This window comes from Anopheles nili, chromosome 2 (genome assembly GCF_943737925.1).
Source record: "Anopheles nili chromosome 2, idAnoNiliSN_F5_01, whole genome shotgun sequence".
Classification (NCBI taxonomy): Eukaryota; Metazoa; Arthropoda; class Insecta; order Diptera; family Culicidae; genus Anopheles; species Anopheles nili.
In genome coordinates, this window is record NC_071291.1 from 64,089,505 (window position 1) to 64,233,683 (window position 144,179).

At 49.7% G+C, this 144,179-nt stretch overlaps 1 protein-coding gene across 1 annotated transcript; it reads right to left on the reverse strand.

Moving 5' to 3' along the window:
• Positions 1-43,248: 43,248 nt before the first annotated feature.
• On the reverse strand, positions 43,249-95,649 carry LOC128728214 (protein O-mannosyl-transferase TMTC1-like). Its single transcript, XM_053821859.1, has 12 exons — positions 94,973-95,649; positions 77,240-77,417; positions 72,891-72,964; positions 68,303-68,623; positions 68,054-68,243; positions 53,346-53,467; positions 52,114-52,278; positions 51,786-52,043; positions 46,522-46,727; positions 46,153-46,288; positions 43,920-44,106; positions 43,249-43,569 (listed from the first exon to the last, which is right to left on the reverse strand). The coding sequence occupies exons 1-12, from the start codon at positions 95,647-95,649 to the stop codon at positions 43,249-43,251; spliced, it is 2,835 nt and encodes a 944-aa protein (XP_053677834.1).
• Positions 95,650-144,179: the final 48,530 nt, after the last annotated feature.

The window sequence follows — 144,179 nt, forward strand, 5'->3', positions numbered from 1 at the left end:
TCAATCCTCTAGAAGTGGCTTCTAATTAAGCAAGCTAGCCGGCACTATTTTCGAACCACTTTCCAAGGCTGGTTGGATTTCCATTTGTGTAAATTCGAGCATAAACCATAAACAATCCATCGCAACCTATTTAGGTCGCGCACCGGCCAAAGAAAGCGTTCCTGCGGGGCTGTAGATTGACGTCACGTCGTTCCTTACCTCGAGGCTAATGAATAGTGCCCACTCTCTCTCTCGGTCCCACGACACTCTGCCACTCGACGCCATCGCGGTCGCGAACGGGACGCGCCCGTACGATGCCAGGACGATGTCGCTTTGTCACGTCACTCGTCATTTGTCTGATCGCATTACGACCGACATGTACGTCAGATCCGTTTCGCGCCGACTTTTCGCCGCGGTACGAGCCGGCTGACAGCCACAGCCGGCAGCCATTTGGTGTGCACCCCCCGGGGGCCGCTTCCGCACGCGGGTGACATCGGGAAAATCCACTAACGACGCATGATCGATACGTGGAAAGCGGCTCACACGCCGTCGTGCCGTTTTTACCGTCGGGGGACAAAAAGCTCGCCACCGGGGAAAAACCCCTCGAGCCGGCGAACAAGTTGCGCTGGGAAGTGCTAAGCAAGCGCTTTTATTATTTATCTTCCTTGTTTTGCCACCATTTTTTTTTGCCGGCTCGCTCGCTCACTCCGCCCGGACACCCGCGCGGCGTAATTTACATTCTCCGCATGAAGTGTATCAAAAATCATAAATTTCAATTTCGGCTCTCATGAATGTCAGGGGCCTCGACAGTGGCGGGACCCGTGCCCGATGATGCTTCATCGTTAAGTTGCGTTTTCGAAGGCGAGAAAGCGACCTACTTTCCTGTCTCTTGGCTCCGGTGGCAGCCGGCGACGGTGGCTAAATTGATAAATATTCACTTCTTGCCGGTTCGCGCGCACAGCCACTGCCACAGAACAAAACGCGATAGAAATCACGATCAAAGCCCGCCCGAGCCGGGGACCGGAAACGGATGAGAACACACATCTCGGCACACTATCCTCCCGCGAGGCTGCCTCTCGAGGTCTCGAGGGAATTCGTTTCCGGTGCGGATGTTCGGCTACCCGACACGCCGGGCTGGCGCTGGAGCGAGATTTATTCCACCGCGCTACCGCATGATCGATTTCAAGACGTTATTCCGTTTTGCGTTTCTCGAATGTGTGCACGAAATTGGGGCCCGGCTTATCCGGCCGGAAGTGGGTGAAGGACGCCCACCACCTGAACGGAAGGTGGTGAGTGAAAAATCTGTTCCCTTTGGCTTTCTCTCGTGGGGAAGGAGCAAAGGGAGTTTGTTTTTCTTGGGCGCGCTTTTCAGGCATGTCGCTGGGAAGGAACGCAAGCAAGCGAACCCAAGTGTGGTGCATGCGTCATCTGCATTTGGGATGATGAACGACGGAGAGGCCAATGGAAATCAGGTCGCGTGCATCGTTGATTGGGTAACGGTTGATGAAGCAATCGGAAGCTTATCGGGGTGCTTTTTGATGGTGCTTGACGCATCCAAGCAGCACATGGTGGACGGGAATTCACAGATGGAACAATCTGTTACCGTAGCAACAACGTCATGACAAAATTTTTAAAGGCTTTAATGAAACCAATCGTTGATTGTAATAAATGGTTGAGGGATGAAAGCTACCTGTGTAAACGTTAAGAAACTAACGAGTTTTTTCCTCTCTTTTCTGCTCGTTAGAATAAACAACTCCTTTTAACGAAAAACTGTCGGAAAAACAATATTCGCTTGCGACTTATTGCTCTCTCAGTAAATTTTAAACATCAGAACGCTGCGCTTGTTTGTAACATCCCCCGTCAACCGTGACGACTGGCGGCAATAATTTCCAGCAAGCAAAAACATCTCTCTCTCACTCTTCTCCGCGTTGGCTGAAATACGATTATCGCCTCTCGAAACTCAGGCACTTACTTCGGGGCAACTTTTTCGGGCGTGCTTGCCCGCCCGGAAAGGCGGAAAACTCGAGCCCGAGCAATGTGTAAGTCGTCGAGTGTCGTGGGTACTTTGGAAATTCAAATCCTTTCCATCCGCCTGGTGGGCTTGTTTGGAAAGTTCCCGAGAGTTGCTTCCTTGTTACTTTGGGAAGAGTTTTTTTTTCTCTCTCCACCCTTCATTCACCTTCAAACACTCGGCAAGATAATCAGGTCGAATATTTATGTACAGATTCGATCGGAGAAGGATGTGATATGCAGAAAGGAGCAACGCTTGCAATGCCTTGTACCTGTTGTTTGTTGGAGTTGGGTTTTTTCTGGCGTTAACAACACGCCACACCGAATTATACAGCGAGCGTAACAGCTGGCCATCGGTGCCATCGTAGGTCAGTGTCAGCGTCAGTGTTGTGGAAGAACCCCGTTCCATTGCTGACCGCCTCCACCGATCAGAGTGGTCGAATTGTGAATATTCATCACCGTACCGGACCCGGAATGCTGCATTGAAGCTGGCTCACTTCCATTACCCACTCGGTGTAGTCTCAAACTCGCAACCAAGCGGGGGAAGCGAACGGCAAACACAACAAACCACGGTTATGACACGACGTCAAAACCTTTCTTCCGAACCGCTTTCTTGAGATTGCGAGAAATTGCAACACCGCCCCACGCGTAGGGTTGTTGTGTAAAACTGGCTTAATTTATTCGTACCATTTTCATTTAATTTAATCAACCCCATTCCAGCCCGAAGCGCGCCACCGTCCATCCGGGGATCGGGTGGCTGCGGCTGGCTTTGTCTTTTTGCAGTTGTTTGCGGGCATAATTTTGCCCGTTTGCCTGAATCGAATATACATAAATTTAGGCGCCTTGCTTCGGGCGAGATCGCGCACTGCACTGCCGGAGAGTTAATGCGCCCGGAGGGAGAAAACGAGCCGCTCGTGATGCGAGTCCTGCTGCCACGGGACGACACATTGTGCAGGGTATGATGTTTTGTAAGCCGACACATTCCCGACGTTTGCAGCAGGGCTCTTCAGCCGGAGCGGGCTTCTAAATCCGGCCGTGACGAACCCGAGCGCTTGCGTTTCCGGTCGCCTCCGGCTGGCTGGCTGGCTGGGTGGCTTTCATCCTTCCGGTGGAAACTTCATAATACATTGATGCACCGGCATCATTGTAGCCGATGGAACGCCTCACCGTTCACCAACCGCTTGGAAAACATTCCACCCAAGCTCGGCGTTTCCGCGAACGTTAGCCGTGTAAGCTGGTGAAATTTTGGGATGGACCAGACGATGGAGCACAAAAACACGCACACGCTCGTGGCACCGTGCGGTACCGAGTCCTGCACCGTGTGGACGTTGCAGACGAGCACCGGAGCCATTACTAGCCGGGTTGCCTTGCGTGATCCGATTTGCTTCTCGCGCGACGGGTAGCCGAGGTTTGGCCTGGGAGTAGCAAACGAAATTGGACCCAACAAGTCTCGGGCGTAAGCGCATGCATTACTGCCGGCTGGAACCGCGTCTGTCGTCCTGTTAGAACCAACCCGGTCAGGGATACGCCGGTGCATGCGTTTTGACAAACAAGGCTCTCTCTCTCTCTCTTTCTCTCGCTCTGTCTCCGGAAGCTCGGGTCGTCACGTGTCGCAGGCGGATAGCGGCTACGCGGGAGTGCAATATTAATACGTTGAATCATATTTTGCAAAAAGTTTATCTCCGAGCCAGTTCGTTACGCAACTGGGCGTTTTTATGAAATCGAATGAAGAAGCTTTCATGTTTCAGCTTGTCCCAAGAGCGGTTAAGAAGCTGATTGTGGCGTGTCGGGCGTTGTGATAAAATTAAATCGTGTAAAGCATTTTCTAGCGATTCAAAATGAGCGGTTATCTGCCTTCAAACGTCTGTTATTTTCGGCCAACAAAAAAAAAAAAGCTCCCCGATAGTACCGTCGACGAGCCCACAGTGCGGCAAAATGTCAGCTTGGTCCTGCGCTCGTTGCTCGTTGCGTTGGTCCGAGAAGCCCGAGGCACAACCCATTTTGTTGGTTGCATCATCTGTGTGCTTCAAAATTTCAGCAAATTCAATTTCGATCCTTTCTCTTTCGATAACGCAATCACCGTCTGCGATTGTGATGGATACTTCCTGGGTCGCTTTCACCGAGCACCGGGGGTGGCTTGCGAGCGAATGCATGCACTCGCGCGGGTTTGTGCATTGACCGGCCCGAGGTTTTCACCACCCAAAAGCGGATGCAGTCCTGGGGTGTGGGTGGTTTTTTTCTATCTTCTTCTCACTTCTTCGTCCAGCTATCCACTCACGGGTGCCGTTGCTGGCGGCGCGACCGTCACCGATGCCGTGGCGCATCGCAAGTCAGCAGTCTTGTCGAAGAAAGTACCATTTTATGAAGATAATCTAATAAAGTTGCTCTTTCCTTCCATTTAATTCATGCACGAAAAGGGGACCCCACGGTGGAGGAAGCGTTGGGGGTGGGTCGGCATTTGTGACGGTGAAAACGACACCGTCGGCAGGAGCGAACGCAGGACGAAAAAAAGGAAAGGATACAGCGGCCACGAGCGGGACTCCCGCCGTAAAGAGACACCCTCGGGGGACGGGCTCTAAGTGGGCAGCGCGTGGAAAACCGCACATGCACACCGACCCGATCGGATGGAAAGCCGTGAGCCCGCAAATGGCTCCCAACGGGGGAACTTCCCGAGGTGGAGCGTGTGAAGATAAAGAAGAGATAGAAGAAGGAAAAAAAAGAGAGAGAAAAAAACTTCCACGTCGAACGAACGACGGCTCTAACGAGCGTCGGCGGCGAACGCAGCGCATGGTATAAATCAATTTACTGATCGTAAGCAGCAAATGGAAAAGCAGACGTCCTCGCTGGTCGCTCGATGGCGCTGCAGCCCGTCAAATTTGTCCCGGGGACATCGCTTGCGCCTCGGGGAGCGTTTGGTGCGCAATTGCACGTCATCGTCGTCGTCGCTGTCGTCGCTGTCGTTGTTGGTTGGAGCCATTTGCATTTTGTTGCCATTCGTTTTCCACGGGAATCCCGCACCCACGCGGAGCGCGTGGATGGAAATGTTAATCGCTGAGCAGTGTCATTAATGTTTGAAGACGGTATTAATTTTTTTTTCAATGCAGTTTAGAATACTTTTTCCTTTATTAAGCCACAAATTGGCAGACGGAGTTGCGTGGAGTTTGACGAGATAAAAGAAGAGATAAAAGCGACAAAAAAAGACATTCGTTTATCACGATGACCTGCTAGCGTCTGTTCTGGTGGATTATTGATGGGGATTTTGCAGACCACCTTAATCTCTTCTAGTTCGGATATAATCAACGACTAATGAGGAGTTTCTTACTTTCGTTTGCTTTCACGATTAATTCTTCTCGTGGCCTACTAAGCACAAAAAAGATGATAACAATAATTTTTTAAAAAGCTTTACGAGAATAGGGAAAGCGTAGTAAGCTTTTGACAAGCTTTTTCTCATACTATAGTTTGCTCTTCCAACGATATTAAGCAAAAAAAATGATAAAAACAACAAATCAATAAATGAAAAGTCCAGCTTTAATGAGGAATCCATCAAGTATCCTTGCCACGCCATTAGAGCATGAAGCGATCGACAACGACTGACAAGAAATGGCACAATGAATGCCCCTTCCTTAAACGCTTAATCGCCATCAAACACGTTCGTGATCCGTTCGTGGTGGGAGCTTTTCCTCCCACCACCATGTCCCCTCGATCCACCCACACTGCCCAGCTGTTTTAGACGTTAACTCGAATTGATGAGTCCCGGCCTGTCCCGGCCAATTCCCAGGCACCCTTTGAGGTGTTTTCGCGCTGAAAAGTTTAACAAATTAACACAAACGATCGGAACGCGTAATTTATTTAAAACACTTCGCCCACGCAGCCCCCCCTCCCCCGATTTCCACTACCTTTTTTGCCCCACTGCCCCACCCACGTGCTGGGGTGTGGCAAAAAGTTTAATCGTTTTCCCTCGCGCGCGCGTCGCGCTAATTTTCCATCGCACGGACGGTACGGTTGGGTGTGCTAGGTGTGGAAAAATCGCGGCCCACCCACGACTCTCCACCGTGGCAACGAGCAAAACGCAAATGATTTGATTACGGCTTAATCGGATAATCCGAGGCCCGGTTCGAGGCCGGGAGAACCGGCCAGCCACGTTGTTCCGGATTGGACGGGCGGGTGGACGGAGTGAAATTAATTAGGAATGATTTAACCTGCCTCGCGGATGACAAAGGACGGACCCGTGTTTGTTGCGATGCCCACGGAGCGTAGGCGGACGTTGGATTTGACGCGGCTCAATTTGTGTAGTGCCGTCATTCCGGCCAAAGACACGCCGGTTTTTTACGCGCTCGAAGCTCGTGTTTGATGGATGAGATTTGAATTTTTCATAAAATAACGAAAGGGGGTGGATGGGGGGGAGCGGGGGGGGGGGTTTACAAAGGGATCGAGGCATCGGAAAACTTTCATCTCCAACGCGCCACCCCCACACGCAAAGAACTCACCCACCCACCGAGCAAACGGCTCGGCTTCTCACGGGTTTTTTGGGGAGCCAGCTAATTGAATGCGAATTTCCCGCGCTAAGCTTCCAGCCGAAGGGAGGAAGGCCAATTTTTCCACCCTCCACCCACCCACCCACCGCCCAAGAGCAAAACAATAGTCGGCTGGGTTAGTGCGAACACGAATGGTGGCCGTAATGAAGCGGCGGCCAATGACGGAAAGAACTTAATTCGATGAGTAGCCGCTTCAGGCGGCGCTGGTACACCAAAGCGAAAAGAAACTTGAGCCTGGCGCTGGATTTTTCCACGGGCGAAAAGAATCCCACTCCACCCCCATGGCGCCAAAAGTGGGAGCTTCGCTACACTGATTCGTCGCGCCCGCACCGTTCGAGCGTAATTAATCTTCTTTTCGCGTAGATTTGTGCGCCGCGCGATAAATAACGCCCACCGGAATGTGCTCGCGCCCGAAGCCAGCTTAATGCAGGGTTCCATTATTAAAAGGCTTTAATGGGCGATCGAAGGGCCACACGCAGTGGGGAAGGCGTTTGGTACGTGCGCATCCGGTGCGCAGTGCGATTGCTTTGCGGGCGTATGGCGTGGGATTCATAAATTAATTAAAACTTGCTCACTCCAGGATGCAATTATGGTGTGTTTTTCTAATTTTCCACCGGTTGGTGGCGCGTTTCCGCGGTGGCGGCTGCAATTCAATTTTGGGTCCCGACTTCTGAAGAAGTTTCGACCAGAAGCGGTCGGTTCGCTTTGGTTTGGAAGGTTTTTGTTTCCGCCTCGGTTACATGCGAACGCGCGAAACGGATTGCATGCTAATGCTACTTGTTTCGGGTAATTATTTTCGAAAACCCAGCGTGGGTATTTCAAGCAGTGGTGGGGAAGTGCTTTTCTCATCCTTTTTGTGCGTTTTTTTTTCTCGGGAATATGCCTGCAAACATCTGGCGAAAAGCAAAAGAAATTCGAAATAATAATTCTAACTTTTGTTGATTCTATTGTTCCTAGCTTTCTATTTACAGGAAAGGTTTTCTTTTTTGCTAGCTTTTTTGATCAGTAGCCCATCGAAGCGTAGGCAAATATTGCTTTTTAACCCAAACTTGGGTTGGTTTTTGTTTGCGGTTCAGTTCTGAACTGAACAAACAGCCTCACAAATCTGAGCACCCGAAGCAATCGAGCTTCCGTAGACAAAGATAACAGCTGTCGAGATGAGTGAAAGATGGAGGGCCGCATTTTTTAAAGATAATTTCAAGCACATCCTTTCGCCTACTTTGCCAGAAATTTGTCATTATGCTAATGATGAGCGCAATGGCATCGAGATCCAGGAACGCGAAAAAGCACCACCATAACACACCCACACGCGAGCAGTCGAGTCAACATCACTCGACGCACAAAGTCGAGCATCAAATAATGGCTGGCTGGAAATGAATTCGCCCATTGATATGCTTGCCGAACCCCCCGACCCGAAAGGCATCTCATATCTCAAGCACGCTCTTTAAGCTGGCCTTAAAGAGCGCAAACAAGCGCTCTTGTAATCTCTCCCTCGCTCGCTGGCGTCTTTTCCCCCCCCACACATGGGTGGGGGGGTTTTTCCCAGCCCAAAAGAAAAACAACCCTTTTGCCAAGCGCCCGACGGCTTCCACGGTCACATATCGCGCACGTTCGCGTTGTGCATCTCATTAGCATGGACATGATTTTGCGGTGGCAATCGGGGTTTGCGTCTGCATCCGGGAAATATATATATTTAAGAACACTCTGCCATCCCGCCCACTCGATCCCGAACACTCGCCCAAACGAAGAGGCGGCAGCAAAGAAGAAGAAGGAGAAAAAAAGGACCAGGGGTTCCTTTTCCAACAGGTCGGTCGACGCGTACGCGTCCCGGTCGGTCGTGCGGTACATTTTATCCGTTTGTCGAGCTGGAAGACATCACAATAAGTATAGTTTGAGTGGCATAAAAAGTCCACGCCCTCGCAGGGTAAAATACGTGTCCCTCCCTCCCACCAAGGATGCGAGTCGACGTGCCTGGCGAACCCGCCGGCTGACGATGATGGCGTTGATGATGACGATGGTGCCCTCCGGTTCGTGCGCATGCAAACAAACACGCCAGCACGGATGCGTGCGGTGATGATCTCTTCTGCTGCCTGCCACCGATGCGTCGCGTGGGGGAGGAGAATATCACAAATTCCACTCAGGGAATGGCTCCACGGAGTTCCTCACGGTAGAAACGGTAGAAAACCCCCACAGCGTGGCTGACAGACAAGTCAAAAGTTTTCCGGTTTTTACTTTCCCTCACTCACGCCCACGCTGTGGCAGACAAATTTTCACCCTGGCAGGTGAGCGGTTTCGGTGGTGGCGAATGGTGGCCTGCTAAGCGGCCGGTGACGCGACGTGTCCTTGCATTCGGTGGAATCGTTGGCATGGCGTAATCGACCCCCGGAGCGTTGCAACGTTTTTGCTACCATTCGGGATGGTACTCAAATTGTTCTCTTGGTTAAAGATCGTCACTTGCATTCTCGGGACCCCGGGACGGATGCCTCTGTGGTTGACCGGGGGCGGGCTTTCAATCAGCTAGATGAAATGGCCGGTCCGATTGTGGGGCGTTTAGGGGGAGGGGGTTTTTCATTTGCATTCGTGGCACAACGTCAGTGCCTATTTTCCAGGAAAAACTTGTTGGGAATGCTTGCAAATGGGGCTCATTTTTTAATATTTTAATTTCATGCGGTGCTGTGCACTAAGCACCAAAGCGCTCTCTTGCGGCAATTTTCAGAACCACAGCAGTTGACGTTGCAGTGTGGAAAATTCGATGGATTGTTGGAAAAACTGCCGAGTACCGAGTGCCGCAACGCATTCGCAGGGAAAACAAACAGTAACCGTGCTTCTTCGCATGATAATTTAAAGCCCCTTGCTTAAACCGTAAACCACGCGCCGGAAAGTTTAGTGTACATATTTTTGCCACGTTTCAGAGTCACAAACAGACGATGTTCTTCGCTAATAAAAAAAACGCACCCAAAAACCGGTGCTAAATGATGAGTTCATTCACCGGTTCGCTTCGGTGTCACTTTCCACTGCTAGCAGGCTAGCGATTGTGTCGCACGCTCCGTAACCTGGGTGGGTCGCGAAACTTTCCACCTCCCAAAAACACACCAGCGGAAACATATCCTCAACGGCGATAAAGTGTGCTCGCGTGGACCGCTGGCGATGGTTTGGGGGCGAGTTTTCCACACGTGCGTCCGTGCCGGGGAAAAGCGATACCCCCGTGACGGTGGCCGGGCTGGCCGGGAAAGTTTTTCGCTCGATGACGCTTTCTCTTTCTCTCGCACACACCCACTCACCCACACGTGGGATAAGTTGTGTGTTTTTGATGTTTAACTTTGGCTCGGTTTTCGAAAGATCCATCCATCCGAACCTTCGCTCGAGATGCTGAAAGATGCTGATATGAGACCCGAGCGCGAGCACAAGGAACCACAAACCTGTCCACCGTCCCTCCCAGCATGTGTGTGGGTGTGTGAACGTGTGCGTTTTACATACGCCATCTCGCTCTTCCTCGAAGGAAGCCGTCTGGTGCGCTGTTGACTTTATAAATTACAGTCGAAAGGCTTACCTCAACGACAATAGCCGAACGTGCCTCGAATGCAGCCAGGGGTGGCCGCGACCGGGTCGCACACACAAAAAACCCCACCTGCAGCCAGGAACCGGAAGCGACCGCGGTACCATCAATATGAAAAACGAGGTGCCCGGGCGCGTTTCGGTAAAATGATCCAAGCGGGGGTTTTTTGGGGTGTAATTTAGCAAACTCCGGCCCCGGTTCGGACGATCGCCTCGCGTAATATCGGGCAGAGAAAGGGGTGTGTGTGTGTGATAAGCGAAGGGTTGGGAAATGTCAACAGGATCCGGGAGTCCTTCGGCTGGTGAAAGGACATTACAGCTGCGTGGGATGCCGTACACGAGTAACCACACGCGCTGTGCCTCGCTGGAAGGGTTCGGAACTTTTTCTAGCGCCTTTCCAAAAGAGAGGAGGCGTCACGGAACCGTGTGGGTGTGGAGAGGGGGTTTTCCCAACCACGACACCCACACCCTGTACCATTACCACCACCACCACCGCCGACGCTAAAAAAGGTGGTGATGGTGGCGCAGGAAAATTGATGGTCCCGTAATATGCGCACATACGCACCGGGTTTTTCCGCTTTTCCTCGTGCGGAACACCAACGACGTGGTTTTGGATGCCACTACGCTGTGTGTGTGTGTGGGTGTGTTTACCATCGAAGCGGGATGTAAAATGGGGTGGTAAAGGGTTGAACCCATTCCGGTGGGAGGGGGTGGGTTTGCCTTTTTTGTGCATGCGTTCGGGAATTTATGATGGAAGCTCGCCGCAAAACCCCCATTTCGCTCGACGGAGGAAAACGCGCGAAAAACAACGGAAAAACTCCGCTCATGCTCCAAGACGGTGCCCATGGTATGGTAGCCGTTTTGTGCAAATATTATGATGTGCTAAGATGTTATCATCTGGATTTAATGTTGTTTTCCCAAGCACCCCGACTCCGAGTGGTGACTCCCACCGCGCTTTATTTTTTCTTTCTCTTTCCAGCTTTCTCTCGCTTCGCTTTCACACATTCAGACCAAGCGCTCGTTCACGCTCATTCACTCGCTGTTGCATTCTGCCCCTTTTTCGTGGCGCTCCCAGGCGGGTTTTGGGAAATTTTCCACAACCTGCGTACCTGCAGCTTTGTTTTCCCGAACCCGGTGTGCCGGTCTTAAGCGACACCAGGGCGAGCCTGCGAAAGCTTCTCGCCCGCAGACGATTATAAATTAGCGAACACGGGTGGGAGTTTCGGGTTTTGGTGTTTAGTCTGCATTTAATGTCCTGCAAAGGGACGGTCGGCCCGGTTGGGTTGTTTTCCGAAGCCGTGCCCACGCTCGGACCAAAGGATTGTATTAATTTTTTAAGCCACACGCCTCCGAGCATGGCGTAATCCACGCGTATTTTCTGCCAACAACACAGAAAGGAAAAGCGCTCCGTGTTGAGCAGTTTCTGTGGCAGTTGTTTCGTATGTTCTGGGAGTTTATTTCAATTGTGGTGTGCAGGAAAGAGCACGTAGTAGCACATCTGAAGCAAGCTCCATTTGGACGCATTTTGCTCTGCAGCACATGAAAACAGTTGGTTTTCGTGTCGACGTGCGACGTCAATAGATAAGCAAATACAAAACACGACACACGATCGTGGCTGGTGCTGTTGTGTGCAGTAACTTCCCAATCTCCATCCAGCGTCCAGATTTTTCGTTAATTCCATATCAATAGCTGCTGGGGATCCGTTTTCCACCCACATCGATCCGCAAAATATCTACCCTGTTCGAAGAAAAAAACCTGTCAATCGCTCGCTCACACGCCTCCCGCTTCGTCAATGCTCGCTGCGAGTGGAATAACGAGACCGAAATAACGACTTTTCTATTCGATCCTCTCGCCCCCCGAGAGACAGCTAGTTTGCATCCGGATCTTTCTCTTCTTCGATGGCTCCCGGCGTGCGCGGCACTCGATTGTTTTCTGCCGCTCGAAAAAAAAACAAACGAAACCTGAAATCCATTCGGGCCAGCGGAAATGGCAATAAATCGACACAGGAACAAGCATTATATGCTGCCCTAAGCGCGCCGTCGGCTCGTTTGTTGTGGCTGATCAATTTCCTGTGCGCTTTCTGAGCTAAAAAAAAAAAATTCATATTCCCATTGCGCTGTCGAAAGCCTCACTCTCCGCACCAGCTGGGTGGGTGGATTGGGGGTGGTGGAGTGTGTGGGTGGTAGAGAAGAAGAAAAGGAACGAAAAGAAACCGCCGGTGAGCGCTAAAATAAAATAGAGCCCAAAAAATGGGGAACACCGTGGTCGGGCGAGATAGGAAATTGATTGTTCGAGCGCTCGCAGCGCGATATCGCAGGACGATTTCCGGCCCCGTTTTTCTTTCACTCCCCCCCCCCCTCCCACACCCTACGCCTCTGTCGAACCTACGAGCTACGGGGGAAGGTCGGTCAGGTCGCAGATCACACCGCTCAGCATCGTCGCCCCGGTGTCGTCTTTCAATTTTCCAAATGAAACACCATCAGCTAATGTAAATATTGCCGGGTAAACCTGCCCGTGCAGGCTCACGGTTAGGGTGGCCGGGTGCTCCACCCAAGGCACCCAAGGGACGACCGAAAATGAGCCTGAACCTGAGTCACACACACATACAAAGGCACACAAAATAAAAGAAAGAAAGAAAAACCCGCACATCCCGTCGGCTTTAAGACAAATAAACGCCACCGAAAGAGTTCCTCTTCGGGAATGGAAGTTCCTCGTACGAAAGGGCATGTGTGTGGGTGGGTGGGTGTGTGTGCTGGTTTTTCCAACCCTCCCGATCCCCAACCCGATTCAGCGCCATTGCTGGGTGATGCTTTTTTTCTGTGTGCCTTCCAGCGACGGCGCGCTTTGCGGTCCATCGGTTGTGATCCGCCGCGAAACGCTACCGAGACCGGCCGAATGAAGATAAAACGCCCTTATCTCTCATTCCGGTCTTGTCACATCATTATCATCCCTCGGTGGCGCGTCAGCGGCCGAAAAGGCACGTTCCCTTTTTCTCTTCTTTGCGCCCCCCGTTTGTTTTTCGTTCGCCGTTGGTCCTTGGCGCCATTATTTCACCCCAACCGCCATTAATCCAAGCCGAGCCGCAATGGCCCTGTCAACGCGGGATGCTCGAGCGCTGGACGTTCGAGTGGGTAGATAATAAAACACAGCGCCCACCCGCCCGCCACCGATAGACATATGTGGCAGGCGGGATGGCGTGTCACCGGACCGGAAGTCGAAAACGCACGCCAAAAAAAAAAAACGCCTCCCAAATACCCGTGTCGAGCGGCCAGAGGGTTTTGCTTGGTGTGGAAAGGGAAACAATAACGCCTACGCAAAGCTTCCCAGGTCGGCCTGTTCCACTGTGAGGTCGTGGGTGGTGAATGCCGACTCCACTGCGGCTCAGGCTCATGTGGTGACCGAAAGCGACACTCTGTCCCGTTGGAAAAGGGAGGCTCTCAATTTTAGGAATTTTAATTAAACAGATAAATATGAAAATGGAAATTCATTCACGCAGTTCGAATTCCGAGACGAAGCCGCAGAGGAGGTTGCAAGCCGAAAGCACGCGGGTGAGAGAGAGAGAGAGAGAGAGAGAAAAGCAAACAAGGACCTTTCCATTCTAAGAGGTAGATAAGCATCCGATGGAAGTCGCCGGGATGGCTTTTCTTCGCTTATGCGCTTGGGAATGTTTTTTTTTTCTTCTTTCCATTGCCCTGGATATGTTTTGTGTGTCTGCTCTCATAAAAGTGGCGTTTCTGCGCCAACCGCATTCCCACCCCAAGGGGCCTCCAAAACCACAAACCCACGGGCACTCGGATGGGCGACCGTGGCGGCAGGATAAATCAACGACCGGGCTTTTCGCAAAGTGGGCAAATTCTTCGCATTTCGCTCGAGAACGACCGCACCCAGTTTCGGGGCCAGAAAGCGGAAACAAATTATCCCCGAGCAGGTCCGAGCGGTCGCATTCCTGAGGCCACTTAACGGTGCCGGGAATGCTTCGGCTCATTTGGTTGGTTCGTTGGGATGTGAATCTTGCCTCAGGTTGCGTGCCGAGATGCGTCGTCTTCAAATTTAATTCCAAGTGGGCGTGCTTGAAAAATGAAAAGCCAAATGTGGCCCGTATGTGGCGCACAGGATGCAGATGCACACGACAAAACAGTAGGCTGTGGTTTGAAGATTAATCCTTGAGGAACACAATCGCACGAGCGCACCGAACCATTCAAAGCTCGTCACGAGGGAAAAGACGTGTGTTCTAAGATCGACCGTAAGGACTCATCTAAAAAGCTTCATCCCGGTTGCAGTTCACACCCAGCTCGATCTGGGAAAAGGGAGGAAAAAAGCAAATCCCACCCTCTCACAACCGCTCCGTAACGAAAGTAATTAATCCAATTAATCTTCGGCCCAAACGAAGCACTTGTTCCGGGCGTCGCCTACGACTCCATGGTCGTTGGGAAACGCGTGTTTTACATCTCCCGGTGGGACATTCGAGAGACGAATTGGCGCTAGGTTTGCCTTTCGGTGTGGAGCAGTTTTTGCGTTTCACTTCCGGCATTCCGGGAGGTTGTTTGAAGCACGAAGCATGGCTGCTCCAGTAGAGGCTTGTTTGATTTTCAACGTCTGTTTGGGCTGCAGAAATCCCTAGCAGCAGCTGGCGAGCTGAACCGACGTGAGGCACGCACGCTTGCTCTCAACAGGGCTTGGTTTCCATTTATTTATTATTCCTCGCCAGAGTGAAGGCGAATCCCAAGCATCCTTGGGCTGTGCACAATTGGGCGTGAGCGCTGACTTTCGACGGGTGAGCATGAATCTTTCCGAAACGAATGGTAAATGAGCCGCATTTGTTACGTAGCGTTGGCTATCCGTCCGTTCGTTGGATGGGGGCATAAAATTCGAATAATTCGCCAGAAAACGGCACACTTCTCGAGCGGCATAAGCGGGCGTAATTTCGTGCCAATGGAGCCTCATGGAGCTTTTTCTGTTGCTTACATTAGGTGTGACGGTAATAAAAATGACCTGTCTAATTGTTTCCATCAAAGTGAGTAATTATTCAAGATAAACTACTGATGTTATTCCAATAAACAAATCCATACTCGAGCATTTAAAAACGCATAATATTTGCATTTCCATATTTCAGTGTGTTTGAAAATGCGTGCTCATATCGATCAGAGAGCTCATCAATTTTGCGATTCCACTTCATTTGTAATTTCTTTCAGCCTCCAACAAACGGGATCATTTGTCATCTGTCACCTTGGGCGGTGGCGCTTTGCGTTCTTGAGCACATCATTGGTAATTTAAACTCGCGCTGCACTTTATTCCATTTCCCGGGGGTAAAGAAGCGGCAAAGAAAGTGCTTATCCTTCCCATACAAATCGCTTCTCATTCGCTGATGATTTCGGAGTTACTCGAAGCAACACAAATGGGGGAAGAAAAAAACTCGTGAGCTACATACAAAGCCGTGGCTTTTTTGTTTTCGCTCGTTTCACTACCGTTTTCATTTAGTCATTTATTTAGCCTCTTTTTTTTCGCATCCCTCCAAACATGGCCCCTCACAAACATGCAGGGGTTTGGCAGTAGTTTCTAATTGAAAAATACGAACGCCAGAATGCTGCTGGATCGGCTGTAGCGTTGGCCGAAAAGCAGTCAGCATCCGTTTGGCCCCGAGCCAACCCGGGACGGGGTTCAAGTCCCGGAACCACTCTCGCTGACCTTGCCCTGGTCGCTTGGGTGCAGGCCTTTTCTGCATTATGCTTTGCGTTTTTTTTGTCTTTCTTGCTCGTTCTTTCTGGTCCATAGCTCGATCGTTAGCACCAGCCGGACATGCTGCCCGAGGACGCCGTGTTTCGTTCGTGACCGTCGCATTGGAAGCCCCCGCGACCGAAGGATGTCCACATCGGGCTGTGGGGCTGTAAAGTGACATGACCAGCCATCCAGCCGGTTTTCCATTCACTTTTTGTCTCTTTCTCTCGTTGAAATAAGGGTGGTAAAAAATCAAACAGCACGCTCTCTGGCACCTTTCAGCGGCGCGACAAGGCTCCTTTTTGCAATCGCACGGCCCGACACGGAGACCCGCCAGAGCAAATAATCAATGAGAAATATTGTATTCATAAAAACTTCATTAGCAACTACGTGATAAGAATCCTCGACCCTCGACGCTGCCCGTTCGTCTGTCTGGGGCGAGTTTGGTGTGCTTTTTCCAACATCGCTGTTCGTTTTAGCATCTTTCTCTGCTCTCTCTCTCTCTCTCTCGCTTTATCAAGCTCATTCTATCTCGATTTTCCCCACCACAACCACAAGGATGCTTTCAGCTTTTACCAAGAGATGGTTCGGTCGCCTTCCGGTCTCTATCTCGCGCAAGCATCCGTGGTGCATCACCTTGCATGCTTACACGGAGCCGAAGGGTTTTAAAATAAATTTTTATGAGCTGCCCTTTGCTCCGGTGGCCCAGGCAACCCGCGGGAGGACATTTTTGTGCTGCATTTTTCACCTCCAGGATGCGCTGTTTGCGTGCGGTGAAGCGATGGGTCGATCCATCGATGGCCCGACGACTACGCGCTGCAGCAAAGGAGTCGTTTCATAATCGACCGTAGTTAACTGCACGTTCCGACGACGGCCGTCAGTCGCGAACGGAAGCGGAAACCGAGATCTGCCCGCGGTGCTCGATCGTTCAGGGTTCGGGAAAAAAGCACCACTAGACAGGAACCCGGAGACGGGACTTTTGCATAAGTTGGCTTGTGGTCGGGAATTTTAAGCAGCCCGCGTACGTCCACTGTCACGGCGCGAGTGGACGTGCTACGGGTTTGATATGCTGCCAGGGTGGATGTGGCTTTATCGCCTCCTGGCAGCCGTTTATTAAGTCCGCAGTCATAACGAGAAATGATTGGGCTAAAGTGTATCGAATAGCTTAGACGGGTAGAGAGAAACAGGGCGTACAAATGAGCGAAAGAAATGTAATTTGATTAGGGAGGCAGAGGTCTATAAAACATACGGCAAATAGAGAAGCTGAACGTGGAAATTACCCAACCAGTTAGTGTCAATAGTGGGGAGTTTGTAGAAAAAAAAAGGTGATCGTATAATGTTCAATGGCTTTTAGTAGGCACTAGTATGAGCTGTTTTGAACGTACGGAAAACCAGAAGAAATAATTTCAGAATCATTCCCTTTATTAAAAGACTTTAAGTAATCTTTATGTCAAAAGAAAAATGCCATACACTCCGTTTTTAGAGGATAGATACATTTAAATTTGATGCCTATGAAACGGATATTCATGTCGTCACCTGAGAATCCAAGCTTAAGTTTTTTTTATTGATAGTTCGCCATCGTCGTCATTCTTCGTTTTTTCATTACCCATGTAAGTCGTGAACATTCACATTAAGTCTGTTAAACCATCATAGGCATTAAATAAATAAACTTTCATGAAGAATATGGAATTCTTTCTGTTGAAAGTATGTTAAATCGAAAGGTTTTGAAGCCCGGCGTTTGAAGATACTACCCGCGTTAATTTCCACTTAATTTGACTGTAAACTTATGAATTTTCGGCCCAAAAGGGGTTGTTACAAACGCTAAAATGCGGTACATTTCTGTCAGTTACTGTGCTCAACAACTCCTACATTTAGAGCTAAAATGCAAGACCACTCATGCCAATCTAAGCCGCCACTTATGATGCTCCATTCGGGGCGCTTACGCACCAGCATGTTTGCTTTAATTATGACTTTCCTTCGAAACATCGCTCACGGGCGGTAAGCCTTTGCATCGGCCCACAACATTACGGGTTTGCATTTCCCGTCGGCTAACAGACGCACCATGCCAATCGCCGCCATTTACATTCAGCTCCACAGAAACACACCGACTTCGACCACCTGGCAGTTCGACCATCAAGATCCGTCCGGTTGGAAAACGACAACGGTTGTGGTGATCGGAAAGCGATTCCGCTGCCCCGTCTTAGAACCGGAAGCACGAACTCGGCCAGCGCATCGGTGCAGATAGTTGGCGAATAGTTATGGCAGATGAACATAATTAAAATGAAACTCCCACAGCCTCACCACAATGGCGCTCGGGCTGGTGAGTGTAAAACACGGCCTATCCTGGGAACTCGACCGTTGGGTAGCCCTCCGGTGGTACCGGTGTACCGGTTCGGTTCGCTTATTGAGCTGGCAGCATCACGTGGAAATAGTTTCGGTGTAGCCGGAGCAGAAATAACTTTTCCACCGCTCGCGCACACGGGACTGGGTGGGTTTTCACTCCACCCCCCTAAGGGGTGAGGGAGCTAATCGCCAACCAAGCTAGGGCCTTTTGAACGGCCAACCGGTCGGTTTGTTCCGGCAGCATGTTTCCATATTGCACTCTCGGGATGGATCCGGCATGTCCTGGAGCGGCCCGCAAACTGCTGCATCGTGTCGCAAACACCGGGTACTGCTGCTGCCCTGTATCCTGGCCGTGTGCCGCCATTCCCACTTCACCGGATGTTTGTTCCGTTCGGAGTGCCCGTGGAACCGGTGGAAAAGTTTTTCCCTCCCCACCGAAAACTCAACGCCGAGCCGCAGCCAGTGCTGAAGCGAAACGTGTCGATCTATTTTACCTACCGGAACCGGAACCCGGCATTTTGGGCTGCCCGGTCGGTTGCGGTGGCGGAAAATGAAGGATTTTTCCTCGTCCGATGCTCTTCGGATGAGGTTTTTTTAATCAAAATCTATCGCTATTCGAAACGGGCGCTGCCGGAATTTGAATCCATTCATCCGCCACTGGACGGTGTGGTGGAAAAGGACGAAAGTAAAGCAAAGCAAAGCAAAAAAAGGAAATAGCACACTACCCACCCCTTCTGCTTCGGCACATTTTCCACGCCCAACACCCGCATTGGAAAAGCACCGTGGGCGATCGAGCGATGCGGTCCGTTCGCTTCAATCTCCCCAAAACGGATTGGGAGCGATTCGAATTTTTCGGTTGAGTCGAAAACCGGCTGCGTCGAAACTCGGCTGAGACGAGCGTGGGATCCAATAGCGCCTTCATGCGGGAAGAACGCGCGGGCGGGGGTGAGAGGAGATTCTCACCACCCTCCCCCCCACCACCCACCCACGCGGTCCGTGGGCTTCATCATCAAATAATTTCTGCTTTCGGTTTTAAATTAATGCTGTCCTTGTACATGTTGTGCGCGCCCAAAACCGGGCACCAGATCGGACCGGATAAGCCGCTTGTAGTTGAGGCTTCCTGTCGTTTTTCTGCCTTTTTTTCTTTCCTCCTCCCCTCCCACCCCTTTTCCTTCCTCCACTCTATCGCATCCCCCCGGTTCCCCGCTGGGAAAGCTGAGTTTCCTTTCCCCGGTAGACCGGTGGAGGTTTGTTTTTCCTTTTCACCAACCTAACCCGAGCCCGTGAATGGAAGCGGGCCAGCTTGTGAAGCTACCAGCATCGGGAAGCGTCTTAAATTAAAGACCGGATCCTCCTGAGAGGAGCGTTAGATAGAGAGGAATGAAGAAAAAAAAACAAGCCGACCGAGAGCGGAAAAGAAGATCAACAGAATAAATTAAAAGTGTCCTCTTTATTTTGTGTGTGTGCGTTTTTTTTTTGGTTGGTTGTTTCTCGATCCCCATCCAGCTGGGAGCCAACCCAAAGGCTGCCTGTATCTTTTGGATTAGCAAACATTGCGACAACTTCTGGAATTTATAATTAAAATTAATAATTTAACCGGCACCACCGAAGCCGCTCCCATCCGAGCGGTTTTTGGTGGTGATGATGGTGCTTTTATTTACACTATTTTGTTTCCATTCGAGGCGCGCGTTTGTCGCTACTGATTTTTCTCTTTTTTCTTATCCTCTCACGCCTGTGGTACTATCCCTTTTTCTTTTTCGTTGGGTCCCAATGGTCGAGCGTTCGAGCTTCCATCATTTATTTGTTTATCTACCTTTTCCGAACGAGGCGTACCCTAGAGGTGGCGTTCGGTTGCGCACGGGTAATCGAAAACAATGCTCAAATTCCGCAAAGGAACCACCTCAAGAAGGCGCCCTCCCCCCAGAGCCCTTTTGTAATTCGCCAGCAGCGGAGGGCTGCGTGATGGCGACTCGGCGTGGAGCTTTTCAAATATTTACACCCCCATCGGGACAGTGCGCTCCCATGCGGAAGGTTTGGAGGTGTGAAGTTAAAGCGGTTAATTTTGCATGCTGGGCTCGTGCAAGCGAGTTGGTTCGGAAGCGTTTAGCGGACATTTGGAGAGGATCGTGTGAGGGTGCATAAGTACAAGGCGCTTTGATTTTGGAGACTGCCTCATTAAACGCCAAATGGGGTGTTGAAGACGTCTTTGATGAACGTTTTCTTGTTCTTGAACTCATCTGCCCATTTAATCTCGAAGAGCGTTTGTGTGCTTTTTATTTTCATCTTTCTCAGGTCGATTCTTTTAGACTCTTTTTCGCAGCAAACAACTTTTTGCGGGAATATGTTCTGGTTCGTGGGAGAGTAAAAGGCGATTTTTTCAACTTTAATGGTCATTTAAAAAAGAGTCCGAGAATACCGTTTTGACAATTAACGTGCTTTAAGCTTATTATTTTGAAACAAAATAATATCCTTTTTGAGTTCAACATTTCATCTTCGAGATCTATTGCAAATTTGTCAACATAAATATCACATCGCTTGCATATCATTGAAAACACACCCCACTAATAATACCTACAATTTATTTATTTATTATTAGTAGTAGTGTGTTTAGAGATCGCGATCTTTTAAAGCCAGGTCGTTTTGGCAGTGGTTTTACTAATTTCGATCTACTGCTTGTAGAGACGAGTGATACCCGGTATATGATTTTGATGGTGATGGAGGCGCATGGTACTTTGTACGGAAATGATGGAGACGTATGGTACTTTGTGGTAATATTACCTTAAAAATAAGTTTGATTGTTCATGAAGATAACTGATATTATAGACGTGGCATGTGACAAAAACTAACACCCATTTTATTTTATTGATCATCAACCGTACGCTGTGGAGGAATTCGTTGCTACACTCACGAGGTATATTTTGCTCCGCCATATCGGTCGTATGAAACGAGCAATCAACGCAACGCAACTAGCCGTTACAAAAAGTGGGCCCTCAGCTGGTTCAAAACCCGATAATACCACCACGGTCGAAGCCTTTCATCGAGCTTAACCCTGGCTCGTTCATCGTTTGTTTGGCGCTAGCTCTTCCGCTTCAGCTCAAAAGCCCAACCTCAAACCAGCACTATCGGTTACAACCGGTCAAACATAATCACCTTTCGGCGGTGCTAGACCGGGCTCGGTGATGCAAGGGACTCGCCTTTTTTACCCGTTTCTCACTACAACCAATCATGGTGGAGTTTTGAGCGCACGAAAATGCAATATCCCAACCAAACGGTCCGCTGGGACGTGTATTGACGGGATGGCCGGGCATCCTTTTGGGACAATATGCCGCTGTGAATGCGCGCCCACGAGTTGTCATTTGTGTGGCGTTTTGGCGGGCATTTTTTTTTCGTTGTTGTTTCTAGATTTTCGCTCGACATGAAACGAGCCGCTTTAGATGACACTCATTTCATCGCCCACCAAGCTAAGCACGCCGCGCGTAATCAATCGTTGCGTGTATGAAGAGTATGGGAGGATATAGAGTTTGGAAACGAACAAAAAAAAAACGAAAGGATATGACAACCGCACAGACTATCCATTCACGGCTCCCGAAAGGGGAGTGGATTTGGTTCCAGCGGTATCCTTTTTGTGTGTGTCCGAAAATTCCTGACCACTAGCGATATTGTTTTTTGTGTGTGTGTGTCGTTCCATTTCCAGAAACACGTCACCGAAACTCAATTCACCCACACCCACAAGCGGCAACAGTCATCGCGAGGGTGAGGGGTTTGTGAAATTTTCCGATCACTCGTCGTTTGCCAGCCTTTTCAGTTACGCTCTCGCACGAGCAAAAGGATGCAGCAGAGGCTTGTTAAACAATGGCGTGTGGGAGCCAGCAAACAAGGCAAACAATATTTTGCATGACATGATTTTCGAGTCACCAGCGAGCGGACGATCATGGAGAAAATTCACACACACGCGCAAACACATACACACACACACGCTTGTTGGGAGGAGATAAAAAAGGAAGTGCGAAAGAAATAACATGACATTAACCAGATAAAATATGGAAATCTGACCGAAAAACTGAAACCCGTCGAGCGATTTTTGCTCCACCAAAAAGAAAAAAAAACCCCACGCACAAAACCGTGTCCCATGCCGATAGCTAGGTTCAAGCCGTTCTGCCACCCACTCCCGCTAGCCTCCGCGCGTTAAACAACATCCGGAATGCGGGGGCGGAGAGGCGGGATGTTTTGGGCAAACCGAAACCGCTGGTTCCGATGCCGGCCTAAAAAACCGCACCGGTGCGGAACGTCCGACCGAGCGAATCTAAAATCCTTTCCCGGCTTTTTCCACCGGCCGTGTGTTTCGGGGGGGGGGGGAGTTTTTTTTTTCTTTTCCTCCCCTGGATCTCCCCTTTGGTTTTTTGTTTTTATCTGCGCATTTTAGCGGGGCAGGGAGTGGAAACCAGTTCCCAACGGGGAGAGAAAAACCCGAAAAACAGGAAAACCACCCACCCAAATATGGTTCGAGGGGGGTTTTTCCACCAACGCTCCAGAAGGTGGGTGGCCAAAGCGGAACCCGTGTGACCGCTCGTTAAGCCCTCGAGGGCTTCCTTCACCCTTCTCTTCACTCTCTCTCTCTCTCTCCTTCCCACCGAACCCCATCTGTTGTGGTTTTTGTGGGTGGCCAGGAAGCCAACGCGACCACCCTATCGATGACACCGATGTTGATCCGTTGCGAAAAGCAAGCGCTTTCATCGTGACGCCCGGATGTGACACGATGTGGGCGAGGTTTCGCGAGTGGTTCCGTTTGTCATGTTCATGGATGGCCTCGGTTTGGCCACCTGCAAACCCCGTGCCACCGGAACGAGCACGTGGTTCGGTCTTGTTCTCTCACAAATCCTGATTCCCGATAAGCCGCTCGTTTGCCGATGGGGGTGTTGGAAAACAATAACAAAGAAAAAAAAATTAAACACAAGTAGAGGGGTTCTAATGACAAGGGAAGAGAGGGGGCTGCCTCCTACACGTACACGCACACCCTCTCCCTCACGGAACCAGGTGATGATGATGATTATGTCGAACGCCGCCAACGAAAACAAAACCCCTCCGGACCGGTCAAACGCCGATGAGTTGTCTCCGGGTTGAGGGTGCTTGTTTTCCGGTGGAAGGACGATGAGGTCAAGGAAAGAAAAAGGGAAAGGGGGTGGGGAGGGTGAGGGGTTACACTGAAGAACTGCTCTCTCAAATCCGGTTCCAACCAAAACGGTGCCTTTGATCAATGTTTTTGCGCACCACTTTGGGGTGAGATAAAAAGCACGGGATGGTACAGAATAAAATGAAAGCAGGAGAGAACCGGAAGAAGCAAACGAATACCGAAGTTTGTAGCTGGAGAGATAGAGAGAAACACAGCGAGACAAAGAGAGAGAGAGACAGAGAGAGAACTTCGTCTCCACCACGCTGATCATTGTTTATGGTGTCAACGGAAAAACCCCCGAAACTTTGCAGCGCGTTTCGGTCCTGCTTAGGGTGGATGAGTGAGTTTTCTTAATTTTTGTTTAGTTTTCTTCCCACCGACATGTTTTGCTTCCACCCCCGCTATTCATTTGGATCAGGTTTGCTTGCAATGCTGCAGCCAACAGAATCGACAACATTTCACAACATCATTCCGAACGATCGCGCCCCATCGTGAGCTGCTGTGCGTGGCTTTTGTAACTATCTGGCGAAAGGGACATTTTTCCTGGAAAATGGCCTCGAGCATGGCACAAAATATCCGACGGGTGCTCGGTGTTCATGCGATTATACATCCGTTTTTGGGATGCATTAAACCTGCTTCAGCAATCTGGGGGTTTTTTGTTTTGCGCTATCGTTGCTTCCCGCTGCTATTTTGCTGACATAATTAGTTTTAAATGCGCAAGGATGCTATGCGTAATTGTATAATCGTTTTTGTGGTTCATAACGCATGGGGAGTGAGATGGAGGGGGGTAAAAAAAATGCCCTCGCAGCGGGTGTATTGATATTTTATTGCGTGACGTGTCGTTGCGAGCGCACCAGCAACAAAAAGTGCGATCCGCGTATTATGGCATGATGTGATTTAAGTTTCTTTCTGCCGTGCGTGCAAAAATTACCGTTAATAAATTAATCCGACATGATAAACCGGCGTGTCGTTGATGGTGGGTGGTAGAGTAAAAAGGACTGTTGGGCGTGTTGGGGGAGGTGGTTGTTTTTATTTAGCCTGTATGTATGCGGCCGCTTCGCCACAAATGAAATAATATCGCATGCTCGTACCGTGCATGGATAGGCCTTTTTTTATCTTGCAAACGCATCAAACCACGCACCCTGTCAGGCGTGTACGAAAGGTTGTTATTTCTGGAAAAAAAGGAGAGAAAAATAATAACAACCAAAACGCAAGGAACCATGCCTTTATGGGGCCGTTCTTTTCCGGAGGCTCTCTCCTCGAGGCGGACACATTACAAAGATGAAAAAGGGCAGCCTTTCAGTGACATCAATCACAGCGACAGTGTTTAATGGAATCGTATGAAAGAATTTCATCATAATGTGCGCACAAATTTCGTGAGAAAAACATCCGCAATAGCGCGATCCAGCTGATGGCATAAATGAGATCCTTTTGGCTCGCGGAAATAAGTATTCACAAGCGCACAAGTTCAAAAGAAAACCGGACCATTAGCAATCACCAGCGTACGTCGAGGGTTTGCTTTCACATTCGACCACATCACATATCGTATCTTGCGTAGCATCGTTTCCCATAAACGAAACTATTCCACCGTTCTTCTGCAATGCTGTTAAAAAGAGCGAAAAATGAAGCTGGGAGCCTTACATCGACATCGGGGTCCCATCTTCAGCAGGGTGGAGTGAAACGAGTAGCGGCAAAAACACCGGAGTGATAAATCTTTAAAACAAACTACGCTGATTTAATACCCCCGGTGTCGGCAGAAACAGTCCGCCCAGGGCAGAGTGAATGGAACGGAGCGCAGAAAGGAATCTATATCGCATTAGTGTGCGAGGGAAAATAAATCCGCCCCGGGTCTTGTCTCTCTCTCTCTCTCTCTTTCTCGCTCTTCATCCAGGAAGGGCGTGGAAATCGACCACCGTGGAAAACTTCAATCGACGTGCAGCTTCCTGCTTTCCTTCCCAGCTCGCCGTCAACCAACCAGTTCCGGCGACACCCGCAGTCAAAGATAAGACCGAGTTTCAATAAGCTGCTTTCCGTGCTCGAACCGGCGCGGAACTTCGTCCTTCCCGTGCTGGCTGGCTCTCCGCGACATCGTCGCAATATCGGTGCATCGGTGTGCCCGCTTTAAAGTGGAAACTTTTAATGGATTTAGAAAGTTTGCATCATTTTAGCTCTATCATCATTATCGCCACATCCTTTCGGGTGGGTCCGCGTGGTCCTTCCCGGCCACATTTCTAAGCTCGTCAACGTCGTAACGATGCCGACGGGACGATGAGGCGGACGAAAATCAAAAGGACGCGCGAGAAACACGCGTCCTTCTACTGTGCCACCTTGCCACCCACATACATCGGGGTCATTACCGTGGTGCGCTTAGCGAACAACGACGTCGGTACCATCACCTCCACCGAAAACGTCCCGTTAAAGAGGCAAGTTGCCATTTTGCCCGAAAGTTGCCGTGGTGGAATGCAAAAATCAACTGCCACTGTGTCCCGAGATAACTATCGGTGTTTTCGGTCGTTCGGTGTGTGCGGGAGAGATCTGGCGTTGATCTCTAGAAGGGGAGGGCGAAAAACATGCACCATTAAGGGACGGTAGACCCAGGGATGGTAAACCGGCATCCGAGTTCTTTAGCTGCCAACTCCGGGCCGACAATTGCAGGCTAGAGCCCGGTCGCCCTCCCAGATAAGCATACGGAATGCTGGAACATCTGCTTAGTGCCTTTTGTTTACTCTCGCCGACGAGAAGAAGCCAGGAATTTTCAACTATTTATGCAGGAATTACAGAGCAAACTTATTCCGCTCGCAATTTTCCACGCCCAGCACGGGGCCAGGCTCGTGTGGGCAACGGGCATCATGCCCGTGCCCTTCGGTGAGTGTTTTGTGTGTTTTCTTCGACCAGGGATGTGCTCCTTTCTGTGCACGTGTCGTGTTTTTTTTTTTCATTCTGTTTCATTCTTCTTGCCGGTTCTCACGGTTCAATTTCGAAGCTCCCGGTCCCGAACCCGGTGCGATGCAAAATGCAAAGTTAAGTCCGTCCGAAAACTCCCAAAGTTATTTGGTTTCCTTCCGGCTTGGCTTCCAGCATTTGGGTGAGATCCTTGCGCGACGCCACCGGTCGGGGGCGCGCGCGCGCTTGGACAAAAGACGACCCAGCGCAGATGTGCCGGAAAATGCGAACGATGCCGCTAAGGGTTCAGGGTAGGGAAAACTATCGGAAACATTCAGCTGCGCTTGATTATTCCGCCCGACCGCGGCCCGGCATGCTGGCCGCGCTGTGAGATGAGCGAATTTTGGCGCTGGTGCAAAACGGTGCACTTTAAATATTTATTCATTCTTCATGCATCATTCACCTCGACTGGCGCATCTTAGTGTAGGGGGGAAAAAAGTGGATGTGTTCTGTTGGTAAGGCACATGGAGATAAAAAAAACGAATAGGGTACATTTGCCTCGCACCTGGCTGGGCTTTGATTTTTACCTTGGAGCGGTTTTCTCTTCCACGATCGTGTTTGGAGAGAATGCTAATGGATCCCTATACCAAAAGAACAGTGCGCTACACAATCGGGTGCTATTTTACACAGTTGACAAGCGACTTTTTTATCCAGTTGTGAAAGGAGTTCGTTAAAGCGGGTGACAAAGAGTCAGAAACGGAAGTTTTTTGATCACTGGTTTAAAAACGTTTGTTTCGTTCGATGAAGATCAAAGCGGATGCAGAACGAGAAAGATAAAAACTTAGCATGAATCGTTTTATTTAAGGCTTCTAAATAAACAAAGACCATTCAATTCACAATAAATGGTTTGCTGAAATTCAAAATCGCATCGCAGCCTGCTAAGTGACAACTGTCAAACAGGTACTAAACGTCAATTCATTTCCACCGTCGAAGGAAGTAAAACGCGAACATAAAATAAACCCTCCTGCAAACCCGTTAAATAACTTCCCACTTGTTTCATGGAAAACAATCACATTCTAACCATCGATGTCCTCTGCCCGAGTATCCCGATGAAAGGACATCGCACATTGTGTGTTCCAAAGGCGTAAATGGAACCTGCAAGCCGTTCCTCATCGCAACCGAGCAGACTACAGCGAACCTCCGCCCGAAGCGATGCCCCAGGCCATTCCGACTGCAATTACAATTTTCCGAGCCCGCTTTTTCCCCGCTGTCATACCTTGCGGACATGACACGACCCAGCAATACGGCTCTGCGTCAATAACCGACCGAAGCGCGAGCGTGCCGCACATCAAATGTGCCCCTGGCGAATGCCCTACCCACCGGCCGCGAGGTTCAAATGGTTAAAAATGCATCAGATTCAATTACTATTCATCGTCCGGTCCGGCTTTTACGATCGGTACCGTGGGGGTGTGGTGTGGTGATTGTGTGTGTCCGGTTCAAGTTTTGCTTGCGTGGCAGCCGCCATTTTGCTCCGGCAGCTTCGGGGCTGTGGCCGTCCATAAAAGTGCCAGTAAAAGTTGGCTTCCTTCGTACGCTTTTCTTGCCCGATACCGAAACAAGGCGGTGCCAAGTGACGCGCCTGCTGCCCGTTAGAGCGACCGCCTCGTGGCAGCATCGCACCGGGAGGACCTCACGCGCACGTCTCGCGGTACGGCAAATGTGGGCGGCAAAAATTATTCATTCCTAGTACCGCTGGTCGCCGTATGCTTTTGCGCTGGCTCGAAACGGCTACGAAGCGACAGCCGCCGCCCGTCCCAAAGCTTGTTCGAGTCATTTCTGCATCCTTTCACTCTGGCCCGGCGAAAGGGGGGGTTTGCAATCCAGAGAGTGAGAGAGAAAGAAAGTGCAAGCTGGTGAGAACGAGAGACAGATTGTTGCCGTGTAGCTTGGTGGCGTCGGGTTAAGTTTTCCCAAGACTGGCAAGTCACGGTCCCGAAGCGCTTGTTTGTACCACAGGCAACTCTGACAGCCTGACATACCTTCTTTCTCCCGTCCAAACCACCCACTAACACACCCACACCTCCCCAAATGGCCACCAAGGAGCTCCATTTGTTGGCGGGCACGGCTGGGGCCTACGTGAGTGAAGCGAGAGGAAAAACACACCGTTACGGGGCACTTTTGAGCGCCCGCGACAAAAGGGTGCGCGGAAATTCGGGTGGCGTTGGTGGGTGGAGGGGGTGCGGAAAATGGAAATAAAAACTACTCACAAGACGGCACGAGTCAGTCCGAATCGGATGCACCATCCCCTAATGGCGATCCTCACCCCAAAACCGAAGGCGAGGGAAAAATTGTAACCCCGCCGGGGGTGGAGTTCTTTGAGCTGAAAGAAATTGATTTCTTGCCGACGGGCTTTTCCCACCGGTGGGCTGTTGAACTATCGATAAGCCCACGAGGAACGGATGGCGCGGTGGGCGAGCTTTCTTGGAATTCTTTTTCCAGCGACAAACGCCTGAAAGCGGGAACTGTGATTTGTGCGGTATGGCGCCGTGGAAAATCATTTGTCACAGCGAAGAACTGAGTGGTTGGGTTTGAGTGTTCTCTGGAGGGTTCCAGTGGAGATTTTAGGCCTACAAAAGCCTGACACGAGGTGAGCCTAGGGAAAGGATTACACACCAATATCATGTAGGGAATTTTTCTAAATGAAACAAGCTTAAAGAATGAGCTGCGTTACAATCTTATTTCTAATCGGATAGGTTTACTTCGAGATGCATCAAATAATGAGTCAGCAATGATTACTAGATCAATAATGTTTGAGTAAACCCTGGGATTTCATAACAAATGAGTATTAAAATTAGTTTACTTAGCAACTAAATTAGCATTAGTTTAGTATTAAAATCAGGGATTGTTTTCGGATCTTTGACAAAGCTATACGTATAAATTACAAAATATTATTTTGAGTTTTTAATGTAAGTTTATAAATTCGTGAAGCGAAAGAAAACTCTAGCATTCCCATACGACCCAGGAACAAGAATTACACCCTGCTTTTTAAACTGATACTTTATTCCAAGTTTCGTCCTACCAGCTGTCAATTTTTCTTTCGAGTTATTCCCTAAGCCTACCACAACCAAATTGATTTGACGTTGCTCAAATTACATGCCCTCACGCGGTGAGGCTTCTTCAGGCGTGCTAAAAATACTCACCCCGTATTTGTGGAGCATCACTTTCAATCACCAAACACTCTCCCACCCCCAAACGTTTGACGCCGGTGACGCCAGTCGGTTTGGTAATGCTTCGTAACTGGATGGTTTCTGATTGTTTGCTCAAAGTGCTTGTTCCGATTAAACTAATAATCACGCCGCTCAGGAGTGACACCGAGATGGGCCCCTTTCTTATTTCTTTCCTTCACTTACACGTTCACGGTCTGTTCTTCTGCATCGTCATCCAGGGCGCACCTTTTGTCAGCGACGCAGGCTTCTTCCTTCGTCAAAAGTCCGCTACAATTGGATCGGTGTCCGGTGTATAGCTTCCGATTTTGGAAGCCCTCTTTCGAACGCTTGGTGCGAGCATTATGCGAGATGAGTTGGCAGTTCATTCTCGCCCCGGCAGCACGTGAAATCGCATGGGCTTTGGTATCGTGACGAGGCACGACGGTGTCGGCGCGTGTTTGGAAGGATTTAGGGCTTCCGACTTCGAGCCATCGGCGACTTCCCACCCACACCCACATTAGGTGGGTATTTTTATTGCCTTTTTCCAAACCGGGCAACGTGTTTTTGGGTCTCCGGGTGCTGGGGTCAAAAGGGCAACTATCAGTAACGGGGTTGGGGTCCTTCCGGTGGCACGGGTGTAGTCGGATTAGCCACTACCGGAAGCCGGAGAAACCGGAGTGCTGCATAAGAAAAAGCAACAGCCTAACCTTAAAAAAGGGATAAGTCAAATAGAAAATTGAAAACTGCTGTCACTGCCGGTTAATCCCCGGTGAACTCATTTCCGTCCCGAAGGTCCATTAATAATTTCCTCTTCTTTGCGCTCACTTTTTTGCTCACTCACTCCTTTCACGGACCTTCGATCTTTGCGCACGTCACGGGCAGGATTGGGCGAATTAAGCAGGAATTGTTTCCCATCCTCCCGGGCGCCCGACCGGAACACCGGATTACCAGCGAGACGATGCTTTTGAATAATAATCTGCCAGCGTGCGGCGATCGATAAATTGGCCGCATCCCGTCTGAGGGAGAGAGGGTTTTTTTGGACCGATTTTCTTTTTGTTCTGTTCTTCCATCTCTCTCTCTCTCGTCCCTTGCTATCGGATCCTTCGAGCCCTTGTAACGTTTTTGAAGTTTTGCGTGCGATGAGAACAATTTAACCGAAGCGCGTTGGCGGGAGCAAGATTGTGCTCGAAGGATTTGAGCACAGTGGAGATAGAAAAAGGAAAAACCGCTCGACCCCCAAGTGCCGGATTTATGGAGGACAAAAGTCACTTCATTCCTTCTTTGCTCATTTTCCCGCATCTCCATTACTATTCACAAGAGTGCCACATCCTGCGTCGCTCATCTCATTATCGGCTCGTGGGCGGTTGAAGTGGCAGCGGGGTAGCAAAAAAAAATGGAACCAAAAAAAAAACAGCTCAAGCAGACATGAAAAAAGAATCACCCCACCCCGGAACGATATTTCTTTGCCCGCCACCCCCACCACCGAAGATGAAGTTGGAAATTAAAGAAATTTATGCACTTTTCCAGCGCATTCCACGCGGAAGGATGAGATGAGCGAAAAACGAGTGAACGAGCGAAGCGAGCAGAAAAAAGAAAAGAAAGAATCCGCGCCGAAAGGCATAAACTGAGGGTGAAACGCCAGCGAAATAGGGAAGAAAACGTTGAGCAAAGAATCGGCTGGGGTGAGGGTGGAGCCGGAAATTTAGTGACTGGAAAAGTTGCTGGAACGCTCGCAAGTGCCTGTAGGGGTTTTTTGGGGTGGGGCTGGAAAAACTGTGCAACCGCATGCAATGACGGGAATGAGGTACAGTTGGCTGGTCGGTACCCTGAGGGCTTAAGCTTGCGTTCCGTGAATCGCTCGCAATCGAGCGTCGAGTGGTGTTGTTTTTCTTTGCGAACAATTAAACTTCTCTCCCAGGGCTTCAACCGGGTGGGAAGGAGGCACGATTGGCCCCCTTCCCCATGCGGGAAGGATGGAAATGCGTTTCCATCCCCGTCTGAAAGCAGAATGAAGCGTCTATTGTGCCGATCGGTGCCTGTGTTCGGTGAAAGGGACCAAATCAACCGAAGATCAGACAGATCCGGGTCTGTGGGAGCGTATGCGGGTTTGGAATGTGGAATGTGAAGCACGCCCACTCACCCCCGAGCACTCGCTTTCCCGGTATCACGGTACCGCGCATCCACGCCGGGATAGAAAGAGAAACATTTCAGTTCGAATGGGTAGTAGTGGTTTGAACAAAAAAAAAACAGAAAGGCTCCCCATACCACGTGAATTCAATTGCATCGGGGTGGAAATAGTTGAATTGCTCAGCGCTGGTAAAACGAACGCTAGTGAAAGGAGCCTCAAATCGGTGGGGGAGCCCACCCAATACCCGGCCGTGGAAGACGTGTGCCCTGTGGCCCCCGAAGACGGACCCGGAAAACTGTTAATTAATATTGAACAGCTCACTTTTTGATGTTTCAATCGACCCCCGAGCGAGAGAATGAGCAAAAACGCGTTAGGAAAAGAGCGCGAACGAGTGCACCGGGCTGAAAATGCCGGGAGGAGTGGGGTGCTAGTTTTCGATTTAATGCAAATTAAATAATGCATAGAAATTCATCGAAGTAGATTCAATTTGGTACGCGGTGGTACTCGAGCGCGCGGTGCCAACGGTTCAGCGTGAGGGTAAAACCGGGGACTTTAAATTAAATAACACTGCCAACACTGTTCTCGCCCTTTGCCCTCAAATTAATGCGGTGCTGATGGAAATTGGCACCGAGCGGAATGAGATGATTCGGACACAAAAAAAAAAGATGAGGTGGGCAAAAAAGACGCAGCCGCAGCAGAGCAAACGCGCGAATTGGAAAAATAGTACCAAACCGAACGAATGAAGCGCATTCGCGTTTGCCCGAGGCTAGAGGAGTAGAGATTCTATTTACGGGCGCTAATGAATGTTAGCGTTGCTGACCGATGTGGGTGGGATGGCTGGATGGCAGCTAGAAAGAAATTGATGCATAATATCGCGTGGGTTTGGAGAAAAAAAAAGAAGGGATTCGCAGGCTAATATTTGCGTTGTGGATTTTATTCAATTAAATGCACCCGCTTGTGTAAATATCAATCACAATATCAGATATTGCAACTAAGCAAATGATGGATGAATGATTTTTTGTTTCTATTACTGCTGAACCTTTTGCACTTTTCGCAGGTGTATGAATAAAGATTGTTGGAAAAACCTCCACAGAGCCTGCGCCTGAAGGTATGCAATTTGATAAACCCCTTTTTTGAAAGTATTTGATACATCAGATAAGCTTCGTTTTACTCACTGTAATCGACCACATAACGAGCCGTGGGCTAAATTATGGAAAGTTTCCCTCATTATTTATGTGATACCCGGTCTATGAGCCGGCAGTGTAGCACCATAAATAATTTCGGACCACATTTGTGTTATTTTTCGATTGCTATCGCTTATCTACCCGACCCGGGCCCTTTCCTGGGTGTTGCGATAGTTTGGCATCGTTAATTTCAACCCGACCGACCCACACAGTCCGAGTCCGTGCGGTAACATTTAACCGGGCCGTGTGCAGAAGCTGAACCCACCTCTCCCTCTCCCTCATTGCCCGGTGGGTGGGTGGAACAAAAAACGGGGACAAAACCAGCGCAGCATTTTTAGCCTCGCTGCTCATTTGCCGCAACGATGTTTGCAGCACGCAGCGCACTCGTCTTTCATTCCGCATAATTTTGTTTGCCTTGCCGGGTGGCTGTGATATGTAAAGCAGCACCCGGCAGGACACGGCATTCCGGGGGAAAGCAGCGAAAAAAGAAGAAGACGAGAAAGGACAACAAAATAACAACACCACCGGTGTCCGTGACGTGCCTTATCTGTATCTCGATGCCGCACACGGCACCGTCGGTGAATGCGATTGTTGACAGATTCCGGCATCGGAATCGCGGGTGCTAGCGATCCGAGCGTTCCCCGGGTCCGTTGGCAGCTGTACGCGATGGGTTCGTTAAATAGTGCAATCCATCACACCGGCTGACAGTCGGCTGCTCGTTTTGGATGGATTATTTTGTGGAAATCATCATCTTTTCTGATTAAGTTGCTTCCCGAGAGCACGCGACTTCGAGTCGACAATACTCGTGAAGTGTGAAGAGGTACCGGTGGAGGGGGGGGGGGCATTATCCTTTTTTAATTAAATTTAGCATTCATCAGCCGGGTACCGGGAAATGGGTTTTGCATCGTTTACCACTTCGCTAGGAGTGAGTCGCATCAGAAAGTTCTCATTCAGTTTGAAGTACGGGGCCCGGTTGGGGGAAAAAAATCGTGCTACAAGTTTGTTGAAAAATGCTGAAATGCAAACCAGCTAGAATACGCTTTTTGAAAAGCTCATTTATTAAACGTAAAAGCACGACCATGATTGTATAAATCAGAGTGCCCGGCAGCGTGGCATGCTGTTATTGAATTAATGCATTTTTAAAGCACCGCCATAATCCGACCGTGCTAAATGCTAAATCACAATTTCAGCTCTACAAATAGCACCGGGTTCGTTCGATGCTCGCTTAGCTCGGTAACCGTTTCACATCTTGCTTGACGGTTGCAGCAAGAGCAGCAGCAGCAGCAATTCTACCACCACAAACGCTTTCGCTCAGTATTAATCGAGACCCTGGGTACACTAGCGAACCGTCTCGAAAGCGGTCAACCGATTCCGGCAGCGTGCTGGCTACTTTCTGATCCGCACAATCCTGCTCCCAACCGGATCGTCCTTCAACCAACCGGTTCTGCTGCACATTTAAGAACAAAGTTGGGCCACCAACAGCCCTCCAAACCGGCACGACGCCATTTGTCGCAACCGGCGCTCGAACGCCTCCGCACGGTGAATGGAAGAAACTATCCGCCCGGACCGGACCCGGACCGGACTTGGCTTCTTTTGTGCGACACACAAACAGGCACACATACACACGTGCCGTGCACGCGGCATGCCAGTGTCAGCACGCATCCCTGCACACCGGGGAGAATCGAGAAGTTATCCGTTAGCTGACCCAACCGCTGTCAACAGGGGTCAGGATGGTTAGGGCAGGGCTGGGTGGCTCGACGACGAAGACAACACTTCCGAGATTTATGCTCCACACACACACACACACACACACACACACACACACACACACACACACACACACACACACGGATACATTGCATTGCAAGCTGGCTGGGTGGTTCGGGACAAATGGATTGCGAGCGTGCACCGTACACTCGAGCGCACCCGGGCTGACCGGGCTGGCAAGTGTTGCGCATTTATTTTGCCATCGTTACCATGGCTCCGAGAGCCGTTTGTGATTGGATTTCGTTGCTTGAATTTCCCAAAGAAGCTCCAGTGGTGGTGCCGATGGCAGCCATGTTTGACAGCTCATGGTGCGCCCCATTTCGAAAACGGTGAAAGCCATCGGCCATCGACCATCGTCCGTCCAATTACTTGCCCGAAAGAAAACGCAAAAACGTTGCACGTTAATGTGGTGTGTCGTTTCTGACAGCCGGATCTGTCACTTGTGAGTGTGCGAAGCGTCCTTTAAGCCTGTCAAAAACTTATCGGACATTAATTTGCAAGCAACAATGCCGTGGGCTTTAATTACGAAAACCGAAAGTCGCACCTTAAACACCGACTGTCATGGCGCACAACTTCGGACGAGGGAAGAGTTGTCAAAGCTCGCTGAAAAACTTCCTGAAGTAGACGGATTTCGAACTAATCCCCCAGGTAATGCCTAATCCCGTTTTTCACTTTCGGGAACCGTGCGCACAACGGTGAGTTTCGGTTTTGTCGCTGTCGTTTAATTGAGCTAAATTTGTACTCGAGTTTCCCGAGCCCGGAAGCGGAACGGCTCGTGGAAAGCGTCTCGCGAAGGTCGCGCTGTCACCGATGGAGCTGCATCCAAGTGTGCATTGTGTTGCAGCGCGGACAAACGCGAGTGAGCGAGAGCGAGGTAGTGTGAGAGAGCAAGAGCGAGCGAAAGGAGACGGAAAAAAAACCGATGCAATGCTTACTGCGTCGCGCTAAAATGGAAGCATATTTGTACGTTTTCTTCGCGCGAGCGCAACCTGGTGCACTATCTGCTTTGTCTTGTTGGCCACCATCGGTTCCTTCCCAGCTGCAAACCTTCACCGTTCGCGTGGGTGTTTTATTTTATTTTCCCACCCACCACCAAGCAAACGTTTGATTGTCCCGTTTTCCGTTCGCCGGCGGTGGCTAGCCGTTTACTTGACCCTTTTGGGACCCACGTGGCCGACTTTTTATGGTGGCGGCAGTCGTCCTGTGACCGGGCGCGCTTCCGATCCTCGTTAACAGCAGTCAAATGCACCCGCAACCCCCGCACGATCGCCTGCATCCGTTGCACCGGAAGCTGGACCATATTCGACCAAAGGGTGGTTGCCTGTTTTCTGTGTTTGTGTGCGCATCTCGGGCGCCGTGATTTCTCGGGGTGGGATTTCTTCCCTTTGGCTTTGGCACACCAGCCGAAAGCAAGATTGGCCAAAGTATTTCGCCAAGATTTATGTCCACACCACCCGACTCCCGTGCTCGGGATGGGTTGAGCTTGTCTGGCACCGAAAATCCAGTCGACACTAGCATCCTTCGCTGGGGCGAGCCGCAGATAATGCCCCTTTTCCAACGGTGCACGATCAGGGTCAGCCAGCCAGTGCCAGGGCCGGTGGTCTTTATCCTTCCGGACGTTCGCGCAGTAACGATGCCGCCGGGCACGTAGCCCGGCTGACCAACCGGAAGCCCCTTCAGCGACGGCATTAAGGGCAGCCGGAATGAACTGTGCCCGTTCGTGGCCACTTCCGCACGCTGGACGATCGCCGACGTAGCCTCCGTTGTTTAGATCGTTCGCCGGAATCGAAATGCCAACGAGACGCATACCCACACACACACACACACACACACTTACACCACCCCATGTTCTCTCACTGGTTTAGTGGAGAAAGAAAAAGGGACGAATTCGCTCGCCCTTGCGCCCGTGCGCCGTAAAGTGCAATATTTCCACCGATGGTCCGGGAAAGTCGCAGCCGGGATAAGACCGCCGCCGGCTCACGTAACGTGTTGACCTATGATCCCGGATCCTCGCGTTCCAGTACGGCCTCCCCCTAAGGGGGGTTGGGAGGGAGAAAACGTGCCGAGCTGTACAACAACAAAAAAAAAACCCTTTCAATGAGCCCATTTTTATGCGGTTCGGTTGCTGTCCCGCCGGCGGAGGTTGATTTATGCATCGGGCGCCCTTCGGACCGGGCTCGATGAGCGTTTCCGATTTCCGATAATTTTCGAAAGATTACATGTGTGGGTGGTGGGAGAGGTGGGCGTCGAATGAAAGGGTTGAAGGGTGAGTTATTCCCTCTTGCGCATCCCCGTTATCGTGTGGTAGCAATTTGAAATCGTTACCAGGGCGACGTTATCGCAGCGGTCGGGATATGTGGCTGTGTGTTTCGGTGTTTTTTTTTTGCCCGCTTCGTTCGTTCGTTCATTCCCTTCTTTTGTCGGGTGAGCTTTGTTGCAGGATACGAGCTTCCTGTATGCAGATACGGCTTTGATCGCTTTAAATGAACAGGCGATTTTACCACGCTTTTCTGTGCTGGGGTTTTTTTTCTCTGTCGCCATCGCTCTTCGCTTCATCGTTTTCAATGGCCGAACAAAACTGCCATTCCATTGAGCGCGCAGGCGGGAGTCCTTTAAAGTGGACGTGCACGTGGACGTGCGCTGCGGACAGGCCGAGGATCAGGACACACATTAAAGATTTATGCGATGCAAAACGGGGCTTCCTTTCCATCGGCGATTTAAATTCCGATGCACGGGATTGATTTAAATAATAATATGAGTGTCGGTGTTATTCCAGCGATCGGCTAGTTTGGTGTAGAAACGATGGCCAGTTTCGTTCATGGGCCAGCTTAGCTTGTGTCCCTACCCAGCGCCACCCGAAACGCTTGAGTCCGTACGAGCGAACGAACGGAATGGCTTGTAATTTATGCAAATCCTTGTAAAATTTTGTCGCGCTTTCACAACTCTCTCCACGCGATTGGGGCACCCTTTTTCGGATGCCCCCACGCTGATCGGATTTGCATTCATTGGTGTTTTATTTTCATTATACTTTACGTCGGCAGGCACCGGAAAAGCCGGAAAATTGCACCGGTTGACCGGGCGTTAAATGAGAGTGCATTCGAATCGACCTGTGCCGTTCGGGAATCAGCGAGCATTTCGCTTCGATGGGAGGTGGTTCATTGATTTTGCAATCCGGCGTAATGGTAAGACTCTTGTTTGATAAAAGCTGTAAGGGGAAAAGCTGGAACGGCCCATTTTTTGAGACATTGCAAATGCACGAGAAGAGCTGAACGTTAAGGTGCTTAATAAAATCCATTTTCCAGCGAGCATAATTTACATATTATGAATTGAGCAAATGTTCTTTTCATGGCTTACTCAGAGAGGTTGCGTTATTATAATTGAAACAGCGAGAAATAATCACTCAAAAGTAGTAAATGGCTGAAATTTAACTACGAATAATTTGAAGCATCAAAAATTTTACATAGTCTAATAAGTCAATGCTTCACATTTCGATAAAGCATGCAGTTTCTTCGTCGAGGAAGTTCATCTTATTTTATAACACATTTAAGAGACCAATACCAATTATTTTCATAATGATAAAATTTTATATTGAAAAATGCTACAATTTTAATCACCAACCCCGTCTCCATGAATCCAAATTCGCGACCTCCCAAGCCGTTTAGGTAAGCAATAAACTGCTTATATGCTTATTGCATCCCACCGAGCTTCCCTTGCCATAACGGTGTCGCTCTGTCTCTGCGCTGCTCGACTGCTTAAAGATGTGTTGCTCATAAAAAAGCGATAAAATTTTAAACAACCTGTTTTTCCTCCCCAACATCTCACGCTGTCACCCGTACCGAAGGAGAGAGGTGTAGAGAAGAAGAAAAAAAATCGACCCACCCACGCACACGAGCGAGAAACAACAACCATAAAGGAAATGAGTTGTCAACATCGCACCGTCCCGACCCGTGCCGTTGGAACCACCACCCAAAAAAGGAAGAAAAAAACAGCACGAAAAAGAAAATTAAAAATTATTAAAATTTGGTTTCATCCTTCAGCGTCCTTTTTTCGCTCTCTTACCCACTGAGTGCCAAGTATGTGTGTGTTTGGGTGGGGCACATAGCGCAAAGGAGCTCCGGCTGGCTGGACAAACAAGTACCGTGTGCTCTATCGCTTTCATCTCCGGGCTGTTCGCGGGGGTTTCGAGCTCTGGAACGCCGCATTTCCCGGGCTGTCCGGCGAGTCGTGCGAGTGCCCGCAGCTGGTGCTGATGGCAGAAGACAATTTTCTGGAAGAAAAAGGACACAGCAAGCAGCGGAAGAAGACGCACCAAAAAAAAAGCTTTCCACTCGTCGCGAGAAGGGGGCGCGAGCTGCAGCCGGGGTTTTACGAGTTGTTTTAGATTGTTTCATAACTGTTTCGGGTGTTTCGCCAAAGGGCTAGCACCCGTTTGGTCCCGTCTGGTCTGGTTGCAGGGTTGCAATCCAACGGTGGGTGGAAGCCGGCACTGGTTTGGGTGCTCCTTTTTCGTTGAGCCTTTCCGAGCTGGCTTCCGGTGACCCCACCGGGGGTCGGTGTGATGGTGTGAGTTATCTTCGGTGCCGTTGCCGTATGGTTGTTCCGGCATTGTTTCATCCTTCCGGATCGCTCGAACCGGGTGGTCGATGAAGTGCAGTTTTGGGTGTGTATGCGCGCGAAGGGCGTCTTGCTTAACATTTTCGGTACGTTTTGGGCACGGGAAGCTATTTCGTCCTTTTCTGTGTTTTGTCGTTTTTTTTTTGCTCTCGTCGTTTCGTTCAACCGGGAACCAGGAAACTCATCTCGTACGAACGAAGCGACAAGCGGTCGTCCTGTCTGGCACTTTCGATTCCTATCCTCCTTTCAACTTCAAGTGGATGGGGAAGAGTTAGTTTATATAAACTTTTCACAACACAGCGGCATCACACCCTGGGTGGATAGTTTTGCTCCTGTCTCTTAGTCCCCACCTTGGTGGGGGTTCTAATTTGTCACCATTTGAGTGAAAGTCACGTACCACAAGCTCATTATATTCGCTCATATTTCGTACCGCTGACCGTTGTTTGTCGCCGTCCTGTCGGTTGTCCTTTCCCTCGGTGTTCGCTCGTGACCGGTCGATGCGGTCATTACGCCCGCATGATTGAGTTATGGACCCGGTGGACAACGTTGGCCCGTTGGTGAACGTGAGGGTGGATAACTAGCTTCCCCGGTTCGGCACGATAAACTTGGGTGGTGTTATCGTTTATTGATAAAGAAACATCATCACCGATGGGTTGGTAGCCGAGACGAGTTCGGTCATAGCTGAGTAACGGACGAGAAAATGCGATATGGAATGCAAAGCGCGTACGAACCACTGGCGGAGCTTTTGTCAATTATACTTCGCTGTCAGTTTCTTGCCGCGGAAGTTGGTTGCTTGGATTGCTGCTCCATTCCATGGGAAGTGGATAAAATTGTATCGCAGTAAGCGGAAGCTTTTCTCTCGCAGGGTTTTGGCGTTTTTGTTCGCCAATATGTCCAGAAACTGCTAAAGCTGTCTGTGGAAAGAAAATAACTAGCTGCAGGATACCATCGGTAGTGTGTATTTTATTTTGCAATTTATACACTACATAGGGCACAAAAAACGCGCACAGGCTTTGAGTATGTTCAACATTTCATCAAAAGGAAAAGCCTTCGAGCATTAATTGAGCCACTGGAATTCACATATATATGAATGCAAATAAAAAGTTCTGCTTTATCTTCTTGAACAATTCTGACAAAATCGGAAGCGGTGTAAAAAATAATTCACAAAATTATTTTCACCATAAACCATTATCTGTTTCGTTGAATTCAATGGCAGCTATGAACAAAGAGCATTTTTTTTTTGTCATTCTCGTTGTCTTCCGCGGGAAAAAAAGCTGAAAATGTCATCTCATGTCGCTCATGAATGGCGCATTTTTTTTTTGTTGTCCCAATCAAAGATACATCTACAGAACAAACCCAATGCGCTCGGCTCAATGAATACCTCTTCAATCGTGTCACATCACGCGCATGGATGAGCACGCACAAACACTTCCCATTTCCATTTATGAGTTGCTCACTTCCACAAATGCTCTCATTACGCTAAAAGCGGAACCACGAAATGGGATCGATTTTTTTTCTTGCTTTTTCCCGCTTGCTTTTGCCTTCAATTTACAGCATTTGCCTTCGGCCCATCGGTCCCGATGCAATGCACTCGATAGATGCACTTGAACGGCACACGGTTTGGAAGTACATTTCCGGCAACAGCCCTTCGTTTCGGGATGATTGCAACGAGGCAACAGCAACAACAAAAAATGTGACCATTTTATCACGAGCGTGTCCACTCCACTCTTCGGGCTTCCCACTGCATCGGGCTCCCAATAATTATGGACTTCTCCGCTGGTTTTTAATGCGATTGCACCCTCCGCATGACAATTGCACTTCATTGTCAGGTTGGCGCTCGTGAATAGGTGCACCGCATTTCTCTTCCACGGGTGCGATTCGCGGTGATAAGCGCTCGAGTGGCATTGTCACGAGTCCGTCTATCGGGTGCATCGTGTCAATCATGGCAACCTGCCGCAGCGGGAGTGAGAAGGAAAAAAAAGCGTCCCTGCAATATACATTTTTCGCTGTACAAAGCGACAAAAGCGTACCGAAAATTCTCAATAACTCTCAGCCGGTGGGTGGTGGCCACATTGCGCTGAGTGTGCTTTATGTTTTCCCGTTTATGAGCTGCACCAGACATGGAGCACAAAGCGAAAAAAAAACTATATATCGATCCACCATCCAACGCACCTGGAACTGTGAAAAACATCCCACACCAGACGAGGTCGAGACAGACACTGGGGTTTATGATTTTTGTGAAAATGTTTATTTAAAAATGCTGTTTTATTATTGATCGTTTGATCGCTTTAGCGGTTTACAGTATTGTGTGTTTTTGCTTTTGCCTTGTTTGCTTGGTAGTTGTTTCTCTTCTCCTCGTTCTACGTCTACGCGCCTGTTCCGATGTTCCGATCCTGTTTGATACAAGTTTGATGCATTTTTTGTTCGCAAAATTTCACTTTCACCCCAACCCGAACGCCAATTCGCACGAGCCCAATCCGCTTCGGCCGCTGATGATGGCTTACGTGCGTGCCTATTTTTGTTTCGAATCATTTACACATAACTTCCCAGCCCATCACTAGAGTCGACTTACAGCTACGGTATTTTGTTACACATTGCGTTTTGCGTTTGAGCTTGCATTTCATACGGACCGCAAATCGTTCGTGGGATGCTTTTGTTTTTTAATTGAATCGCCTTTGCTTCGGTACTAAAAAGCCTGCCATTCTTTCTACCTGTTTGCTTTCTGCTCTTGCTTCTTCTGCTCCAAATAGTCTACGTGGTCGGTCTTTATTGCGGTTCGTTGCTTTGCAGATGCTGTGACGCTAAATGAATGGGCATTTTTAAATTCGTTTCTCTTTAGTGAGCTTACGCCACGTGGCCGCAACGTCACGACATCAACGGAAGGTAGTAATGGGGGAGTTTGGGAGCGAATAATGCCGGGTAAATAAGGAAGCAGCGGAACGGAAAGAAAATTTATTCTGCTCACAAACGCACACCTTTAAGCAGTGGCACCGATCCCGACTCGCGTCGCCTCATTTCAAACTGAAGATTAGCTTTCCCAAATGCCTATCTTTTGTGTATGTATATATGTATAGTTTTTTTTTCAAGAGCGTTATTTACAGTTCATTATATTTCACGTCCACTACGGTCTGTTCTGTTGCTACGTTTCTTGCAGCCATTTTGCATCGAAAGAGAAAGCCGTTTAGCACAACCTTGTAGCTTACGCTTAATTTCGACTCCCTTTGAAGCGAGCAAATGCAAGATGCAACTAAATAAAGGTTGCCATTCCCGGCTCAACTCCATTCCTCACTCAAGCGCACCCAATTCCCAGCTCCTTTTCACGATCAATTCCATCTCTCAAATTTCCGTGGCGCGAGTAGAAACCATTGCACAGAACCGCTGCACAGCTACAGTCTTTTGTCGTACCGGTTCGCTTATGTTTTCAGGACGATTTTTACACTCGCGTCGCACCGGACCGCAAGAAATACAAACCAATATTGCATGCTCACGCTGCTGCTATGCAGCCGTTCATCGTTCGTCCCTGTTGGTTTACGCGTGAATCCCCCAAATACTAATACTAATCACTCTAGCGTCTCACTCGTGACCCTCGCTTGTGCCCGCGTAAATGAGTATTTACAGTTCTCCGAGATGGGCCGGGTTCGGCGCATTATCGAGACGCTTCTCCTTCAGCCGATCGCTTGCTTCTTCTGTACAGCCGAAGACGCACGGCGAGCACGCCTAGAAGCGGCCCAACGCTAGTAGCCAATAACACTTACACTTTGTCTTTGGGCGATCGGTAGTTGTTTTCGTTTGTTTTTTCTTTTTTTGGCAGAGCGATTATACTGTTCACTGTTGCGAGTTTATATTCTCAACGCGCCGCTACGTTGCTTAATACGATTTATCATACTAATGTGCCGTGGTGTGGGAGTAGGCGCATTCGCATCCCACCTGCCCACTCTCAATCACCATGCACCATCCATTCCATTGCTTGTTGAAGTCAGTTCATTCCACCAACCGTCGTCCGGTGGGTTGCAGCGACGGTGGCAGAAGTAAAATCATCATCACTATCGATCACCGCACCCGCAAGAAAAGTTTTGCCAATCGGGGGGTTGGTGGTCGGATTTCAAGGATGCGTGGGTAGCTATTCCGTTCCGGTCGTTCGTTACCGTCCCACCATCCGTTACAGCTTGTCCAGCAGGTTGGAGATGTCGAGCAGGGGCGCAAGGGCTTCCCGATTCGGGTCAAGCCCACCGGACGGCTGCCGTTTCGGTTTGTGGCGCGTTTTGGACCACTTTCTCTGCTTGCCGGGTCCTGCTTTGTCGGTGGCTGGTTGGGTGGTGGTCTCGGTGGTACCCGCCGATGCTGAACCGGCCAGCTTGCAGGCTTTCAGTGAATTCGGCAGATGCTCGGAACGGTTGCAGTGTGGCGTGCGTAGGATACGTATGCTGATTTCCGCTGGTCCCGGATCAGCTTGTGCTCGTTCCGGTGGGTGAACCGTCGCCTAAAGCACGTTCGGAAGAAGCATCGAGCGAAAGAAAGCAAAAAACAAAAAAACGAGAAAAGAAATATTTTAAAACCATTGTCAAGCCTTCCGATGGAGGCGCCTGGTGGTTGATTCATGAACCACCAGGCGCCTCCATCGCATGGTGCGGTGTTGGTGATCGAGAGCGAAAAAAAAAGAATATGAATAAAATGGCCTCCGGCGGGGAACGCAACCAGGGCGACGGTGCGAAACGGAATAAAAATGAGAAGCGAAACGGAACGGCAAGAAATCGCAACCAATCGAAGGGATCCATCAAAGTCGCACCGTTCGCCTGGTTCTGTGCCCGCGAGCTTCAGGAAATCACTTACGCAATCTTTTATGCTCGTCGTGGTGGCCTCCCGGGTTGTGGTGCTGCTACCGACGTCCCCGCTCGCTCCTCCACTGTCGTAGATCATCGCCCGGTTGCGCAGCTCGTGCTTTATGCTCCAATCGCGGAGATAGATATCGTTCTGTATCGGAACGCCGCCGTTCGATAAGCGAACTATAAATTGCCATCTGAAAAGAGATTTATAGACGCACACACCGTGGAGTAAGTGGGTGGCGAGGCATGAAGTCGCACGAGTTGATTCTTCGTGCCTGTCGGAGAGTTGGGGAGAGGTAACCCATTTCTTCCTTGCCTCAGGAAAAAATACCCTCAACTTTCTCACCCCGCGGGAAAAAGGGCGCTCTCGAGGAGGCACACTAAAGTAAAAGCATGAAATCAGCCACTAGCGTCAGTTTGCCGTGCGGAATACGAATAGAAATCCGTTGAATGGAACCGAGGTTGTTCGCGGCACCCAACCCACACAAACTCCCGATGAAAGCTCCGCAGTGTAGTCGTAAATTCTGCCACCTACCAGACGAGTTCCTCGTGGTGTCCTTGGGTGCGTTCGCTTGAAACGATGGCTCCAGTGACTGCAGAACCACTTACCGAGCCCCACTGAAATCCTTTCTTCGCTCAACCCATAGCGAGTTTGCACTCGGATTGAGCAAAAAAAAAAGACTCCCCATCCGAACTCCCAATTCAACCCCCACAAGAGGCTTTGGGCAGTCGACGGTCCCGTTTACGGCATATCACGGTGTCACGGGATCAAGAATGTCATCTCTGCCAGTGAAGGAAATGAATTATAAATTATTCCTCTGCCCTTCGTTCGCTGGCCCGACGTTCTCGCACCGAGTGAGAATTGCTACTCGCGGTTTCTCGGTCTCCTTGCCACGTTTGCCACGAAGGTGCAACCGGTTCAGGCCGGGCGAACAGATTATGATTGCTTCATGAGGGCTCCGAGCGCTGAGAGGTTAGGCAGCTCTCGCAGGGTGTGATTGAGTGCAGGATTCGCCAGGACCCAGCCACCCCGTGGGGGGGTTTTGCGCTTGACGGACACGCAGTGATTCATTCGGTGATCGTTGGGCAATGTAACGTTGATGGTGACTTCGGCTTTGGTGGCTAGTGGGAGTCGGGATTTGTAGAATATCAACAGATAGACGCGTGTCCATGCAAGCTTAATTTTAAGGACTGTGTTTTCCACCTCAAGCTGATGATGATTGAAGGACAGCTCAGCTCATGCACGTTAAGAAACTGCGAGGCTGTGAGTGGTTTACTGCAGAAACTCAATCAAATAAAAGCGTGAGTGATCATTTGCCGCAATGATTGTATCGGGAAATTATACATCAAATTGTTCACATGCTATGCTTTCAAATATCTTCATGCTTTTGAGCGTCTTAGAAACATTTCAATAAGACTTATGATCATGAAAGCTTTAAATCGAGGCATTTGACTAATATAAGCTATCAATTTATTATCGTTTTTAGGTATTGTTAAAATGTTATCGTATCCGATTATGAGACGTATTTAAAAGCATACAAATGATACGTACTTATCAATCAAAGAGATTCCAATTTCTGATGCGTTTAAACAAGCAAGCAAAGGGTGAATTATACGCCTCAAATTCTATACCTCAAACAGAAACGAACAGATAGAATTTAACACGCAATTACAAACAGAGCAGCGAAATTCATCAACTGCCGCTTCACACGGGCCGGTGGTTGACTTCAAATGGATCGCTTTACGTGAACCCTCCGGGTCGTTCCCAGCCCGTTCCTTTGGGCTAGCGTGGCCTTCGCGATGGCAACAATGCCATTACACCGGTTTGCCTCAACCGATCAAATTTCGCAGATATCCCACCCAAACTCCCACTCACAAAAACCACCTCTCTGCACACAGATCCAGAACCCAGCACGAGAGGGTGCCTCCTTTCAAGATGTATCGATGCCGTGGAACCGCACGCAACCCGTGCCGCGCTTAACCTCGGTTCGATTGGCGCAAACCGGGGCGAATGCAATCAAATCGAGCAAAACCCGAACCCGTGCTGGCTGTTGAAATTTGTTAAACAATCAAAATTATCGCACCGTTTAACCTCGCAGGAAACTGGGAAAACCCCTGGGAAACCCGATCGGGAGCGCCAATTGATTAATGTTCGGCCGGTGGAGCCGAAATGGAATTGTATCGTTCGCCCTTGCTTCCGATGCCTGCGCGCGATGAAACATATCACCCGCAACACTCACCTCAGCACCATTTGATGTAATCGCGACTGTTGTCCCATTTTGCGTAGGCAGCGACAGGCTCCAATCACGGATAATTGATGAGTTTCCATTATTTTGATCCCTTCCTGGTATTGTTTGCTCGCCTCCAGCAGCATGTCTGCCGGTGTGGCACATTAGACGTGAAGAAAAACGAGACAGAGAAAGACAGAGACAGAACGAGAGATAAATAAAAGGATAACGACACGACGCCCGCGTGCTAATGCAATCGATCACGCGAAACGGGGGCGATGCTCGAGAGCCCGCACCACGAAAACGCGACAAAGAGGGCGAACAAATAACGACCGCAAATGGGCCGGAGGGCGGTGAAAAGGATAAATAATTTACACGTACTTTGCTCCATCAGCCAGTCGCCGTACTGACGCCGCAGGTCCGCATTGTACGGGTTGAGCCGGACGACGCGGGCCAGCAGGCGACCGGCAGCGATCGGTTGGTTCGCGTACAGCTTCACCAGCTCCAGGTAGGCGGCCGTGAACAGTGGCTCGAGCCGGACGCACCGTTCCAGCATCCGGATCGCGTCACCCGTCCGGTTCGATTTCCTGTGAACGAAATGGAAGGCGAAATTGATTAGAAATGGCACACTCACACAAGCAAGCGGTTGTACGCAGATAAAAATTGAACCCGGCTCCTTTCAGCGCGGCACGATTCGCTACCAGCAACGCCACCATTAATGGCGACGAGCCAAATCGGTAGGAAAACACCCCCACCGAACAGTGGGTGGCAATGAATATTTTATAATCCTTTTCATTCGTGCCATACGCTTCGTGAAGCACCACCCACAGCGAGCGGGATAAAATCAAAGGCGGTTCGTGAAGCACCTTCACCCGGCGAGCACGTTCAAAGCACGAGCTGTGCCTTATTTTATTTGCCCCACGCGCCTCACGCCCGGGTTTACAACCGCACCAGGCGAATTGGGGGGCGTAAAAATGGGGAAAAGCTTGGCCGAAATTTAAGGCCCGAAGCGCCCGCAAAACCCGAACCCGAGTGAAGGAGAGCCAATAATGGCGGTGATCATTATCGTCGAAGATGATGATGTAAGCTGTTCTTGTTTTTACGGCGATTTATCGCGCCCCGCGCTTTACCGAGGGCCTGTCAGCGTGTCGGTGTTGTTAATTTTGATGACACGCCCTCGAGCGGAAACACGGGGTGGCTTCTGGTTTTCGAAGGGAAGCGTTTTGAGCAACTTTTGCTTGCACGCATCTCGTGGGTGGGTGCTTTTTTTTTGGCCGCGCTCCTTTTTTTTCGTTCTTCTTTTCCAGCGAAGCAGCCGGGAAAACGACTCGTACGTTCGAGGCGTCATCGTAAAAAAAAAAAACAACAAAAAATCCACACGCCTTCGACAGGAGAAAAGTTGACAAAAGAACGGGTGCGCGAACGGGCCGAAACTTTCACGACCGATGGCAAATGTCACGAGGCACGGCACAAGCGAATCCTTTCGCACCAGCTGGCTGACGGTCTCTGTAGGTGTGCCTGTGTGTAATTGGTACGCCAAAGTGACAGTTTTACAGCGCACAACTGCAACTGTGTTGCCCCGGGGCGTTTTGTCAGCCGGTAAAAGGAATAGGTTAATTTGGTGTCGAAAGCAGCTGGCCCGCGTTACAGGCAGCCGCACGGGGACAGCGGGTATGAATGTTTAATTTCACCAGTTTTGTTGGTTTTGTTCTGCACCTTGCTCACGCCCTTCCCGTGGGGTTGCATTTTGGTGGTTGATGCGTATTAAAAATGCATCCCCGACAGTGAGAGTGGTTTGCGCTTTTCCGTGCAATGACAAAACTAGACAGGCGGACGGACAGACAGCGGCGTTTAGTCGTACGTTCGCAACGAGAAGCCATGTAACGGTTGTACCGGGTTGATGTTTAGGAGCTCGTTAAAAATGCATCCTCTTTTACTCAGCACGATGAGACGGTTGCTGGGTTTTGTTTGAAGTTTCGAGTCATGTTTCGAGTCACTTTTGAATTTAATTTTGCTTAAAGGAGAGAAGTCAAAGAGTACAGTGGCAATTGGAGAAAATTAACTTGCCAACTTTAAAGTAAATGGAACGAAAAAAAGTATTATCGGAACTTCACAAGCAACAAGCTCTATTCTATCTATTCTATTCTAACTAATTCTAGCTCTATTCTAACAAGAATCTATTCAGGAAACATCATTAACAAAACGGCAGAATATTTGAAAAGATAGTTTGCTAACGTCAAATTAATATATATCTTATTTATTTGAAGCTTTTATAAATAAATTGATTTCTTCTAGCAGGTCTTGTATCAAAAACTTCTGCTTGTTAATCCATTAAATCATGTGCTTGGTTGATCCATTTATTGTGGATTCTAAATGATAAATAAGGTATTAAAATATTCCACAAATAATAACAACAACCCAACATGAAACAACTCTATCTTACAAGATTCTATTTAATGTTTCTGTATGTTTGAAAGTAAAGGTGCACGATCATTAACCACCAAAGCATAACTTAACTGGTACATAAATGGCTTTCCATTTGGCATTCCCCAACCCAAGAAGCGTCTAATTACTTGTTCGCGCGCAGTTTCGGTTTCATCGCACCAAACCACCATTACTCACGCGCTAATTAATTGTTCTCGTATTAACGTGATCCTACGGAGCTAAGGTGCTAGGTAGTTTTTCAAACGCAACGTACCATCCACCCACGGAAACGTCCGGAAGCCACGCTGCCTATCATTTTACAGCCATTGAGCGCCGGGAGTCGCTCGATCGAAGAAGTTTCGAGTGATCCATGCGAATCCAGCTCCAGAGCCCCTTGGTCGGGTAAAACATCACCAGCCCGGGTCGCAAGTAGTTGTGAAATAATAGATTCGACGTTTATACCTGTACTTCAGGCGATGCGGTTTACCACCGGAAGACGAGCGACGCTTCATCACCGGCAAAGATGAGCTGGCTGCCCACAAGTGGCCCATCTCGGGTGTATCTTACACGACACTCTGAAGCGCCAAGATTACACACAGCGTTGCGCTTGCGTTTCATTGCGCCCCGGGGTTGGAATGGTGGATCGTAAATACCACTCTACCGGCAGCCAACGCCCCAAACGAGAAGATGCAGCAAGAAGTGTCACTACCGAGCGGATCCGGTGGCTTCGTAAGTGTTGCTGCTAAAAGCGTGCCACTTGAACGCTTGGCTAGTACGTCACGACGAACGAACGATGTGGGTACACGTGCGTGTATCCTGAAGCACTGAGACACACACACATACGAGGACACGCGCCTCGTCGCGAAAAACCCACCCAACCGGAGAAAGAGAATTAATGCAAACACACCGGAGGAGCAATTATAATTTCTAAGCCGGTACTAATCTTTTAAGTAGCGGAACACCTGCTCCCGGGGACTTTGCGGGTGCGGGTTCGAAGGCAAACGGGTCCTTTCGATTTCGGGGCCACCGGTGGGCGACCGTTATCACGATCGTGTGGCCCCCCGGGGGGCGCATAAAAGGGCCCGCATCCGGAAGTCCGTTGCACGTGCCGCGTGGAAAATAGCGGCGTCCCCGGTTTGCTGATGGGATGGGTGAAGTTTTCTTTTACTTAAACCCCGTTCCAGTTGCCAACCGACGCACACTAAACAAAGACTGGAGCCGCGAGCCGGGAACTGGTGGTACATCGCACGGTGGTGTGCGAAGGAAATGAGCTGCCAAGGATTCTACCCTTAACCATTTTATTACGAAATTGTTCGAGTTTGTCTACGTACATCATCGAGGAGCGCTTTCGGTGCACAATATTTAATAAAGCGTTCCACACGGAAAAAAGGATTTAAAAATCCACCCCATTTTAACCTTTTGAACCTCCACCCTGCGTCCATAGTGCGTGGCGGCGACAGAGCAACGACTGGGACCGCTTCCGTTTGCCACGAAACGCGAAACGCGTCCTGCGCCCGGATGCAGCAAGAATGGCGGGAGATTTAAGCAAACGATAGGATTAAAGTATAATTAAAGAAACGTAACAGTGACGAGCGAGAGCGACCGGGCTTTGCCTCGCACAGATGCGCCCTGCGAAACGGCAACGCAGAACTCGGGCCACTGCCTAGTCGCTGGTGCCGGTTTTGCGATCGTGCTTTTAATTTTCTCCCTCCCAATTACAGCTGCCAGCAAGTGGGGAGTTTTTCTATGCCCCTGAAGTGGGTTGGGAAGAGGGCTGTTTTCTTTTTCGGCTTGCTCAAGTGCCATCTGCACTTTGCGCGGCGAAACAAGACGCACTCTAGGCGTGGAGCTTGCTTCATAAGAGAATCCTTCCGTATCCTGCAAAATCCCCTTCGGGGTGGGGTTGTGAGCAATTGGTTGTGCTGGAAAATTAATTGAATTGCTCAAATTTCGTGCAAAACTTGACCGCGGCAAATAGCGGTACCGATGGTTTTTTTCTGGAGTAAAACGAGAAAGAACCAACCGCGTTAAACACACAAAAACACACACTCAAACGTCGCCGGAATCATTCGCCCGAAACCCGGAAACCGTTGATGAGCTAACGAGCCCAGGGTCGCTTGTCAATTTGAGCCAAAATTTAACACAAAACTCACCCCAAAGAAGAGACCGGGTAATAGTCTCGCCAAAAGTGATTAACTTCAGGCTGACCTTTGTACGTGGACCGGTCACGGCGACACGGATGGGACGAAAAATAGGATAAAACGGTACGGTGAGACATCGAGATAAAAGCGCTGCTGCTTGTTGTTGAAGCTAGCCAGATAAAATTGATAGCCATGGAACAGCGGGTCGCGGAAAAGCCACGAGATATTTACTTATCGTTAATAGTTTTATGTGGCCTTGATTGTGAGTTGCAGCTTTCGTTGACTATTTAACTGGTTTGATAAACTTGGGGTGCATTTTTTGGACTTAGGGGCATTTAATATGACTGGATAAGAGCTATTTGATGAACTTTATAAAATTATACATTATTAAAACCGACTTAGTGTCCGAAATGGTTTACTAAAATAATTCCCACATCCAGTACAACCTCCACTTGTGATCATTATTAATGTTCGCCAAAATTAATACAAAATCTCCCGGGCTATCATTGCCACCCAGCCAAAACGGAGCGAGAAAAAGGCAAACCAAAACTATCCCCAAGACAAATGGAGCCCACTTGGTGTGGCTCGTTCCATTTTTCTTAGATAAACGTCATGCTTTCCTCTCCGCCCAAACGAAGTGATCAGCCTGCCAGCGTGTTGCGTGGAAGGTTGCCAAAAAAAAAGAAAACACACACGCAAACTCGACAAAAGCTTTCATCGAGTGATACGCAGAGAAACGGCCGGTGACGTGATGAAGAAGAAGCAGCAGAAATAACATTTAATGTACCGTAATCCCAATTCCCTAATTAAATTCCGGCACTCGTACCATTTCCCTCGGTGGCCACTCGGAACCAGCGTGATGTGGGCGAAAAAAAAGAACGCACCAGACAATGAGACAAATTGGTTGTCGTTGCCGCCGTCCACCGATGGTGCAGATGTGCAAAAGGCGAGAAAAAAGGCCACACCCAGCCATCGAGCTACCCAGGGTGCCCTTTTTTGACCACAAAAACCCGGCAAAGTAGCACCCGATCGATCAGCGGAAGCCAGTGACGCGGTGCCACTCGCCGTCGATCCACTCACCTGTATAATTGGCCTAGATTGTAGTGGGCGTTAATGTGCTCGGATGCATATTTGATAGCCTCCCGGAAGTGATACTCGGCCGTGGCGAACTGCGGCATCAGCGTGCCGATGTTGTTGTGTGCGCTCGCGTACGTTGGCCACAGCCGCAGCGCTTCCCGGTAATGAGCGATGGCTGGCTCGGTTTGCGATGCGTCCCGCAGGAAATTGCCGAAATTGTAGTGCATTTTGGCGTTGTGCGGCAGCGTTTTCAGGCCCGACCTGTGGAAAGCGTGACGCTCGGTGTGTGAGTTGGATGCGTTTAATTGATTTTCGGCCGCTGGTCACCTACCGTAACAGGGCTTCACGTGAGCCCCAGTCTTGGTTGCGGGCGATGGTTTTGAGGCAACCGGCCACAAGCAGGACGACGCCTAGCAGCAGGATGGGGCGTTTCAGGCCTTCCGAGCGTTCCCAGAGCCGCTGCGCACCGTACACTACTAGGATCAGGCAACCCATGCTGAAAAGAGGGTGAAAAACTGTATCATTATGTGTTTCTTTGAATTTGTGTAAAAACGGCGGCAATCCAACATTGTGAGTAATATTTAGTAGCGATTAAGCTCTTCTTTTCACAACAAAATTAAATAAAATGAAGAATACAACGCGTGTTATACTCAATGGAAATTGGGATACTTTAAGCATTAATTAACAAAAATAATGATCTAACATGTGTGGAATAAATAAAATTCATTTTTGTCCAATCTTTTTTGGCAGAAACGCTGGGTTTTGAATATCCCTCTACTAAAAATGAGCCTACGGTTTTCAATTTTGAAGGTCTGAAAATTAAAAACAAAAAAAAATATAAAGTATTTCTATACCTAGGAAACCTAATTGTCTGCCATTAGTAGTCCTTCTGAATGCCCCTCACTGGCCTCTAGAGCCATTTCTAAACTAACCGCCTTCTATGATGTATTATTCATACTGTATTAAGCCTCCACTAGCATTGACGAGCTCACGAGAGTTTGCCGAACTAAGGAGGCTGGTTTTTTTTTTTCATTTCTGCCAATTCCAACCCAATTTCCTGCCAAGCTACTGTACTATCCTTCCAGGGACACAATTTTCGCGTAGGAGGTTTAATTTTTTTTTGGTGTGTGCTAGTAAAAAGCCACCTTGAACGCTCCAATTCTTTTGGGCATCACACCGGTGCGCTTAAAAGCTCCGCTTCTCGCGCAAAGTGTTTCCCGGCCGGCACACCTGGGCACCTGGGGGATCAATTAAAGTTGGGCCTCTTGCGCACAGCCCTTGCACTCGTCTAGCCGCCTGGTGGGTAATTGGTACGATTTGAAACTTTGCGATTTTTTGGCCCCCACCGTCCTCCCTTATCTCATTTCGTTACACCACCCATACTAAATGCAGCAAGACGCGGTGGTGTTTCCCGGCATAAAGCCACGTCACTACGGTGGAAAAGCCACCGGGAAAAGCCAGCCCACACTTTGATAAGGCTTGGTGCTTCTTCCTACACCGGGCGTAGGGAAAAGCAAAAGCGAGCACAAATGAAACCTGCCGGCGAAAAACACGCGCACTTACCTCGGAATGTAGAGGACCCGCTCGGCGACGACGAAACCCACCGTTACGACGAGATTTGTGGCGGGCAGGAACGGCAGCACTAATAATAGAAACCCTAATACCACCGGCACGTGACGTTGATGCTGCGAAAAGAGGGCAAAAACGGGAGCGTGAAATGAAATGGCCACACGAGCGCTGGAGCCGGTGCTGGGTGTTCGGTTTGGCGTGTGTCGAAGCTCGACGCCAAGCATCCGCCGGTCGGGAAAGCGGAAAATCCTACGGTTGCAGTTTTTTTTTCTTTCTCGTGCACCACAAAAATGTCGATCCACCTCCGATTTCCGTTTTTCCGTTTTTCCCCCACTCTTCCAAACGTCCTGTTGTGTTTTTTTTTGTATGTGTTAAGAAGCTGTTTGTTTTCCCCAAAACGCGAAATGCGTCTACGGACGAACGGAGTCAGCTTTTTGATGTGGGCCGCATCGGGCCGATCGAGTGAAACGTGTTCCGGCTAGCCACCGTCTCGGGTCGGGTGCCCTTTCTCGGTTTTGGGGGCCGCGGCACGTCTCAAGGTTTTTCCAGCCCTTCCAGAAACACACGGACACACGGGCGTACATAAATACATCCGTACGTACTGCCTAATGAATACGAATGAGATCGGAAAGTTTTCGCTCACCAGCCACACGTTCCATCGGCCACAGGCGAAAAAAAAAACGGCGTGAAAAAGGGAGAGATGAGTGAGAGAGATGGAAGAAAAGCGCTCACACGCATCCAGCCCGTGGCGGCCATTCCGGGAAACCATAATAGAGTAATGATGGCTGCCGAATCGGAAAACAGCACGGCTGTGTTTGTCGCCCGTCGGCATCCGCCTGCGGGTGGGTGGTGGAAAACTCTCCCACCACCCCATTCCTGCAAGCTCGCAGGACACCGCTCGGATGTGGAATTCAACGGTCGCTTGGTCGCTCGGGTGGAGGGAAAGTTTAACTAAAAGTTTATTTAATTTATTCATAACGTTACACGCCCTCGAGTCTCCGGTGGATGCCCCGTGGGGGTGGAAACATTGTTTGGGGAAAGCAGCGTCTCCCTCCACCTCCACCGGCGTCTCACGTGTAAGTGCGCGTTTTTCTCGCCGGAAAATCTTCCTTTTTGCCTGCTCACACCCGACCGGAAGTTTGAGGGGAACGGACCGAAACGATTGCGCCATAATCCGGCCCAGGCCCTCCCGAGCCAGGTAATAAAAGAAACCTGACCCCCGGTGGGTGGGTTGGGGGGGAGGGCCCTTGGACCTCGGAAAGGACCTCACCGGTCTAACGAAGTAGTTCTCCTCCGAATCAATTATTTATTGTGCACTGCACGCAAACCCACTGTCGGGCTTTTCCGCCCAGCCCATCCCAGGGGTCCGATACATACAGTGTTGGTGTTGGGAATGGGAAGTTAGCAGGGAAACTTCCGGTGATGGGGCGGATGTGGGTGGGTTTCAATTAAGCGCCGTCTTTTCGACGAACGACGACCGACTGGCCGGTGGGTTTTTGGGCAGTGGGGCCGGCTCGGTGCCGCTAATTAATTGCGGTACGGGCAGGATGTCCTCCGTTGTCCGCGAGCCGTTCCGGTGGCGTGGCTGTGAAAATGCGGGGTAAATCGTGCCGTGAACAACTGTTTATTGAGCTATTTTATAGCTCAAAAACCCCCTGTCGGTTCCGATCGCAACCCGGTGCCCGGTGGTGTGCGGATGCTGAATTATTCAGCTCACTTAAGCGGTCGGTTCAGCGGGCAGCTTGGTTCGGTCGAGGGTTCGCTTACACTGATTGCTTTGCTTTTCCGGAAGCGGCACACGCTGGTCCGCTTGGGGTGGGTGTGGGTATTGGAGCAAAAATTACATCAAACAAATAGATTTGTTTAATTCAATGAGCGTAAGTTACTTTGGGTTTCTGCGAACGGGGTCGATCCTTCCGGGACGGTACGGGATTGCGCCAAAGAGGCTTAACGTTGGGGGCGCTTTGGAAGATGACGCATAAAATCACTACCAAATGGCATAGGAGTGGGAAAATTTTCTGTTTTTCTTTGCATAAAACGTTAAAGAAATTATTCTAAAGCTCCAATCAATTACATCATATCGTAAAAATGACGGATATGATTGCATGAGAGAATTCTGAAAAATACACTAAATGCTATGAAGTTAAAGAATGATTTAAAGAAATATCAATATAGAACTGTGGTAATTTAAATATAACAATTAATGGATAGCAACAAACTTTAAAACCAATGGAGTATTCTTACCACAGCTCATGTATTTACGGAACTCAACACTTGCCATTTCCATATCATTTCGGAAAAAACAGCACTTCAAAAGTGAGTGTTTTCTTCCTATTTGCGTATGAAAAAAGTCTGCTTTAAAATGCATATTCAATTACACACAAACAATGTACGGTGTTTTCCTGAATTGCGATCAATTTTGCGGCGAAATTTGAGTGTGATGGCATGGAAATGAGACCCACCGTAACGGGAAAAGTTAAACGAAACGCCCATCAAACGCCGGGATGTGTTTAATTCACAACGCACTCCCACCACCGTGCGGTTTGCTCAATTCATCTGCGCCATTGTAATCATAGCACATGAATTTCGAGCAAATTCATTCGCCATTTTTAGCAATCGCTTGCCCCAGGCAATTCGGAGACTCACTGCTGCTCGAGCGTTGGGCTTTCTTTTTTTTTTCTTTTGTCCTTTGCTGGTCGACTGCGCTCATTTATCTGCCCGAATGCCCTCCGAACACCGGTTCCGGCCACCACAATCGTTAGCTAATAAAACAGGCAATCTACGGTCAGCCAGCCTACCAGCACCCCCCTACGAGAAGGGATTTGTTTGGCAACACCGCCGCAACCAATGATCGACCGCTTCGTTAGCCTACGATGGCCTGCGGAAGCTGGCCGGGTGCTGGGAAAAACTTTTCACATCACTCGCCCTCAGGAATCGGCGACCGGGGCAAGGTAGCAAACGGTTTTACGATTACCGTAGTTCCGGTGATGGAAGCAACAATACACCGGCGCAGAGAGTGAGGGAAAGAGAGAGAGAGAGAGAGAGAGAGAAAAAGCGATGAGACAAGAAAAAAAAGAAGCTAGACAAAAAGGTGAAAATACGCTCGATCCCATTTTGGGTGCGAGGAGTGTGAAAAATTAATTTCTTTCCTTCTCTCTCTTTCTCTCTCTCTCTCTCTCTATCTCTTTCTCTCTAACCGAAAGATCCTTTTTCCATCCAGTTGCCATGGCAGCCATTGTAGGGGTTGGAGCTCACCTAAAACCGCCTGCTCATTCAATCGCATTCGCCCGAGAGCTGAACACGATAAAAAGTGAATTGATTGCCGGGTTGGCGAATCTTTCCGAGCACGGAAATTACTAAGTATCTCTGGCCGGTTCTCCCTCTCCCCACCACCCCATTCCAACGTTCCTTCGCCTTCCCATCCCACGAACCACCCCCGATGTCGATGTTATCCTCGACTAATTTCATTTCGTCCTATTTATGGTATTGCCGGTCGGCCGGTCGAGTGTCCCACTTCCCGGCACCGAACGAAAGGACTCCGGACTCCGCTGGCTGTTCGGGACTGCGGACTAACTTCATTGAATAAAACTGCGTACGAGCCGAGCGGAGCAGATGAAGATAACGTATTGAGAGGGTATTTATTATCGTACGTACCACCGTCGACTTTATTAGGCCGGAGCTACATGTCCGAAATGGCGTACAGCAACCACACGTGGTACAAAAATGGGCGAAGCGCAGCAATAACCGAGCAATGATTCGAGTGTTTTTATGAGATTGAACGATAAGATGCTCACGTTTGCTTTCAACTTTCCTTTCGCCCACCGTTCCACCCTAGCAGGGGTTGTTTTTCTTGTCCCCTAGCTTCCGTTACGCCGAACGCAGCGCTCTATCTTCGCATCGGGCGCTGCTGCGTGGTTGAAGCTTGTGTCGACACACCCCACGCCATTGTGGGCATTTTTGCTGGGCTTCTCCTCTGCTTCCGTTCCCAGTCCGGTAATAAAGTCATCCAACTTCAAGAAGCTCCATTCCGGCCGGCCACCCGGTGGTAGATCAAAGAAGCTGTCGTTTCGACTTAAATGGAACGGGCGCTCGGGAACGTGGCACTGCTGGATGTGGCACTGGTTTCATGTTCTGCTCTCAATATGTTGCCCGGTGCGCCTCCGGAAAGAAGAATCGCAAACCACATCCTTGAAACCACCCTCACCCACAGACGGACAGAACGACAACGAGACAATTGGATGGATTTCGGTGGGGTTTGGACTACGGACACTGGACACCGGACAGCTACTTTCATGCTGTCGGGCCCGAGTGTTTATTCAGTTACGTGCGAGTCCTGTGCGACGGCGGCTCTTATTGGCTGGTCAATTGAATTACGTGATGAAGAGTGCTGACAGATATTTGTTACGCTGCTACCTAGTCGGTGGAAGGGTCACCATTGGATTTCGATCAGGCGTAAAAACTGAACTGGTGCCGAATCGGCGCCCATTCGGAGTCGGTGAACACGGGCGAAGAATGCGTAATTTTATGGTAAACATTGCTCAAACTTTTACCACACTCGTAAACGAGATAAACTTCTCTGCTCGTGATGTCGTTAATGGAGTCGGGTTTGCCGTTAAAAGGGGTTCGGATGAACGCACCGCAGGAACGTGGACATGAATTTGCTGTTCCGTGGGCTTCGATTAGCACTGGATTGAAAAGTGTCCAGTAAGCGTGCGTGCAAATCCCTTCCAACTAAGCATCCATTCATCCGTTCCAGCTGTTCATTATCATTGCTCATTATCATCAAAGATTGCTTTGGGCTCAGCCATTTCAGGGGGATTTTTAAGGCTTATCAGCAGCTCCACGTCTATCGGAAGCGCTGAGAATTCCCCGCGCTGATGATTAACGTCCAGCTATTCCGCAATCGAGAACTCATTTGCGAAAGCGTGCCAGTTCTTTCACGGCCTGCATTCGAAGCACACCGCAAAGGAATCTCTCCACCATGGAGTGCTGCTGGAAGGTGCACGTACTGGCTGTGGCGCTGCTGATAAGCGTCTGCCATGGGTAAGGAAGTCATCTATCACGTCCCAATACTCGTGGGAGTTTAAGAGAGAAAGCTAGCAAGAGAAAACATTACATTTTTCTTCCCCTAAAGTGTCTTGATTGTAGGTCCGAAATTTATCCGTCCTGGTCGGAACTTCACGCTGGTGGCAAGTAATTTTGAGCTCACGAAAGACGCCAGCCTGTCTGTGCGACTGGAAGGTCACAAAGACGGTGGCCAAAGTTTGCTTAACCTCAGTGAATTGGTCACCGTGCGACCAAAGTCAAACAGCGCTATTACTTTCACCGTAAGTGTCACACGATGCAAATAGCCATCACTTGAACGCCTTTCAACGCTTCTGGCACATCTTTTCGTTCTCCAATAGCTTCCTTCTATCCTGACCACTGGTAGCTACAGAGTTTCCATCGCCGGTCGTAATGGATTCGAGTTCCACCGCGAGACCGAGCTTGTGCTGCTGGGTAGGCCTCTCTCTGGGCTGGTGCAGATGAACAAACCCATCTTTAAACCCGGTGACACAGTGCAGTTTCGTGTCATTGTGCTGGATGTGGACCTAAAGTCTCCGCCCGGTGTTCAAACTGCGAACGTGACCGTGCGTGATCCTCATGGAAATGTGATCCGTCGGTGGATGTCCGGAAAACTGCAAACTGGCGTGTTTGAGGGTGAACTCCAAATCGCCACCGTACCAATTCTCGGGAAGTACATCATCTCAGCACGAATAGGCGATACCGAGGTCGCTTCCAAGACGTTCGAAGTGAAGGAGTACGTGCTGTCGTCGTTTGTTGTGGACATGCAACCGACAGACATTCCCTTGGCGAAGGATCGGGCTATCAATCTCACCGTGTTCGCGAGGTATTACGTTGGTGCACCGGTCAAGGGCACCGCCACGGTCGAGCTGTATCTGAAGGAAGATAAGCTGGACCATCGGAAAGTGCTGGATGTGTACGGATCGGCAAAGATGCGTCTACAGTTCAACGAGAATCTGGATGTGTACGACGACTCCCAGGACGTGCGCGTGAGAGTCACGTTCGTCCAGGATGACACAAGTAATACAGCCCCATTAGAGACCTCTATCAGGTGCCAATAACGCCCAAACATCCTTCTAGATCGCACGGTTGTCATCGAACGGCGCGTCACAGTGTTTCGGAACCAGTATCGGGTACAGCTTATCCAGTCTTCACCAACCTTCCAAGCCAGTAAAGCGTACCGGTGTGAGCTACTGATCCAGTACCAAAATGGCAAGCCGGCGGGAAATGTTGCTGTTCGCGTGAAAGTGCAAGGAATCGGAAGCGATCAAGAAACGATGCACAAAAGTGATAAATCTGGCAAGATCAAGCTTCAGCTGAATCCCGTTGCATCCACCCAAACAATCGACGTGACAGTGAGTATCGAGTGAGAGAGAAAATAAGACGAGCGCATTAAGTGTGCAATTGTTACAGGGGTGATCTGCTATCTCACTTGACGACAGGTCCGTACGAAAGATGACGATCAGGTGCTGCTGTACGAGCAGATCGAGAAGTACGAATCAGGCAACGCTTACTTGAAGCTAGCCCTTCAATCTACGTGAGTAACCAAACAATTCCTTGCGATGCGATACAGGACCTGACAAGCCTGTCACAATTGCCTTTTCCAGCGTCCGAGTAGGCCAGCCTTTGCAGGTGACAGTGTCATGCAGCGAAAAAATGGCGTTCTTTAATTACTTCGTCGTTGCTAAAGGCAACATCGTGCAGACAGGCTTCGTGCCGTTGCAGAAAGCCACCCAACACGAGCTGAAGATCGACGCGACGGAACAACTAGGAGCCAAGAGCAAAATCCTGGTGGCAACTGTAGTCAAAAATGTGGTGGTGTTCGACATTTTGGACGTGGTCTACAACGATCTGTTGAATGATGTGAGTAATGTAGTGGTTAATTGGGGATATGAAACCGAAAGGATGATTGACAGAATGTCCTTGTTGGGTGTAGTTTGATTTGCAAGTGAACAAAAGCGAGGCCCGTCCAGGAGAGCAGTTGGAGCTGAAAGTTCGCGGTCGTCCTGGAGCGTTTGTGGCATTAGCGGCGTACGACGAAAGTTTGCTTCAGTACGGCAACAACCATCAGCTGTTATGGCAGGACGTTGAGGAGATAGTCCACGGTTTTAACTCGTTCGAGTTGAATGAATTCGATCTGTTTCACGTGAGTAGTATAAGCTGGGAAACATGGCGCGTAGTAGAACCTTTCACTTTTTGCTTCTTTTCCAGAGCATAGGGCTGTTTGCACGCACGATGGATCACATCACATTCGATAGAGGTAAACAGGTCTGCTAAAATGTCTCAGATCGATTAATACTCCACTTATTTCTTATACTGCTCCTCTGTGTTTCATTCTAGCTGATGATCACTTTGGCCGCGCCGGATCTACATCCAAAACGGCACCGAAAAAACAGGTCTCATTTCGCACCAACTTCGTCGAATCGTGGCTTTGGAAGACCCACAAAATTGCCGATTCTGGGAGCAGAACGATCAAAGAAACCGTTCCGGATACGACCACCTCCTGGCACTTGACCGGGTTCTCGATCGATCCGGTGTACGGTTTGGGGATCATCAAGAAACCGATCGTATTTAAGACGGTGCAGCCGTTCTACATTGTTGAGAACCTGCCGTACTCCATCAAGCGCGGTGAGGTTGCCGTTCTGCAGTTCATTCTTTTTAGCAGTTTCACTCAACAACACCAAGCATCAGTGACGCTGTTTAACGTGGATAATCAAACCGAAATCATCGGCCAGCTGTCAAAAGGTGCGTAGTAATTCTCCCCATCATCCCGTTTTCTATCAACGCACGATACTAATCATCTTTCAATAGACGGAAGCTACACGAAATCGATTAAGGTACCTTCAGGCACCGGAGTGCCAGTGTCATTCCTGGTAAAAGCTCGCAAACTCGGTGAGATGATCGTGCGCGTCAAAGCGTCGATCGAACCTGCAACGGACACGATCGAGACTGTCATCCGCGTGCTTCCCGAGAGCCTCGTAGAGCGAAAGACGGTGTCACGATTTTTCTCCCACAACACCTACCACAATAAAACGTTCGCCATCACGTTGGACATCGATCGAAAGGCGGACGTGGGATCGAAAAAATTCGACTTCATTCTCACCCGTAAGTGAACGAACACCTTCAAGAAAAACCTTTTCCAAACGTTTGAATGGGGTCATGGGATCCTTCCAGCGAACATCCTTACGTCGGTGGTGGACAATCTGGAGAACCTGCTGTCAGTTCCGGCCGGGTGTGGTGAACAGAGCATGATACGGCTCGTACCGAACATCCTCGTGCTCGATTATCTTGCCTCGATTGGTTCCACCAACAATCAGTTGATCGATCGAGCGACAGCACTCCTTCAGCAGGGTTTTCAACACCAGCTACGCTTCCGCCAACCTGACGGATCATTCGGGCTGTGGGAAAAAAGTGGTGGCGGGCTTTTTCTCACAGCTTTTGTGGGCAAATCGTTGGCAACGGCTTCAAAGTACCTGTACGAGGTGGAACCCGCGATGGTGGAGAAAGCGTACGACTGGCTCGCCGCACGACAGCATACTACCGGTCGATTCGACGAAGTTGGTCCCGTTTTCCACCGAGACATGCAAGGTGGGTTACGTCAGGGCATTGCACTGACATCGTACGTACTGATCGCGCTTCTGGAGCACCCGAAATCAGCCACTACGCACGTGAAAGTCATCGAGAAAGGCATCCGGTACGTTACAGACGCGCTAGAGCACATCCAGGACTCGTACGATCTCGCCATCGCAACGTACGCGCTAATGCTGCACGGCCACAAGGACGCAAAGGAGCGCTTTCTGGAGAAGCTGATCGGGATGTCCTCGGTGCAACGGAACGGCACCGAGCGATTCTGGCACAGAACGGCCAATGGTATCGAAACCACCGCTTATGCGCTGCTGTCGTTTGTGCAGGCAGAACGCTACATCGACGCTACCGCCATCATGCGGTGGCTTGTGGGTCAGCGTTACACAACCGGAAGTTTCCCACGCACGCAGGACACTTTCGTTGGACTGAAAGCACTAACAAAGCTTGCCGAAAAGATTTCACCCGCACGCAACGACTACGCGGTTCAGCTGAGCTTCGGAACCGGTCAAGGGCAGCAATTTCGCGTCAAACCACTGGACATCGCAAGCTTGCGGTTTCAGTCCGAAATAACGGACGAAACACCCCGAGTTGAGATGAACGTCGATGGGCAGGGATTCGGGTTGCTTCAGGTGAACTACGAGTACAGTTTGGATTTGCGTAACTTCTCGAACCGCTTCCAGCTGGAGCTAACGCCCGAGCTGATGTCAGAGTCAAAAGGCGCCGAACTGAGGCTGGGCGTTTGCACTAGCTTCATCCCGGATCTGGTGGACGCACGCTCAAACATGGTGCTCGTGGAAGTAAACTTTCCGAGTGGGTACGTCGTCGAGCAGAAGCCCATCACCGGCGCAACCAAGCGCAATCCCATTCAGGTAAGTGCAACACTTGACGCTCAGGCGATTCGATCAGCGCTAAGGGCTTGGTTCGGACATTGCAGAATATCGAGCGACGTTTCGGTGGGACGTCCGTGGCCGTGTACTACGACAACATGGGTCCGGAGCGGAACTGCTTCACGGTCACCGCCTACCGACGTCTCAAAGTAGCTCTCAAGCGTCCGGCGTACGTCATCGTGCACGATTATTACGATCCAAGTAAGATGGCGCGCTTTTCACGAGCCCTCGGGAAATTCGGTTCGTTCTGACCCGTTTTGGGCCCCTTTGTATGTTTTGCAGGGTTGAACGCGATCCAAATGTACCAGGTAGACGACCGGGGTGTGTGTGATGTCTGCGAATCTCAAGACTGCCCAGCGGCCTGCAAATCATAAGCAAATTGTGACGTAAAGCAGATTCTTGCCGGAGGGATGTTCGGTGTGATTATTTGAGCTGCTCTCGCAGAAATGCAAACAATCAAGCGGGACAATAAAGTGGCTGTGGTTTGGAATTGGAAACGTTCGCCCCGCACACAAATCATTTTCGCCTTTGAACATAATAATTGACGTCCTTTAAGTGACGTAGCGAACATCGTCCCGAATTCCTCAGCCAGCCCGAGGGTGAGGCCAATAAATTTCACCATTTTGTCCCACCGCTTAGGTAGCTTTTCTGGATTGGGAACTGACGTGAAGTAAGACATGTACTCGCCTGGTCCGTCGCCATTCGCCCGGTCACGTGTGCCTGGGAGTACATCATTTATCTTAAGCCTGTCATGATTTCGGTGCCGCGCTGTCGTTAGATCGTGCCCGATACGACCGATACCACCGGGTGTTACGGGGGGTTTATTTCGGTGATCATATGTCGGTGTCGTCACCGAAAACAACAATTTATAGCTGACGTAATCCCGATTGCAACTGTCGAACTGTGTGTGTGCTTGGCAGTGGGGGAAGGATCTGGAAAACCAATACCAGCCCGCCCCAGGACCGGCCTGTCAATCAAGCTGAGTCCCGGGACTGTCGTGCCGGGCTGGCTAAATGGCTGGTATCGCAAATTTATAGCACACTTCGCCGAAAAGCACGCTAAGAGAGCTGGTTCGTGAAGGTGACACACGAACCGGGGTTGGAAGGACGAACGACACAGGTCGGTTATGGGAAACCACCGGCGGGAAAGAGAGAGAGAGAAAAAAAAAAGTACGCACAAGTTACATAAAACGTCATTCATCTAATTCACTTATCAATTTACTACGCTGCTACGGCTACGGCCGCTCGAAAGTCAGATTTCGTCCACCCGACACCTCGATTCCGAAGGATTCGAACGGCGTTCGGTTGCTTTCTCCACGAGTCAATCGCTGCGACCCATCAATCAACAGCCGCAAATAACAATACTAGCAGCCTGGGTGTGCGAAGGCGCCTTTGCCACCCAACCAAGGCCACCGCGGCCGCTACCGACGGCAACCGTTGTGGGTTGTCCTGATTGATTGATAACACGGCAGAACGGTACTGGTACTGGTGGGTGGTTTTCGGTGAGGGTGTGAGAGTGGGCCGTTTGCCACGCACATCATCGCGTACGGGTTTGAGAGGACGTTCACGCCCGGCCGGCACAAACAGGATGAGTGGCTTAGGTTCGAGCTGGTGGATGGAAACACGCGTTTCCCATCGGCGAATTTGTCGATTTGGTGCCAGTAATGATGGGGATGGAACATTGGGAAATGGAGCTTTCGGGGAAGGGCAAAAAAAGGGTGCTGGTTTTTTTTTGTTCCGCATTTAAAAGCTCACTGGAAACTGGCTCGAACGTTATCAACAGCTTTGACTTAGAAGAACGTCTAAAAGGTCATGCCGAGGTCATTCGAGGAGTTTTCCGACAACTTTTCATAAATTGGGAGATGAGACTTGAAGTATCTTTTCTCACTGATTATGGTCTTTTTAAAGCTGATTAAAATGATGAAGACATCTTAACTGTGTGAGAGTAATTGAACGAAAGCTTTATAAAGTACCAGACACATCGATATACATCAAGGAATCCTTGTTGATTTTCTTTTTTTAGATTTTCTGACCAATCTTATCCCGTCCATCATCTCACTGTGGGCCAGTTTCACCCACCGTAATGAGGTTCAAGAAACCGACCAGGCCTGAAACTGATGTTTCCGAACGGCGAAGGCATTAAAACAGAATAATTTGATGTGGTTCTGGTTGCCGCATCCCCGCACCCAGCCGCTATCCGACCCACCCTTCGAAGTAGGTGCCGACATCGACGTTAAGTGCGCTCCGGGGCCTTGAGTGCGACCCTGTGTGAAGTCCTCTCGCCACCGGGTAATGGCCGACACTGCCGCCGGTTTCGCTCCATTCGAGTGCGTATGTGTTCGGATCGAGGAAATTAGATGAACCAGAACGCGGCCCTCAACACGCCATCGTGCGTTTCCGTTTGTGCGGGAGAAGAAAAATCTCCGCCTAAGCGAGAGATAAATCAACGATACCGGAAGCATCGGTTGAAGATATCCTTCGCCCGAACCACCGCGCACTTACATCATCAAGGTCTCTATTTCATTTCTACGCTCGAACCTTCCCGAGGCTCGAGATAAGCACCGCTATCATGCCCTCGTCACGGAGGTTGGGGTTTTTTTTTTCCTTCACGCTTTCTGTAACCGAACCTGAAAGAACCCGGGAGTCCCTGAGAGCTTCACCGGCTGGACGAAATTAAGAATGAGCGATTGGGAAATGAAGCCCATTTGTTCTAATGAGCTGAGTGGTTGCCGAGATTGACTGTATCGAGTCACGGCACGGCTTTCGGTCTCACCCGAAAGGACCATCCAATGGCGTCCAATCAGCGTGGAAATATTCCTGCCCTGCCTTTGCGTGCCCACGCGGAAAAATCGCAGCTGCCGACGCACTGGCTGGCCTTTGGGATCGGACGGGGCTCTCTCTCTCTCCCCCATTATGCTCCATTTCTCATTTCAAGCGTCTTTACAATCGTCCGGGAACGACCGACGATTGGTCCTCGCTGTTGGTAAGCATCTTGTCGACGTTATCAGCCCAAAAGCTCGTATTTTCCCGGGCTATGGGTGAATGTTTTTTTCGAGGGATTCCCCTGCCGAACCGTCGGGATTTTCGCACACCCACCCCCGGACAGCCTCCGGGCGTGAATAATGAGCATCGCACAACCAAAGTGACGCGCTCCATCGTTATCCCTGATTGCATGCGCCGCTAGGGACTGTCACCGTACACCCGGATCATCCCGACAGATGCGGCAGGCGGTTGGGACACTCCACGCCCTGAGTTCCCGGGAAAAATGATGAAAATTTAATAATTTACGACATTCTTCTCTCTCTCTCTCGCACGTCATTCGTTTCCATCCGGCCGAGTTTCGCCACTCTATTAGTTGGGTCGCTTTCAGCCCGCAGCATCGATCAATACGCAATCAGTGTCGGCGATGCATTCTTGTTTGTTGTGCTCCTTTTTTTTTGTTCTTTTTTTACAACTTTATCCTTCTCTCTCTCTCGCTCTTGCTCTCTCACTCCCTCTCTCTCTCTCTCTGGCAGTATTTGCTGCTCATTGTTTTCGATGCCGTCGAAAATTTGATGGCAAACCGAACCCCAAACGGTTCACCGGCACTGCCGACGGGACTTTTTCGCGGAACAAATAACACAATTCGGTGCAACTGTAACTCGATAACCGGACGGTTCGTTGGTGAGCTAGCCCGAACTGAGGCTACACCAGGGTGAAATTTAATTCCGAAACACTGTGCCAACGGCATGTTTCGGTGGTCGGGTTTGGTGGATAAATTTAACTCGTTTTGGCTTTGTTGGCGTGTGGCGGAATTCATGAGCTTAAACCATCACTAACCCAATCGAATGAGACAAATTTTCCGTGCGCTTGTAAAAATACTCGCCCGCTTTCAACGCTAGCTGAACCGCGCTGCGCAATTGTGCATTCTGATCGATCTGATCGATGTTCAGCCCAGTTTTTTTTGTGTGCTGTGTGTTATTTGCAGGCTTCTGCCATTTTTGCCATCCCAGCTCATTGATGCACGCTAACCTAAAGCAAGCGCCATTTCAATCAACTGCCAACGCCACCCGGTGTGTCTGGTTTCTGGAAACACCCAATAAAATTGCCCCCGCGTGAGCGCATCGGTACGTACATGCCCGAGCAGCACGTAGGAGATGATTGAAGGGAAAACCAGCTTCCGAAAACGCAAACTGACTGTTCACAAAACAACGCACCAACCGTGCCCGCTCGCATCCGGGGAGATGGCTCGTCTCGTGCGTGTTAGTTGAATCGTCGGGTTTTTTTTTTCATCTCCCTCTGCGATGTAGTCCATGGAATGGAAAATTGGAAGCGAATCGTGGAAAATGAATCCCCCACGGTCAGCCGGCCATGATGCGAACGTGATGAGTTTGCAAATGAAGCTGCGACCTCACGGAAACGGGCAATTAACGTCAGTAAGCAGCTTGCAGTGATCAATAAATAATCGATGCATTACATCAATCATCGTGTGGTGGCATCGAGCGCACGGCGTAGATCGACATAGCGAAGTTTTTCCGGTCTCTTTCCGAGCAACGGTTTAGAGATGGATGTGGAGTTGGGTTTATTTTTTTTTTTGTGTTACCCTGTCACATTTCCACGATGTGCACCCGGTTTTTTCCTCCCTCAAATCGCGATCCGGAATCGAAGGCACAAACCGTTCCGCACATGATACAATATTTGCACAGTTGATTGCAATCGGTTTGCGCTATCGTATAGGCATCCCGGCATTCGTCGGATGGGTGGACGAACATGGTGGGATGGGTAAAAATGCAGTCAAACGCACGCGAAACCGTGTGCAAATATGCAACCGAACGATCCGGGAACGAGCTCGGAACGCCAATTCGTAGCGAATGGAAGCTGACGCCTAAAACTATGCAACGTGCACAGCTCTGATCCTGCGAGTGCTTTTTTGATCCGGATTTTCCGCTGCCCGATGGAAAAGGTGCAATTGCAGTGAAATCCCTCGCAAAATGAAACCCAAAAAAAAATACTAACAACCAGTGCACATTCCAATATGGTAAGGCTCACAACAGCTAGGGAGCCCATCGTGCTGGCTAAGCGTGAATGACGCACAATATTTGTTTGATATATACGTTTGCGTTTCCGTTTCCCGCGCTGACGACTGCTGGGGGTCGTGTGCAATAAATAATTGTCGCATTTTAATTACCTCGCAATCCATCAGGCCCCGGTACGCGAACAGCAGAGCGGCCCCGAACGCAATAAACGTGAGCAAATTTCGAGGATCGCTGAGCGTCGTAACGAGCGGGATCGAACCCATCTGCCAGTCGTGGCTGAGCGTTGAAGGGCACAGCAGCAGCCACCAGTTGAAGGCCGCCAGATAGCAGAACGTCAGCAGGCTGTGGATGAAACGGGACATCGATTATGCACGCACCAGTCGATTTCGGGCCGTACTTACCGCACGTATAGGCTCGGGTGGAAGGCAGTCGGGTTGTCCTGCTGCGAAAATCGAGGCAGTGAGCCCTGTAAGAGCGCCAACCGGACAGCCAGCAGGACGCCCATCGAGAGTAGGACGCGGGATACGCGGCGCCCGAACTGGTGCGTCTCTTCGCTCCAGCGCATGTCCTGGACGGTGCGCTTGAGGGCTGGCCAGTTGCGGTAGGTGTCGTAGGCGACGTTTAGCAGGAACACGGTGATGCCCGTCTCTTTGGCCAGCATGCTCAGACCACCAAGCACGATGCTGAGCCAGATCGAGTTCATGTCCGGCTCGTGGCAGCGGCTGTGGGGTTGGATTGGAACGCGCCAGGGACATCAATTATTTTTGCGAAAATTGCACCATGATTCATAAACAAGCCCGGTGATGTACGGACGAGATGGTTAACTGAATATACATGTGATAGGGACGCGTTGTTGGATGATGATGAAAAAAAGAACAGGACTGGAGCATAGAATGTCGTTTTCGTTCGAGATATAGGGTTTGAAATACTGCCTTTCAGCTTAAAATCACTGCTTGAGCTATAGGACTTTAAAACAATGATTTAATGAAATAGTGGTCTCCTTGCCATTTTTCTAAGAGGTACATTGTTGATTTAATATAAAACAGGAGCATTTACATAAGTTAACAAAGTCGTTGGAAAAACGAAAAGTTATCCATTCACCAAGTGAAATCAAGAAAAACTTTTCCCTCGCAGCCATCAAATGGAAACGAAACACAAACTAGCAATGTCTGGTTCGAGCGTGGCAACTAATTGCAACACAATTCGGAACGAAGAACAAAGAGCATTAATTACAACAACAGCAACAACAACAAAAAAACCGAGAAAAATGGACAAAAAAAGTACACCTCTTTCGACAACGAACGCCAGCTAGCAACCAGATAGAGTGTTGGGTTTAATTCAAAGCCACCGGCAACACGGCAAAGCGCCAACGCCTAACAGCGGATGGATGGCTCGCTTAAACCGCTTTCCAGCGCACACCATAATTGCTTTATTCGCTCCTTTTATTGCCATTTGCCGGCGCGCGGATACGTCAAATTGATTCCCGACAGTAAATTACATTTTAATCGTCAAGTCAATTATTTCACCGCTCACCACGCGTGTAGCACCCACGCGGCGGAACCGGTTGTGCCCGCGGGCACGGATTCCGGCACCGGGAAACGGTAAATAACGAAAGTAAGCCCGCAGAACCTGGCAGCGTGGGAGAACAAAAATTAAACTAACGAGACAACAAGACGGGCTCGTCGGAGTAAAGCCACGCGCAAGTTGTAATCCGTGAAAAAGCGGCTTTCCTTCCACGACGTCATCTGCCACAACCCCGTTGGGGGTTTTTGAGGTTTTGTGTCCTTGCGGGAAGAAGCCCAGGCGTACAATCGTCTTTTCATTTGCCAACCCCATGGCCTCCTGCGTTCTGCCCAGCGCAACCGTCCGTGGCAGTTGTGTGCATTGTCATGCTTTTGGGGTAAGTAGCTCTCATCCGCTTCACGACCGAAGTTGCATCGCCATTGCATTGACATCGAAGATGGCACTGGAGTAGCTATCTTCTTTCTCATGCTCGTCTCCACCAACGGGAGCAAAAGAGAGCACCATACAAAGCGACCCGAGAGGACGAAAGCACAGCAGGAAAGCGCTTCATCTGCTTGCTTGACGAGGAATGCAACTTTTCCGGGGTGTTGTCTCATTTTCTTAAAAACACTAACCATACTGGTTCACCAGCCAACTTTCTTACTGTGTAGTGGGGTTTTTCCGCTTTCGGCTCGTTTATTTTATTTCTTCTCTTTCTTCCCACCCACGACGTCGTCGGTCGACGGTCGTCAAATTCTTCCGTTCTTTCGAACGGCGAGTAGCAAACAAAACCCAACCCAGCGTCGTGTAAGAACGCGCAAAGTTTTTGCAGTGTGTTGAGTTCCAAGCGAGCTCCAAGAATGGTGGTTCTGGCGTCCGACGGGCAACCTCGGCAAAGCGTGGTACCGCAATGTTTAAACATTAAAGAAGTCCCGCTCTCGCCAGCGCCAGCTGCAGCTGGGATGACTGTGTGTGTGTTTTTTTTCTCTTCCTGCTGTTGTTTGTTTGTTGCTTCTATTCTATTCCGCACCAGCCTCATTTTCGCAATTGTTTTCCATCACCCGGCCAGCCGTGGCCAGCTGGTGTTTTTCTGCGTTCGTCATCGCCGACCCACCGCAAAGTCATCGCTGTTCATTTTAATTACAAAAACAGGCACACCCAGCCACTCGAGTCGAGGGTCTGCTTAAATGCTGGGCCACTGTTGGTGGGCAGAAGAAGAAAAAAAAAAGGCTAACTCAAACCACCGAAGGACCGAGTTTAGGGCTTCATTCGAAAGGTCAGCATCTGCTAAACTGATGGTGCCGGTGGTGAAATACGCCGCATGGAACTCGCTCGAGGAAATTAAAATGTCGATTTCTCACCCTCTCGTGAATTATTCATCCGGCTCAAGCTGGACTTCCCGAAGCTGGTGCTGGCGTGCGCAATTGGTACGGTCAAACACACTAATTGCTTGAATTATGATGACCTATCAGTAAAAGTTTCAGCCCCTCCACGGTAGCCTGAGCAACCCCACCCCACGAAGGGTGGCAATTAAAGTTGATGGAAATATTTCGGCCCACTAAAACCCGACGAGGCGCCGCTTTCATCGGAACGATTTAGATCAAAAGCCAAACCCTGGGCGGCCCTTTTTTGGTAGCGCTTTTAATTCACCCTTTTTTGTAGTTGCTCGCTCCTTCCTTTTGCTCTTCATTTCTTTGCAGTGTTTTCCATCAGTGGGCAGTGGGTGGTCCACTTTCCACCCGGCTGCCTCTGCCAATTGAGCAATTATGCTAAATGCGTATGAATTTAAGCTCTATTCGATGGTCCTTTGCCAAAACGGGTACGAGCTGCCACTGCATTAGTAAACCCCCTGGAAGCTAGAATCGCACCTTCCCGGGGGGACGGTGGGAAAATATGCCCAAAAAAAAGGGGGGAAGCCCCATTAAAATTCGGATATCCTAGGTACCTTTTCTTGGCACCCGTGACTGGCACGGGAGTGGAGAGATGAAAAGAAATTTTTCCTCTAACGAGGATTGCTGGGACGTGGGTGTGGGAGCGAAATGGAACTGCTGTCATTCATTAGAGCTTTGAAGTTCATTGACGACCGAAATTATCGTTACATGGCTTAAATCGTCGTAATGTACTGTAATTGAAGGTCTGTTGGGATTTCAAAATGGCATTGCGATATGAGTCATCATTTCCACTAGATATCATAATGAAGTGCTGGTTAGGTGTTTATGGGTTTGACATTTGTGGAAAATTCCAAGCCTACTATGCTTGTCAAAACTCATCGTTAGGTGCCGCAAAAACTAATCAAGTTATCCATCCATTTCAAAACAACCCGATTCTTCTGTACAAACCGGTTATAGAGATAATGGAAACAAATTCAAAGGCTTATAGTTGATCAAACAGAGTATCTGATTTTGTTGTTTGTTTTATCTTTTCTTCTGCCATCATGTGAACGTATGACTCACCGAAAACCATGTCCACTGTCACTTAATCAATTATCGTACACAAAAGGCGACCATTTCTGAATGACCCAAGCAATTGCCGGGCATTTTCTACCAAAGCCGTGTTCAGCAACTGTTGTTAAGAACTTCCATTTCTGATTAAAACCCGGCACCCAACACCTCGGCATGGTGGAAAACACGCCAAGGATGTGCTTGTCACACCAGAAACATGTGCATAATATTCCGGATTTGTCTCGCCAACTCGCTCATCATCTCTTTCGCTCGGAACATCAGACCGGATTTCGTTTGATCCTCCCCCAGCAGCCCGGCAGCCGGGTGCTGAATGCGGTAAAGCTCGAGTTGTGCAAATGGTCAGCAGAAGCGAAAAAAAAAAAGAGCGGCAATAGAAAACTTTTAACACCTTCCTGAAAGAGCGCCACTTGGTCGTGGCCGTGCGGCATCTTTATCTCTTCATCAGACACGCTAGCGTCCTTCGTCCGCTCGAAGCTCGAAGCTCGAAGCTTAATCTAGCACGGAGGCGGTTTCCTCGGAATGGAAGAACTTTTTCCCGACGACCGTCCAGGGAGTGGTCAGGCGCTCCACAGAATATAGATATATGCTTGACCTCTTTTTGACATACGCACCGGGACGTACCGTACCAGGCGGCTCGTGGGATTAGCTGGCGTTTCGCCATCATGCAAAAAACTTTTCGCCCCCATCCTCCCACGGGTGGATAATGTGCCGAAAGCTATCCTTCGAGAATCATTCCGCAAATTGAACGTTTATGATTTCGCCTGGCCCGGTCCCGTAAATCTGCGGGCGCTTTTGCTGGTTCGGCCTTTGGCCCTCGGTGCTTGGGAAGTGGATTTGCTTTCACTTGATTTTTTTTGTTTTCTGCATCGTTCACTCTCCCCCACTTCGACTAGCTCTTTCGTCTTATGCCCGAGACGTTGGCCACTCGCCCCCCCCCCGGGAGGAACGGGAGGAGAAAAACGCATTTCCGCGCCAGCCAACGGGCGAGGTCAAACGGCACGTCATTACTGGCAGCCATACTTACCCGTGGTAGACCAGCAGCGAAATTAGGAAGAATATACACGCCAGCACATCGGCACGTCCCACGATGCCCGTCACCTGCGAAGGAGCAAAAGAGAGCAAACCGAGGGTTAGCAGGCGAGTCACGAACGGCCCGAAGCTGCCAGAGCAGACCAAAGCCTCCGGAATGGGAGCAGGGACTGAAAATGTTAAGACATAAAATTTGAGATTTGCCCCGGGCGTGATGAGAACATCCTGCGTTCGTCGCGTCGCTCGGAGCAGCAGAGGGCCCGGACCATAAAACGGAATTGGTTTCCAAGCGTGCTGGAGGGGCCTGGACGCACCCGGATGGATGGAGAAAAGCACCCGCACCAGAAGATGTGAAAAGGAAAGTCGCAGAAAAGTCGCAGCCCGGAGGCCGAAGTCCGACCGGCGCCGGGCGTTAAAAATACCTCAACAGTAATCATTGCGCCGTGGCGACGACGGACCAACCGACACACTCAATATTATAGTTATGGAACGCTTCGGGGAAGTTACTTTTAATACGGGCCGCGCGCGGAAACGAATTTAATTGCGAAAATGAGGAAAATAAACTCACTCCCGGGCCTTGGCGAGAGGCGAGCAATCGCGTCGTTGGAATTCAATAAGAACGGGCGCGGAATTCACGCGACGTGCAGGCGTGGGTGTATGAGTGTGTGGAAAGCGTGACGAGGGGTCCTTAATTTCCCGAGCCCGGGAAAGCGATCGAACGCACTTCGCACGTTGGTGTGGAAAAGTTGGAACAAGTTTGAAATGAAGCCGAACGCAAATAACAAGTAAATTACTGCCCAGCATTTGCGCGGGAGACAAATCAAGCGAATCCTGTCCGCTTATTGCAGAAGCATTAAATTCTTAATTCGACTGCGTAAATGTGAGTAGCTTTAATGGGCACAAGCTTTAAAAACCACAGATTGAAGCGAGGGAATTGAGTGAGAAAAAACCAACCATCTCAAACACAAATCCGGTCCCGTTGAGGGTTAAAGCGATGGCAAAAGAAATGCTTTTCACGGTTGGTTGCGGTGGTTTGTGCATTTAAATTAGTCCCGAGCTTTCGAGTAGCTTTTCACCAGTGAGCTGGAAAACATCACACCGGTACTGCCAGAACCACCGCCGGGTACTTATTTCCCGTGCAAAACCTCCCCCAGAAAACCTGGCGTGTCTTAAAGGCGAGCCGAAAATAATCACGCTCCATCGCGCACCGTCAATCACGATCGAGCGCACGCTTTCCGTTCGTGGAAAGAAAAACACCCAAGAACAGCCGGCAAGCGGAACCGTTTGATGTTCGATCCGGTGTCCACCTCAAACCTCGGTGTTTCCGTTGCGTGCGAAAATTCAAGCGCCACGGCTGCCACCTTGAGACGCGGCCCGTTGCGTTGCGCTTTGATCAGTGGCCGCGTGGAAGTTGCGTGTCCGTCTCGGGCAGACATTCAATCATTACGCCTTCGGGAGTATGGAGAAAAAAAAACAATCCCAGCCCAAAACCTCCACCGAGCAACAGGAAGGTGGGCTCGGTTTTCCAACGGACCAACAGCTGCCAGTGGTGCCGGGAAAATCGATCGAGCAACGACGACCCGAAACTCATCAGCGGGTGCCTTTATCACTAATGACAACCGATTGACCGATTAATTGCCGATTCGAGCTGCCGGTGGTAAGCGGTCGTAAAAAAGAGGGCTGTAAATCGAGCGGACGATTTCGGACCGAGCACGGAAGAGAAAAATATCGACCACGAGCAGGGAGTAAAATATTGATCCGGGTCGACCCTTCCACGGGCACGTGGCCGCTGCACAAGGACAAGGAAGCAAATTGCTTCCGGCTTCTGTTTGCAGGCCGGCATAACGATGCATTCATAAATTGCTGCCTTCCCACCAGGCCATCGGCGAAAAGCCACCGCTCGGTTACATCTTACGACACCGGAGGAACCGGTATCTCAAACCACATCCCGGTGCCGGTTTTCCCGTAATCGCGCTGTCATTGACTCGCTAACGGGCCAGCCAGCCAACCAACCGACGGGCAGGACATGGCAGGAAAACAAATTCCTCGATGATGAGCCGGCACGGCACGAGTCCGCGGCCATCTCGGTTCACCGGACGCTCGCGGGAAAACGTGCTGTGGTATTTAACTTGTCAATTTAAGCGATCGATTCCGGACGCGCACTCTCTCTCTCTCTCTCTCGCTCTCTCACGGGTAACCGAGTGCATTCCGTCCCGCAAACGAGTCTTCTACGGGTTTTACTACCAGCGGCGACCGCCCGGAAGCGACACCGGGCTGACACTTCGACATGACCCCACCAGAGGGCGCTAGGGGCGACATCGTTCGGTGGAAGATAATCGCCACCATCTTCGGAAGGGCGTTGGCGTGGCGTGGTGATGGCCCGGGGGCAATGTCTGACAGCGTGTGGTAAGTGTCAAGGGATGCTCCCGGGATGCTGCCGGGTTGATAGTTTTAAGCTATCGATTTTCGTGCGATGGCACCGGCGGTGGAAAAGTGTGCGCTTGATTTACTTCGACAACGGACCCGCCGGGGAAAAGCGAACGAAGCCATGCACTTTGCCTGGTACGTCTTGCGGAACGCGATCAAAATCTGGTTCGAATCTTGAAAACCACCGGGTGCAAAAAAACCCCCCCTTTTTGCCCAGCTTAGCTTAGGTAGCGCAATCGGGTCGGGTTCAATCAGGGAAGCGCGTGGATCAAAGCGGATGGAAAAAGTTTCGATTATTTATTGGCCTTTGATGGCTTGGGTGCTTGGAGCGCCCGAGCAGTGGCACGATGTTCGAGCTCAAAGTTCAATTAGGGCCGCTATTTGTTTCTGCTCGAATATTCAAGCCGTTTTATGCGAAGCGCTCGAACGGTGGCGTTTTCTCGGGCGGTATTAAACATTTATGGCTCGGCGTCTCGGAGGCGAAAGCTGTGTGAGCTCGTTTTCGGAATATTTTGCACCCTGTTCTATTGGGCGAGGAAAGTGCACTTCCAGCGAGTGAACGAGCACTGGGTGAATCCTTCGTTCATGAAACGTTTGCTAGCTTAAGCTGTTTCTAATCTTTTAAACCGTATAAGGAGCCTGAATTTGGTACAAATTTTCTGCCCATAAAATCGATCGCAAATGAGCATTTCACCCTAAAGTTTGTTGTTCGGTTTTTAAGTCTATATTCACCGAGCACCGACTCACGTAAACCGGTGTTTTTTTTGTGCGTTGCCTTTAGCTAGCATCCGTGAAATAATTCCAAACTTTCAAAGCACTTCAAAAAGCTATCCAAGCACCACTCGACCGCTCGGAAAGCGGAAACTTTTGCATTAGGATCATTGGGAAAACTTTCACTGCAATGCAAGGAGGGAGAGTAGCATTGAAAAAAAAAACTGCATCCCCGCAGCTCATCACGGGATGCTATTCAAAAACAAACCCATCACGGTTTCGCCCCAAACACAACAAACCACGACGACGGTGCTAACGAGAGAAGCACCACCCGAAAAGTCCGCGTGGAGCAACTTCACGTTGATTAGTCTACCCGTCCGACCAAAGTCTGCGCCCCACGAGAGACACCAATGGACCCGCGTGGACGAAGAAAGCCCGACAATCGCGCGAATGGAAAGAAGAAGAAAACGAGGAAGAAGGAAAAAACATCCCCGAGTACAAGCTCCGGCTTTCCCAGACAGCTGCCGGTGACAATTTTTCATTTGTCCACCATATGGGAGCGTGCGGCGTGTCCGGCCCGGCCCGGCCCGGAGGAAATAATTCATTTGCTTTCGCGGCCGTCCAGCATAATATTTCCCCGCAGCACGAGTGGTCCAGTGTATGTGTGTTCCTGTTCGTTTTTGTTCATGTTTTCCTTGCAATGGGACGTTCCGTTTCCGGACACGACACGCGACCCACACACAGTCACAACACACGAATCAGTGGGGATGTTATTTCAGTTGTTTCTTGTCTCGCTGGTTGGCGACATTTTCTTCGCATCCGTTGTCCATCCTTTCGCTTGGTTCCGTTTCATGCTGTCGCGAATGGGAGGGTTTGAAGGCACGGGCTTTTCTCGTTTTCATTCCACAATTTGCATTTGCGCTTCTGTTGATTCAATTTCCCAACCCCAAACGCCGGGGTTGCTTCATTTGCGCAATGAACCCCGGCGCACTCGGGAAAATCGCATCCGTCCGAACTTCCGCCCGGAGGGCATTTCCCAAAGGGGGCACGTGAGTATCATTCGCCCGGAAGTTTTCGTTTGCTCGTTTTTTGCACTTCCGGTTCCGGCACACACGGCTGCGGTTGCGGCTGCCGTTGTGCGGGTTTTTGGGTTCAGCCTGCTGCGATGTGCCCACGACGAGGGTGCCAATGAGGGTCACTACTTACCGCCTCGGTGTGGATCGGGTGGACAGCGAACAGAACACCGGCCAGGATGGCGAAGTTCCTCCGCAGACCCGCTATCGTGAGGCAGACGCGCGTGAACAGCATCGTGGCGGCAGCGTGCAGAGCCACGTTGGTCGCATGGAACCACACTGACCGGAGGCCGAAGGTTAGGTAGTTCAGTCTGCGGGTGGAAAAAAAAGAGAAAAAGAGAGAGATATTTAAAAACAAGAAGGAAAGCAAACGACTCGACATTAGCACGTGCGATAGTGGTTGGCGAGGTGGCCAGGAGGTGATATCTGTTTCCATTTCCTACCGTGTTTTTTTGCGTTCAAAAGAAAAGCTTTGCTGTTTGCCCGGAATCGTTGGAATGATGGAACAAAACTGTTTATGCTGTCGGTGTTCATTTGTAAGAGCTCTAGTTTTTGAAACGAAAATCCGAGCTAATGTTTTTCGTGAACATATCACTATTAAGGTAACAAGATAGAATTTACTAACGATTGTTTGAATATTAGTTTTAAATTAGTATACCTTTACAAAAACAACATCTACGTTTCTTTTTGCTTTCGATAAGAATATTATATTGATCAAAAACATTGAAAAAATTAATAAGTAAAATGGTTTGAGCAATTTACATAACAAAAGATCAGTACTGATCGCAGCTCAATAGGAAAAATCCTTCACAAATATTACGTCCACCTTAAGTCGTTTGATGAGCATTTAAAATTAATGCAATGCTAATCGAATGGAAGAAAAAAGGCTGACATATAAACATTGAATAATTTATACACTGTACCCCAGCAAGGAATGAACAAATTGAAATCGAAAACAATGTAAATTAGCGCTGCATATCCCTGTTAGCTGTTTGATGGCTTCTCTTCAAACATGCAAACCGTTCGATAGCGTCAAGATACATTGTAATTCCAATCACCCGAGCATCCTCAACCACTTCCCAGAGCCCTTCAACGGAGGGTAGATAACACGACGCAGCCATGCCTTGTGCGGGAAATAACCAATTCCCAGGGAACGTAACGGCACAATAAGCGCCTTGGTATTTGCACACCATTACTGCCACGCAAACATGCCAGCCACGCCAGCGCCAGCAAACCGCAAAGCCGAAACGCCAGCCAGGAATCAATCAATGGTAATTAATAGCAACTAACGGCACCCAAGCGCCGGTGGAGGCGCACTTTAATCAAATCCTCGGCCCCACCGTGCGTTAGAATTCAATAAATAAACCAAACGAGGCGAGGGCGCTCGCTTACGTTACGAGAATTATGACGCAACACAAAACAGCGGCGAACCGGCTCCCTTTGGTAGGACCTCAGCAAACAGTTTGCCCGCGCAGGAAACGCCAACTGCAGCTGCAACCGTCTGTTTCTTGCATCGAAGGGTGAGCACACACACACGCACGTGGTTGGTTGGACGAAAACCCCTTTCAAGGATGGGAAGAAAAGGGACGCAACCCACTAAACGGCAAACTAAACCCGATCGGTATCGACCAGTTCGCAGCGGCATTGTGTTGCGGCCGCCGTAAAGTTGCAACATTAACCGATTTGGTCTACACGACCGCAAATGGCTTACCGATTCCGGACCGACAAGGGAGTCCGTGGACCATCGGGTGAAATTTATGGCCCACCACTAGCGCACCCAGCGACGATGGTGGCTGGTCGGGTTTCCGGCTTCACGGCTTCGCTGCACATAATCGGCCCCGGTTGGTATTTAGCGGTGGTGGTATCGGTGCGTCCGGGTCCGGCTTCCGGTTCGATACCCCGGCCTGGGTGTGTTTCCTGCGCTGCGTTCGTGCTTCACCCACCCCCCACCTGGCACGGTTTTTCCGGGGCTGAAAAGTCTTTATTTATTCTCCAGCAGCGCACGCACACAACGCCACTTCGCACACGGACGGCGCGGGAGAACACAAGCGCTCGCTGCTATCGGCTGGTATCGTTTTGATTTTATTGCCAACTTAATTGCTATCTAGATTTATGTTTACACGTTATGAATTTCCTTCCGGAATGGGCGCGGGCGTGGGCACACTGGATGACAAACTAAATCACTGCGTACCACCCACGCCTGCTCGCCCACGCCCGCTGATGGATGGGCCCCCGGTAGCCCCCGGTGGGCCGGTGGACCTCGTACGTCAAGATTTGCGCTTCCTTCCGGTCGATCGCCGGCCCTAATTGCAGCCCGGCTCGCCTCGCTAGCGAGTGTAAAATATGGCCCCACCGACCGGGCGGGGCCAATCACCGGTGCCCCCGTGATTGAATCCATCTCAATAATGAAACATAAATTGTGCTCCCGACCGGTGGCATGGTGTAAGAGCACGGCTTAAATGGGCATTCGATACTCTCGTGCTTGCCGGCCCTCGCAGGGGATTGATTTTAAAACGCCTCCTTCAAGACGCAGAGTGCCTTTAATGGATGCGTGGTGAAAGCTTGGAGTAAAATTTCACCCAAGAGCCCTGTAGAACCCCCAATGGACGCCGGTGTGAGCGCTTCCGGTGCGGGATCACGGGCGCATTATGGACGTGCCGGAAAGCGGCATTCCTTCGAGACTCCATTCTCGGGGTGGACGTTGGGTGAAACGTGCCCATAGCTTTGCATTTGTAATTTTGATTGCAAAACCCGTCCATTCTGAGCGTCCACCTTCGGTCTGCGAGTGAATGCATTTCCACCCGGCTCAAGCGCCAGAGAAAGTTGCTCCTGGCGTTAGCGACCGAAACGACTTCCCGCTTTGGCGCAACCCACTCGCTTGGTGCTGAAACGGGGCTTCAATATTAATTAAATTCCACGCTGTTACATGCATACGCAAAGGAAAGTTCTGCAGCTCGGCAGGGCCGAGAGTGGGCCCCTTAATAATTCCAGCGCACTCACTGCTAACGCTAGCATGCAGCGGATATCAAAGTCAATCAGATTCGCTCGGTGCCGAGTGTGCACTCACAATTGTACGGCCGAATTTTCCGGATCGCTCGCAACCAGTTCATTTTCCCACCAAACCCCGGGTGAACGACGAGCGCTCGAGTTGAGAAAACCACAAACCCCATTACGCTTTTCCGCCGCTACAGCACGCTAAATTACTGGTTGATTATGTTTCATCGCCACCGCGCTCGACTCGCGGCAAATGCAACATTGTGCGCGAGCTCGAGTGTTTGCAAGTAGCGATGAATTAATTATAATCGATGTTTGCGAGTGGAACCGGCGCAAACTTCTGTTCACTGGAAACGTACGATGAAGCTTGCGACTATTTGGGAAGCAAATTGGAGCCAAAAATGCGCCCCAGTATGGTAACTGAATGGCATGGCAACAACAAAAGCTCGTTTGCGTGCAACGAAACCATGCGCCTGCTTTGATTAAGCCGATCCTCGTTAGCGAAGAAGCAAAGCATCCACCATCGAAGCACTCGACAAGCAGTTAAACAAAGTGCCCCATCGAAATAACGATACTGCGCTGAACACTACACTCGCTGGTACATAAATATGTTCGTTCGATCGCCTCCAATCACGGGGCTTAATCAAAACCGAGACCTTCTCCATCGGTTGTCAATTATTATGACTTCATCGTGCGGCGGTGCGTTCCACTGCAAGCTGGCGGCGCTCTGCCGTAATCATAATGTTTTGATTGAAATGCCTCAATAGATTGTAAAATTAAATGTATCCCTAACGCCGGCTTCCGTTGCCAGTGTGCCTAGGCTCGCCATCTCCGGCGTAAAGCGTGGGAAGCATCCGCTTTGATGTTCCGTAGACCGGCGTAGCCTAATGACGGTGCGTCAAACGTCCTTCGGGCTGTTTGGTCAACATGGTCGTTCCATCGTTCATCCGCTGCTTTTGGGGGGGGATGGAATTTGCCACCCTATTTGCCGGTGAGCTTTTCTCGGAGGCTCATTAAGTGAAGCTTTAGTTCCCGTGTGCGTGTGGGTGTGAGTGTTTGTGTTTTTTTTTTGCTTTCTGGATTTCCGTCGTTCGCTCTCGCGTCTATGCTTGGCCTCGAGTGCGCCATTAGTGCGCCTCGCAAGTACGAAGGAATCCACCCAACAGCAAGCGTTGAAAAAGACAACGACGCTGCCCAACCCAAACCATTCTCTGTCACCGATAAACACATTTCCCAGCGACTCCCCGCGGACCAACCCAGCGAGAAGGTTTTTCTCCGCCGCTGTGTGCTGATTTGAATAGTAACTATAATTAAGGTCATTTTCTTGGTGCTTCGAGAAGACGGACCGTAGCCGAGGTCGGTGCTCCGTCGCAAACGCCTCCAAGCTTCACCGTCGCGCTAATGATAATGATTTTTACTTTTGCTGTAATTAACACCACCGCTCGGACCTGGACCGGTTGGATGGTTGGTCGGTCGTGCCGGAATTTGTTTTGCCCATCGTGCTCGAAAACGGCTCCTGATCGATGATGTTATCGTTAATGAATCTATTAACGATCAACAGCGTGGAGTTCGCTTTTTGGGTGCCAAAAAAGGGCGCTTTTTCGGCCGCAGAGCTTTCTGGCCTGAATTTGCCCCCCCCCCCCCCGGTTGGGAGGTCATCCGATGGACGAAGGAAACAAACTCCGTGAAACTTTTGCTCGCGCGGAAAAGCCGCCCTTTTGGTCGTGGCTGCAAACAGTTCACGCGACAACGAGCGAGCCACCGACAGGCGAGAGAATGCGCCATGTCACGCGGTGCAGGTGGAAAGCTGCTGTGGGAAAACTCATTTTCAAAGCCAAGCAACGGGAAATAGAGTGAGAGAGCGAGAGAGCTACAGTGAGAGAGCGAGAGACGTGTGGGTGGAAATTAAGAAGCGGCTCGAGCGCTGCGGCTGACGGTTCCAGGGATGCACCATCATGACCGGATCGTTCATTTACACGTCCTCCCGAGACCCACGGGTGCCACTGCGACTTCCCCGGCTCTAAATGCGGCCACTTGCACTGACAGCTTTATGGCGTTTATGGTGACCGCTGATTTATACGCTCGTGGTCTTTCATTAAGCCAACCTCCCCGGCGACACCAGCGCTCGTTTGCGCCTTTCCGAAAGGGGGTTTTGCACCGGGCGGAGTGTTTTTGTGTGGCGCACATTTTCGAATGCCCTCGATTAAACGCCACCCTCCCACGCCGCCCCCTTTGATGGTCATTTTTCGGGTGAAGCGAGTGGTTTTTCCCGCAGCCAACGAGTGAGCGAACGAGCGCATGCGGCGACCGGGCCGCTTGCTAGCCGAATATTTCCCACAACTCAACCCCGGCGTCGTCAACCCATTAAGGCCCGCCGACGCGACGAACGTAATGGGTGTGGGAGGGGCTCGCACACACACACACACACACACACACACCCGCGCACTTACCGAAAATGGGTTATTGATAAACTGGGCGGAAAATAAACGAAAATTTATGTTTTGAACATTAACATCATTATTATTCGATAATGCCTGAACCGGAATAATAAATAATAAAAACCTGCCAACGCTTGGCCGGACACGGGGTGACGCTGACACATTGTATGATTTTTCGCGGCTTTCCACGCGTGGCGATGTGGGCGACGGGCGATGTGGGTCAGTGTTTCTTTTGCGCGTCGTTTTCCGCGTGGTTTCCCTCGGGGAAAGGGACGCTCGCTCGCTGGAAGCTGCTTCTGCCGGGCGTAAAAAGCGCGTTCGCGGATTGGTTGGCCCCCGGTGCCGTGCGTTTGTTATTGTGTCGGATTGGAAACTGGCAGCATTGTTTTTTTTCTTCCTGTTTTATGCTTCACTCTGTATTGTATGCTCACGAGTGTGTGTGTGTGTGTGTGGGGTTTTTTTTTTTGCTTGTCATGCTCCCAAACCCATCTGGTTTCAATGTGTCTCGGGTTTCTGGGGAGCCAGCGTCCCATTTTGCGTGCGACCAACGCTTGAACAGACCCATTTCAACCACGTGCACTATTTTAACTCGTCGTTGGGGTTTTGTCATTTCGGTTACTTTTTTGTTTTTGTATTGCTGTCGTTGCAGCTGCTGTTTCATTTCTTTCCATTCGCTTGTTGTGTTCTCGAAATATTTTTTCCAGCGTTTTTCTTTTTTCATATAAACGAACCTCGCGAGTTACGCGTGGTGAAAATTCGATGACATTTGGGTGCGTGCGTGCGTGGGTGTGTTTTTTTCCGGGTCCTGGACCCTTGATGAGAGGTCCTGCAGTCAACGGCACCGTTGAACCATTAACCCGTGCTGCAGCAATCTTCCTCCTGCATGCGCACGATTTTTCGCCTGAACGAGAGACATTTTCCGCGTGGTGAGTTTGAGTTGCGGCGTGGAACAAAACAAAAAACAAACCAAACACCAATCGACGCTCCTTTTGCTGCTCGTTTTAGTGCTTCCACCTAGTGGTTGCTTTGTTTTGAATGGGTGTACTTTGTACCGGTACCGGTTTTTCGGTACCAGTTGTTTTATAGAAAGCAGCACGAATATTTTTTTTACTTTCCGCACGAACGAAAGCCTGCCGCAGCGGCGAAACGTTTAAACAAAAGCAAGCTTTACAGCTGCAAATCAGAACCATCATGGGACTTCGGTATCGATTTTCCACCGAACGCTCGATCGAAACCGTTCGAAACGACAATTATCATAATCATGCTTTATAACACCAAATAACAAATCAATCAAAGCGTGGCGAGCACAGAAGCAGAAAACGGAGCGAGAACGCAACGCGCAGACCAAAAACCTCGACCCCTCGACGGTAAACTTTCATTTTGCCGGCAAATTTTGCGCGGCAAAAGCAGGAAACCATTTCGGGAAACAATAAACCTTGTTTATGTGGCGCTTTGTTGCTTCCCAAACCGGGTCGAAACCGGTCTGGTCCGTGCCGGTGCGGAGCTGATACAGTTCCTTCCCGTTCGCACTTCGCTCCGGACGAAGGCACGAAAATTGATAAAACAACCCATAACTGCAACAATTAATAATCCGTCCCCGAGTGCCACCCGCGCGCGCTGGCAGAAGGCGAATGGAAGCTAACGTGAGTGAACCAAGAAAAAATATATATATATATTTAACGAGAGACCTGTATACAACACGAAACAAAAATCAATAAACGACTCTCGGGCGGGCGTGGGACGCCCGGACCACTGTTTCCTGTCAATAAATTTGTACAGCTTCTAATTTGTTTTATGACAAATTAATTCCCAACGTTCGCTTCATAAATCAGTGCCACGGCAGCGGGCAGTGTTGTGGCGTTTCGGTCGCTCAACCACTGAGCGACACTGATACTGCTTTGTCACGTACGTTTTTTGTCCAATTCTCGCTCTAGTTTGTCGGTTTCGATCCAACGCCATCCCCGAGTTTCGTGGTTTGATTACGAGTTTTTAAGACCATGTTTCGGTTTTTGGGTGAAATCCAGGCGTGCTTCACAACAGGAACAGCGTTCGACGTTGCGTAACGAAACCGCGCGAGGGTCTACAATTTTGTGTCTTCTACCTGTGGTACCTCCACCTCCAATGAGTGCCATCCACTATCCTGACGAAGGTCCTGTCAAATTTCCTGCCTCGAGGCCATCATTTACTCCCCCGTTAGACAGTGGGCCCAGTATGGCACAGTGCTATCGTACGAACCACCAGGCGTCTCCATTTTGCATTGGCGGCTTCACGGGACGCCACAGAATCGCTGTCCCTATTTCCTTCCCTTGGTTCCCTGACGGTTATGGGAGCGCGAAACTGCGCTCCGACATGCAACGGCTAATTTTACTGCCAACCGTAATGCGATAAATAAATTATTCGCCCCGTGCTAACGCACCTCGATGGAGACGCCTGGTGGTTGGTAGGATGTGCCACCGGATGGGGTGAGCAATGATCTTTCTGGTGTATTTTTTGTTGTTGTTGCTTTTTTCCATTGTTTCTTTCCACCAGTAAGCTTTGAACTCCAGTACGGAGGAACCTTTCCCCTGGACGTGGAGGCGCTCAATACCCCCCCATTCGCCAATGCGTACGGCAGGCAAATGGGCGACGAGCCCACGCCAAGCACGGTATTTTACAGTCCAAACAAACCACCTCTGCCTTGCGCGGCCACGGTGGATCATTTTTGTTTATTGCGAGCTGGTGAGAACGGTAAACACACCGGATGGATGGTCGCTTCAGCTTCAGCCTTTCATCATGCCATCGACAAGTGGCCAGGACCGGTGGTAGAACCCCACTTTGTGTCCTGCATGTCTGAATCCCCAAAAACCGACCACCGACCGCGTTGGAGCGCTTCGTCAACAAACAACCCGACCAACGAGGAGACCTCCCCCCAAAAAACGCTGGAGGGGAAATAAAATGGCAAACAACGGATGACAGAATAAATAATCGCAACGAACTAAATTCTGGGTAAACACGCAGTTGAATCCTCGGCGATGGCGGTGTCTGTTAAAGGAGCGAACCACACCACTAAGAAGCGTCTCGTTTGCCAGCCGTGGCGAGCTTGAGATGGGGGCTACGGAAACGCTCGCTGCACAACCGGAACCGACGCGCAGTCCGTCTGCTTGAGCTGGGTGTCTTCTGTTTGTGGGAGGGCACAGCTCGCTATACTAAATCATGCCACCAAGCTACGGGAGAGCTGTGGGAGAACGAAAATAAAAATACAACCAAACCCGGGAAGGTTTTGAGGCTGACAAAAAAACCTGGAACCTTCTGCTCGACCCCGAAGCGCCAGTACAAACAGCGCGGCCGTAGTGATAGCGAATCAACCCGAACGACGCGCGCGCCCGCAGTGTCGTGATGAAATGTAATGGAAAATAAATTTCAACCACCCCACCGATTGAAACCGAGGGAACAATCCGATACACGAATTTGCGGAGCGCCAACAGAACCCTGATCAGCCGGCGAGACGTATCAAAGCGATCTAATGAATTGCTTTTCTTTCATGCGGATGCGGTTGTTAGTGGGCAGGACGTGGACACAAGCCGGGTTGGATTAAATAAATCCAACTTACTTTAACTTCAAAGTTCAACTATGGATCCTGGATCCCGAGCGACAGCTGCTCCACGCAGCAGAAACTTCAAGTTTCACTTCTACTTCGTACCGACTTTCAAGGCTGCATCCGTTGCCGTGTTGATTTTGTTGACAATGTTTGGTGGACGGGATGGCGAAGGATTCGACCAACCAGCGGCAGGGACTCGATCGGACGAACGATGATGAAAACTAAAACAATCCATTCGGTGCGCGCGCGGAAGCGAACGAAAGAATAGCACCACTAACCGTTCATTCGCTCAACGGCTGGCTGAAGGATTCATCAAACCGGAAGTGCGCTTATTATTGTTTGTTTACTACCTTACACAAAGTTATTGCGAAAGTTTTTTCCGCGCTTCGGTTTTACGATCGATGGCGAAGCGAGCAAAGCCACGAGACAGTTCTTGCGCGAGCGTTCGGTGCCGTGAGTTTGTGAGAACTTTCTACCATTTTTTGTCCTGTGTTCATCAGCTCTTGGCAGGGTGGAGGATACAGTTTACGATATCCGCGCAAAATTTACTGCAACTTCAGCAAATGGACCACCCCCTGGCCGGAAAACTGCAGCTGCCAAAAGGTTCGCAGGAAGCACTTGAGCTCACCCGAACCGGAAAGTTAATGGAAGGACGAATTTAAAATTGCTTATGAATACACCGAGCTTTTTGAAATTCGGTGAGCTTTTTCATCAAACATTTCACCCCCAGCCAGGGGTGGCCGATTCATGGACGTGTTTTCCGGTTAAGCGGTTCCCTGCCCCATCCGGTGTGGCGTTCCTTCCAAGAAGGATTGTGTGCCGTCCCGGGAGTCCCAATTGGATCGGGGAGATTACCAACCTGCCTGAGAGGAATTGAATTTGTCAAAACACCTGGATGAATTGTGCTCGCCGGATAGCCTTCGCACGATAAAGCCTAGTCACGCTAGTAGTAGTGTTCGGTTGACGAGGAAACCGTCCGAGACGCCGTCCATTACCCTACTTCACGTGTTCCGGTTGCGAATCAAGCAGGTTCGCTCGATTTATCCCCCACGAGGGACTCCGAGAAGATGGTCAAAGTTAAATTATCCCACGCCAACGTACGGCACCGGTTCGGTTCGCCCTTCCATCCGTCTGGCAAAATCGAATAGGCGCCCGAAAAAAAGTTTCTCACTCTGAAATCCAGTGTTGGATGCGAAATCAAAGCCATCATCGAACAGTACGCCAGCGTTACCAGCGGTCGTTCTTCATCTCGCACGGCCCGCTTTATGATGATCAGTTCGACAACGCTAAATGTACTGTACGGAGTGGTTCTGCCTTCGAACGCTCGCTTCACAGCCACAATCCCACACAGATAGGGATCTGCTGCCTATGCGGCGTGGTAGTGCATAAAAACACCCACCCCATCCTTTCTAGGCATCCAATTCCGTGCGGCAATAAATGTAGACTTTTGCTTTTGCGCACCCCCAAACCCAAGCCAACGCGGCACGAACCAAACTATCCCCCGGCATTGTTTTCGCATGCAAATCGAAAGCCCACCGAGGGCGCTAGTGATGGGATCGAAAGAAGCGAGTGAGATAGCACGAGAAAGAGTGAGTGGGGTTTTTTTTTTGTTTCGGTTTCATTTTCTTGCCCCATTCACTACCGGAAACGCGGGCACTATCGCAAGTAGCAGTAGCGGTGCGGTGCTTTTGCGACTTTGCTGTAATAATCAATGCCGCACATCGAGACCGTCGAGCGTCCGGATGTCGTCTTCCACTCGTGTGCTCGTAACGTCGCAAAATCAAATACGAAAGCGCACACTCGCACAACCGGAACCGGCTCCCTGGCTGGCTGGGATCGGTGCGGCAGCATCATCAAGTAATCGAATCGTATTCATTCTCCATTTCCCTCCGGAATGGGCAACTTCCGGGCAAGTTTTCGTCGGTTGATTTCAGATTCCTGTGACAGAGATCGTCCTCTGGGAGGGGCAGGTATGCTTTCTACCCTTTTGGGTGCTGTTTTTTTCGTCCCATTCTCTCTCTCTATCTCACTCTCTCTCTCACACACTCTCTCTCTCTTTCTAAAGGACTTCACCCCAATGCTATTGCTGCTGCGTCGTTCACCTTTACTTTTTTTTTTGGTTGACATCCCGTCCGAAAATAAAACCCGATATTCGATATCCGATGCACTCTCCGGGTGGCTGTATGTGTTTGTGTGTGTTGTTCGTGTGCGCGCTCTTTTGAGCGACTTTTGGCTGGGAGTTTGTTTTTTTTTCTGTGTCGTTTCTCACACCATTCTCCCACCCTCAAGCCTTTTGTTTTCTCCGTTGTACGTCCTGGAAAGGCTTGAACAATCGCACCCTCACCAGGAAGCGACCGACATCCAATATTCGCACTGGGCTTCGGTGCAGGTTTAACCCGTACCACCCGGGCGGGGCCGTGGGGACATTGGAAAACTTTCGAGTCCCGCCCGAAACCGAAGCGAGGCTGTCGACTCGGACTCGGCACCCAGGACTGGCTCGGTAACAGCATTAAGCTGCTCGTAATAGTATCATCTTGAGAGCATTATTAGAGCTCATGGAAAATTGCATTTCGGCTGCACGGTTGCAACACGGCAAACTTCGCACCATCCCTCTAGGGGAACTGAAAGGACGCACGAGGGTGGCAAATGAACGAACACACAAACACACGTCCACACACGCTCACCCAACGACGTACATAAGCGAGAAGAGATAAAAATGATACCGAATGGGTACGATGACACTGGAAACAAAGATATTGGCACGACCTGGCGGCCGAGCCGTCTCGGGTTCGAGCACCACCAGAGGAAGCTTGCACTTGATTGCAATATCATCATGCTTTCGCTTCGGGCCTGATAGGGCCTCGTGGGAAGGATGGGGACAGATTTTCAATTTACATTAGAATTTCAAATGCCTTCAATAAATCATCACCGCCACACACGCTCGAGGTTGGGTGGTGAGTCGAGCGGCTCGATCTGGCAACCGATACATCAAGCCCGGGAATGGTCGAAGCGAAACCCCATTTCCGGTTTCGGGAGAAGGAAGCGAACCGGGGATCGATTTTCGATCGATCACCTCGCAGGCCCGTCGAAGCACCATCGAAAGGGTGCACAGGAGTCCACTCGGGGAAGCGTAAAAGCTGGAAACCCCGCCCGAAGGTCCTTAAAAATGAAATTGCATCCAACGGACGGCCGCGCGGGTGACGAAAGCCAAACCGACGCGATAACATCTCGGGGGCTCCTAAAAACGGTGCCATCAATAAGAAAAACCCGCCACACATAAAAGCGAGAGGACTCGCCTGTTCTGTGCGCCTTGACATGTTTGATGCATTTCGGCACTCGGTTTCGCGCAACCCTTCGCTGGGGGAGGCCGAAGAGTTTCACCAATTCGGATGCTTTCAATGGGACAGCGACTTTGCTGGGTGTGACTCCATCGAGGGCGGGGTTTCGCAGACGATCGTAAACAATCCTCCGAAAGCGCCCGAGAAGTGCCATCGCGTCAGTTACTGTGCTGGGCTTTTGGGTGGCGAGTGAAAGAACGGCCGGTTTTTTATGACCACTTTTCCGAGTCGACACGGATGATGGCCGTAATTAAGCGCTAGTACCATCGTCGAGCGGGCTCATGCTCGCTATCGCTGGTCAATTATGGGATATTGTTCACAATAGCTACTTGATTGACGTTCTTTTGGAGGGTTAAAAAGGGATTGAACTCTTTCCTCTGTTATCTATGTATTTGACTTTTTACGGGAGGACGTTTAAATGGCATAGGGGAAAAATCTACGACATATTGATCACAAAATGCATTCGACTACACCATATGAAAACCATGCTCGTGAAAGATAGCTAAGATGAATTATTTGAGCTCAATTTCATTTTCAAAGGTGACTTTGATACATTTTGCTAAAACGAAAACCTATTTAAAGTAATGAATTTGTTTACACATTTTTTAATGTTTTCAAAAGCTCAAAGTTGATCCCACAAAAGAATACACTATTTTAAAGATAAAACTGGCGAATATATTTATTCATTTGATTAATGTTGCCAGATTGTTAAATCTAGTATCATAAAGTGTTGCTATAATTAAAATGCTAATAGCATCATTCAACTCTTCAGTCTGTGAATTAGTACAAATATCTCAAATACCAAACCAAGCTCCAGTGGGGACCTTCAGGACCTTCAACGAATTGCCTGAACGATCTAGCCAACTCACCACCATAGCCACCACCAAAGAGCCGTGAAGTGTCGGTGGTAGAGCGAGATAAAAAAAAACGCACCGCTTCGCAGGTGCAACATAGTTTCCCCATTTGCACTTGGCACATTTGCATTAAAATGACTGCACTCGTATTGATTTATGCAGCCTGACTTCATCAGCGCGATCGGCCGTGCCAGCTGCCACCGTCCGCGTCGCGACTCATTCATTATAATAATTTTTGACCACGATATTCACTTTTCAACCGGCGGAATAAATGAGGCTCACGTTCACGCGCGCGCACACCCGTCCGTTATTTGGTGCGTAGCTCTTGCCCACGTGTGTATGTGTTTTTGTGTGTGCGTTCGAGTGCTTGAATTTTAATGCAAACTCACTGACTCCACGTCCGCGAAGTGCTCGACAAAACCACGCGCAGACCGAACTGGGGTGCGTTCCACATTATCAGCGTCCTTTTGCATCCATCGAAAAGAGGCCCACGATGGCTCAATCCTTCACCCAACTCGTCCTTTCGCACGTTCGCACCATCGGGGTTGGGAGCAGGACTCAAATGAGCCCGCGTCCAGGTCTACGCGCGCGGTACCCCGACAATTCTGCTCGCTGTCTCGCTGAAAGCTTTCATGCATATTTATAAATTATGCGAAAATGTTTGACCCCAGCGCACGAGCGAAACGTGCGCTTCACTGTTGCGTACGGAGAAACCCTCAGCGTAGGGGTTGTTTTCCCTTCTCTCACTTCTTTTTTTTTGTGTGCACACATACGTGCGTGTGTGTGTGTGTTTCTTCACGGCCCTGCAACGTTACCGGCCTAAAACCGGGCCCTTCGCACTCGCAGGATTATCAAACCTAATGAAACGGCTAAAATGACACACACGCGTCCGCAACCTTCACCAAACCGGGCTCGGTCCATTTCCCATTTTGTGGCACTGCACTGACGGGCGCCGTTTTTCAGACGGCCCTCTCCTTTCCAAGCATTCCACCCCACACGAAAACGACCGCACGCAAAATCACCAACCTAACGAGTGGCCGCGCATGTGGGGACCTTCCATGCGAGGTGGCTCACAAAACGCCACCAGCGAAGGACACCGTGGACGAGCTTTCCGAGGACGAGAAAGAGGCGGTCGAAAGTTTCATTATTGCGTCGGACCATGTTTGGATTTGATAATTAAACCTCCGGCACAGCTGCTCACGCGCCGTTTGCCCATTCGTTGTTTGCGCGCGCTCGCTCGCTCGCCGGAACCGAGAAGGGTCGGGCATAATTATCGTAAAGAAATCGAGCGGAATGTTTAAACCCTAAATAAGCGGGTGCGGGTGCCGACTCGTTCGGGCAAACCGTAAACGAGGCGAGAACAACGGCATCCGGGTCGGTGGGAGACGAAGATCATCCCTTTTGGCGCGACTCGCCGGTACGGATGTGCTATTAATGATCTGTCTTGTGCTATGGCTTACACCGTGCCGAAGTCTTATTGTGTTTTTGTTTTTCCCGCTCTCCGGGTGTTCTTCTACCAGCCGGACGGCCAGAGAGCTCATAATCCAATTAGTTTCTTGAACTAATCCCTTCGCTACGGTGGTTGGGCTCTGCCTGGCGATGACCATCCGACATGATAAGCAACATGTGTTCCGTACAAGCACCCTGATTGTTATTCTGCTTGCTGTGGAATGTTTTAACAATATAATTTAAAGCTTCATTAACATTACATCGCTCACCTACAGCTTGTATTACATCGGATCCAAACGTGGTATACATTGAGAGCCTTGAGCAGAAGTTTGTTAATCTATTCTCTCTAATTTTACTCATTGCACTTTAGTGCGTTTAATTTAAACTTGATGGACAACAATGTAATGTAGTTCATGGTTTCTAAACCGAACCTCTCTCGATTGAAAGACCTGAGCACTTTTCTTGATCAACATAAATATAGCATGCGGTTCTGAGAAGTCAAATTCTTTTCATTTGTTTCAAAGTACTGAATGGCTACTGTATGCATCACACTTATTGGTGGTTAGTTTTCAAGGTAAGTCCTTCAGATTACACCGAGTAAAACATTCCAGCATGGTTTAGAATGGAAGTTTCCTCAAAATAATTGTCCTGCTCATATCCATGAGCATGATCCCCATATCATGACCTCAAAGAAGTTTTCGATCATTGTGATAGCACATCTGTGCGTCAAAAAAAAGTAGGAAAGACTTTTTGATGCAAAAAAAAACACGTTTGGAAACCTGCTCGTGCGGTCAAAAATCCCAGCACCACTGCTATTCCCATTGCAATCAATTTTATTAATCCCTTATCCTGGGAAGACAAGGTTGCTTTTCATTCTGCTGTCGAAATGCTTCATCATCCAGTTTTTAAAATACCTTCATTTGGCCCATTTTTGGGGATGATCACCCAAACTCCAGTGTGGCTAGCGTTCAACAACCTCACCCGAAGGGTTGAAAGGGGTGCAAAAAGCGCAGAAAATGGATCCTCACCAGCACCAGGCACCGTGCACGTGCACAACGGCGCGTCATGATAGGCTGGATAGATTTATGGTAAATATTGCGTTACCATTGCTAGAATTTCTCGTAGCTTCCTTCGTCCAGTCTCACACGGTCGTCAACCGACACGTGAGCTTCCGTAACGAGATCCAAGCTTCCGTAGCGAGATGCTGCGGCCGGTACCATTTCCCAGCCAGAACGTGCCCACAGCAGGGCGGTTGGGAAAACCCCGGAAAGGATGGAAACCATCGGGAAGCTACGTGCGGAATTCTTCTGCAAACAATCGCCCACCGGGCGCCGGTTTCGGGCGTCCGGTTTTTGCAAAAGTGCATATGACGGCGTCACGGCTGCTCGATGATCCGACACCGATTCCCAGCAAACCCCCCCCCCCCCCCCGAATGCTGAAGGACGAAGCGTAGGAGGGTTGGGAAAAAATTGCTTACCCTTGCAACGGGCCACATCGACTCACCGTCTCCGGATCGCAATCGGATCAAATCGCACCCCAAGCACACGGCTCGGGCCCAACCATGAATGTGGGCAGGAAATTGTGCAACCTCATCATCCATCGAGTCCCGGAGCCGCTTCCGGTAGCCGGAAACGGACGCCACCCGGTGGTGGGTGGTTGCGTCGCCACACACAGCTCGTGCCGCTCAGCAGCGCTCGGGCGGTCAAATGGCTCATAAAAATGTTTACTTATTTGTCAAGGATATTTGCAACGACGAGCAGCAGGTTTTATGATTGGTTCAAGTGCAATCAAAGCCACACACCACCCGCAGCAGCAGCCGGGTGGCGCCACGTGTACTCTGTTGGGGGTGTGGTCGAAGACTCCAACTACTCACAGTTTGAAGGGGTGAAGCTTTCGAGACGACCAGAGCGGATGCGGAACACGTCTCGTAGCCACATATCTTGATCGCACACGCTTGCTCGTGATTGATTCGACTCTGTGGAAAGGGTTACCAATGTTCGGAGTCTATTCGGAGCTTTATATTTCAATCTGCTGGATGGAATATCAACTTAATTATCCGCGAATGGAATTCAGCGCTACACACCTCGTACAGGAAAGTTCTAAGAACATGAACGTGTTAAAACGTAGAACCACGATTATCCGAATCATGGAAGGTGGTTAGAGACTTTCACGGAAAATTCAAATGGTCGGATTTCCACAGGAGTATTTGGAATTGTTGTACTGAAGCACGAAATACGATGCTAAATTGGCAACAGCTTCCTAAAACCGCAAATCAATGAACGAATGAACATGAATAATAAATCCGTGAATCGCATAATAATGCAAATTAATATGCAATTGATGGATTTCCATTTCCAACACACAAAAGAGCACAATTTGTTCAATCAAAAATCAATGAAAAAAAGTAGTTAAAAAATGCCAACAAACTTCCCAATAAAAGGCCAAACGATTAAGAAATATTGTTCCCATAAACATCAGGAAACCATTACATACTTTTCCATTGAAAGCATGAAAAGGATACGGTGAACATGAAGCAAGAATATCGAATTTTAAAACACAAATCCATCAACAATACGCTTGATCCTTGGCACGTGTCCAAAACAGAGCGATGGTGCTTCAGAAATCGCGTCTTCTCTAATTGTCAGCTCGTACTCACGTGCGAGGCCACTTGTTCGTTATGCCCTTTTTCCCTTTCTTTGAGCAAAGAAGACCAACAACAACAACAAAAAAACGCACCTCCCGCTGACGTCGGAAAAACTTTCTGATAAATGGAGCCACCGGTCGGAGGTCAAACAATTGCCAAACCCGCTCACACTTCCGCTCAAGCGCGTGCCAAAAGGGTTGCAAAAGGACCTCTCTGGTCCGCAAGCGTTTCTTCGCCAGGAAAATGGCCGGTTTTCTTCGTGCCGTTCGCACGAAACTTCACCGCCTCGTGAGGGAATTATTTTAAACTGCTCAAGACAGCACCCCGCTGTCGGATATTGTTTGATCTTCTTTCGTGTGTTCGCCGTTTCCTTTTTAATTTGCTCCATCCCAGCGTTCCCTTTCGGTGTGTTGCGTCCCTCTCCAGCTTACCCAGCTTTCCCGTGGCCACACACACACACATCCCGCGAGAGCAAAGCGAAACTTTCCCAAACCCGGGCCCTGGGAGGTCCGGGTTGCGCGGGTCACCGCGCCAAGGGACAGGGTCGTGCGAAAATAATTAATCAAACTTACCGAAACGTCAGCGTGGTCAGCGGTCGGTATGATTTATGGCTGCTTAGGTCGGCCATCGGCGTGCCCCAGAAATCGTTGCGGAACACCTGCGCCACTGGTCCGGCCCCGAGCACGTCCTTGTTGAGCGTGATGGCCGGGATGTCGTCATGCACGAAGTCGCCCTGGATGCCGTTCAGATAGCACAGGGCCGCAATTAGCCCCACGGCCAGGTACATGCACCAGCCCTGCTCGTCGGGTGGCACCGACCGGCCCCGAGGACCTCCCATCGCAGACCCACCGCACTCGGTCCATCCGCACGATTGCTGCTGCTGCTGCTGCTGCACGTTCCGATGGTGATGGTTGTTGTTAAGCGCGTCTTCAATTTGCGCGGCCCGTTCGGAGGCACTCAGCGGCGACGGTTTCAAAATGGATGATATCGAGCAGCACCGTTGGCAGGGGAAGGACGCTGTGGCCGGGGGTGGGACACGAAACGCTCCCGATCCGGGGCCAACCGGTGAGGTCGCCATACAGGACAAGCAGAGCGGCCCGAGCGACGTACTCCCGGTTGGCGTGGGCGATGCTAATGCGGCCGTGATAACGCCACCCCCTGGTGGGCTGGGGGTGTGTGAGGGTTGTGTAGTGGGGCGGCGAACACCCGGCTGCACCGGCCCGTACACGATCGTTACGCGTCGCTTCATGTCGCCCTTTGGGTCGCCACTCACAAGGAGACACTTTTCACTTTTCCACCCACAACCGATTCACGCGGGCCGCACTCCGTGTGCCGGAGCTTTTCCCATCTTCGGGCCGTGACACTCAAGGAAAAAAGTGGAACGAAAAAAAAATGGAAAACGAAACGGAAAAAATGCGCACACAAACAGACCGAAACACACCACCCGAGTATCGGGCACGCGGATGTAAACACGAGACGATCTTTAATGGCGATCCCGTTTTGGCAGCGTTGGCACCACTCGAATCGGGCACTCGTCACAGCACGCCACGATGAACACTAATTTCACCGACGGTCCACTTCCTGCGAAATGATGAGAGCGAACGTTGGGAAAATATAGAACCGACGGAACAATTGGCACGACCCGGGCGCTGGATTCTGCTTTTCCGGTGCTCGGATGCACCACCGGGAAAGAAGGAAACCGTTTCCGGAAATGGTTGCAGCCAAAGCTAGGCTTCTTATCGTTCGAGTGGCTGTACTTCCGGATGGCACACGGTGCGCGTTTCCGGTCCGTTGCACCACATCCGAAATCGATACCCCACCCAGTCCGGCATTCATCATTGATGGCGTTTTGGTGAAGGGCCTGGAATTCAGCGAGGGAAAACAAATCTAGCGCCTTCCATCTCGGCGTCACGCGCTACACGAACACGGTGGCCAGTGGCTACGGGCGAGATGGGATGCTTTTTCCGTTTCCACCCACGGTCGTGGATTTTCCCTACCGGAATCCCCGGCGGAATTCGAGCGGTGGTTGGATTTGTTATTTTATGGCTTCGTTAGTTTCTCCATCCTATACCAACTCCCACCGGGAACTCGACGCATTTGGTGAGCTGTGGAAGATACGAAGAAAGAGAGAGAGTGAGAGAGATGGAAAGAAAAAAAGTGAAAGAAAGGTAAGCAAACAATTCTATTAATACTTAGACACGGCTCACAAACGTCCGTACCGACGCATATTCGCTCGAGCTTCGACCAGCGCCGCTATTTCTTTTATCTGCTTTATTTTGTTTCGCTTCGCGCCCCACCCACGCTGAAGGACGAGCGGCCCAAGAAGGTGAAACCGTTTCATGCCTCGAACGCCGCCCGGAACGACGCACTAAATTTTCCGGATGAGAAAAAGAGACCGCCACCGGGCACAGCAAAAAGTGTGTGTTTTGATTTATTCACGGCTTGCCACGATGCCGGCCGTCGTCAGCGAAGCGGGCGCACATACACGCTCCAATAATTCCAAGCAACGAGAGCGAGAGAGAGAAAGGATGGAAAAAAGAGTGAGATAGAAAAATCTCCCTGCAGAATACATCCTGCTATGGCGGTTGCTTCCGTTTAAGCGCGTGGATTCACGGATCCAGCGCTGGCTTTCGCTGATGCGGCTTTAAAAACAGCGGTCGCTTTCCACTTTCGCCGGCGGATATTCCTTTCTCGATGCGTCTCATGCGTGTTTGTTTGGGCGGTGGTTTGTTGTTTTTTCTCGCCTTCTCCCCAATGGGGGCGGGGGTGAAATGAAAAAATAAATACTTTATTTCATTAGCACGCGCGGGCGCACGCCACCCGGGCTCAGGGCGGCGCTTTCCGAAAATCGCACAGATTGGGTTCGCTGTTTATTGCCGGCGAATGGGAGCCCCGGGTTTCGGTGTAATAAAACATGGTATTAGTTTTCCCATCCACGGCAGGTGTGCCGCGATGCTGCGTTGCCGGCAAAAATGCCCGGCCCAATGCTTCGCGCGAAGCCGGGAGCTTTCCGGATGTTCGCCGTCGGGCATGTTTTAAGCGTTGATAAATAAATGATAAAACAACACCCCCGGTGGCTTCTGGGACCCGGGGCATGCTCGAAATCGCTCGTCGCCGTCTCAAGACGCTCGTGAAAATGCTAATTCAGCGCGCAGCCCTGGACTCGTGGCTTTTTCCCGTGGCGCGGAAAAAGCACGCGAAACAATGAGCCCACTGGTGCGATGATTGCGTTCCGATTGCGATCGCTTCATCAACCGGCCGGAAGTGGACGATGAAGTGGCGCGAACGGCTGACTTAATCAGAGCCGCGCTGTTCACGTTTCTGCTTAAATAATCATGATGAATCGCATTGAAGGATGGCAGTTAGCGTTTATTGTTATACGAGCAATCTCTTTGCACAACATCTGTTGGCTAAATAATGCACTGCAATTTTTACATTCTCAGAACAGCTATTTTTGCAGAGATAATAAGCTAAAGTATGACGTCAATTGACTGAATGTGTTTCATACACACATTTAATCAAGTGAAAAGTGTCTGCATCGCACAACAACGTTCATTATAGCCGTAATATAAAAGCTCCAAACATTCCTTCACACAAAAATTTCGATAAAACTTAAACCAATCCCTTCAATTCCTCATCCACTCACTCATTTCAAGCATCGTTTTTAAATGGTACGAGAGAAAGCGAAGATCCCTGCACTTTAGACACCGTTTTTTTTTCCTTCCCAGTAAACACTTTCATCACATATGCGCTAGGAAGAAGCACTTCATCAAAAATGTGTCACACGCTCTGGTAAGCATTCGACGCTTCGCAAGAAGTGACATGGAAAATTCATCAATGCACGTATCAATCATCCAGAGCGGTTGCTTATCCACCCGAAAATGCAGCGATAGCATGAATAATTTATGCGCCTCGGTTCTCCCGAAAAGCGGACCCACCCTTACTTGTATGCAGGATCTTGCAGGATGCGCATGAAAAAAAAACCGCAGCTCATATCCGAAAAACACTGTTGCACCCGCTATTAACATTACTTGGTGCAGTTTCACGACCGCTTTATCTCTCTCTCTCTCTCCCTCTCTCTTTCACTTTCTCTCACCATCAATGGCGGTTACGAGGCCGATGAATCATAATTTAAATGTCACTTGCGGTTCCGTTCACCTCCAGCTCGGTTCACGCAGCACGGTGCGTCGTGATATGAATAAATAAATAATGGCCACAATTTACAGCGAAAGTCAATTATTCATTCTAATGAGGTGAAGTCGTCGGGTGCGCACCCGCGCACGTAAAATGTTAATACGATCCCAACGCCCGCACGCTGTTTCGAGGCTTTCCACCGCCAACGAAATGAGTTTTCCCGGCCGTGCGAAAATGATGCATCTCGGCGCTTATCAAAACGAACCGACGCGGTCGCGAAACCGGTTCCATTTTCACCGCACAATCACTTATCTCGCCCGGTATGCGGTTGTTTTCGGTGGTGCACGGCATTAGCGGCGAATGCGCCAAAATTTCCGGCCCGTCAGCCCTCGTGGAGGGTTGGTTTGTTTGCGTTTGACATTCGCCGCGCGCCGTACGGCGAGTTCTTCAATTTATTTTCAAATAACGTGATTCAGCGGAGTATAATAATAAAAGTGTGCCACCGGTCGAAATGCGGAAGCGCCCGAGCTGCCGTACAGGGTGGCCCCGATTTCGGGGTCGTCCTCGGGGGCACCGCAGGAGCCTAATTATTTAATTAGAATTACTGCAAACGGCGCGATTCGTTCGGCGTGGCGCTCTGGCACACAGGCCCCCGGTGGCCCCGTGTGCGCCGGCCGGATTCGCGCGTATAATTATAATCACGTATTAAAACCGACTCGACAGAATAATTTGCCGTCGTCATGCGGCCTCCACGAGCCACACGAGACCCCCTCTCGGACGAAGACGAATGGCGCCACCCGTAAAGCCCACGGTGCGATTATGGAAATCATCGCGCCAACGAGCGGCCACAGAAAGACGTCTCACGTCGGTTCGGTCGGTGCCCGGGGGTTGATCTGTGGGCGATTTATCATCCCGTGCCACTTGCAGAAACCCGGGTGGTTCTCGGAAAACGCACCAAACGGTGGCTTCGCGTGAGCTCACAGGCCAAACTCGTACTTCCACCGATCGTACGCATCAACCGAGGCACTACTAATAAACACCGCACAAATGACGGCCACCGGGATGAATGGCAAACTCGCGCACCACGAGCCTGCGCCTCATTATTGATGCAGTTTTGCGTGGCGACTAATTTGCAGATGAGCATTCAGTTTTATGTCTGCGTCAAATGAATCGTACGACGACACGCCACGCGAGCACGGTGAGTGGCTTATGGTGCAGAAGGCACCCTGTGCGCTCTCTCTGCATCGGCCAATTAACGCGCGAAAGCGAACTAATCTCGGTACCAAAGCGCACTTTAACGAGGAGGAGACAGTGCGCAATCGTGGGCATTGGCTGGAACATGCTGAAGGGATGCTTGAATAGATGGATTGCATTCGCGCGAAACGGTGCGTCAGTTGCTAGCTTATTGAGGTTTACCCAACCAATAGACATGCTCAAGCATGCGGTAGCAATATTTCCACGAAATATATAGTATGCATGATGTGAAGGATTTTTTTTTTGGAAAATAATTTCCAGGAAAATATGTTCTCTTTCGAGGCGTGTAAAAGTAGCTTCATAGGTCCCATAGCTTTAAAGGTGAAATATAAGCGAAAAACTTATTTCTTTTATATAAACATATACGCTAAAAATCACTAGGCTAAATGCGAATGTTTAAAAACGCATTTAAACAGCTCTAATATAAATAGCCAAAAATAAAATGGACCTTTTTTTACTGAAGAAAAACTTAAACGATTCTTTTCAATAAACACTTCGCAATCGTTTCCGCAACTAAATTGGATCTGAATATTACACTTCTAAGGGAACCCTAGCAGTTTATGATTTGTTTGAGCCACATACAAAAAAAATCAGCTATGCAATACCGGTACCAGCAACCTTTACGACTAGCCGTTAAAAAAAGGTTTCCATTTGCCATTAAAAGATGTGTCGTCGCAGGCAGAATAAAAATGCACACAACCACTGACACACGCGCGAGTAAAGCGCCCACCAAACCGCTATCACAAGCATCTGCCGGCGTTGCAGATAACCGGCAGCTGAACCATCTTGTGTAATCTTCGCCGTCAGTCAATCATTACGTTCGTCCCATTTCCGCCGGATCCATCTCGATCCATCGTGCGGTGTTGCCGTTAACGCGGCGAGAAAAAATCATGAGAGAGAGAGAGAGAGAGAGAGAGAAAGATACGACACCACATCAAATCAATTCGTCGCTTCCGGGGCAGGGTGGCGCGAAATTACTTCTTTAGCATATCGAATGAAACGCGCGCGCGCTCCCCCCACAATTCCGCAGAACCCATTCCAAGGGTGGCATGAAAAATCAGCACATAAATTTGAATAACCTCCGAGCGGGCGGTTGTGAGCATGTGCCACCATCATACGTGCACCATCCCATAGCAACTACGGTGAACAATGCGCCATATCTCGATCATGTACGCTTCCAGCACGAGGGCGGGGAGTTGCCCATTACGGCTCAAGTGCTTTTTCATCGATAAAAAAGGTATAATTTTCCGGGCGCCCTTCGCGCGGCACGTACCCCGATCCTCACCTATCAGAGTGCCCATCGAGTGTGCATTAATGTTTATTACTTTCATTTTCATGTGTCCCCATTTTTATCGGGCAATCTCCGGGCGAAACGGCGACGGCTTGGCTGCCCGTCCGGTTGGCTTCGTTATGTCGGGGGCCTTTCAAACGGCACCTTAGCTCGAAACAAAACGTCGTAAAATTGTGACCGCCTGCTTTTCGGGCAGCTCGAGCGAGCGCACGGGAGCCCATTTGTGGATGGTTTAAGTGACCCGTGAGCAGGGGCATGAAGTGAAAACCCGTAGCAGCAAAAAACCCGCAAGGATCTTCAGCTCGGCTGGGAATGAAGTGCGGCAAGGACTCTAAAATATGCGCATTGCCTATCTTTAGGCGCGAGATGATCATTAAAATGGTAGCCCATCCTGTGGCGACCGGCGCTGATGGACACCCGCCCGGTCGCCCAGCCGCCCGGAATGAATTCAATAATAAAGCGAACCATCCCGCGCGCGTCCGTTTTAATTTCTTTATCGTGACCAGTAAATCTTAAGGTCCAACCCCACTCCGTCCGAACACGCCCTTTTCACGTAGCGCGTTTTCTCCCGGGAACGGCTTTTCTTTCGCTTGGTGGCGCAACGCCGACGCAAAGGGTTGAGCGGACGCGACGACACAAAGCTGACAATGTGCGAACTGTCTCACGGATGAGTCCCATTTTGCATAATGATCTCGTTTATGGTGGAAACGTGAAACGATGCCCGAAACTCGACACCGCGTCGCGTCGCCCGGGAAAACGGCACTGGGCGGGCGTTCGCCTTTCTCATTGAGGTAATGTTTGATGGTCGAAAAGAGAGCAGCGTACCGCTTCGGGCTGGCACCCTGAGAAGGTCCTGGAATGGGTATCGTACCGCGGTACGACGATCGGACGCCCGGTCGTAATGGTTTGTAGCATATTTTGTTCCTCCAAGCAGGCGTACGGGAAAGAGAAACCACACCGATGCGCTGGCGAGTGAGCGAGCGAGCGAACAGCACGACAACAACGGTCCGGTAGGGCTCCGGCACTTCCGGCTCCGGTTGTCTATCGTGCGCTCCCGGTGTGCCGCTCCAAAAATCATAAATCAAATAAATTAACGACATTCACGTGCGCCATTACTGCGGCCTTTCGGATACCACGGGCGTTTCGGTTCCCGGGCGTTTACTCCGGCACTTTCGGCGGTGGCGTATCGATAGTGTTCGGCCGCCGGGTTTGAGGAGAAGCGCCAACTTCTGGCATGAGTGACCACTCGGGTGTGTGGTTCAGGTTTTTTGGCACGAAACTTTCAGCGTGGAACCGATCGTGCCGTGCCTTCATTAGGGCATCGCCATCGCTCGTCCCGAGGGCAATCGAACTCACGTTCACCGGGCTGTGGCAGGTTTTGCAGTCGAGCGGGCTCAACACACACACACAAAAACCGCAACCGAACTGATAACCGGCCTCTTGGGGGTAGTGGGTGTCATGAAATGAGCTCAACGTCATCTTCCTGCTTCAGCACATTTATTATCGCATAAATTTTCATAATATTATGCACACCGTACACTCAGGCCCATCGGTGGCTTCATGCCATCGTTTGAGGGTATTTTTCCTACCATTCTCTCGTTTTTTGCTTTTCTTTGCCTCACTCTCTCTCTTTCTCTTCTTCGCTTCAAGCTATAGCCACGAGTAGCAGTCAGCAGGTCGGAAGACACCCTCACACACTGTCCCATTTTAAGGACACTTTGCGTACACCGCCTGCTACCAGGATGAGGCGTGTGGGTGGCGTAAATAATAATAGCACACGCTCACGTGAAGGGCCATCTCGGAGCGGTTTCGTTTCGCAGGCGTATGTCATACCTCAAGCGGTCTCTCGCCAGGGATCGTCACCCCGTCAGCAAACCATATGGCGGCAGACACCTCGAGCGCTTAGTTGGCGCGGTTGGAAATAAAATGCCTCCGTTCCAGCCCGTTACGCGCCCCATCCGCATCGCCATCTTAGGGCAGTAATGAAATTTTCACGCAACCCACAATGAAACGCCCCGTAATGTGATTACAACCCAGGCAAGGAATCGTGCGCCACCAGGCGCCTCCATCCAACACGTGGTGGCTTTATTCTTCCAACGTTTGGCAACAAAAGAGCAGCCCGGTTCTGAGGGAAGCAGATGCAGAAGGAAATAAATAATACCACACACACACACACCCACACCAATGCACATATATACACGCACAATAGGGGGGAAAAAACCAAACCGCTGCATAATTTTACCAGCATTCGGGCCGAAATTCCCACGCCATCGGGAGATGAAACTGTCACCGTAGATTAAAATGATAATGCCAATGCCAATCGAGTGGATGATTTTTTGTGGTATCCATTTCCAAGCCCCAAACACCGAGCTCTACGTGGCTTCTTATCGGGGTGCGGCCTCATCGGTTCGCTTTTATTATATTCATACCGTCACAATAACGGCACCTCGCCCGCTCGTTATATTGTGCCATCGCTAAAGCTGGATCCCTTTACCCGCCTACTTCGTTTTGTTCCTTTTCTTCTTCAAAAGCTCACGCTTCCTATGCCACTCGTTGCCCTGGGGGATGAAAAGCGCTGCCCGAAGAAGCGAACGCGCCCGCTCACAACGACCGGTGGAATTTTCGGTTAATCATCATAATCCTTTTCGAATCAATTTTACCGCCAGCCCGGTTTCGCTCGAGCACGCTGCCTGTGCGGGCAGCTGCAGCGAAATCAAATCCCACCTCTTTTTTTTATCTGCCCCCCCTCAGCCACGACGATATTTATTCAAATGTTTGTACAACGGCAATAAAGAGATAATTCCTGCTGCATATTCGTTGCCAAAATAAAATCCCACCACCCTCCCGGGAGGCTGGGCCCCTCGATCCGTTCGCCTAAAATACGTACGGTTGACTGATTTTTCTCCGGTTTTGGCTCCAATATGAACGTGCACGTGTTCGTGTGTGTGTGTGTGTGTGTGTGTGTGTGTGTGTGTGTGTGTGTGTGTGTGTGTGTGTGTGTGTGTGTGAAAGCCGTATGTGCCGACACGCTTGACAGGACACGCCCCCGCTCACGGTCCGCTTCGTTGGGTGGTTTCTTTTCGCCAGCCCACGGCGCCCACGACGGCGCTCGGTAATGGCGAGATTTATGAGTCTACAGATAACCTCTCACCCGGATTGCATGTGTCTCTGATTATTTTCCGTTTTCGGGCCTCGGAAAAACCCAGCCTCCCGTACGCTCCGATCCCCGGAAGAGGGCTCGAACCGATGGTTTGGGCCGATCGTTTGACTTTTTCTCCAAAAAGCTCGCCGTACGGGGCGGCGGCGGATTTCCTTGCAATTGAAATGCGCCATTTTCGGGGTTGCTTTTTTCTTCTCTTCATTTCTTCACCCACTTTGCCGCTTTTCTCCTGCATCTGAGAAGGATTTTCGCTGAGCGGATGCCCATTTTCGGGGCGCTGAATCCGTGACGAAGGGTTCATCCGTGGGCCCGCCCGTAATTGGGATGAAAATTTGAGAAAAACCCGACCGGCGAACGTTCGACCAGGGGCCCAGGCAAAAGGGCCAGCTTAGAGCCAACAAGCCGGTAAATGATGGAGCGAACACCCCTCCCGGAGCCGGGAGCTTCGGAACGCGCGGATGGTAAAATAAAGCGGAATAAATATGATTGGAGTAGCACCTAAGCCTCCGGTTCAGCCGCGCGCTTTTGGTGATGCGCTTTTTTTTTTCGCTCGCGTGTGCAGCAACACCAGCAGCACCGAGTAGGCAAATAAATAACGAAACGAGCAAAAGGCAACCGAGCGCTGGATGAGAAAATTGTTTACTTGTTAGCGGGAGATGATTGAACACTGCTCAGCCCGGCCCGCTGGAACGGATTTCCCATCCGGGGCTGCGAGTCGCAAAAAGGGGGCCAACGTTTGTTTGGGCCGTTCACACTTGGCTGGCGATTATCGCCCCATAAATCCTTTACTTCCATTACAGGGGATTAAAGGAAGCGGATTTAAGACATCGGCCTTGGCAGCACCGAAGCGGACCATTCCGATAAGAGCGATGATGTTGACTGTCAGGCTTTTAGCCGAACAAGATATATGTAAACTTGGTCGAAAAGGGATGGGAATTTCGGCAGCATTTGCTTTTTGCAAAAGAAATTGAAATAATTGGCCAGGGCATGCGGGAAGCTGCTGCTGTCGAATCTCAACCCGCTGACAGGTGCTGTCAAACCTGTCGAACAACTGTCAAAAGGGTCACTCTAGTAAGCGCCTTAGTAAGCTATCGTTCTAAGATCGAAGCAACCTCTGACCTGATAACTGTGCGATTCCCCATTCTCAGACCGGATGTTTTCCAGGATAAATTCATCCCTTTTAATCAACTAAAGGCTCTACCAAGCAACGCACCTAACCCTTCTCGAGGACGCATATTGAAGTGGCGTTTATAAAACGCTCCATCACGAACGAACGAACGAAGCACGGCGCACAGACAGGTAATTCCAAGCGCCCTAAGAGCGTACCTTCTTGCCCAACCATGTTTGACCTTCGTGCTTACTTTGTGTTGAAGTGTTTTCCAGCCTGCCGAGCGAATGGACCCTCACCTGAACGTTTCGTTTCCAGCGCCTGACGCAATTCTACGCCCGCTTATGCTGCTTCTCCCAACACACCGGGCTTTAAACGGGTGTTTTACGTAACGCGCGCCGTCGTCTTGCGTGGAGCACGTGTCAATTTGTGCCCGGCACGAAACAATGCTCGAGCGCTTCATTTTGACGAATGACGACGGCTACTTGTCCACGCCTCGCGACGGCCCGGCAATCTGAATCGCACACACCCCCGGTCTAAGGAACCCAAGGACCCGGTCCCGAGTGTGCGAGATAGTTCCAAGCGAGCCGTGTACACCCTGAGCAAGATGTTCGCAAAACCCGGACCCGGAAAACGGGCCCAACCAAGCTACCGTGCCAATTGTGTGCCGTCCTTGCCGCGTGCCGGATGCATTTGTCGTACAATCGCACCATCGCACTTACATCATCCGGAACGCCGGTATGGCGGTGTGGAAAACGCCTTCACCATTAAAAATGTGTCAACACGACAGACACACACACACTTCGAGACTGGCGAAACGATCCAATTCAACCGGATTCCGTTTACATCGACCGTGCACCGGGCGTGTTTGCGAGCAATTGTCGAAGACGGTACTATCGACCAACGGATCGCCTTACGGAAGCCCTCACGTTGCGTGCTGGGAGCGCTACTCATTTTTGGGAGTTCCGGTTACAGCGGGTTTGTAACTACACCCGAGGTGGTTTCGCATGTGGTACCGTGAATCCTTTTATACCCACCAAGGATGGACGGCATTTTGTTCCGCAATTTACGCCACTTTTGCCAGCCGAGGGTGATTCCACCGACGCTAAACCATCGCTTCCAATTGAGCCGCTGTGTTGCGGAACAATCGGTTCATCGTCCGAGAATACGTACGTACGTGTGTATGTTTGTGGGGGTGTCTGAAGTCCCAGAAGCCGGTACGCTAATGCCGTCGTCCTGCGAAGGACGTTGAACGAAGAGAAATTTACGACCCGTCGTCCCATCATCGACGGGTCTAATCAGTTAGATCGCACGCCGGCACCGTCTCCGTTGTAGAACGGATCCCGCATTATCCCACCCGGCACAGAAGGATAAGCCCGAGGCCGGTCTGCTAATGATGACGATTTAATTTGTCGCCCGGGAACGATGGAAAAGTTTGTGTCCCGGTGCGAGCGCCCAGCGTGGGACCGGCGTTAAACTTGTGTCGCACTGGGACGTCCCGTGCGCTCGCCCAAGACATTCGGCCTCTTTTGTACGGGACCGAAAAGTTCGCCCGAGTTGTGGGGGTAAAAGAAAAAAAAAACTGACCCTTCCAGCACTGGGCTGTGGTCCGGTGTGGGTTTGAAGGAATCGCTTCCTTCCGGCCGGCCGGGAGGCGTCTGAAATTTGTCTTCCCCGAGACGATGCGCCGTTTGTGGTCTTCTTTTGGGTGAGCGCTTGAGAAGCTGTCCCGTCCCGGTGCAGTAGTTTTCCTTGGCGTTCGGTAATTTTCCCTTCCATCACGCTGGACCCACCACACGGCGTTCGTTTTCCCGGCCGTGGCTTTGGCGGGCTGCACGAGGCAAAACTAATGTATATTCTCGCCGCTCGTCCCATGAATAAAATATTTTTATTATATTCCTCCGGTTTTCCGGGCACGTTTTCCCGGCGTTCGATGCCGTTCGACCGGTGCTCCGGTGCTGGACAGGGCCGAACTATTTATTTTAAAAAGAAATGAAACTTTTCCCGTCCACCGTTGGACGCCCGTCCTGCTCTGGTCGGGGACTGGTGGGTTTTCGAATTTGTAGCTTATTTTTTTGCTTATCAGGCGAACGGTTTTCTTTTTTCTTTTAGGTTTTTCCCATTCTCTCCTTCGAGTGGTCTTCGCTGCTGCGCACACCTTTCAGCAGGCCCGGTACCGAAGGAAATCCCCATGCCCGACAATCTGGCCGGGTCAGACTGGGGCCCGGTTTCGTGCGCCAGACCGTGGCGTGATGTTTCGCTGGCTGTGAGTTAAGATATTAAAATTCATATTATTTTGTCGTACTTCTTCCGGGCGAGTGGAAGTGTGCGAGTCGTTCCGTGCTCTCTGGGCTTTTTTTTTATTCTTTTCCAGCCGCTCTTCTTTTTTTTCGTTCGCGTTCAATCTCACTACCGACGCCACTCCGATGCTTCTCCAACCGGAACAAGGGTTCGCAGACGAGTGCTCGACCGTTTCCGGTACATTTGGCCGCCGGTGGTTCGACCAGACACGTCGTTGTCTTGTGCAAACCTCGGGCCCTTGTCCGGATGCCGGATGCATGCGATGGCAAGCGAACATTCCATCAAAGTGCGCTCGCGCCACAGCACAACGGGCGTGTCACGCGTAGTGTCTTACCATCTTATGAATGTTGGATTGCTTTCCCGCGTCGCTTTTCTTTTGCTTTGCATTTTTGATCCATAGCCGTTGTCATTTTAATTGACCGAACGGCGGGATGCATTCTGCCAATCGGTTTTCGTCTTGCTGCTTGTTCTCCGCTTCGTGAGATTAAATTACGCCAAGTTCATCCCCGTCGAGGATGGGAATGAAATTGAATTTCATTTCTAGCAAAGGGTTTTCGAATATTAATTTACCGATTCGTCTTCTGCTCTTCATCTATTATGTTTTATTATGCTTAATTATTTTTAATGATTGATTTGAGTTGGCCAAGTAAATCATGATAATAACCTTGCGACGGTCGGGTCGCGTTCCAACGAACTAAACCGGTAGGAATTAAAACGGGGTATCGCTGCAATCTTGCATCCAGTTAGTGATTTATGTGTGGTGTGGTTTGGTTTGGTAATAATAAATATAAAAATGCATTTCGCCCCAGAACAGGGAAAAAAGTGCAAGAGACTGTCAGCATACAAGGAGAATAAAGACATGGTAAACGTTGATAGTTATGCAGATAAATCATGGATGTATTTAATCTATTAATATAATTTATACATATTTGATTTAACAAAAACTCTGTTGAACTCCTCACTAATAGAACTCAACCCCATTACACCGATTTTCGCTCACGCCACCAGCATTGCACCTGTTTCACCAATCACGTGGCATGCGGCGCTAAGCGAGAGAATTTTTCTGTCGGATTTTGAACGCCAAAATCGCCAAATTTGAATTCGCTAGTAACGAGAGATCATGCGTCGAGGAGGTTGCGTGTACCAGCTGGATTCCCAACCAAACATTATTGATCACTCAAGGGTTACCAAATTTAATGGATTTCCCCTCCAAATGTTATCAGTACATATCGCCGATCTTTCCCGCGCATGATAATCAGCATCCCATCTCGTTCGCTTTATATGCACACTGTAGGATCTTTTTGAGCGTCATCTCTTACCGGTCATAATTCGGTCACAATATTTTGCCGATCATAATAAATTGTGTGGCTGTGTACATAAAATGTTTTTTTAATACAAAACAAAATACCGAACGGTGTGCGATAAATTTCTTTTATTGAAACAACTGCTCCCCATATTTTTGAGCATCTTTATATCACAAAACTATATGAAAATAGCGGGATGGTCAAACACGGTGTCCAACAAGCACGCAGTATTCCATAGTGCAGCAATGTCCACCTCCTACGCACGCCTGGTACAAAAACTAAGTAGCTTGTCCTTGTTACGCTCACGTGCTGTTCCTGATATCCGAAATAATAATCTCTAAGCCCATGTCGCACGTTTTTTATCAGCAGTGCCAAATCTGGCGTCGTCACGCGTGGTTTATTGGCACACGAGAATTTAACAAAATTCTATCGATTATTCTACCAAACCGCTGCCAGAAGGATTTTGACGACAGATTTTGTACGCCAAAAACGACAAATCTGATATTGTGAGTAACAAGATACCATGCGTCGAGGAGGTTACATGCATCAGCCTGATCACCAGGCTAAATTTAATGGATTTCTTCTCCAAATGTTATCAGTACATATTGCCGATCTTTCCAGCGCATGATAATCAGCATCCCATCTCGTTCGCTTCCGTTTGCACACTGTAGGATCTTATCGAGCGTCATCTCTTGCTGGTCATAATTCGGTCGCAGTATTTTACCGATCATAATAAATTGTGTGACAACGTACATAAAATGCTTTTTGGATAGAAAACATAGCAGCAAACTGTATGCGATAAATTGCTGTTATTTAAACAACTGCTCCCCATATTTTTAAGCATCTTTATATCACAAAACTATATGAAAATAGCGGGATGATCAAACACGCTATCCAACTAGCACGCAGTTTTCCATAGTGCAGCAATGTCCACCTGCTACGCACGCCTGGTACAAAATGTAATTATCTTGTCCTTGTTGCGCTCACGTGCTGCTCATGTTATCCGAAATAGTACTCTTTAAGTCCATGGCGCACGATTTTTATCAGCAGTGCCAAATCTGGCGTCGTCACGCGTGGTTTATTGGCACACGAGAATTTAACAAAATTCTATCGATTATTCTACCAAACCGCTGCCAGAAGGATTTTGGCGTCGGATTTTGTACGCCAAAAACGACAAATCTGATGTTGTGTGTAACAAGAGCTCATGCGTCGAGGAGGTTGCGAACGTGCGCCATGAGCTGGAAGAGTACTATTTCGGATAACGGGAGCAGCACGTGAGCGTAACAAGGACAAGCTACCTATATTTTGTACAAGGCGTGCGTTGGGCGTGACCATTGCTTGCACTATGGAGTACTGCATGCTAGTTGGACACCGTGTTTGACCATCCCGCTATTTTCATATAGTTTTGTGATATAAAGATGCTCAATGATATGGAGAGCATTTGTTTCAACAGCAGAAATTTATCGCACACAGATTGCTGCCATGTTTTGTATCGAAAAAGCATTTTATGTACGTTGTCACACAATTTATTTTGATCAGCAAAATACTGCGACTGAATTATGACCGGCAAGAGATGACGCCCAATAAGATCCTACAGTGTGCAAACGAAAGCGAACGAGATGGGATGCTGATTAGCATGCGCTAGAAAGATCGGCGATATGTACTGATAACATTTGGAGGGGAAATCCATTAAATTTAGCCTGGTGATCAGGCTGATGCATGTAACCTCCTCGACGCATGGTATCTTGTTACTCACAATATCAGAATTGTCGTTTTTGGCGTACAAAATCTGTCGTCAAAATCCTTCTGGCAGCGGTTTGGTAGAATAATCGATAGAATTTTGTTAAATTCTCGTGTGCCAATAAACCACGCGTGACGACGCCAGATTTGGCACTGCTGATAAAAATCGTGCGCCATGGACTTAAAGAGTACTATTTCGGATAACATGAGCAGCACGTGAGCGCAACAAGGACAAGATAATTACATTTTGTACCAGGCGTGCGTAGCAGGTGGACATTGCTGCACTATGGAATACTGCGTGCTTGTTGGACACCGTGTTTGACCATCCCGCTATTTTCATATAGTTTTGTGATATAAAGATGCTCAAAAATATGGGGAGCAGTTGTTTCAATAAAAGAAATTTATCGCACACCGTTCGGTATTTTGTTTTGTATTAAAAAAACATTTTATGTACACAGCCACACAATTTATTATGATCGGCAAAATATTGTGACCGAATTATGACCGGTAAGAGATGACGCTCAAAAAGATCCTACAGTGTGCATATAAAGCGAACGAGATGGGATGCTGATTATCATGCGCCGGAAAGATCGGCGATATGTACTGATAACATTTGGAGGGGAAATCCATTAAATTTGGTAACCCTTGAGTGATCAATAATGTTTGGATGGAATTCCAGCTGGTACACACAACCTCCTCGACGCATGATCTCTCGTTACTAGCGAATTCAAATTTGGCGATTTTGGCGTTCAAAATCCGACAGAAAAATTCTCTCGCTTAGCGCCGCATGCCACGTGATTGGTGAAACTGGTGCAATGCTGGTGGCGTGAGCGAAAATCGGTGTAATGGGGTTGAGTTCTATTAGTGAGGAGTTCAACAGAGTTTTTGTTAAATCGAATATTTAAAAATAATATAAATAGATTAAATACAACCATGATTTATCTGCATAACTATATGGCTGGAGTTTTCTCGTGATTATTTGCTTTACAACAAGTTGACGAAAACCAGTTCTTTTAACATAACTTTGATAGCTATCTTGACTACAAGAGTTCTCATAATTAAGGCAAGGCAGAGTATATATATATATATATATATATATATATATATATATATATATATATATATATATATATATATATATATATATATATATATATATATATATATATATATATATATATATATATATATATCATTCTTCCGCCCGGATCATTCTGTACCTTATTTGAGTCGGGTAGTTTTTATTTCTACATCTCGCTCCCACTCTCACTCTCTGATCCTGCTCGTTTTTGTTTTATCCCACCCTCATCAGAAGAATAAGAAGAAACAAGGACGATCAAGCAATTGAGCCACCGCCTACAGGTTCATCCTTCGCACGTTAGATGGATTGCCCGCAGTCATTCTGCACCCGTGGGGTGGCGTATGGGTGAATGGCTCGTGGCGAGAAACAGAAAAAAAGCACACTCCCCCACCCAGGCAGACCGTAAAAGAAGGTCATTTAAGGAAGATAAAAGAGTCGTAGCTGGCGTGCGTACGTAAGTGTATCGGCCATCGCCGGGAGGCACCACTTCCGGCACCGTAACCACCGAGAGTGGAGTGTATTTATAAGAGTGGCCCAACAGGTCGAGCGGGCGGAGCGAATAGCAATATATATATATATATATCGACAAAATAATTGCTCGAGAAAAGGAAACACCCCGGGTGGGGTGCTGCAGGAGTGCAAAATACATATCGAACCGCCTTATCGTTGAGTGGTGGTTATGAGCGTGTTATGACAAACAGCCACCCCTTCGCACATAAATCAATCATGTGAAGAGCGTCCTATTAAAAACACATTTTCCCTCGACCATCGACGCACGTACGTGCGCTTCGTCTTCGATGAGAGGCATCTCTCGCTCTCTCTCTCTCTCTCTCTCTCTCTCTCTTTCGCTATCCTTTTCACTCATTTCCGGCTTTCCCGGTTGGTCTCAAAGTGCGTCAATGTCCTTGGTTGTCGCTTTGAAGCGTTCCGATGTAAACAACGGGATGCTTGAGGCTCATCACAGCCACGCTTCATGCGATGCGCCCATTTTCCACCGACATGCTGCTGGAGAGCCCTCGGGTGCTGATGGTTGAGAGCATCCAATAGGGTGTTGTTTTTTCAACTGCCGTTTTTGTTACTGAGCCCCGCCTGCCTCACTGGGAAGGGAAAAATCGCGATCAATTTCGTGTAAAATCAAGCTCTATTTAGCAGGACCTCAGAGGCAGACCCGTCATGTGTGACAACCGCACGGTGGTGGGTTACGATGTACCTCGTGAACGAGTGGGGAGCAAAAAAAAAAAAGAACTACATTTCCATCGATCGTAATCCAACTCACGCTCAATGCTCTTGCAGCCGGGTGCGGTTTGGAAGTAAAACGGCACATTTATGTCCTTTCGATTTCTCGATGGGTATTCCCCACTCGAATGTGTGTGGCATACCGGAACCGCATCGAAATACAGCCTTACCGATTCCGGGGTTACCATCGAGCACGGAGCAACTCCCCGGAGTAGATTAAGGCGAACTCACGAGTCTCGTGGCCCGTATCCGGCGTCGGGAATGGGAGTAGCGATGAGAAGAAAAAAAAACCGATGGTAAATTTCTCCCACCGATCGATTCGTGACACCGCGCGTTGTCACTACGAATCCCGCAAGGGAATGGGTCGGTCGGGAATCTGCCTGGATCGATACTGCAGCACCACCACCACCGTTCGGGACGACTCCTCTGGGGCCACTCGAAGCACGGTAGTTTGGTAGGTGGAAAAGCGATCGAAGCCATGGCCGTTACGCGGCTGAAAGCATGGCTTCCGGCTTTTGCTTGAGGTTTTTTTTTCTCTTCTCTACTCCGAAACGTGCCGCTAGGGGGTTACCTCCGGGACAGAAGCCAGAAGGAAAAGCGGCTGGGAAAATCGATCCGATTGTTCCCTAATGGTCCACGAGTCCGTGTCATCTTGCCGTAATGAAGCGATTTGCATCGTGTAAGGCCCCTTCCCTCATGGCAAGTGACCTGCAATCAGCGTGCGAACTGGTGCGTCGTTTGTCGTGTGAGCGACGAGCAAACGATTGCTACGTGGTCGGCATTGTTGGGTGCGGAAAAAAGACTACACGCTTTTCAACGTGCCCATCCATAGATGGATTCATTCGGTGAGCTGTCGATGACCTCAGAACATGAAAAAAAACCACCCGGGAAAAGAAATACTCTTGCGCTAATTTAATGCACTAAAGCAACACATACTTCACTCTCATCTGCAAGTGTTCGTTGACGAGACCCCTCCATTCAGATCCTTTCACTGGCGAGGCTTCTTTGGCGGTGACATAATTGCTGGATTGCCTCTTTTATGGCTCTTTTCTAATGCCACTACCGTGTACTTGGAGTCCCGGTCTATTCTAGGACAAACTCATTAACACAAGCTACCGTGTTCGTTAGTTTGCATGGGTTTGCTGAATCAGGACTCGTGAAGGGCATCTTATTATAACAGCGACTAGGTGCTTGACCCACCATGTATGGTTGTTCAGTAAGGCGTGAAAAAATAAAAAATAACCTATCCTATGCGCGATAGTTGAGTGAAGGAAATCAACCTAAGTGTATTAATGAAATAAGGCTTGGAAAATATATATGTTTTATCCTTTTTTTTTAAGATAACCTGAGCACATTAAAGGAATTTAGTAGTGGATATATTTCAAATTTTTCCTGCATAAATAGCTGCTCTAATTTAGTTTTAAAATTGATATCCACCATCAATAAAATACAGCAAAATTGACAACATTATTCACACTTAATTGGTGGAAAAAAATCCTTTGCTTTATGTATTTTCATAAACCTTTAGTTTTCACTCTTCCAACAAGAAAAGCAATATCGATGGTAAGACAGAAGCGAATGCAGCAAAAATGTGTACTATTTGCTTAACGATTCAATCAAACTATTCATGACTAATTTTCTCGTTTTCTCGTAGCTCTCCCACCTCCCAGCGATCACTCAAACTGTGCCAACGTTTTTCTTGCGCATCTCGCGCCCGCGCAACATAAATTTATGCCACAAAGCGAGCGCCCAAAGTCCCGGAGAAAGTATGTCCCCGCAGTTTGATTAATAATTGCCATCGCTTCCCATCCAAAAACGGTCGGCGAGAGTCGCATTTCTGCCACCAAAGTTCCACGCTGGGATGGAAAAAGTTGAAAAATAAATAAATACACCCTCGACAAACAAAATCCACCCCCACGGCGGCCGTTGCCACCCAGCTAAGACCCAGCCGCCCCACCCGAAAACATGTTTCCAATTAATGTCCCCGAGCATTTGCGCGGCATGTCCGATCCCGTTCGGCGATTACTTTCGTTAACAAACTTCCGCTCTTGCACGCGCGTCCTTTCCCACCCCGGTGGTCCCCGTAATTCCTTCCGTGCGCGTGAAGTTTCGGCTTACTTCACGACGGGAACCAAAGGCATCCCACGACCAGAAAGATAGAAATCAATGGGCAAATAATGCTCGCAGGCAGCAAGAAGAAAGAAAAGCACCACAAATAAAAAAAACGAAAAAGAGAAATACACGGCACACCAGGCGCCTCCATCATCCCGCGCGCGTGGGTGGTAAGGTGGTTTTGGGGAACGCGCGCGTCGGCTTTTATTCCATTGACGGTTCGAAAGCTGTTATTGTTGGGCTGTCGCGATGTCGAAAATTTCAATTAGCCAAACAGTTCGGTCCCTCGTTTGTCGGCTTTCATCTCGATTCCCGTGAAGGCTCCCGCGGGCTCCCGGATGGCGTCCATTTTGTTTTCCCCGCCAACCCCATGGGGTGGGCGCTGGTTCTGCTGACCAATCGCGAAAGTGGCCGAAGCGGCTCAATAAACACACACAAAAAAAAAGCTCCCTGGGTGGACAGGCAAAGTTTGATGGGCAAAAGCAAAAATGTGTGTATCTGTCTCGGGACGGTGGGTGGTGGCTTTGTGGCAATGGATGGATGGAAAATGGGAAACTTTCAACGGGGGTTTGTTTGAAATTAGCATAAATGTGGCTTTCCACGGGGTGGCTTTGGATGCGCGATGACGATGACGCGATAGCGATAAGAATAATGCTGACACGCGCGCTTGACGGGGATCCGCGATGCCGGACGAGCATGAAACCACCCAAACTGAAACATTCATCCTGCTTGACGAGGGGGAGAGAGCTTCATTTTCCACCCCCACCCTCGAAATGGGAGCGAAACAAATAAATCCATTTGTAATGCGCTCGCGCAGCCCCCGTGGACGTGGCTGCATTTGAGAGTTATTTTATTTCTGTTCCTTCTGTTTCAGCTCCTCGATCTCTTCCGCCGGGTCGGGTGGGCTATAAATTACCGGAATCCTTCCTACTCCCACCCATACCGGTGGGATGCTGGGATCGCCCGGCAAAGCGGAATGGAAAATTGCATACAACGAAAGCTCTCGTCCTCGGGGCTCGTATCTTCTCGAAGGGTGAAAAGCGGTCTTGTTTTGCCGTTTTTATTTCTCTCGCTTGTTTCGCTCGAACGGAGATCAAACACACACACAGACGGGGTGTGGAATTCGGGATGCCCCATGGGATCGAGTTTCTGCCACGCCCGGTCCGTTTGTGCTTCGGCAGGCGCGCGCGGCAGTGCTCCCGGAACATATGTTTCGTTTTGTTCGGTGCGCTTTCCTGCCGGGTGGTGCTTTTCGCGGACCATTAAGCAATAGAAATGCGACGGCTTGCGGCTGCTGCCAGTGCAACCGGCTCGAGAATTCAATTGTGTGCACGCGAAACAGTGTGCGGCTTGGTGCTGGGTTACAGATGGAGGAAAATGCGTCAAATGCCGGCAGAAACAGCGACCGCAGTGTTACTGTACCCGCAGGCTAGACGCTGGAGTTTTCTTTCTTCCTTGCGGTGCAACCCCGGTTGGGCAGGGTACTAATGTTGGGAACAAGGACGATCGTTGGGGTGCTTTTAAAGTAAATGAATATTAAAGCTCTGATGTATTCCATTTCAAGGATGCCAGCGTCATAAACAAGCGCGCTTAAAGATATGATCTGCCCATAATGCAGGAGAGTTCTAATTTCAGACAAAAGAAAACATAATAGACAAAAACGTCGATACGAAACCCATTCAAGCTGGTTAGCAACGCTGAGCCGAATATCTCAAAACATTGTAACACGATACCGTACAAGGGCACACCATGACCTTAAGAAGAAACACCCCCAAAACAGTTATGGAATATGAAACGTCAAGATCACTGGCGAATGTCCTGAAGCCAGATGCTGGTGTGCTTTAAATTCCTTTATGAGGGCTCAAATTGTGCGTAACGGCTTCAGAAATTTGTAAGATCAGAGCTAGGTATTTGCACTTGCTGGAGAGTTTAAAATCATCTTGGAACAAATATTTTCCAAACACAAATTCGTAGAAGCAAAGCTCGTAGCTCAAGAGCAACTCAACGACCTGAATATTTTCATAATCCTACTTCAGAGAATCTTCGAGAAAGCTACGAGCTATCATCTTGAACAAGCAAAGAAAATTTACGCTCAATTTTTCGTCTTCTTACCGAGCTGTAGTAGCTCAATTTTAAATAAATTTAAAGAAACGTTCGGGATCGTTGTTTATTCATAAATTACTCCCTTTTTGAGGTTAGTTACGCTCCATTTCACAAAACTGAAAAATGTGCACCTAAATTCCTTGCGATCCCGCTTGTCAATTCCATCGTGGTCCGACTTTTCCACCCCCAAGGACGAACCATCTCTCCCGTTTTATTTTCCAATGGACCCAGCAACAGCATCACCAAAAAAAAAAAAGCGAATAAACACACTTCACGCCGACCCACACACATGCTTCGCTCGACCATTTAACCGCCCGGAACATGCGGTTACGTTCCCGGTTTCGACCGCACCACGGCACGGGCCCCTTGCGGTGATGGTGTACTTAATCCCATGTCCAGTGTCGTTCACGGCAATAAAAATGGCTCCCGAAAATTGTCCCACCGCCCACACGGCGGTTCGACTCATTGCACGGTGCAGCCCGCCTCGTTTATTCCGAGCCATTTGAGGCGCTCATAAAATACGTATTTATTATTGCCTCTCCATCGATCAGGGGCGTTTCCGCGTCGGTTGCGTTAATCGGTAAGGAGAACAGGACGAAGACCCGAGACCGAGGCTTCACGTTGGCAGGATGACTCAAAAGTCTCTCGTCCTTTACGCGCCCCTACCGAAAAACATCGGCCGATCGCCAATTGCATGCGAGAATTTAAATGCTCGCCCCATTTGCGCCACGACGGCGCGTGGTTTTTCGCCGGTGCTTCTCCGTGCGAGGCCACCAGCAACGGGAACGTGAACCACGGCGCGCAGATAAAGATTCGTGGAGCGCTTTAGGTTTATGGGGCAACATTAACAGTCAAACGCTAAACTTGGGAAACATCGTTCCACCGAAACGGGACGCAGAAATGTGCATCTAAACACTCGTAAACATAAGAACATATTACGGAAACTAAGCACTCGCTGGAGACGATTCGAAATGGCGAACGGTTTTAAACGCGGAACGGTTATCGCTTCGGCAGTGTCGTTAAAACTTACAACCTACACAAAAGACAATCGACGGCGGACCGGAACGTCCCGGGGAATGGCGTGTCATGTTGGGGAATTATTTTTTAGGTTATGTGTGGTTCGCGTTTGGTTTTTTCTTGTCTTCTCTGTTTGGATTGAACGGCTTCCGAGTAGGTTTACTATCGGCTGTTCTAAGGATATTAGAAGCAAAATTATTGATCTTCTCAGGAACTAATTTGAAGCTATTCAAAATTATTGAGCATGTTCTTTTAGTTTTCTCATTTGATTGTCATTTTCCACGCCTACTTCAGTATGTTTACCATCTAAAATTGAAGAATTCAAAACAACTAGCTGTCATTTTGAGGACGAGTTTCCAATGAATTTTTCAATGAAAACAACCTTATTTAACCACATTTTATGAATTGATACCTTTTCATGTTTGTTTATAGCCAAACGATCATTTTTATACGTGTGAAGCAATGACGCCTTGATAAACCCATTTCAGATACAGATCCTATTCCAATGTTTGGTGTAATTTTCAGATCGTAGATTAGAATCATCCCTCCGATTAGCTCACTAGATTAGACAGCCATGATTGTATCGTATTGCCGCACACAATACCAACAGCACCCATTTTAAAGCTCTAATTCACCAATTATCGCTCCTCGTGACTAAACCGTTAAGTGTCCCGAAATACTCCCTCTGGCTTTAAACACAGCCCAACACCGATTGTTTAAGCATGCAGAAACCCCCGAGCTCCCAGCAGCAAACCGAGAGCAAGCACAAAACGTGTCCTTTACGCCCACCGAGCCTAAACGCCGCCAGAAATGCAGCCCGGAATGTCTTCCACCGGCGGGCCACTAATGTGCGCCACGGCAACCGCAAAGATTAAAGAAACGTTATGCTTCCGATGATATCAAACATTATTGAATCAAACGCTGCCCCACCTCGTACGCCACTTCGCTTAAGCCTCGGGACGATTTTCGACCAAGCCTGATTGCGCGCAATCGTGAGATTATATCCGACGGGCTCATTAATGCTTCCGACGGCGCAAAGAGGGCGCACGGTTTTACTTCCGACTTGCTTCCACGCTCGGGCTCCCCTTTTCGACACCGTCTAATTGAATAGAGATTAGGACCATAAACATGGCATTCTAGTGCGCGTCACCGTGTTCTCCAGCCCGCGTGCGGTGTTCGTTCTGCACCGTGCTCCGGAGTTTTTCCTATTCTCTTTCGCCCTTTCAACCTTTCAACCTCGAACGACCCGGTTTGGGTGCTGTTCGTGACCCTCGGTGAAAATCAAATTAAAATAAAGGCTAGCACCGTCATGATTCGCCAAACGCTTTTTTCGGTGGGGAAAAGCTCGCGACCTGGGGAATCACGTGCTGGAGGGAAGCCGGTATAAAGTGGCCGCGAACGTTTTGCTTTGCCTGCCTTTCGCCGGTTCGTTGCTTCCGGAAAACTGCGACATGTATCGAACCACACACACAAACACACACTCGCTGGGCGCCCGAAGACGGGCGGGCGCATTATTAAAATTCGTCCTCCTACCGGGCGCGTGGCGGAATTAGCATATTTCCCGCTCTGTATGCGGTTAAATATTAGCAATCCCATTAAAGCACGCGCGCGCGCAAGACGCCCGGCTCGGGTGGGACACGCCTCGAGTGCCGCACTTAAGACTCGCCTGATGAACGGCCCGAGACACGGGCGCCCGTTTGCTTATGCTGCGTCCAATTTATTCGACACTTTAAAGTATCGCATTACGCTGGGGCGCGAAGCCGGCTCGGTTGCTTGGGGATCGAAAACCGGGGCCTTATCGGGCTCTGGACCGGGCTACGCCATTAGCTGCGTAATGGAGCGCGTGCTGGGGTGGCTCGGGACGGCTCAGCTCGCGAAGCTCCGTATGTTAAGTGTCGTGAAATCAGCCGGGACTCACGCGGGTGGCTGCCGATCGACGGCTTCCGAAAATTAATGGAAAACCTCGTCACCGTGAAAAGCGGTACCGCTGCGGCAAAAAGGGCCCGTCTCGCAGCCACCAATCGAATTAATTATCTCCGGCAAGCACCATCAATTTGAGCCGTTGAAAATGATCATCCAAAACGCATAATGTTTGCTCTTCGCTTTCGAGAGGCCGAGTTGGAGTGGGCTGCATAGGATTTTAGGAGGCTTTCCAGGAGTAGCGGAATTCGATATAGATGGTGCAGTGATGGGCTTTTCCGGTAAGGTCAGTCTTTCTATCCATTGTGCACTGGAGTAATAAGAGACTCTCATAACATCAATCAAATGAAGAGAGGTTTCAGCCGGCACTTGGCAGGCTCTTCTGCCGTGTTTATGTACCGCTGCTAAAATAATTGCAATTTTTATTTCAATTTTTGTTTTGCTTTTTTAACTAATTGTGCTTCAAAAGACTTAAGTACTCCACGAACTGGATGAAAAGTTCACAAAGATAAACTTGCGTAACAAAGAGAAGAGCGAGTTCCATCTAGATTTAAAATTCCCCAAAAATACAAAAAGTATCTCTTTAAAACGACGCTAAAGGGCTACAAAAAGAAGTTTTTTGAGTTTATTTTGAAGGAATACGGCTCATTAACTACAATTTGGAAGGGTAAATACATTAAAATAGACATAAATTAATGTAAAAGAATCCAATTTAACGAATTTTCTCTTCTTAAATGTTATTAATCTTTCCTACATAGACTAATTTTGAAATACATTGCTTAACCCGCCAAAGGTAACATGAAACATTTCAAGCATACTTTCAAAGGCAAAGTGAAATGAAATCTGCATAATCCATCGTTCAACATTTCAGGCCCATCCAATTGCACTGAACGCTGAACGGAGGTTCCATGACGCTTACAATGTCCCATGATGATACGATCGGCACCGATTGCCTGCCCAATTGACACAATTTCACGTGCCATCACGGGGCAGGAAAAACTAATCAATCGCTCGCATTTATTCCGGATCCGGATTTTCAATTCCAATAATGACACACCTGCACGCTTTCGTGTCCTTTTGGTCCCAACGGATGCAACGGTTTCCCGGTGCGCTGGGAGTGGTTTTTTTTGTTCACATTCCATTTTGCGTTTTGGGCCTTTCGATGGGGGGGAGAAGAAAAAAAAAGCTTGCAACTCATTCACATTAGCATTGCGCCGGCCACTTCATACTGGTCGGAGGGCCGCTCGCTAGATGAGGTTTTAATTGCTTTCCGTTGCATTGATGAAACCGACAAACCATCAATTACCGGGCGTCCGCTTTGTGTGGAAAATGGGATGGACATCGAGATGCAGCCTGTGACTGCCACTGACAGCTGCAATCGGCCAGCGTGATTTTGGCCTACCTACGACCAGGAAGTGCGTTCCGAGCACCGGTGGAAATGAGTTTGTCAACACACGACACACGCTTGCCTGTACGCTTCGTTCTAATGCGCTTTCCGTGGTCATTTTCCTTTCAGCCTATCATGTGCCCGTTCCGGACTGCTCGGGCTACGTTGGGATTTGATTTCTTCTCCTCCAACATTTCATTCCCGCTACGCTCACATGGCCGTACGCATTATTGATCGATCGCACGACGAGGAAAACCTTTCACGAACATTAATTCCCCTCGCCTTCGTGTGTGGCGCCACATTCGTTCGTTTGTACGCACTTTTTGTGCCACACCGCAATAAAAAAGGGCTGAGACTTTCGTCTAGGCGTCTTTGCAGCTGTCGAAATAATCCATCATCTTGGTAAACGGGAAGTTGGAATTGAAATTTCCAATCCCTTTGCAACAAGAAGCCACTCCCAGTCCGAGTAGCACTGAAGCCGGGTGAAACTGAACCCAAAAATCAGCCGCTGGAACACAACCGCAGGTAACGCACATCCCGGATTCCATCTCGCTCGGGTTAGGTTCGACGTTGTTGTTCGTCATAAAGGGAGGTCCCACGGTTAGGGCTGCCCCGGGTGGGCTTGTTCGCTGGCAAATTGGATTTATTTTTACGATCGCCATGGCTCATGTATCCAGCTCCCGGTGGAGCGTCGATGTGGGGCTTAATTTATGTACCACCGGTGTCCCCTGCCAATCGGCGAGGAAGAAAGGAAAAGTTTTATCCGGCTGAAAATTACACGAAAAAGGTCCGAGCTCAACGCGCGGGCGTAGCATCACACCCGAAAACGCGTCAAACGTGAGCTAAATGTCCGCCACAAACACGCCACTGCTAAACTAACAATTAATCCTCGAGCGAAATTAATCCCCAACTCGGTCTTATCGTACCGCGTCGACGTTGGATGAATTGCACCGAGTGTTGAGGAAGCCATCATGCAAGAATTCAGAACCGAACCGAGACGCATCCGACGCTCTCGCTCTAGTGCTTCTCGAGACGACCGAAAGTGTTTGCCCTGGGCGATGTTGGGAGAGCGATGCACTAGCAGCGAGCTGGTAAATGCATTCCTGCAGCTGGTTCCACGCCAGAAACGTGCCCAAGTGTGGCGGACAACCGTGCATGTATGGCAGCATTTTTCATTTTCTTATGTCTAGCGTAAAAATCGATCCGAAGATATGACCTTTAAATTTAACGAGCATCTGCAACAAAAGTGCAGTTGCATTCGGGTGCAGTTGCAAAACGTTTCACTGCATTCGTGATGTAAGCTGGTTTGGCATAAACAAATTGTTAAAACTAAATTTCTTACTCATTTTACTAAATTTCCCAACGTGTTCAATTTTAGCTCTTGGTGATCTCGGGACTAATTTAGTGTGTGTTTAGTTTGTGAAAAATATGCTCCACTTTTCTTCTGAATCCAATCATCCGTCAATCGGAAACAATTTAAACTTTTTCAATTCAATCTGTTTTAGAAACTGCAGCCTCACGGGCAGTCGCATGATGTCGAATGTCAGGTAGCATTACGGAAATTGTTGGATGTAAAATTTTAACAAATTTGATTACTTTCCTGGAAAATTTCCTCTATTTTTTGTGCCGAGCTTACAAAATGTAAAGCAGGCATACTTTTTGGAAAGTTTTGCAGTACATATTAGTACTTAAATAACCCATTACGCTCACCACTAGATTCCGTTGCAGCTGGGTCTCGTCTGGGCTCATGTCTGGGCCAGTTCGGAAAGCCTCAAGCCATCAAACCGACCCACCGTTCGTGCCGTGTCAAATGCCAACGTGGCATAATTTTGCTGCCCAAACGCTGCAACAATGCATCACGTAATGATTGCGAGAAGGACTTTATCTCCCATGCAGACCCATGCACGAAATAAATTCTCCAACCCACTAACCAGCCCACTCCGCTTCCCAGAAGAATTTGCAAAAGGTAAACGGATGGTTGGCCCAAACAACCTCCGCATCAGCGTGGGCAGAAGTTTCCCGAAAGCAGCGCTCACGCCCCATCCCCCGAAACACGAAAAGTTCGCTTCGTGGCGTTTGTGGCTTTGGCTCGGAAAATCACGCTCCCATCTGGTCCCACCCACCCCAAAACGCCCCAAGGCACTAATTCCCCCAACGCTCGCGTACCGCGACGCAAACGTGATTGGAAATTTTGCATCCGCCGAACATCGGCCGCAAAACATTGGCTGCAAAAACACGCGCCACTCGCCGTGCGCTTAAAACAATCTCCCCAACGGTTGGCGCTCGGTGGGCCTTAGCTTGGCGCAAATACCAGCTCAACCATCGCCCGGGAATGGGAGAAAATACGCCCGGACGAAAGCTTTGATGTCGGGGGTTTGAGTTCCGAAGGGCGCCGTATTTTCCCGTGCTGCGGTCGACAGGTCGGAATGCTGTTCGAAAATATTGACCGGTTCGTCGGGGGACGCGCGTCGAAGCAACGAGTAGATCCTCGAAGCTTATGGTCACGAAGAAATGCATCAAAGGCAGACACTAAGACGGTCGTGCAGGTGGATGACTACCACGCATTGCTCGGATGCATCGGTACGGGTTGGTATTATCCTGCGGTGTTTAACTCCCAGAAGACAGACAACGGGCGCGTGTTTGTTGCCGCATGCTTTCACTCCGAAGCACGTTCTTACCTGCAAAAAGAGGGATGAAAAGATGGCAGAAAGCGTCGTTGAGTGGTCGGCTCGACGATGTGTCTTTGATGGAAAGTAGCTCAAAGGGGGTATTGAAATAAGTTCAGAAAATAATCCATCAAACGGCTCCGTTCAAACCGGCACCAAACGAAAGCAAGATAATGGGTATTCACACTAATTAATGCTTTCTTTGCCGTTTGCTGGCGTCTAGTTGAAAGAGAAACTTAAATGTACAAAAAAGGAACGAACGAAAAACAAAACAGCAAGTCCTGAATGCAGAGTTTTCCCCCACACCGGCAGTCTTTAAGAGGATTTGCCGCTTTCAGGCTCCATCTAACAATTAGCTGATCGAACGAAAGATTGATGAGCTGCACGGCGAGCGGAAGAAAGCTGAAGCAACACAAAAAAAAACTCAAGCCAACCGGCAAAACTCAAAAGACGACCTCAAAAGCTCCCGAGCGAGCGAGCTTTTGTCCATCCGACGCCTGGCCACCACCGTGTTGTCCAGTTGTTTGCTACGCTTTATTGTCGTCATTGTCGGGTTCGGGAAACTCAATTTAAAACTCAATCAAGTGGGGCCACCCGAGGGGGGCCAGCAAAACGCAGCACTTTTCCCCCTCTCACACCGGGACCATCTCGGGCTTACGAATTAATTATGGATTGACCCGGAAAATGCTCGACCACGTCGGAAATAAGTGCATCAGAGTGCAGGTTTTCCCGGCATCTCGGGCCCCGGGATGCTTCCAACCAACGCAGCCTTTCTGCAGATGTCTCAACAAATCAGCTTAAACGTCTAATTGGTGATAACTTTGGGAATAATGGATTCTTAAAGCTTTTGCGGTTTCCCCCCCCCCCCCCCCCCGGGGCCCGTGGGACAGTGAGTTGGCTTTCTGTGTGTGTTTTTTTTCGCTTTTCTGCATCAACTTCCTGTCCCAAAACATGCCCGCCTCGGTAACGAAGCTTGGTGTGGTTTTCCCGGAGCGACGTGGAACCGGTTCACCGCTTTGGCTTAAAGGCCGCTCTCGCTATCCATTAAATCATAATTATCCTTCGGACCTAATTGTAGAATAACTGCGGTACCCAGGCCAACACACATCCGATCCCGGCCAGCGAGGGTGCCTAATGGGGCACGAGAGTCGGCCGCACCTTGGAACCCCGCAATGCTGACGGCTGCCAATAGGACGAACCGTCTATGCCGAAAGAGAGAGAGAGAGGGTGACCCATACGCCGAACCACTCGACGCTCGTGTCGGTATTTGCTCATGCTCGCCTTGCCAAACCCACACACTGGCTGGTTAGCTAGCTGGCAGGACGAATGCCGCATAAGCACTCTTTTGGGACAGATCCATCCGATCGGTACGACAGACAATCCACAAGCATCCTGGGGCAAGGATGGCAGTGAAGGAGGTCGGGGGTGGTGGGAACTCTCAAATGGTCAGTCTTCGCAGTGCTCGTCGTTAACGGGCGCTCGAGGACGATCTCGGTTCCGGGACGAACAGGACCGGATGTGGGAAAGTTTAAAATAATATTTAATTCAAATATAATTTATTTCTACGCCCGCACGTTCCGAGCCCAAAACACACGCCTCGGGGGTTGAACCAAAACGACGCTCCGCTGGTACGATAGCCCCCCGCCCACTCCCCCATTGTCCTCCTTCTCATCCCCTCGCCACCCTCGAGTGGATAAGCTTTCGAGCGAGCCCGGTTTTTGGACGACACAATTTATCGTGTTTTGGAAAATTGTAAGCAAAAGGTAGACCCGGAACGCGTCTTGGCGCTGCTTGGCCATTGCCCCAGCAGGGAAGTGTTGGTGCGTGGTGTGCTTTCCATTTAGGGGGGAAAATTAATATCCCCCCTCCCCCCGGTCGGGGATGGCCGAGTGCTGGATGCAAGCGATATTTTTCCGCCCGTTAATCTTTCGCTCAATGGATGGTTTATTGGGCTTAGCGGGAGATATGGCACCCTGGTGGTGCCGTAAAACATGTGCTTGTTTATATGCAGTGGCGATTACGCTTGTCTGGTCACGCACACTGGAGTGGGTTTGAGTGCAAGTGGGAAATTGTTTGCACCGGTGGGATTTTTCACCCCTCGATTTAAGCCCGATTAACCTACGCTCATGATAGGGATTATATCACATTTTATGTTGGAAAATGTTGCGTAAAAACTAATAGCTCTAAAAAGATAATTAAATTAGATTTAGGTGAACCCAAAATAGCTCATAAGCATGCTGAAATAGCCAAGAGATCGTTTACATTTCATGAATTTCATGTGTAATCTCTCAAATTGACCTATTTTTCCAATGCACATGCTCTTTAACTGGCACTCAAGGGTTAACGGAAAACGCTTGCCAGCTGGAATGTTTGATTGGAGCCACTCATTTCCATTCCCTCATTGATTTTCCATCACCACCATCGGGCAGAAAGTGAAATGAGAAGAAACACGTGGTATGCAAACGATTTAATGAACGCCCTCTTAAGCGAGGTTTTCCACACTTTTCCACCACCGTTAAGTCGTGCCACCGCGCATTTCGGCTGCTCCTTTGGCCGTGTGCACGCTTCCGACTTCAGCCTGCTTGAGGTTAACGCACATTAACCAACTCATTAATTTTTCATCCCACTTCCCACGAAGGGCTCGCGAGGCGTTTGATTTAATTGCAATCAATTAAAGTGAAAAGCGGGTCACAACTTGGCGCTCGTTCGTGCGGCACAAGCATCGGACGGGAGCGAAAAAGAAATCCAAACCGCCGCGATCCTTTCCCGATGGTGGGGTGTGCTGTTTTTTTTACATGCCTTTAAGGAAGATATCGCCATTTCCACCCACCAAGACCGTGCGAGACCCTCGTTACCGGTTGGTCTGACATCTGTCCGGACGAGGGCCGGCTTAAGACGTCGCGCTCTACGTATCCTGGGCGCCTCGGTGGAGATTCTTCGCCTCAGCACTGCATCACTCATTGATGATCCATTTTTGCGTGTTTTACGGTGTTCTTTTTTGCGCCCACTCTTCTATTAAGCCGGAGACGACGGCTTTGAAGCGCCGGAAGGCAACCTTCCGGTGGGGATTTTCATCTGAGCACGGCAAACGAAACGCCGTCCATAAACGAATGTCCCTTTCGTGCCCAATCCCAACCCACCACGGCCGAGAGGATTACATTAAAAAATAATTAGAAGATTTACCGGGTGGGGACAATTTTTACGCCTCGCCGAACCGTGATCAAGTCAGAACCGGTGGCCCGATGTCGGAGCGCGCAGCCGCTGGATAAATAAAGACAGAAATAAACCAACCCCGCGACCCATAAATGATGCCGCGGGGCGCGGTTCTGAGAAAGATTAATTTTGATTTCACTGCGTTCCGTTTGCTCGCTTGAAGGAAGGGCCACGTGTCGAGTCCCTGGGCCAAGTCCGGCTTCACATTTGTGGCCGATGTTGATTCGCTTCCACTTGCCGTGGGCTTTAAGCCCGGTGAAGCTTTGCGGGTAGAGCCTTTGGCTGACGTGATGATGAATCCGCGGCGATCCGAACGAAAATGAGCGCCTGGCGTCCGGGCGGTTAATGGGTCGCGAGTAATGCGAGCGGGATTGTTTTCGCCGACGGCTTGCGGCGTGAATCTCGGCACGCCGGAAAACTTAAACGTGCACTTTGCGCGAACACGCGCGCACGCTCGGCCGCTTGTGCGTTTGGAATCGTATCATATCCGCCATTTTATAGCGTTGCTTGTGTCGCTCGGCCTTTTCGAGTGGCGTTTTTCATGCCTTTTACGACTAAAATAGCACTAGGAGAGGGAAAAAAAAGAAAATTGCGCTCCTTTTCTTTTCCCGTAACGTTGGGCATATGTTTCGAATGGCACCACAAAATGGCGGAAAAGAGCTACTATTCTACAGGCGCAGTATTGGGGGGATTTTCGCTCGCTAGAAAAGAATCCTAAGTGCATCTTCTTTCAACGCGAATTGAATATATCAACCAAAAGAGTCCGGCATCCGGATTGTTTTGTTGGAACGTCCGTTCCACGAAAGAATCCGAACATTTCCATGAAGCTAGTGATGGGCAAAAAAAAACAAGCCTCCTTTGATGGAAAATACCCACCAACCACTAGAGCGCCCAACAGCACTCGCCTCGACTCACGGCTCATTTCGATTAGTAATCGAATTTTTATGAAGTAATGCCAACGCTACGTTCCAGCTACGCCCACCGCCCGCACAAATCTGGCTTCCGGCGACCGGAGAAAAAAAGGACACGATCGCACAAACCCACACACGCACACCGCGTCGCATAATGCCGCCATTAATCACCGGAAGCGCTGCCCATTTCGAGCAAAACGCCATACCAATAACACCGCATCCTGGGGGTCCACTATCTTCGGCCACTGTCACCGTAATTGACTCGCCAGGCCAGCCAACAGCCAAACTGAGCCACTTCTCCCCCACTTAAGACGATTAGGCGAAACCCCTCCGAAGCGACCCGACCGATAGGGACCGTAGTCCCGCGACGCCATACAAAACCTCGTATCCTTTGTCTTCATTTTTCAAGATCAAGCAAGTAATTTATCTTAATTAATACCGCATTACAATTCAAGATTTGTCGCTCGTCGCACGCGGCGACGTGTGGAGACCTCGCCCGGTTTCGGGCCATCCAGTGATAACCGACGGGCTGGCATTTGCCGAACAATCGCGCGGTCCAATTTTTCTTCCGGTCGCTCCACTTTCATCGAGTATTAAAGATACATTAATAGTCCCGGTTCGCAGAGGGCCCCCCCCCCACAGGGGGCGTTTCGTTCGGTTTTCTCCCAAGCGACCATTAAGGGACAGGGTCGAGAGCAAACCGTGGGCACACGAATAGGGCACAAAAGTTCAACCCCATGTCGAAGCGGACCGTCGCCTAATGATGGCGTTATTGATGGTGGCAAAAGACCTACCGTGCGTGGGAGGGTGGTGTGATGGCGCGTGGGTTAGCAAAAAGCCTCCACCCGCCTGGGGGGTAGGCCAAGTGCCTTCAGGGTGGCTCTCATTAGCCGCCCAGTGCTTCTGCGATTTTTCTGTCGCGTGCTCGGAATGTATAAATTATCAATTTCGGCCGCCCACTTCGGACCTCGGTCTTGGGCTGTTCGGACAACCCGGTTCGGTTAATTCACTCAATTAGCTGATTCGGGTTGATTTCGCCCAAAAGAAACCACCCCTCGGTGCCTTTGTCGTCCCCTTCCGAGGAGGACCGTGATGCGTGATCCTAATCCCCCGGGTGGTCCTTGCTGAGCGCTGGAATTAAAAACATATCGCCAGAATCGCCCCACGCTAGCTGGAACGCGATCTCGGGTGCGTGGCTGCGGCACTCAATTAGCGGTGGCCGGTGGCTTTGGGGTGGCTTCGAACGAAAGTTACACCACCCTCCGCGTTCGGTGCGATGGGAGGGGGTGGGCGAAGAAAAACAACATCCCCTGCTCCGACACGCTCCGACAGAATAGCAATTTCCGGGCTTCGATTTTGCGCTCACTCACGATATTTAGTGGCCCGGGCAGACCCTAACCTTGAGAGACCGAATCCAGCTGAGGGACTCGCACCCCCCACGGGGTGGGCTTTGTTTGAATAAACATTACGGCTCCCGGGAGGGGGTGGACTGTCCCTTTTCCACCCACCGGTCGTATTTATTCAAATGCGCCTTGATTGATTTCGCATTAACATTATTCTCATACTCACCGACCGGCCGGGTCGGTCGATGACGAGGCGGATTTTTCGCGCATTTTCCCCGGTGGGGTGAGGGGGGATTCCACCCCCAAAGCTCCAGAGGGCCAGAGGGGGATATTTCGCATTCCATTGCGCACCATCGGACCCATGAATGATGCATCAGGATTTCGACCGGGCGGTTTGCTATTGTCAAATCATGCCGCGTGAGAATAGGGAAATGGCCGCCCTTTGGTCACCTTTGGGCCACGCTGGTGACTGTGTTGGAGGTGTTGTTGTTCCTTTTTTTTTTTTGCTCTTTTTTTCAACGTTGAGAACGCAAACATATTTACGCGCAAATCTGATGAACCGTCAGCCGGTCGACCCTACCACGATGAGCGAGCGTCTTGTGAAGCTGTTGCGACACAAGTTTACACTCGTTCGCACCTTGCACCCACCCACACATCAGTCACCTTCTCTCACCCACCACCCACGCTTGTAGACCTTCACCCGGCCGGCTGCGGGTCCTTTCGTAAGCGAAAACTGATTGTCACGAATCAAGGCCCCTGCGTGACGTTTCATCGGGCCGGTTTTGAGGGTTCCGCAAAGAAGGCACGATTTTCCAACCCACGCCCTACGAAACACCCCAAGCCCCAAGATGCTAATGAACCTTCCTGGGAACCGCTCGGTTCGTACTTTCCCTGCCCCACAGCTCTGGTCCGCCCGGTGTGCGCCATGTTTGACCAGCGGACGTGCCGCGGTGCCATTTGCGATTTGGCGCAATTTATATTTGACATGCGAATAAACAAAACGCGCGCACTCGGAGGCGTCGAAACTTTTTGCTTTTTCCAATAGACACATGGCCGTCCTGATTGCTGCGGAAACTTTTTCCCCGGATCCATCAACCCCAGTGGCTACGAAAGGGCAACAACAACAACAGCAATAAAACACAAAGGACTCGTGTCCTTCGCCGGTGGGTGGCGTAAAGTGCTAATGGTGCCTTTCGTGTGCCCCCCATGAAGCGAACGATGGACCTCGAAATGGCGGGCCAGTTGGTGTTGATAACGGTGCCGGGCACGTGTCACGCACGAGACGGGAGTCGTTCTGGGCCACCAGACGGCTTAATTCCCTTCGCCAGCGAGAGCGCACGATGCATTGCAAGATGGCTGTACGAATTTCTTCATTTTTTTTTGCCATTTCTCGACGGTCGTCTAAATGATATGCAAAGACGTTTAATTAAGACATGATGAATGACACCCAGCGGATGATTCGTCACTTGGGTCGGCATTTTTTACTTTTACCTCAAACACTAGGTGGTTGGTGTTGGTTTTTTTTTTGTTTGCTTCTGATTTTCTCCCACAAAAGCATAAAAAATTCATGACTTTTCATCACACCCAAGCGGACGGAATGGTCCGCTTATTGGGAAGGCAAAACTTTACGCGGAAAACCCCAATCAAAGCGGTGACGTGTTTGCTGTGAACTCTTTCACCCCACCGAGCCGTCTCAAATCCACAATAATCCGAAACCGCACGTCAATACACGGAATGCCAAACGCCTGCTGCTGGTTGAAACTCCGTTCTCCGAATCCACGCTCCGAAAGGCCCGTGTGAACAAATAGTCGCCCGACGGTTTTTCCCTCGCGTCCTGGTCCCGTGAGGGGTTTAGGGAATTATCCAACACCACGATGGGAAGGAAAACTCGCGTTCGAAACCGGCTTAAAAAAAAGCAAACAGGAATGAAGAAAAAAATAACAGCAACAACTCCTCGACACACAACCCATCGATTCATCGATCTTCGGCCGCTCTCGAAGTAACTTTTCACCATTTTCCATACATGACGTTGTCACATCGGAAAATCCCACCCACCTCTCGGGGGTGGCCTATTTAATCGTTTGTTTTCCTGTATACCGACCCAATTTAACGATAACGATCCGACACGGTCAATTAAGCAAGCACAATAAAATGCCTGCCGCCCGAAAACCTCATCCATCTTTTATGCTGCTCCGGACTCGAAGCGCCCTCCGGCGTCGGCTCTCCGATGGTTGAGCAAATAACTCGCCCGATCGAGGTTCCTTTCGGTTTGCCGACCTCAATCGCAACATGATTTCCGTCCCGACCGGGTTTCCAGCCCGGCTTTCGCCGGTTCGCCGCGTCCGTTCGATTATTTGGTTTTTGGGGGGCTTTTGACTTTGAAACCCTTAAGGGGCCGGGGGCCGATCCGAACGAGCTGGGATCGGCTACTTCGCATAATGCAAATCTCGATCGGATTACAACCTCTTCTCGACACTTTGGGCCAAAGTTTTCCACAACCCACGACCCTTCACCACGGTTTCCCAGTTTCGGTGGCATGTCGATGAGAAAGCGGGCGAAAAAAAAGAGAAGCAAAAAATAAAACAGGAAGCTCACGACCCAGGTGTGCCGAGGAAAAGCGAAATCACATCGCCACAAACCGGTCCGTGGGTGGTGGGTGGTCGATTTTCTTTCGGTTTTCTTTTTTTTGTTATTTTTCCGTTTCGTTGCTCCGTGCTCCTGCTCAGTTCCATTCCCAAAAAAAAACGCATAAAAGGACGCGCCTCGGTTGCTGGCGCTGACCTTTGCTTTCTTCGTCCGGCATCATCGCAGAAAACTCCCACCCATTCCAGGACGCTGAGCACCCGGGTGGCGAAGAAGGGCGAGATAAAAGACCACCAGCGAAGGCGAAAGAAGAAAGGAAAAAGTGGACCTGAACTTAACCGAGGAAAGATACCCCGTGTGCGAGTGAAAGCAACCCGGAGCAGACCTGGAGTTGGTTTAGATTTTGTTTTGAATTTATTTATTTTCTCCCCACAGCTGCCTCCTGTCCGTGGTCAGGATGGGGGAAACTATCGGAACGTTCGTGCGAGGTGTGTGTGTCTTTGAGCGTGAGAAAAGGATGTAGCAGGAACGACCATCCAAGCAAGCAGACAGTAGAACGTAAGGGAACGTTTTCATTTGCCGGGAAAACCGGTGTCGGGGTTTGGTTTCTTGGCGAATTGGTGCCCATTGAACCCGGGGATTCGGGACTCGGACCGTTACCACCTGGGGTTGAGTGATAAACAAATATGCCATCAGGACGATCCAAGTGTGCCTGTCTATTTTAGGGGCGTGTTGTTTTTTTTTCCTTCTCTCGTTTTTTTGCGCACCTGGCTACTAGATCGAAGCGTTTTCCGGCTTTTAGCTAGATGCCGGGTGAGCGATTCTAATTACACAAATGGAAAACGGATGCATTGGAAGGGCATTTTCTCCCGGCATTATGGAGCCTTGTCAACGCTGGCGTGCTATTTCAGGCGCAGCTTTGTAAGGGGACCCTTATTTTCCGAGCGCCAGCCGGCGATGGTGTCGCTCTAGCAATCGCCACCAGGGTAATCGAGTTCCAGCGAATCGAGCTCCCGAGTATTCCCGGTACGGCGCCGCCAGTTAACGAGAATTTACATCCGCGCAGAATTAAGCGCCACCGTTTGGGTAAATATTTAGCCACCACGCCGCAACAACACACTGGGTGTGTTTCTCACGAAAAGCAATGTTTTCGCGGTCGCTGACGAAGTGGAAGAAAAATATCCATACCTGAGAATGGGATACCCTCTTTCCATAAATAATGATTCCACGGATTTCTTCGCCACTTGAAGCACAACAAATGGCCATATAAATTACTCCACCGAAACGGTTCCCGCTGTGTGAATGTGTTTTCGCTCGAAATCGAAATCAGCATAAAACTGCAACACAATGAGCGACGAAGCTGGGAAATGAGCTGGTAAAAAGAAGAAAAAAACCACACGGTCGCCATTTTCCTTCACGTTTACGTTGTGCCATTGTTAAATGAAACCGCGCCGCCTGACGCAAGACAAGTAGGCGACGACGGATGCCAGCAAGGAGAACGAGAACTGAAGCATCGGACATGCACGGTATACACGCAAAACCCTCCCCACAAAACCGTGGAAAGTTGAAAAGGAGAATCAATTTGCTGTTATCATAATTTTCAATATTTTCTGCCGTCCCAGCGCCGCGGGCACTCGTTGGTCTGTGAGATTTGGCTCGAGTCTCGCCCTGGAACGGCTCTCGAGTGGAGTAAGAAGCGAACGCGTGATAGACAGAGAGAAAAGGCGAGACGATCCAGGCCCGTACGCATCACCACTTGGCCCACGGCGAGGGCTCGAGCCCTTGCCAAGTTTTGTGATAATGTTTATTTACCTTACCGCACCGTCGGCCCCAGGGCCAGGGAACATCGTCCGATGGACGGGATGTAGGGAAATGTTTTTCCTGACCGAGCAAAAACCCCACCCGACGACGACGATGGCGGTGGCGACGCTCGAGCATAAATTATTGGATTTCAAACTTTAAGTGCGCCCCCGGATTTTGGAACCCCCGAAAGGGCACGGCTGATGTGGCCACCGTCCGGGACGCACTTGACGCCGGTGCCTCGGTGAACCGGAAAGCCTTCCGGCAGGACTTTCCCCGGGTGGTTTTGCGGTCGAATTGTTTATCACGGCGAGGCACCTTTTTTCGACGGCAACTACTTGCCACGCAAAGCGGTTATGGGATCGGAAGCAGCCCCTTTGGCATGAAAGAAATGGTGAGGATTTTCCACATGTATTTATCATACATTTTTCTCCGTCATCCACCAGCATGGTTTTATCATTATACGGCGTTCCCGGGAGTGCTCGCTCTCGTAAAATTTCCATGCAAAAGGCGTGGTTTTTAAAATGAGATTCTTTTTTATAATTTAACCAACGAGCAACGTGGCTAGTGTGTGTAATGAAAATAATGTAATTTTTCAGAGCTTGTCTATCAACACGCTGCGCTTTTGCAGAATGAGGCGTCTTTCTCGTCGGAGGGATTATTTCTCCCTTGATCTTCGCACTCGTTCGCGTGGTCGTGTCCTTGAAATTGGCTCCTCTGTGTTTTTCATGTGCCTTCCAGCGAAGGCGAAAAAAAAATATATTACCACCGGCAGCCAGAAAAATGTGGGAGCGTAAAAACAAGGTACCTTCCCCCATATTTCGGTGCAAAACAAATCCATATTGAGACGCCCCGTAATATTGAACCCCATCCATCCGCACCCGGGTGTTGATTGGCACGCGGACCGGCGGGTCGAGTGATGAAGTTAGAGAATTTAAATTGAATTCACATTTAAATGACGGGCGCGCACCGATTGATCCAGGAGGCGGAAACCGAAATATTAAAAGCCGGTCAAGAAGGAGAGCGAAAAAATAAAAATAAAAAAAAAACACCGAAAGCGCAAGCACTCGCCCTGGGTAAATAATACTCCCGCCACGGGTGATGCAATCGGAAATCGGCCGCCTAATGGTTGGGTCGTTGGGTGGGAAGGGAAAAAGCGAAAAAAAAGGGCCCACCCGAACCGGTCCCGGACTGAATCGGGAATGGTAGCCGTGGGTTCCCTTTTCGCCTTCCCTGCCCTGCTGCTGGCTGATTTGATTTTATTTATTTCAATCGTTTTGTTTACTTTTCCAATATAATCACTTCCCATTAATAATTATTTCGGAGTGTTTTGCGCGCTCTTTTATCCTGCGTGCGTGCGCTCTCTTTCACGTTCCATCCAGCGCGACGGAACGCTTCAACCGTGGGTTTGGAAAATCGATTTTCCATCCCCGATTCCGAGGAATGCGAACGGACCCGTTGCTCGTTCGCGGGTCGATGGGCTTTTGAAAACTCGGAAAACTCTAAATGACGCCGGGTTTTTCCAGAAAAGCACGCATACAGGCTGCAAGGACACACCGAAGGGAAGACATTGGAAGCCTTCCACACCCATTGCCAGCTGGGCTATGTCTGGGCATGATCTTCTGATCGGCATGGACAAAAAGGACTCGAGCACTTTTCGCTTTTAACTGATCGCGCTTTCATTATGTGCTTCTAGTGGAGGATTTTGGAGCACCAATTTAAAGCACGACCCGTAACCAAAGGTCGACCTTGGTCGCGTTATTTATCGCACGATCGTGTTTATGTGTGCGACAAAAGCAACACTACCCAAGGTATCAAAGCTTTGAGCTTTTTTGTTTGGTTTGCTTTGTTGGCCAGCCGGGCGTGTGGTTTTAATATTTCTACACCCGCATCGCCCCAGGAGGAGTGAGCCAGATTGTAAAATATTAAAATTCCATCCACCCGACCGGGTGAAGCGTACACGGCCCACACACACACACACACAAACGCGATGCATGCATATTTCCACGAACATTGCGCCTCAAAATGATCATTTGCCGCGGTCCCGGAGAGCGGGAAAAAAAATCTCCGCCACCGACCTCGAGCAAAGTATGCCCGATATGCAAAACTTTTTTCCCGCTTCTGCCGCTGTTGCTTTTCCGTCCGACCCGACGTGATGGCCGGATGGCCGGAAGCGCGGTTCTACCGCGGCGTGCCAAAGTGGTGGGATCAAAATCCGATTACCTTCGGCAGCTACTGGCTGTTCTGCTGTCGGTGATGCCACTGTGGGGTGGTGAAGGAATTAAAATAAAATATAAAAAAAGTCCTCCAAAAAGTGAGGTGGCCCCAACGCACACACACACTCTCTCTCTCACGAAAAAAAAAAAGGAAAAACCCCAAGTGACAGTGCCGCCGGCGCGGTGAAAGTCCCGGCTTATAATTGAACGACCTAAACAAACAGTCAAAAGGGCAGACCGGGGCGGACAAAGTGGCACCCGATCCCGGAAAACCCACCGGGAACGCATCCCTTCGCTAAGCTTATCCCGTCGTAAAAGAAAGAAAAAAAGAACCACCCGAGTGACGGATGGAATCGAAGGCCAACCGCCCAGGCGGAGGTTCAACGATGGAACACCGGAGAACACCTTCGCGCGCGTGCACACGGGCAAATTCATCAAATGACCCAAAACTTGTTGATTAAACTCCGACACGAAAACAGCATCAAGCGCGCTCGGGAGAGAGAGAGAGAGAGAGAAAACGAGCTGAAACAGGCTGATGGGTCACACGGAAAACCCACCCACCCGGGCAAGTGAGGCAAGAATATTACATCAGATTAGCGCGATTGATGTCGACTGGCCTCGGAACCCCGTGAACGGAAAATTGTCGCCCGTTCCGGCCCCGTCCGCAAAAGCCGAATGGGGGACACCAACTTTTCGCCCAGCCGCTCTCGCACCCACACCCACACCTACCAGGTGAAAGTTTTTGATGGAAAAGTTGATTTCTGCCGCCACCGTCGGATAGATTAGGTGGGATAGGAATTTGCCATTGTTTTGTGACAGTTGATTAATTTTCCACAATCGAACGCAACGGCACGGAATGGTATTTGCCGGCGAGCTTCTTGAAAATTTGTGCCGATGGGAGCTCGAAGCGAAGGGAAACTTTCCTACCACCGGGCACCGTGACCGAACCGACCGAATCGGTGTCGTGGGTTGAGCGGTTGATTTCCGCCATTTTTAGCTAGGCTTTTCCCCCTGTTGGTGCTCAATTTGACCGGTTGGGCGTGAAATATACATTTAGCGGGCGCTGGGAGGATTTTGTTTCCGCGGGCATTCAAGCTTACTGTCAAAAGTTTGCCCCCTCCAACGAAACGATCGAACGAGAACTCGTAAAACTATTTGCATCTGGGCCGGTTTTCGATCCGCCTCCATTGAACCAATGCGTTCGATCCATTTGGGTTCGAGCAAAGCTAGCATATCCTGTCAGGAACGAAAATCTGCCCCAGCAAATGTCGCATGTATTTTGCACCCACGGCAAACATCACGGCCTGCTTCGAAGGAGGCAGGAAAATTGCGCAAATACACACACCCTCCACAGCGACACCAAGGTTTTCCATTCCTTTGGAGGCAGATAATGGCCCCCAGGTCTTCAGTTTATGAGAAAAAAGTGTCCTTCCATCCAGCGAGGAGGGTGAGAAATGAAGGAAAAAAAAGACAAAAACCAATGCGAAACAGCTTTCATGTCGAATAGCACCGTTTACATCGATTCCAAACCCAGTAGGCTGTTTTTGTGTGCTAAAATCCGAGGCTGTGTCTTCTTCGCATTTTTTTGTCGTTTCTTTTTGATGGTTTTTTTTCTCGTTCCCCCTCCACACACAAACAAAAAAAATCATTGCACCCTGATTGCACGGCGTGTCGCATGCAAATTCGGCGTGTGCGGAATGCGAAATCCGTCAGTGCACACGCCACCGCTAGGCCGATTCCCATGCCCTGTGGCAAGATGCACCCGCACGACGTCAAATGGCACCGAAAAACGCCGTCAATTCGTATCCGGGAGGGCGGTTGATGTTGCGCTTTTGCACTTTTGCTTATTGCCATTTCACCGTTTTTTTTTTGGGGGGAGGATGGCGCTTTCTGTGATGAGCAAAAAGCAGCATCTTGTTCCATCGGGAACGCAGACGAATGGTCCCTTCTAAGAGGATTCCTACAGGATCCCAAAACAACCGAAAAAACACACACACCATCAATGGGGACGCCTTTCCGGGAGCAAGTAAAAGGTTCTGGTTTTCCGAGGGCATGCAAAAACGGCTAACATAAACGCACGAAACTCACCTCACGCCTGGGCTGGCTGCGATGGACCGGTGGGCCTCGCCGGGGAAGGCTTGGAGGAAGATTGGCCTGCACAGCCTCGAAATCACCGTGAAGCACACCACTCCGGGGCACGAGATTTCCTTCCCGGATACGCTCGAATGCGCCTTCCGCGTCAACCTGTATGGTTGGTTCGGGAGCTTTTTTTTTCTCTCCATCCCGTTTCATTGTCGTTACTGCACAACTTTTCTTCAACGTGCTTTTTTTTGTTGTTGTTGTTGTTGTTACTTGTTTTGCACGGCCCTTCACACGACCGAAATAACAACAGAAAATGCGCCAAGGTGGTTGTGGGAGAGATACACACAAAAAAAAAGAAGCCCTCGCCCAGAAACCAGAATCGAGAGAGAGAGAGAAAAAGCACACCGGCACCGCGCGGTTGCAGCCCGGTGTTGGTGGAGGAAAACAAAAAAGGAAAACAGAGGAAGACGAGGTGGGGGCCAACCAAAAACAACCCAACTCTCGGATGCCACGCTTGGCCGGGGCTTTCTGCATTAATTATGCTTCCGGGCCCGTGCACAAAAACATTAAAATTATAGCAAAACGATGCACACTCCGGGCGCTAAAGGGGGGGGGGGCGTTTTTTGAAGGAGAAGGAAGCAGGGAACACAAAACAAAACAAAAAAAAAACGGTGGAATTAAAGAGAAAAAGAATCGGTGGAGACGGAAACTCGTACGGGAAGGATGGCAAACAAAATGGCTCTGGGATGGGGAGCCAAAAAAAAAAAAGAAAACCATGGCCAACTTTACCCTGCAAAGCACACGCATCAACGCACACACACGCACTCACACAGCTACACACTGCGCTGCACGTAGCCATTTGTGCGGCCATTTTCTTGCCGATCCTCTGCCACTGGCCACTTGCAGGCAACGGTCCCTTTTTCTGGCAGTGGTTTTTCGGGACCCCGAGCAAGCTTAATGTAGCCGCGGAGCTCGCGGATGTGTGTTTGAGTGTTTTTTTTTTGTTTTGCTTAGCTGTGCGGGGATGTGCGAAGAAACAAACTAATGCTCGACCCTCGAACTCGAACGCTAACGCAACCCCTTTCGAGGTACCTGGCCGCGAAAAAAGGGGACCGCCGACCGGTGTGCATTTTCACCTTCGAAGGTGCGTGCGTACGTGCGTGAGTGTGTGTGTTCGTCTGTTTTATTCCACCCCTTTTGCGACGTGGGCGAAAGGAAACACCACTTGGGGCTGCCGCGCTTCGGTGGGTCCCGCATTTTCCTCCCATTTTCACCGATCTAAGGCCACCCGCACAAATGCCAGTGGCAGCGAACCGAACGGCGAGAACAAATGTGTCCGCAGCGCGCCCATTTCCGGTGTGAATTATTAGGCGACGGGGCGACGCTGGAGCGCTTTTTGAGCCGCCCTTTGGTGCCGCACCCGTCGAGTTCCCCACCCCCCCCCCCTCCCCCCCGTTCGCTGTCACGTCACTTCACGCCACGCCACCAAGGATGCTGCCGGTTTTCCACGCGAGGGTTGCCACACTCACGGATTTCGCTTTCGAAATTCAGGATTCACCGTCACCCCTCGCTGAACGCGGACGAACACGGACGCACGGACGCGGAACGGTGCCGCTGGTGCGGGACACTTTCGGAACTTTCGGAAACACCCAGAAACACCCCGGAAGCGGGCGCTCGAAAACACGTCTGACCTCGTTCTCGGCTGCACGGTAACTGAGCCTCTCGTATCACGCACGGTTGCCATTTCCCGGCAGGCTGGAACCAAGACACACCCGAGGAGGGGGGGGGGGTGTTGGTGGGTGGGTGGGGGAGGCTTCAAAACATCAAACAGCCCATCGCGACTGGCGAGAGAGTGAAAGAGAAAGAGAGAGAGTACGAAAGATGCCTCTCCGCGGTGGCATTCCGGAAGAGCATCACTGTGAGAGATAACGCGAGAAAGAGAGCGTTGATCCTGCGAGCGAGAGAGAGCGAGAGAGAGAGAGAGCGCGCACGGTGCTCACGGAAAGGACTCGCGAACAACGGGATTCCGATGAAGTGTCCTGCCCTCGGATCAGGAAGTCCGCGTTACGTCCGTACGGTGCTCTCGACGGGCGCTTCCTGGTTCGAGAGAGCGCAGGCGCGCTAGACCCAGTTGCACAGTTTTTCCCCACCATTGGCCTCGGAATGGCCCTGCGTGCACCCGTGCACACCGTGGATAGCGCTGCATCCTTCCGGGGTACGCACACACCCACACTGACCTGCTTTGGCGTTCGATTCCGGCACTCACACGGGACCGGCGTCAGCACTGGGACCGGTGGTTTTGATGAGGTCCGGTGTTTGGAGGGATGTTTTGGTATTTGGCTTCTGCTGCCATCCACTGTGTGTGTGTGTGGGGGAGACGTTTTCCGTCCGGTGTTTTCACGAACTCGATGTGGGTACTCTGGAACCGGTGCATGCCGGTGTCACCCGGTGGAACTCAGCGCGTGGTTGAGTGCCGGCGGTTTTTCCCAAAAAGGTCGCTCCGGTATCCTTGCAGACGTACACTCGGGTAGGGTGACCAGATCGGGTTGCTTTGGATGGGCATGGAATTGGATGCGAGACACTTGGCACTCAAGGGTTTCGAAGTGGGTTGGTACAAAGTTAGGGCAAGAAACCGAATTTCAAACAAGCTTTTGAGAATATTTACGAAGCAAAGTTTTAGTTATGCGTATGTGAAATAATCAATAGCAACGATTTATAATAATGAATTTAAAACAGATAGGCTATATGTTATAGGTGCAAATATGTTGATTATATAAAGCCGCATAAATGCATCTAAAAACAACCAATTCATATAAAATCTTTAGTTCATTTAATTAATAGTGTCTATATTTCAGTAGAGCTAGAAATTATGCTGAATAGTAAAAATGTATTTAAGCCCTCGGCACACTGCATTGGTTGGATTCTGGGGAAATTATTTCACTATAAATTTCTGAAATAAATTGTAACGGAGTACAATTTCTCTGCTTGACCTCCTGTTAATGCTTTTCATTGGAAAGTACTCTACCAGATAGTTTTCGAGTTGACTATTGACATCTGCCTACTAGATGCATTTCGATTGCAGTGACATAAAAACCACCCAAAAAAAATATATAATCTCTTTGGCATATTTCCCAAACACCCATCTGTCAGTGAATAAAATGGAGTGAAATTCGCGCTCCGTTAAATGCCTCCTGGAACACCCTCCCGGCCTTGACACGGACCAGTAATCGAATGCGGCCAGTCTCGTGAGTTTTTCACCATTTCGATACGAGCGTCCGCTTAAGCCTGGGGCCGAGCATGCTACCAGCACCACGACAGCCGGGTTATCCGCGGATGCATCTTAATGCAGCGAGTGCAGCGAATGTCGCGTGCCACCGGACACGGACACGTGTTTTAGAATCATCATCATCATCATCATCATCAGCATTGCCACCATTCACGATCCCGATCCATTCACGAGCCTGTGTTTCGCGGCTCGTGAACGAGGCAGCGTGCCATTATTTATAGCCATCACCATCGGTGTGACAGGAAATTGATTAGCTTGAAGAAAATTTTGGCACATCCCGGGTGCCCGAGCGCAAGGCACAAACGCGCGCGAAACTGACCATACCGTCCGCTCGCGGGGACAGTTTAATTAGTTTGCTCAGCGAAAACCCAACGCGAATCATCCGAAACCGATCGGGTGTACCCTCGCTCCGATGCGTGTTATCTTGCAAGTAATTTGTGCAGAGTGGTGCTTTTCTTTTTCAGTTCCGGTGGGTCGTGGGACCCGCGGGCCTGGACAAACTCGCTTCCACTCGGGGCCCTTTTTGGTGTGCGCTTGTTTCTAAGACAACACGGTGACTGCAACAGCTCGACTCGAAAGCGAACGTCTTTTCATTTCCTTCCCGAATCAATTCGCTTCCGACAAACCGAAACCGGTGTTCATGCTATTTCTGTGGCGCCCCTAAAGGTTGGGGGCAACCGTCCAATTCTTCTTACGGCAACAACATAACAGCAAACCAACCATCGTCCGAACCCCCTTCCAGCGAAACCGGTTTCCCATTACTTTAAAATTTTCCCACCACAATGCTGGCGCTCGGTCGAGAAAGAGTGCGCGTGGGCGCAGAGAAAGAAACACGTTAGAAAGTGTAAAATTAAGGATAAAAGCGAAAAACTTGCGCCCGGGAGTTTCGCTACGAAACGAAGAATTCACCTGACCCGCGGCCGTGGCCCGGAGGAAACCGTTCCGGGAGCGTATTTCGAAGAGCTATAGCAAACCGGACCAGGTTTCTTCGTGGGTTCTGGTCGGGAGTTCGCATTCACTCCGGCCCTGCTGCCAGGTTTTGAGCTGGCGTCAAAGAAAACGACTCAATTCGATTACTTTCATTGCTCATCACCTCGGCCTTTCATTGTCACTTCCAGTAATGGGGCAACCGGCGAAGAAGGGCGCGATTTCAACGCAAACGAAAGCGGCCCAAGGATGAATTGTCGGTCAGTACTGGCCCGGATTTATCCCTTGTCTGGAGTGCCCATTTACGTGGGTGTTTGGGTGATTGTTATTCCCCGGGATGATGCTGAAAGTACTAACAGCATTAGTGTGTACTGGCAGTACTTGAGTGGGTGGAGCTATTAGAATCACCTTTTCCTTTTGTGTGCTTGATGGTTCCGAAAATCAAATGAATTTTTATTCCATTTACGAGGCGGCTTAAATCAGGGCTATTTGGCTGGCTGCCGAAACTGATTGATTTTGGTGTCCATTAAATTTAATCTTTTAATAACCAATTAACAGCAAATTTTAATATGTATGTAAGTTGTGTTTTGAGCAACTAAATATGCACCTCAAAATTCACATAAAGCTTCATTTCGCTCGACGCTACTTGGAAGCTTTTCATGATCCAATTCGCCGCACACTTACTCACGAGCCAAACATTTGCAAAACATGCCTTGTTTGGCGTACATTCGTCACGTTCTACAGCTGCTCCATTGCCTTTGAAACGACGGTCAGGAATTGGTGGCAAATAAAAAAAAAACCCACTCCCCCTTAGAACGCTTTACCTTAATCATGCCCTTCATTAAACATTTCACCAAACCACTACCGGGGAAAAGTGACTGTCAAACAAAAGTGTGTCGCTTCTCTTGCTCTCTCTCTCTCTCTCTCAAACACACACACTCACACACATACTCGGCTTCCCACGTTATCCCGCAATCCGATGAAGCTGCGAATCCGGCAAAGATAAACGTACCGCTTTTAATTATCACCATTCCACGCCGCGCATCCAAGCAAGGACCTCACCCAACCACCCCCATCGGACACATAAACGGCCACCGTCAGCTCACGCCACGCAACGAGCAGCAGCAACGGAAGTGCAAAGTGAGGGAGAATGGCACCGGCCTCGCCGGAAATGCTTCTCGACGTGGTGCAGCGTGGCAGTCAGTAAATAACCGCAGGTAATTTAAAATGAATTAAAAAGGAACTCCCCCACCGCCCGAACGGGGTTTTGCGCCAAATGGGTGCAACCGTTAAGTGCGTCCCCCCCTCGGGTGGGGTGGGTGGGTGGGTGGCGAGGATATCCTCGGCTGGGTGAGCTGAAAAAGAAGCGGAATATAAAAAAAAAAACAAACAAGAAATGCAGCGATAAAGAAACGTACCGATGCGCGCCGTTACCATGGCGACAAATGCACAATACCGCACTTATCGCGGGCTCAATGGCTCGAGCCGCCGGTCCGGAAAAGCCTCCAGCTCGGGGCTCCGAGGGGCCCGGCCGGAACCGAAGGCATCGTTGCGTCGAGCACCATTTTATCTATCCGCTCGGGTTCGGTTCCGGTTGCGCCGTT

What these genes read in the sequence shown, in the direction of transcription:
- LOC128728214 (XM_053821859.1), bottom strand. Translation starts at nt 95,649, where the DNA reads ATGAAGCGACGCGTAACGATCGTGTACGGGCCGGTGCAGCCGGGTGTT. An exon ending in GGGGCCTGATGGATTGCGAG is followed by an intron (nt 53,468 to 68,053) that starts GTAATTAAAATG and finishes CTCTTTTCGCAG; the next exon opens with CATCAACGTCACGTGCCGGT. An exon ending in TCACGTGAAGCCCTGTTACG is followed by an intron (nt 52,044 to 52,113) that starts GTAGGTGACCAG and finishes CGCTTTCCACAG; the next exon opens with GTCGGGCCTGAAAACGCTGC.